The sequence below is a fragment of the Phoca vitulina genome, unplaced genomic scaffold (genome assembly GCF_004348235.1).
Source record: "Phoca vitulina isolate PV1807 unplaced genomic scaffold, GSC_HSeal_1.0 scaffold67, whole genome shotgun sequence".
In the NCBI taxonomy this organism is placed as follows: domain Eukaryota; kingdom Metazoa; phylum Chordata; class Mammalia; order Carnivora; family Phocidae; genus Phoca; species Phoca vitulina.
Window position 1 is genome coordinate 1817941 of NW_022589770.1, and position 143516 is coordinate 1961456.

General features: G+C 41.1%; 3 protein-coding genes, 1 long non-coding RNA gene, 1 other non-coding gene and 2 pseudogenes across 12 annotated transcripts; 3 read left to right on the forward strand and 4 right to left on the reverse strand.

Moving 5' to 3' along the window:
• Positions 1 to 11424: 11424 nt before the first annotated feature.
• On the reverse strand, positions 11425 to 26964 carry LOC116624466. The gene is made up of 3 exons (XR_004297895.1): positions 26489 to 26964; positions 14758 to 14764; positions 11425 to 11482 (listed from the first exon to the last, which is right to left on the reverse strand). It is a non-coding gene; the product is annotated as an uncharacterized LOC116624466 (long non-coding RNA).
• Positions 25099 to 42063, forward strand: PLIN2 (perilipin 2). Of its 5 annotated transcripts, none has more exons than XM_032392429.1 (9): positions 25099 to 25759; positions 26942 to 26993; positions 27078 to 27273; positions 28689 to 28771; positions 29548 to 29833; positions 30688 to 30869; positions 32323 to 32457; positions 33160 to 33450; positions 41875 to 42063. In XM_032392429.1, the coding sequence occupies exons 1-9, from the start codon at positions 25599 to 25601 to the stop codon at positions 42013 to 42015; spliced, it is 1527 nt and encodes a 508-aa protein (XP_032248320.1). In that variant the 5' UTR covers positions 25099 to 25598; the 3' UTR covers positions 42016 to 42063. The 5 variants fall into 5 exon arrangements, with proteins under 5 accessions (XP_032248320.1, XP_032248321.1, XP_032248322.1 ...); XM_032392431.1 differs by having other exon boundaries at positions 25684 to 25755; XM_032392432.1 differs by lacking the exon at positions 25099 to 25759 and adding an exon at positions 25806 to 26028.
• A 4352-nt stretch (positions 42064 to 46415) lies between these two features.
• On the forward strand, positions 46416 to 96837 carry HAUS6 (HAUS augmin like complex subunit 6). Of its 3 annotated transcripts, none has more exons than XM_032392318.1 (17): positions 46416 to 46817; positions 50352 to 50447; positions 52412 to 52490; positions 53477 to 53609; positions 58264 to 58411; positions 60728 to 60793; positions 61255 to 61303; positions 64116 to 64286; positions 65998 to 66191; positions 67351 to 67477; positions 68155 to 68257; positions 82278 to 82359; positions 86868 to 86934; positions 87193 to 87378; positions 89214 to 89349; positions 90861 to 91907; positions 93292 to 96837. In XM_032392318.1, the coding sequence occupies exons 1-17, from the start codon at positions 46690 to 46692 to the stop codon at positions 93351 to 93353; spliced, it is 2874 nt and encodes a 957-aa protein (XP_032248209.1). In that variant the 5' UTR covers positions 46416 to 46689; the 3' UTR covers positions 93354 to 96837. The 3 variants fall into 3 exon arrangements, with proteins under 3 accessions (XP_032248209.1, XP_032248210.1, XP_032248211.1); XM_032392320.1 differs by lacking the exon at positions 46416 to 46817 and adding an exon at positions 52065 to 52264 and having other exon boundaries at positions 50359 to 50447; XM_032392319.1 differs by lacking the exon at positions 60728 to 60793.
• LOC116624429 lies at positions 46817 to 50357 on the reverse strand (annotated as a pseudogene). The gene has a single exon (XR_004297894.1). The product of XR_004297894.1 is annotated as a gamma-glutamylcyclotransferase-like (transcript).
• Positions 54955 to 55461, reverse strand: LOC116624430 (annotated as a pseudogene).
• LOC116624502 lies at positions 86616 to 86746 on the forward strand. The gene has a single exon (XR_004297908.1).
• Positions 96838 to 98269: 1432 nt separating the features above from the next.
• Positions 98270 to 99935, reverse strand: RRAGA (Ras related GTP binding A). Its single transcript, XM_032392321.1, has one exon. The coding sequence runs from the start codon at positions 99659 to 99661 to the stop codon at positions 98720 to 98722; it is 942 nt and encodes a 313-aa protein (XP_032248212.1). The 5' UTR covers positions 99662 to 99935; the 3' UTR covers positions 98270 to 98719.
• Between the last annotated feature and the right edge of the window lie 43581 nt (positions 99936 to 143516).

Here is a 143516-nt window from a genome sequence, read left to right on the forward strand (position 1 = left end):
CTAGTCAAAAGGAAAGCTGTTTTCTCCAGATATAGCTCCTTACTTTTTCTTTAAAAACCGTTCTTTGTCTTAATTTTTGAACAGATGACAGTTATGTAGTTTAAAAATGAAATGACAAGTTTCTCTTTCAAATGTTTTTTCTCAGCCATCCACTTCCCCTCCCCCTGACAATCAATCTTATTAGTTTCTTGAGTATTCTTTCAGAGATATTCTATTTCCTAAACAAGCAGATATAAAATAGAAAATAGTTTCATCCTTTTTGTGTTTTTCACAAAAGGTAACGTCCTTTATACACTGCTTTGTACCTTGTTTTTCCACTTGGATAACTTTCTACATGATTATACCATAATTTACTTAACAGGTCCCCTATTGGGAGACACTTAGTATACGTCTAGTCATTTGTTATTATCAACAGTTCTGCAGTGAATTACCTTGTATATATACCACTGGCCAGGGTGAAAGCTGGTACCAAAACCTAGATCTGTCTGACCTTAAAGCTACTTGACCTCTCACAGCGCACTGCCTCCCCATATGTTGCTGATTGATTCGAGAGGGTGATTCTTCTTAACTCCTCTCGATTTTATGAGAACATGTCTTCACCCCTGTGACTCTTGGCTCCCAGCTCCAGGTGTAAATGTTGGAGGATGGCAGGGTTCTTGTCTCATGATGTCGAAGAATGAATCTTGTGGACACAAAAGGGTGAAGTGAAGTCAAAGTTTATTAAGTGAAGGTGAGAGCAGAAAGGAAAGAAAAAGCTCTCTAGAGTGCCAGGGGTCCCAGAATGGGTTGCCGCTGAGGGCCTTTAGGGGAGTCTTGTCTTGAGAACTGACTGGGAAGCTTGTGGCCTTGAGATTCTGGTGTCTTGGATGTTCTCTTATCTCTTGTTCCACTCTGCGTCAGCGTCTCCTCTTGCCAGGAATAGTTCCAGAACCCAGTCAGGGGAATCAGGGGCCTCCTCTCTCTCTTGCCTAGACCTTCACCCCTTCCCTATCCTTCACCCCTTCCCTATTGAAGGGACAGGATGTGTGGGCAGAAAGAGCTGTACTGGGATTGTGAGGAGTGACTGTGTACTTTTTAATTAGTGGGGGTGAGGGGCAGCGCGAGTCTCCAAGGAATCTGGAAGCAAGATTTTCAGGACCCTGAGGGGCCAGCTGCTGCCAAGATAAAAGGTTCCTTTTAAACAGAAAGGTACGAAGGCAGCCACGAGTTCCGGAAGAAGGTCACGCTCTGCATGTTTCAGGTGTCTTTCAGTGGGTTGCAAGCTGTAAGGAGATTTTAATGTAAGCTACATTTCTTTTGCCTTTGTTTCCCTCATCATAATCACTTCTGAACACCTCTTACATTTATAAACACTCAGTCTCCTCAGGGGACCCTCATCCACACTCCTATGACCCTGATGACAGTCTAGAAAAGGGAACTCATAAACTCAGAGCACTTGAGAAAGATTTTCTTTGCTTTTTGGTTTAAGGCAAATGTACTCCGGGAAGTAACCCAGAGGCTGAAAATGTCTAGGGCAAATAACCTTTTCTAAAGTGAGATAGTGATCTGACTCCTGCAAAGACAGATTGCACATCAGTATCTTGAGCAATGTATCACATCATCCTGGCATTTAACATTCATCATTTTTCTCTTGCACAACTTTTCACTGTGCGTGGGACTAACTTTGTTCCAGACTTGAGTCATTTCCTGTTAAGTTTTACATCCACCTTGTGGTGCTCAAAGGTTTCCCGGTCATATAAATGAATACCTTAGCAACTCTAACTAGCTCTGAACTTTGGTCTAGTTTGTGTTGCAGTGACATGCACTCCTCTGTGAACTTTCACCTAGATACCGGATTCCCTGAAATTATTAATAGTACTGTATATGGGCCTAATAATTCTTTTTAATACTGTATATTGATACTTGAGACAACTAAATACTTCATAAATGTTATTAGCACATGCATTTACAGTTAAAAAAATTTAAAAAACCCCCAAAAATAAAGTTAAAACCACTCTTCCAAAAAATAAATAAATAAAACCACTCTTCCATCCCAGCCATAGAAAACAGCACTTGCTTATCTTTTTCTTTCTGTCTTTCTTTCTTTTTAAGGTTTATTTATTCATTTTAGAGAGGGAGAGAGAGGAGGGGCAGAGGGAGAGGGAGAATCTCAAGCAACTCCCAGCTGAGTGCCGAGCCCCTCACAGAGCTCAATCTGATGACCCTGAGATCATGATCTGAGCTGAAATCAAGAGTTGGACTTTTATTTTTTTTATTTTATTTTATTTTTTAAAGATTTTATTTATTCATTTGACAGAGAGAGACATAGCGAGAGAGGGAACACAAGCAGGAGGAGTAGGAGAGGGAGAAGCAGGCTTCCCCGCGGAGCAGGGAGCCCGATGTGGGGCTCGATCCCAGGGTCCTGGGATCACGACCCGAGCCGAAGGCAGACGCCCAACGACTGAGCCACCCAGGCGCCCCCAAGAGTTGGACTTTTAACCGACTGAGCCACCCAGGTGCCCCGAGCACTTGCTTATCTTTTTCATTCTGTGGTAATAGTAATAAATAATATTTATTGAGCCCTTACTACATGCTAGGTATTGTAAGCCCTTTGGGTAGTACTCATAAGAGGTGGGTTCTATTATTATCTTCATTTTGTAAGCAAGGAAACTGAAATGCACAGAGGTTAAATATTTGCTTCAGGCTATACTAAATGGCTATCAGTAGGGAAACTGAGATTTGGAACCCCTGTGGTCTGGTTTTGAAGCCCATACTATTAACCACTCTGCCATGAATTTGTTAGGACTCAAAGCCCTCTATCTAATTTACTGCTACTGTCATTTCCTACCTGCCCTTTCTGTCTTTCTGTCCTACCTATCACCACCTCTACTCTCTACCATCTTAGCCAAAGAGTGGCGAAGCTGAGTTGAGAATAAGTAACCCAATTTAGTGACTTATCAGAAAGTCATGATTCTCTGACTGGGAACTGGTTATATTACCAGTTCTCAACCTGTACTAGTTGAGAACATTCCAGTGAGTGCCATAGTCCTGTGTAGAGGCCAAAACACTGGTAAGGAAAGTCAAACCATGCTGTAGGGTAGGTTTGCATTCTAGGGAGGGTCCAGGAATTACCCATGACCTTCAATGTGAGGTAGGTATAGACAAACTTTAGACTGAGAAACACTTGGTTTTCCCTAGAGATTTCAAACTTCAAGGTTTCCACGGGAGCAGACAAAACTAGCTCTTTCTTCTTTCAAAATAGCTGTCCTTCCTGAAGATTTCTTGATTCCTCCAGCGATCTCTCTGCAATCCATCCTTCACACTCCTGCCAGAAACCAATCTCTTCCAAGGCCTCCCCAGTGTCGCTGTAAGAATGAAGTTTAAACTCCTGAGCTCATCACACCAAGCCGAAATGATCTGGTTCCTGCCTCTTTGTCTGCCACCCCCTCCAAATACCCCCTTCATTTCACTCCCTTCCACAACTGGAGTGGCTCACCTCTGTTCTAGTTCAGCCCCTTCGCATGCTTTTCAGGGATCTCCCAGATCTACCTTTCTAGCCTCAGCTCCTACCAACTTCCAGTGTACCCTCTGTCCCAGCCTCACCACACTAAGCTTTCCCCGTGCATGTCATGCACTTTGCTAATACGGTTCCCTTCCCTGTTCCTCACTTGTTCTTAAGGACCCCGCATCAGCACCGCCTCCTTTATGAGAGCTTCCTTGTAACTACCTCCCGCCCCACCCCTAATTTGAGTGAGCTGCAGCTTCAGCTATGTCCTCAGGGTCTGAGTCTCTGTTTAGATTACACTGTATCTTCAACGTAGTGCATTTGATTGTTAACAATCTTTTCTCCTCCCATAGATGGTAGGCTCCTTGAGAATGGTGAAGGACACTATTTCATTTCTGTCTCCTTTGGCAAGTTCTACTAAAGTACCTGGTACCTAGATCGCGTTCATTGTGTTGTGGTTTGGAGTGTTGTTGGGGTCCAGAGCTGATGGCCAAGAAAGAATTCTTGAGACATCTTTGGTGCAAAAAGGTGGTTTTATTAAAGCACGGGGACAGGACCTGTGAGCAGAGAGTGCTGCACTGGGGTTGTGAGGAGTGACTGATTCTATACTTTGGAGTTGGGGGAGGTAAGGACAAAGGGAGGTACCCAAAAGGACTTTCAGGATGCTGGAGGCCTGGCTATTATCAAGCTAAGATTGCTTTTCCCTCTAGCAAGGCATTAACATTAAGACAGTTGGGAGTTTCCTGGAGGAATGTTATAGCCTACCTACCTCAAGTATTTGTCAGTGGGCTGCAGGTTATAAGGACATTTAATTCTATTTACATTCCCTTCTGCCTTTGTTTCCCACATCCCTATGGAGGCGAGGGTGATGTTAGGGCTCCAGGAAATTGAGTCTATGGGTTTCTAGAAGTTAGGCGATTGATAAGATTGCTTTTTTCTTGTAAATCACTAAGACATTTGTAAATGATGGAGACTCACATCCTGCAGGACTGTGATTGCTATCAGTTAACCGGTAGTTGTTATTTTTTCACCCTTCCCTTAGATTTAGGGCAGCCAGGAATACCTGGGGAATGTCACACAGATCCCCCTGAGAGTGGGGAGAGGGGTTTGTGGGGGGTCAGCTTGTGCTTTGCCCTCAGTTTGCCTTCTGCTCCCTCATCGACTGCAAATTCCCTGAATAGTCTATTTCTTTTTCTTGTTAAGATTTTATTTTTTATTTATGTTAGAGAGAGAGAGAGAGACCCTCACATAAGCGGCCAGAGAGGCAGAAGGAGAGGGAGAGAGAGAATCCCAAGCAGACTTCGAGCTGAGTGGAGCCCAATACGGGGCTCGATCCCATGACCCTGAGATCATGACCTGAGCCCAAATCAAGAGTCGGACACACAGCTGACTGAGCCACCCAGGTGCCCCTTGAATAGTCTATTTTTAAAAAAGATTTATTTATTTATTTTGAGAGAGAGTGCGCACGTGAGCACAGGGGGGAGGAGCAGAGGGAGAGAATCTCAAGGCACCCCTTGAATAGTCTATTTCTTATGAGTAAAAGAAATGCCAGCATTTGATAAATCACCTGTTTATGAGGTGGGTCAAAGTAACAGGTGATGCTACTCTCTTCATAAACGAAGTGATATCTTGCAGGTGTGGCTGAAAGGCTCTAGAATGGCATTGTCAGATAGGGTAATCATAGCCACAAATGGCTAAAGGTTTATTATTTAAAAATAAATAAAATGTAAACTTCTGTTCCTTAGTCACATTATCCACATTTCAGATGCTCAATAGCCTCACGTGGCTAGTGGCTAGTATATGGTTAGCACAGATAGAGAATATTTCGATTGCTAGCAGAAATTTCTATTAGACGGCATCGATCTAGAAAGATAATTGATACAGATCAGTGGAATCCAAATAAAGTTTATATACCATTAAAAAATTATTCTTGTGAGCACATTAGGATACTGACATTGTAATTTTAGAGAATATTTGTTAATTCTTTCCCTTTGGAATATCCAACACTTGGTCAGTGACTCGGGGTTATAGTAGAGAAATAAGGAGAAAAAAAAGAAGCCGTGTGTTAGAAAATTGCTTTGAGGAAAATCTCGGCAATCAGAATCCTGTATCTTCAAAGCAACTAATGATTGTTAAAGGCAGATCTCTGTAGGCCTTTTCCAAGATGTATTGAGTAAAAAAAAAAAAAAAGATATACAGAGTAAACCAAATATCTATTTTTATCTTAGAAATCTGGTCCCATCAAAAGGCTGACAATTTTTAGTTCACCATCTTTTTTTTTTTTTTTAAAGATTTTATTTATTTATTTGAGAGAGAGAGAATGAGAGAGAGAGCACATGAGAGGGGGGAGGGTCAGAGGGAGGAGCAGACTCCCTGCAGAGCAGGGAGCCCGATGCGGGACTCGATCCCGGGACTCCAGGATCATGACCTGAGCCGAAGGCAGTCGCCCAACCAACTGAGCCACCCAGGCGCCCTAGTTCACCATCTTGACCCTTCAAAAAAGAAATCTTTCAAACAAGACGTAACGAAAGTCGATAAAAGCAATTTCAGAGGTGTGCTCATATAACATTTTTTCTTATAAACCGGTAATACAGGCACCTCTGGAAGTCCAGTTTGCTCTGAGTTCCTCCTGCCTGTAACATGCAGTCCCTGAAGGAGAAAAGAAAGAGTCTGTCTGCAGATAAGGCACGTACAGACCGGGACTATAAAAAGGTGTTCATTCATTTGAGTTGTATGGTGATTTTTCCTGACACGTATGCCAACTTAAAAAGTTGTATACACTTTTTTTTTTTTTTAAGGTTCTATTTATTTACTTGAGAGAGAGAGAGCGCACAAGTTGCGGGGGGAGGACAGAGGGAGAGGGAGAAGCAGGCTCCCCACTGAGCAGGGAGCCCCATGCGGGGCTTGATCCCAGGACCCTGGGATCACGACCTGAGCCGAAGGCAGACGCTTAACCTACTGAGCCCCCCAGGCCCCTGTATATGCCTTTAAATGAGAGAAGGAATCTACCATATTATTCCGGATATCTGATAAACAGCATTATGCACATTTCTTCTTAGGGGGGAGTTTGCATTTTAAGAATAAATATTAATGTCCTCAAAGCACTGCGTTGAGGAAGGTCCACAGAGGTATGTACAGGGCATGTATACAGTGAGAAGCAAGAGTATATCTGCCTTGTATCTTTGTCCTGGTTCCTGAGATGCAAGCCCTTCAAGGCATTTGGAGGAGAGAATATTTCAGATTTTTTCATCAAAAATGTTAGAAAGTCAATGGGTCATGATTTACTGGTACCAGTGAGAGTTGGTACTTTTCCCAGTGATTTCTCCTGACTCTTTTGCCCAGCTCCCTAAATCTAGCTTTCCTTGAGGTTTACTCAAACCCTCCTTTCTCTTCTTTCTGGACTCTTTTCCTTGACTCGTAGCCATATCACACAACTCCTAACTCCAATTAAATCCTCCAAGGTAATGACTCCTAAATCAACCTTCCCACCGTGAGCTCTGTGCGTATAGGGACAATGTGTGCAGGCCGATGCAACTGGTCTGGAGATCATACTTGGAATAGCAAGGTTCTAGATGAGGGGTTAACAATTACTCTCTTCTGTTATTGTAGCATTAAAGCAGCTGCAGACAACATATAATCAAATGGGCAAAGCTGTGTTCCAATAGGATTTTATTTTAAAAAACAAGAGGCAGGCAGGATTTGGTTATAGTTTGCTGATTTTTTTTTTTAAGATTTTATTTATTTAGGGGCGCCTGGGTGGCTCAGTCGTTAAGCGTCTGCTTCGGCTCAGGTCATGATCCCAGGGTCCTGGGATCGAGTCCCACATCGGGCTCCCTGTTCGGCGGGAAGCCTGCTTCTCCCTCTCCCACTCCCCCTGCTTGTGTTCCCTCCCTCACTGTCTCTCTCTCTGTCAAATAAATAAATAAATAAAATCTTAAAAAATTTTTTTTTATTTATTTATCAGAGAGAGGGAGAGAGAAAGCACAAACAGGGGGAACGGCAGGCAGAGGGAGAAACAGGCTCCGATGCGGGGCTCAATCCCAGGACCCTGGGATCATGACCTTAGCTGAAGGCAGATGCCCAACCGACTGAGCCACCCAGGCGCCCTGGAAAATGTGTTTCTTAAGATAAATGTTATTAACTGCTCTTTATTTTCACCTGGGATTTATCTGGCAAATTACATTGGCCTCCTTTTTAACTGTGGTTGAAGGGAGAGGGCAGTGGTCTGGCATGCGCATAGGAATCACCTGGTGATCCATTAAAATGAAGGTTTTCAGTCATTGGGTCTGCATGGGTCTGAGAGGGGATATTTATGATATAATGCTGCTGGTCCGTGAACCACAGTAGCTGTCCATGTAGGCTGTTGACATGAAGGAAAATGGATGGGTCTGCTGGTCTCCCTGGTCTGCTTTTCTCACATGTGGAAAAGCTCCCGCACTTTTGAAAGAATGAAGTCAGCTACAAGGGGTTAAAGTCTGTGGGGAAGAATAGTAGCACCACGTGCTACCAAAGGGTAGGGAAATGATGAGGGAAAAAGAGAACTTGTGTTCTCTGGGGCTTATCTGCAGACCACATTCAGACAACCAGGGGAACTTTAATCTCTTTGGACTTCGCTTGAAATGCTGGACTAGAAAAGGAGTACATGAGAGGTAAGATGGCAGATGAGGCTTTTGCAACAAACCATTGACATCTTTATCCCCTAGCAAAGGAGTGTGATGACACACATTGTCAACAGTGTGACTTTTATTAAGCTACGTGGACCATCTGACCATTTCCCCAGCAATACACTGGCAATGATAACTAAAGCAAATACAGCAAATGATTAATTGTAGAATTTAGGTGATGGATGTATAGGTGTTCGCTGAGCAGTTCTTTCTGCTTCCCTGCATGTTTGAAAATCTTCATAATAAAATATTGAAAAAAGTATGCTTCCTACCTCTCACGGTTTCCATAAGGTAAAAATAAGATAAATTAGAACAGAGTAGATGTAGCTAAATAATGTTAACCTAGTCTGACCAGTGGGTACACTCTAAGGGACTTCCTCTTAGCAGTTTTAGAAATTATAAGCATAAATATACATAAAATATCTCTGAGGGGATACACGAGAAAATAATAACATTGGTGGCCTGGGGTGGGGGATGGGGAAGTTTGTAGTTAGAGGACAAGAATGGAAGGGAGACTTCTCACTGAATTCCCTTTTGTAAGTTTTGTGTATCAGATTATATGTATGTATTACCTGTTCAACAATAAATAAAATAGGGGCACCTGGGTGGCTCACTCCGTTAAGCATCTGCCTTTGACTCAGGTCATGATCTCGGGATCCTGAGATCGAGTCCTGCATCGGGCTTCCTGCTCAGCAGGGAATCTGCTTCTCCCTCTCCCTCCCCCCTGCTCTCACTCGCTCACGCTCTCTCTCTCTCTCTCAAATGAATAAATAAAAAATCTTTAAAAAATAAATAAAAAACAGATGTAGAGCTCTCCAAGTCTAACAGTCTCTTTCCAAGTAGTATAATAAGTGTTAAATTACAGAACTTGCTGTGCGTGGAAGCAAAGAAGTCAATGTCCAGCTGCATGAAGTGGGGCATTGTGGGACTGACCGACCTGTCAGCAACCAGCTGCCTCGCTCTATTTGAGGATGTTTTGACTATGAGCCAAAGGTCTACATTTTCCATTCCTGTTTTCCTGGCAGGGCTGGGCCCAGGAAGTAACTAGGTTGGGTAGCCCCACAATGAGGGGTTCAGGGGCACCTGGGTGGCTCACTGGGTTAAGCATCTGACTCTTGATTTCAGCTCAGGTCATGATCTCAGGGTCCTGGGATCAAGCTCCACATTGGGCTCTGTGCTCAGCACGGAGTCTGCTTGGGATTCTCTCTCTCCCTCTGCCCCTCTCCCTGCTCACACTCTCTATCTCTCTCTAAAAATAAATAACTAAAATCTTTAAGAAAAACAAAAAGAGGGGCGCCTGGGTGGCTCACTTGGTTAAGCAACTGCCTTCGGCTCAGGTCATGATCCTGGAGTCCTGGGATCGAGTCCCACATCAGGCTCCCTGCTCAGCAGGGAGTCTGCTTCTCTCTCTGACCCTCCCCCCTCTCATGCTCTCTCTCTCTCATTCTCTCTCTCAAATAAATAAATAAAATCTTTAAAAAAAAAAAAACAAAAAGAATGGGGGGTTCAGAGGCAGACTGGGGGTAGACCGCACCGCTGCAGACTTGCATTAGAGGAGGCCAACAGAGCTCAGAAGTGAGAGGTGCACCTCATGATTGGGGCAGAGTCCTGTGTAAATAATGGTTTACATATTACATACCTTACAGTTTACAGAGTGTTCATAAACACTGCTTCCTCTGAGCAACACAGCTGCCCTAGGAGGTGAGTACCGATTTTGTTCTGTTTCCCTGAAGAGGAAGCTAAGTGGGGTGGCCATGAGATATGCCTCTCCGATATCCTTCCACCTGCAGGAGCAACTGACTGAGGGCCCCCCTGTGTTCTGAAATGCACCGATGTGTTTGAGCTAAGGCCATGCTGCCCATGGTTTCTTTTGTTGTTCTTTTTTTTTTTAAGATTTTATTTATTTATATATTTTTAAGGAAGCTCTACGCCCAATGTGGGGCTTGAACTTATGACCCCGAGATCAAGCACTGCATGGTCTACTGAGTAAGCCAGCCAGGCGCCCCCCTATTGTTGTTCTTTGTTAATAATTTACCCTTTACCATTCTTCATCCCCACTTTTCATTGTCCTTGTTAATGTTCTGGGGTTTGTAATTATGCTGGCCAATTTAGAGATTCTAGGAATGTACACAGGCCAGAAAAACTACTACTTGCAGGTCACCCTTATGGTTTGGCAGAGGATGTCATAAACCCACAAATGCTAGTCTAAGGAGGAAGCTGTGTAAGTTCGTTGAAATGGTGTCACCAGAAGAATGGAGACATTGTAAGCTGTGAGCACGACACCATATAACATAGGGTAGGGAGGAGGCAGAGGAATCAGCAGGCTCTTTTCTAGGCTCTTCTTGGAATTGGCCTGCAGCAATCTGGTAGGCTGTTGGCATGAGTTCCCAGGATTCCACGGGGAGTTCATTCTGAATGGACAGAATGTTTTGGCAGGACAATTAGGGCTTCCTTCCTAAAGTGTGCTTGGCTGGGAAAGAAAGCAAGAACCCTTCAGGGGCCAGTGTTCTAGGAGTGGTTGGCCCTGAAATGATGCATGGAGGAAGGGCTACAGTATAAGGATGGTGGAGGGGATTTTGAGCAACATGAAAAGCTGAGTCTTGTGGAAGCAACCCTCATAGGCAAGCTGACCTGATCATTATAATGCTTACCCCTTGCTCATATATCCCTCGAGATAGGAAGTATGGCTGGAGAATAGGAGAGTACCAAAGCAAGAAAGGCCAAAGGAATGTGAGAGCTTGAGAGGCAGAACTTGGTTTGGTGAAGAAATGAAGAACGTCTAAGGAGCTGTGTATGTAACCAAACTGGTGATGAGCAGGAATCTGTTCCTTATGTGTACAAGTGCATGTGCACGCATGTGCCACGCACACACACACACACACACACACACACACACAGAAGGAGCAATATTACCTTGCCACTTTATAACGTCAGAATCCTCAGACATTAACTGTATTTGGAGCTCTCCAAGAATAGGGGTCGTGAATTTTCCATCTGTTACATTGGTTGCATGGCGGGGCCTCCTTGAATACGTGTATTGTTCTTTTGGGTGTCATGGAAAATGTGTTCTTGGCTCCCTGGCAATATGCATTGTGCTAATTGATTTGTATGCTTAAGAGCACAGAGGTTCCTTACCTCATCCACAACACTGTTCATCTACACATTTTGAGAACTCTAGCTAACAGTCCAGGTTTTTTGTTTGTTTTTGTTTTTTAAGTAGGCTTCAGGCCCAGTGTGGAGCCCAACGTGGGGCTTGAACTCACCATCCTGAGATCAAGACCTGAGCTGAAATCAAGAGTCAGATGCGTAACTGACTGAGCCACCCAGGTACCCACTTAACAGTCCAGTTTTTTTTGTTTTTTTTTTTTTAAGATTTTATTTATTTATTTGACAGAGAGAGACAGCGAGAGAGGGAACACAAGCAGGGGGAGTGGGAGAGGAAGAAGCAGGCTTCCCGCCGAGCAGGGAGCCCGATGCGGGGCTCGATCCCAGGACCCTGGGACCATGACCTGAGCCGAAGGCAGATGCTTAACGACTGAGCCACCCAGGTGCCCCAACAGTCCAGTTTTAACACGTGTCTGACTAAGCATGAGGTATGTCATTGCCAACAGTCAGTTCTAGATTGGACCCCTACAGCCATTAGCTATTTTCTGAGAGACCTGGAGAATCAACTATAAACAAAAAGTGGAGGATGAGGGGTGGGCTATTGGGCTATTGGTGGTGATTGTGGTGGTGGTTGCTGGAGGATATGGGCAAGGACCTGAAGGAAACTGCTCATTCTGGCAGGGGGAGGATAGTGCCTGCAGCCCCAAGACAAGGAGTCACAGGAAAAGGAAGCCTAGCGGGCTTCTACTTTTTCCAAGATTTCTGTCTGCCTAATTTCCTATGGATTCAGAGGATTGGTAAGGAGCTGCCAAGTCTTTTCAGGGACCCCACAGCTGCTTGAAGATCGTATTAGGGATTCTCAAAGATAGGCAGGACTTCAAAAAGAAGTCTGTGTGAAGCTAATGATGGTAATATGTGACTCATTTGTAAGGGTTATGCATGCTGCTTTTTGTGTATTAACATCGTATCCTGCAATAATCTTTCCTATAATCACTTATTAGTTCCAGAAATTCTTTTTTTTTTTTAAAGATTTTATTTATTTATTTGTCAGAGAGAGAGACAGAACACAAGCAGGGGGAGAGGCAGGCAGAGGGAGAAGCAGGCTCCCTGCTGAGCAAGGAGCCCGATGTGGGACTCGATCCCAGGACCCTGGGATCATGACCTGAGCCGAAGGCAGCCACTCAACCGACTGAGCCACCCAGGCGTCCCTAGTTCCAGAAATTCTTTTTTCAGTTCTTTTGGGTTTTCTATATAGACTATCATGTCATCCGTAAACAAAGACAGTTTTATTTCTTCCTTCCCAAACTGTTTACCTTTTATTTCCTTTTCTTGTCTTATTGTATTAGCTAGAACTTCCAGTACAATATTAAAAGGGAATGGTGGGAGGGGACATCCTTCCCTTGTTACTCACATTATGAAGCTTTTGGTCTTTAAATTTTCTTTTATGCTTTCTGCCTACAAAAGTAGAAATACAGTCTCATTATACATTTTCAAATGTTTTAAAAAAATATGTAATACAAAAAGTGGGAGTTTGGAGGCGCCTGGGTGGCTCAGTCGTTAAGCATCTGCCTTCGGCTCAGGTCATGATCCCAGGGTCCTGGGATTGAGTCCCACATCGGGCTCCCTGCTCTGCGGGAGGCCTGCTTCTCTCTCTCCCACTCCCCCTGCTTGTGTTCCCTCTCTCGCTGTCTCTCTCTCTCTGTCAAATAAATAAATAAAATCTTTAAAAAAAAAAAAGTGGGAGTTTTTTTTCAATCCCTAACCACCTACCTCAAGTTGCTATTGCCAGTTATTTGATATGTCTCTCAATATGGCATACTTTGTGGGGCACCTGGGTGGCTCACTTGGTTAAGCATCTGACTCTTGGTTTCAGCTCAGGTCATGATCTCAGGGTCGTGAGATCGAGCCCCATGTGGGGCTTGATGCTGGGCGTGGAGCCTGCTTAAGATTCTTTTTCTCCGGGGCACCTGGGTGGCTCAGTCGTTATGCTTTGCCTTCCGCTCACGTCGTGATCCCAGGATCCAGCCCGCATCGCATCCAGCTCCCTGCTCAGCGGGAAGCCTGCTTCTCCCTCCCCCACTACCGCTGCTTGTGTTCCCTCTCTCTCCATCTCTCTGTCCAATGAACAAATAAAGTCTTAAAAAAAAAAGATTCTTTCTCTCCCTCTTCTTCTGCCTCCCCTTCCCTGTGCACTCTCTCTCTCTAAAACAAAACAAAACAAAACAAAAACAAAAAACATACTTTGTGATTTTGAAGCAAATTGTGTGTGCCTTAACACATGATATCTCTGACAAAAAATAAATTTCACTGCAAACTGAGATTCCTTGGTAGTTTGGAGTATAGGTATTAAGTTACATGTATGTTTGTGTGTAAAAGAGAGAAAGACAGACAGATTGAATGTGATAAAATCGCCCCTACTCCTTTTCTGGGAAATGCTCTTCAGTTCTTGATTTTTATCTTTCATAGGAAATTGTGTTATGAATTAGGTAGCCAGATCATTTATTTAACATGAATATGTTAAAAAATTTTTTAAAGATTTTATTTATTTTTTTTTGAGAGAGGGACAGAGAGAGAGGGAGAGAGCACAAGCAGGGGAGGGGCAGGCAGAGGGAGAAGCAGGCCCCCCACAGAGCAGGGAGCCCGATGCAGGGCTCGATCCCAGGACCCTGAGATCATGACCTGAGCCGAAGGCAGACGCTTAACTGACTGAGCCCTGAATATGTTAAAATTTACTTCAGTTACAGAATTCCCTAATAAGAATTCTCTAAAATTAAATAAATAAAGTAACTGGTTATGAGTTATGACCCACATATGTGCTTGCTCACCTGTTGGAGAGCTGTCAAGAACATGATGACCTGTGTGTGTCTTCTGCCCCAGGATCCTTGAAGTTCTTACAAATACATGAAGGGAAGGAGCCATGTCTTAGATGCCTAGCAAAGATACCCTGGAGTAGAGACTTGAGGATTCTTTTTTTTTTTTTTAAGATTTTATTTATTTATTTGACAGAGAGAGAGACAGCGAGAGAGGGAACACAAGCAGGGGGAGTGGGAGAGGGAGAAGCAGGCTTCCCACTGAGCAGGTAGCCCAATGCGGGGCTCGATCCCAGGACCCTGGGATTACAACCTGAGCCGAAGGCAGACGCTTAACCAACTGAACCACGCAGGCGCCCCGAGACTTAAGAATTCTTAAGGAAATGATTGGTTGAGAGACTTCTCCTGGAAGTGAAACCTTGTACCTTTGGGGATGCCCCACCACCAAGCAGTTCCGGAGGTTGGTGCTGGCTGGTTGGGAATGCGTGTTGCTTGGAAAAGGCAGGTATAGAGACCTAAAAGGGGACTAGGAATGGGTCCTGTGATCCTGCTGCCACCTCTGCTCAGTTTGTGCTCCCACACCAAACTTTTTCAGAACATTTGAGAGAATATGCCTTGGTTCATGAATCAGACTTGCAATTTTGAGACTTCCTACACTTGATCTTAGCCAAAAGGCCAAGAAGCGATGGGAGACTTCCTAACTGGCCATCTCCAAGCACTATGGGACTTCCTGACTCAGGTACATGTGTAACGTTCACAGGTGGATTTCCTAGAACAGGTGAGCTGTACCCAGTTACTGGCTTTCTGTAACCAAGTTGCTAGGTACAATTTAACAATCATCAATGACTCCTATGGCTAGGTATTTAGTTTTTGAGCATTAAGTACACTCTAATAAAAATCTTCATTAAAAAAAACCTTTTTAGGGGCGCCTGGGTGGCTCAGTTGGTTAAGCGACTGCCTTCGGCTCAGGTCATGATCCTGGAGTTCCGGGATCGAGTCCCGCATCGGGCTCCCTGCTCAGCAGGGAGTCTGCTTCTCCCTCTCCCGCTCCCCCCTCTTGTGCTCTTTCTCTCTCTCACTCTCTCTCAAATAAATAAATAAATAAAATCTTTAAAAAAAAAAAACACCTTTTTATTCTGTCACAGGTAATATAGTTCATTGAATTAATTAATTAGTTTCTTATAATATAGTTCATTTTAGAGAACAGAGATAAACAGTATGAAAAAAAGAACTGTAATCCTCCCACCAAATGATAACTATAATTAACATTTTGGTATATTTCCTTTTAAAATACCCATACTTTAACAAACTTTCAATAAATAGACATTTTATAGTTATATGAGAAAGTTTTCCTTCGTCCTTTTATTTTAACTTAGCGATAGCTATGATGTTTCTTCTCCTTTCTTTTTTTTTCAGAATTGCTATATTATTAGTATTTTTCTTTTTTTTTAAGATTTTATTTATTTATTTGAGAGAGACAGACACAGCGAGAGAGAGAATACAAGCAGGGGGAGTGGGAGAGGGAGAAGCAGGCTTCCCGCCGAGCAAGGAGCCCGATGCGGGGCTCGATCCCAGGACCCTGGGATCAGGACCTGAGCTGAAGGCAGACGCTTAACGACTGAGCCACCCAGGCGCCCCTATTATTAGTATTTTTCAAAAACAGTTGACCACAGGGTGCCTGGGTGGCTTAGTTGGTTAAGCCTCTGCCTTTGGTTCAGGCCAGGATCCCGGGATCCTGGGATGGAGCCCCGTGTCAGGCTCCCTGCTTAGCGGGCAGTCTGCCTCTCTTTCTCCCTCTGCCCCTACCCCCGCTTGTGCTTGCTCTCTCTCAAATAAATAAATAAATAAAATCTTTTTTTTTTTTAATTTTTTTTTTTAAAGATTTTATTTATTTATTTGAGAGAGAGAGAATGAGAGAGAGCACATGAGAGGGGTTAGGGTCAGAGGGAGAAGCAGACTCCCCGCCGAGCAGGGAGCCCGATGCGGGACTTGATCCAGGGACTCCAGGATCATGACCTGAGCTGAAGGCAGTCGCTTAACCAACTGAGCCACCCAGGCGCCCAAATAAATAAATAAAATCTTTAAAAAAATACAGTTGACCATGGATTATTTTTATTCATCCTAATGACAACCTTGGGTGTTTTAAATATCTGTATCCTTATATTCTGGATAGAGACACTGAGAGCTATAATGTTTCTTTATGAAAGTTTTGAGAAGATAAACAATCAGTTTGCTTTGGTTATTTAAACACACATTCTGTTCAAATGACATTCTTTTTTACTTACATTTTTTTAGGGAGGTTATGTTTAAAAAAGAGCTTTACGCTGATTCACAGACAAAAGTCCTTGGACCTTGGTTAGAATTGCTTTAGTTTGAACAGAAAAGACGCTATAATATTTCTATCCTCTAAACTTCAACCTGGGTTGTTTCTTTATTTCCTCCTTGAGTGTTTGTAAGTCTTTTGTCTTCAGAGAGATTTATTCAACTAAAGAATCCTGTTACTCAGACTGGAGTCATGTGGGTAACCGGGTAAATGGGTAACTGGATAAACAGCCAACCTGGACACACAACTGTAGAAAATTTAATGTTCACCATACATTTACTGAAAAAAGCAAGCTACCAAATAATACTGATAATATAAACCTACTTTTATGAAAGTATAAGATTAGATAAATACATTTACGAAGAACAAATACAGAAATGCTATAGTCCAAAATATTACCAGTGGTTCTCTCTAGGTGATAGTTATAGGTGATTATTATTATTTCATTTGTGTTTATATTTAAATTTTTTCTTCAAGAGGCATATATTACATGTTTTCATAAATTATTTTTATAATCAAACAAAACTTTATGGTAAGATCATAGTCTTTATTGGTCAAAAATAAAATGATAGTTCAAAAAAGGAAATCCCATTTATTTCCAACATATTCTCCCTCCCAATAACTCTCTTCCTTATCTAAAACATTCATCAAGCTAAGTGCTATGTGGTTTCCTCTCAACTCTGAAAGGATGATTTTGAAAAGCAGAAAATCTGTAAGAAGAGCAGAGTGGAAAGAGGAATAAAACACCAGCATGTATTACATGTATGACATTCAATTTAATTCAGCTGTATACTACCTAGGTACGTTTGGATTTAATTATTTGTCTACATTTTCAAGATTATATTTTTCAACCTGTAAAACCAGCCCGAAGCCCCTTAATGTGGGAGAGGGGGGAGCAGTGTTTTTGAGTCCATATTCCATTACCATCCTGTTATATCTAATCAGGATCTAAGTAATGAGTGTAAATGGTGAAGGGGAGGTGTATGGTGGTAGCTAACTGATCTGTAGCTCAGTTTCAGAAACATTGTCTTCCCCTTCTCCTGGGACAGTGGATTAGAGTGGTTTTAGTTTGCTAAAGCCACACATGAAGGTTTCTGCAGTCTTGGAAAAGCAATGTAGCTCTCAGAGATGTGCACCAGCATAACTTTATGTCACATACTTTTTTTTTTTTCATTTCAGTGTTCTAACAGTTGAAGATCATCAAAGACAGATTGATTTTGGTTTGTTTGTTTTTACAGATCTGTTAAAATGACATCAGGATTATTCAACCCCAATATGGTCTTAAATTTTAGAAGGTCAACTCTGAATTCTTGATGAATTTCATAGCGTTTATAGTAGCATGCTCCTGCATATCTACTAAGTTTTGGAGATCATGATATATCCCTTTGTCTTTCCTTAGGGAAGCTTTTTGGATTTTTCTGTAATAAAATATTGAATTGAATGTAAAACTTTAGATAATTGGCTCAGATAAAAGGAATGACTCATCCATGGATGACACAAACTGAACTTCACCTTGAGAGTGTCATTCTTCAGTTCAGAGAGTGGGATGATTCTGGAAGTGGCCCTGGCAGTGGTTGGTAACGTCATGTTTCCCTAACTTTCTCAGTTGTTTGGTGAGTCATTAAGGATTGTTAATATTAGCTTTGTCAGAAGCCAGGCAAGGAAAAGAATTTTTGCCAAATCACATTCCAGAGCTAGGATGTAGAACGAGGGTGAATATAATGGCTAAGTCACTCCTGAAACTTTTGGCTCAGCCATCGTTCCAAAATTAACATATTTAAACAAAAACCAAAAACAAATCACTCTTTTCCTGCCCCTACTTCCTACTTTGCTCTTGCCTAATAGGAAGACTCAGAGAAATGGAAGGATCAGGCATCTTAAAAATGAAAGCACGCCACAAGGACAGGTTCCCAAGGGTGACAGGCCACAGCTTTGGCCTCCAACAAAAGTGTTGAGGCAGCCATCTGAGGAGAAGGTGCTTGGCTGAAGATCTGCGCCTCAGGCCATTTTCATGCACACAGAAGCACAAGAGACCCACCGAGTGAGATAGATATCAGTAGGGTTTCTTCCTGATCTGGAATTCTATGGTTGTCCTCTGGGCTTTGTGGCCACAAATTAAAATGACCTGATTACAATTCTTAATTCCCGAGAAAGAGCAAAAAAGATATAAATGTGGTCACCACAGGTCTGATGTCCTTGGGGAACTGATTAAGCCTGGAGACTGACACACACGTAGTATACGGGAGAAGGGGGTGTGTGTGGGGGATATGTGTGTTTGGGGCAGACTTTTTTTTTTTTTTTAAGATTTTATTTATTTGACAGAGAGAGACAAAGTGAGAGAGGGAACACAAGCAGGGGGAGTGGGAGAGGGAGAAGCAGGTTTCCTGTGGAGCAGGGAGCCTGATGCGGGGCTCAATCCCAGGACCCTGGGATCATGACCTGAGCCGAAGGCAGACGCTTAACCAACTGAGCCACCCAGGCGCCCCTTGAGTTATATTTTTGTATACATTGTGGGGAGGCCACGGAGCCAGGCATCTCAGGGTCTGGTTTCACCTCTACCAGCTCTGGTGCCTTAGGCAAATCACTCGGCTGCTTTGTCCCCTAGAAGTCTGGCCGGAATGCAGTATGTCTCACTTTTCTTGGATTACCTGCATCAGGATGACCTGAGCTACTTTTTAAATGTTTTTGGACTTGTGTTTTTTTTTTTTAAGATTTTATTTATTTTTTTTATGTGAGAGAGAGCACAAAAAGGGGGGGAGGGGCAGAGGGAGAGGGACAAGCGGACTCCCCGCTGAGCAGGGAGCCTGATATGGGGCTTAATCCCGGGACCCTGGGACTGAGCCACCCAGGCGCTCCTCTTTTTTTTTTTTTTTTTAAAGTATTTATTTATTTACTTATTTATGTTATTTGAGAGAGAGAAAGAGGGAGAGAGAGAGCATGAGCTAGGAGAGGGCAGGAGGAGAGGGCAGGAGGAGAGGGAGAGAATCTCAAGGTGGACTCTGCCCTGAGCAAGGAGCCCATTGTCGGGCTCCATCCCATGACCCTGAGATCATGACCTGAGCTGAAATCAAGAGTCAGACACTCGATCGACTGAGTCACTCAGGTACCCCCTGGACTATTTCTTAAATTTGGTGAAAAAGAATCTCTGGGGATGAGGTCCCAGAATCTTTATTTTTATTTTTAAAGATTTTATTTATTTATTTGACAGAGAGATAGCGAGAGCAGAAACACAAGCAGGGGGAGTGGGAAAGGGAGAAGCAGGCTTCCTGCCAAGCAGGGAGCCCGATGTGGGGCTCGATCCCAGGACCCTGGGATCATGACCTGAGCCAAAGGCAGACGCTTAATGACTAAGCCACCCAGGTGCCCAGAATCTTTATTTTTAAAAAGTGCCCCAGGCCATTGTCATGCACACAGGGACTCACTGGATGGGACCATCAGTGGGATCTCTTTCTGCTCCAAAATTCTGTTCATTCTCATCACTTGAATTTTACTTAGCTCTATTTTCTGTGAACAAAATGAAATTAAAAGGAGAAAGGCAATGACACTAGCTAAGAACCTATTATTTGCCTGGTGCTATGTTTGGGGCCTTATACTCATTGTCTTATTTTTCTGCACAATAATCGTTCGAGGTAGGTGTTATTGTTATCACACAGTATACATAAATTCCAAGTTGGAACTCTGTACAAACTTCCAACTATACGATGAATAAGTTCTGGGGATGTAACATACAGCATGATGACTATAGTGAACAGTACTGCTTTGTATATTTCAAAGTTGTAGAGAGTAGATTTTAAAAGTTCTCATCACACACACACACAAATTGTCACTATATACTATGATAACTAACCTTACTGTAGTAATCCTTTTTCCATATATATGTATATAAAATAACTACATTGTACACCTTAAACTTACACAATGTTATATGTCTACTGTATCTCAATAAAACTGGAGGGGAAAAGTCAGGGTTCTGATTTCAAAGTCAAATTTTTTGTTGTTTGTTTGTTTGTTTATTTATTTATTTTTGCCACAGTCTCATGCTATAGTAAGAAACCACAGAAGAACTTATTATAATTGGTAAGCTCTAGTGTAGCACCTTATGTTAACACAATAGATTACTATTTTAGGATCTGTTTCTTCATCCTTGTTGAATCACTGAGCTTCTCCTATTGTGAATGTTAATTACCTGATTTGATGATGATAATATGAAAACAGTAAGCTTCACTGTATTCTTTGCCTTCTTTTTCTTACCTATTTAAAATGTATTCTTCTGGGGTGCCTGAGTGGCTCAGTCGGTTGAGTGTCTGCCTTAGGCTCAGGTCATGATCCCGGGGTCCTGGGATCGAGCCCCACATCGGGCTCCCTGCTCCACAGGAAGCCTGCTTCTCCCTCTCCCACTCCCCCTGCTTGTGTTCCCTCTCTCACTGTGTCTCTGTCAAATAAATAAATAAAATCTTCAAAAAATAAAATGTATTCTTCTTATAATCTATGCGTTTTCTGAGGCAAGAGGCAATCTAAGTCCTTTGTGTGTGATAGGGAATAAATTGGATATAAATAAATAACAAAAAGTAAGCTATATTATGAATTCATTTAATAATTGCATTCACTTAGGGGCGCCTGGGTGGCTCATTCGGTTAAGCAACTGACTCTTGGTTTCGGCTCAGGTTGTGACCTTGGGGTCGTGGAATCGAGCCCCATGTGTGGCTCCGCACTGAGCGTGGAGTCTGCCTGAGATTCTCTCTCCCCCTCTCCCTCTGCCTCTCCCACGCCTATGTTCACGCTCTCTCTAAAAAATAAATCTTTAAAAAAATAATTGCATTCACTAAAATAGAAAAAAAAATACATGAAGTTGTGATACCCCCAGGATAATTTCAGTTTATGAAATCTCAAACCTATAACTAGCTACAAGATGGAGGGAAAAGAAATAAATTAGACAAGACATGGATTCGAAATTTGATGAGATCTATCTTTTGTATGCTTCTACTTGAGTTATCTATTTCAAATAGAGAAGAGAAGGGGCCCTGGCAGGCTAAAATATATGAAATCCTTTGAGAAGGATAAGGAGGTTGGTTTGGAAACTAAGTCAAGACAAAGGCCATGTGAAAGAGGAGCTGCCTTTTCCTCTCCAAGGTATTTGGAAGGGAATAAAAGAAGAATGGCAGAGTATCAAGTTTGGGCACGATTAGGAAAGTAGATGAATTGGGTCATCCGAGAAATTCTTCCTGCTGGTGACCAGTGCATGGAGTTTGAACTGGTCAAAACAGAAATCATCTGGCCTCCTGACTCATTAGTTGTGACCCATTATTTTTGTCTCTGGTTCATGAGAAAAGCAGTTTTATCTAATTTCCAGCTCAGATGAAAAGAAAAAAACATAGTATTTTTCTCCTGTGTTTGGCTGGGCTGTCTTATGATAAGGGAATAAGGAAAAGGCACCTGTCTGGTTTGGGATAATGTTTATAGAAAGAACATTGTAACACCATAAACAATGTATTGTTCTTTTTTGTATTAAGACAATACAGCTGGAAGGAACCTAGATACCATCTAACTCCTTCATATAGGCATTGAGGCCTATGAAGGTCAGGTGTATTCACTGCCTAAGAGCACACACCATAGATTTGGGAGCCAGACCTACATGATTTGAGACTCGGTTCTGCCGTTTACGAGTTTGTGGCCTTGGGGCTGAGGAGGACCTCACAGAGAAGAGCTGTGTGGCACAGAGTGAGCAGAGTTTGTCAGATGGGCGAGAGACTGAGGGTATGTCCAAAGAGGGAGGGCTGGGAGGGAGACAGGGCTGCACGGTGGAGTCAATGCAGGTGGATGTAGCTGGAGCACCCTGAAGTGGAGAGAATAAGCCAGGGAGAGAACCTGTTTTTTTTGTTTTTTAAAGATCTTATTTTATTTATTTGACAGAGAGACACAGCTAAAGAGGGAACACAAGCAGGGGGAGCAGGAGAGGGAGCAGCAGGCTTCCCGCTGAGCAGGGAGCCCCATGAAGGGCTTGATCCCAGGACCCCGGGATCATGACCTGAGCCCAAGGCAGACGCTTAACAACTGAGCCACCCAGGTGCCCCAGAACCTGTTGTTCTGACTTTGGAAGAGGAAACTTCATTGCCAGATTTTTTTTTCCTTGCTATTTCACTATTACTTTGTATCAATTATATACTCAAAGAAGGCTGAGCTGCTACAAACTCTGGGATAGGTTTCTTTGTCAACAGGGTCTCCCATAGTTTGTTGTTCAGGAAGAGGAGGCAGGGCTTGGGTTGTTGCTGGTTCTTTGGAGCCCCTTCTACTTCCCCTGTGAGCTGAGCTCTCTTCAGCCCCATGCCCAGCATGGCTCTCTTGGACAAAAGAGCTCTGGGTGTGGTTATAAAACAATAATAGCTACCATTTCTAGGTATTTGGCATTATTCTGTTGAGTGTATTGATTCATTTAATCCTTGCAAAACATCTTTTGAAGCACAACTATACTTTTTTCTTTTCTCAACTTTTCAGAACTTACCTAGAGAAGTAGAACATACATGCAAAAAATATATAGGTTTAATATATGATATATATATCAAAGTATAAATTCATATAAGTTTAATAGTTTCACAAAAAGAGCACAAACATGTCACTAGCTCCCAGCACAAGAATAAAATTAGCAGTGGGGCACCTGGGTGGCTCAGCTGGTTAAGTGACTCTTTTTTTTTTTTTTTTTTAAAGATTTTAATCATTTATTTGACAGAGAGAGACACAGTGAGAGAGGGAACACAAGTGGGGAAGAGGGAGAAGCAGGCTTCCCGCTGAGCAGGGAGCCCGACGTGGGGCTCAATCCCAGGACCCTGGGATCATGACCTGAGCCGAAGGCAGACGCTTAACGACTGAGCCACCCAGGCGCCCCTGGTTAAGTGACTCTTGATTTCAGCTCAGGTCATGATCTCAGAGTCATAAGATCTAGCCCTGCGTCAGGCTCCGTGCTGAGCGTAGAGCCTGCTTGGGATTCTCTTTCCCTCTCCCTCTGCCCCCGCCCCTCATTATCTATCTGCCCCCCCCCCCCCCGGGGTATGGTATGTGCTTTCTCCTACTCTCCGTCAAAAAAAAAAAGGAAAGAAAAACTTAGCATCACTCAAAGGGCTTTCGCCGGCCGCATTCAGTCACTAGTCCTCCTCAGGCCCCAAAGCAATGGCCATCCTTACTTCCAACAGCAGAACTTGGTTTGCCTGTTTTGTACAGTGTTACTTGTCTGCAGTTTCTTTCATTTACATTACATTGTATATGATTACAGGTCCAATCATTTTCTTTCATTGCTACATTATTTCCTCTACCTTGTCTCTTGAAACATTTAAAGCCCCAGAAAAGTTGAAAAGCGAGTACAGCGAACACCCATATGCCCTTTATTTAGAGCACGGAGGACTATTATTATTTCCACTTTATAGGTGAGGGAACGAAGGCAAAGAGAAATTAGGTAATTAACCTAGGTCATGCCTCTAGGATGTAGTCTTGCATAACTTGCTGCTTAGCCATATGGGCAAATCCCATAACCTGTCTGAGGCTGTTCCTTCGTTAATAAGATGGGTTTCCAGACTTTTGTGAGGCTGAAATGTGAGGAACATGTGAAAGTGCTATGTGAGGAGTACAGGGGCTCAAAAAGGGTATTAAAAATGCAGGCTCCTGGGTCTCACTCCCTACAGATCCTGGCTCAGTAGGTCTGGGGTAGGAGGCAGAATGTTTAACAAACACCCTAGGCTTTTGATTGAGGCTCGAATCCCCTACCACAGTATGAAAAAACACTTCTATAAAACAATGATTCCCAAACTTCAGAGACTATCAGAATCACCTTGAAGACTTGGACATTAATCTTGCTGCCCGCTCCACATTCACTGACTCTGGAAGACAAAAGAGGGTTGTAGGTGTTACCTGCTCTATCCTCTTGTGGGCTTGGCCTCAAGATTAGTCCCTGGAGCCCTCTCCCTTAGAGGCACAGAAAAACAAAAGGAAGCTTGCTCCTCCTTAAGGAGGACAAATGTCTCAAAAGGAAAAGCTGTTTGTAGGTGAAAGGGCAAGAGCGTTCTGTTGCAAAATGAGAGGTCAGATGGGAGGGAAGTAAAAAAAAAAAAAAAAAAAAAAAGACCCAACGAGTCATTACTCAAAAGTCAATATTCTTGCCACCTTACATCAGAGCAGGGGTTAGATTAACAACTGGCACACCAAACACGTGCTTACAGCCCCAAGAAAGCTGGAACACCAAAAAGAAAAGAAAAAAGAGAGAGAATTTGATTGCTTAAAGCATTGAAAATGTCAACATCGTGGGGTAAAACCTAAAAACCAACTCAGTACCTTTTTGGATTTTCTAACATTTATCTTAGGGTTTAGCACTGTGTTTTATTATGAATCACATGGTGCGAGAGGGAGGGAGACATACCGTATTTTCTCGCTGAGGCCCTCTAGATGTCTGAATCCGGTCTTGTATAAGGGATACATTTTTAATGGGTCAGTCTGGAGATTTAAATATGCTCCCCTGCCACCTGCCAGCTGTCCCTTCCTTACGTTCCCCGTGGGAGAGTGCGAGGGGGTGAAGGCCGGCGGCAACAGCCCCTGGCTGGTCGGGGAAAGTCCACGGAACTCCTACGCTGCCCGGGGCCGTTGCACAACTTGTTTGCTCAGATCATCTGGTGCAAGTCCCTGCATTTTAAAGGCGAAAAAACTGGAACTCAAATGTTGGCGATTTAACTTCCTACCTCTCTTTCTTTTAAAAAGCACAACCTACAATTAAAAAAAAAAAAGCCACCTTGCATAATAATCAGCATAGACAGCTATCATCCTGGAGTGGTTGGGGCTTTTAAGTGTCGCTCAGAAAAAAAGAGGGGGACCAACCACGGTATTCCAAAGCCCTTTTTGGACACTGCGACTCAGCTTTAAATTAGACATACACTCGAAGGACTGACTTTAAAGACAGAAGAGCAACAAAACAAGCTCTACGGGCCCGTCATCGGGTTAGAATTTCACAAAACTAAAGAAGTGATTTACGTGCTAAAAATAAGTCTAGGAGCCAGGGTTTCCATTTTAAAGACAGTTCTATTCCGAGGACTGACGGGAATCAACAGGTTACCGGTCACTGGTGCGCGCGACTCCGCCGCCGCCGCCTTTGGCAAAACCCCGGAGCCGGGCTGCGCGCCGGCCGCCTCCGCCACGGGCCTCCCTGCCCCTCGGCCCCTCTCCCCTGCAGGGCGCCCATGCGGGCGGGGCCTGGGGCAGGTCCGCGGCCCGGGCCGCCGGTCACGTGCTGCGGAGGCGCGGGCCGGGCGGGGTATATAGGCGGGTCGCCCGCGCCGCCACTTGGAACGCCAAGCGGGACTCGCCGGATCGTGGTCTTTGCGCTGCTGTGGGTCGGTAGGTGCGCGCCCCGCTCCGTGCGCCGCGGGCTGGCGTGGGGTGGGGTGGGGTGGGGGCCCGCGGGGCTCCAGGCTGGAACACGGTGGTCCCGGAGCCTGCCCGCCTCGCCGCCTCGGGGCGGTTTCCGGGTCGGGGCTGGGAAGGGGCGGTCTCCCGGGCCTGCGCTGTGCGCCTTTGCTGTCGGCCTTGGAGGCTCTTCTGCCCGCAGCTGCAGTGCGGGTAGAGCTTCTGGGCTTGGGTGCAGGGTAACAGTTTCCATTTGTCCCGCAAGTACGTTACTGGAAAGGAAATGAGCTAGCAAATTATGGGGTTCCAGCGACAGCGAGGCTGTGGGTACTGGCGCCTGACTTGCGCCCTAAGAAGGGCTCTTACTCATTTCCTGTAGCACTGGGACCCTCGGCGGCCGGAGGGTGAGCTGCCCGGCTCTAAAGTGGCGGACAGCGGGCTGTGCAGGTTCTTCCTTCCCACTCTGCGGCTTAGCAGTGAGGCAGTTTTATGTGCGTGGATTCGGGTCGTTGGAGGCGCTAAATTTCCACTGAAAAGCCTCCTGGGATGTTTCTCGATTCCTCGGAGCTGTTGTGCTTAGTTTCCCCTAGACGAGTTGCAGTCCTTTCCCCAAGGAAGGAATAAATCCCCCCAAAGTGTTTCCACTTGATAGTCCTGTCAAAAATGTCTTCTACTTGAGAGATCTCTCTCTCTCTCTCTCTTTTTTTTTTTTTTTTTTTTTTACAGATTTTATTTTTAAGTAATCTCTACACCCAACATGGGCCTTGAACTCACAACCCCCCAGATCAAGAGTCTCATGCTCTACTGACTGAGCCAGCCGGGCACCCCTCTCTTTAAATTTTATAATGTGGATTTTAACTTGGTTCCAATGTTTTTGTGAACAGACGTTCCTCTTTGAGAGGCGGTGGACAAATAAGACCAACATCTCAACAATGCAATGTCTTTGCTTTTATCCCCCTCAGACCCTCTTTTCTATTGGAACTTTACCCATAATTTCTGAAAGCCGGCCTCAGAACATGTTTGCCCAGGGCAGAGCTCGGAGCTAGAGGGTGGGGAGAAGTGCAGAAGGCTACCTCATCTTGAATTTTTCTCTTCTTGAAATTCTCATTTACTTGGGTGGGGAGTGAATCTGAGAGAGTCTTATCCTGGTGTCCTGAAATCAGTTTCTCTTCCACAGATTTCTTTCTCCAAGAAGAAAAATGGTATCTGTTGCAGTTGATCCACAACCGGTATGAATTTTAAATACGGTTTCTTGATCCCTTTCCCTCCCTGTCTGTTTTGAAGGAGTTAACACTTGCCCTGCTTGGTTGCAGAGTGTGGTGACTCGGGTAGTCAACCTACCGTTGGTGAGCTCCACGTACGACCTCGTGTCCTCGGCTTACATCAGTACGAAGGATCAGTATCCGTGCTTGAAGTCTGTGTGCGAGATGGCAGAGAAGGGTGTGAAGACCATCACTTCCATGGCTGTGATGAGTGCTCTGCCCATCATCCAGAAGCTGGAACCACAGAGTGAGTTCTGATTTTTTTTTAAAGATTTATTTATTTATTTGACAGAGAGAGACAGCAGAGAGACACAGCGAGAGAGGGAACAAGCACGGGGAGTGGGAGGGGGAGGAGGAGGCTTCCCGCTGAGCAGGGAGCGCGATGCGGGGCTTGATCCCAGGACCCAGGGATCACAACCTGAGCTGAAGGCAGATGCTTAACGACTGAGCCATCCAGGCGCCCCTCATGACCTATTTTCAAAAGTAACATCTTTGAGGGGCGCCTGGGTGGCTCAGTTGGTTAAGCCACTGCCTTTGGCTCAGGTCATGATCCTGGAGTCCCGGGATCGAGTCCCTGCTCAGCAGGGGGAGTCTGCTTCTCCCTCTGACCCTCCCCCCTCTCATGCTCTCTCTTTCTCTCATTCTGTCTCTCAAAGTCTTAAAAAAAAAAAAAAGTAACATCTTTGAGATGCAATTAACACACCATACCATTCACCCACTTAAAGTGTACTCAAGTATCTTTACAACTGATTTTAGAACCTTTTCATCACCTCGGAAAGGAACCTCCTACCGGTTTCTGTTTAAGATGATGAAAAAGTTCTGGAAATAATAGGGTGATAATTGCACATCATTGTGAATGAACTTAATGCCACTGAATTAGGCATTTTATATACCTAGGAGTGGGATTGCTGAGTCCTCTAAGAACCACGTAAGCTTCTGAGGTACTGCCAGACTGTTTTCCAAAGCAGCTGCACCATTTTACATTCCCCCCAGCAGCGTATGAAGGGTCCCATGTCTTCATGTTGTTAACTGCTTTTGAGTAAAGGTTTAAATCATTCCTCTAAATGGTTAGATCATGGACTTTCAGGACTATAAGGAACCTTTAGAGACCGGTTTTCCAGTTCTGCTCCTTCCCAGATGAACTTGGTATTAGCGCTTGGGTCAGTCATCATTGGAAGGGAAGCTTAGACTAAAAACTGCGCTTGCTGGGCAGATCCAGGGTGCTGTTAGCATACTGTTCGCTGGTGACAAACCAAAAATACGCTGCCACTTACGGGATTAAGTGTAGGTAGGGATTAAACTGGAGTGGCAATGCTAATTTTGAGAGTTTTCGGTTACCTCACTCCCGGAATGATGGTTCAGGTGAAGCCTGGCTTCTCTTGGCATTAACCTTAGATACCAGTTGATGAGGAAGAAGCTGCCTAGCCAGCTTCCTACCTGGCCTGTCACAGCCTCGCTGCTCCCTCCCACCCCCTTATTTCCCTGTCAGTAGAAGACAGTTGCCAGCAACTGCTGCTGAGCTAGAAACACTAGGCAATGCGTTGTATAGTAAATGAAGATCAACATTCTTGCTATCCTTTAAGGCCAAAGGTTCAAGGTCTAATGTAGTATGTATTCATTCATATCTGCACTTAACATTTTCCCCGTTTGTGATTCTTCTAGTTGCGGTGGCCAATACCTATGCTTGTAAGGGGCTGGACAGGATTGAGGAGAAACTGCCTATTCTGAATCAGCCAACAAACCAGGTGAGCTTGGGCAGAGTGCTAAGGCCTGCCGCTGCACACGTCTTCATGGTCTGTTGGGCACAGGCTGTGCGTATCATAAACAGAACTGTTCTCTCCTCCTGGACGTAGTTTTGGAAAGGCCACTCCCTTACTTGCCGAATTATCATCAGGTTTTGTTTGAGACGCAGAGATGAACTAGCCACTTTTGGGCTATAATGCTTATGGTCTGATCTTTATTAATTTGTGGTTTTGCCTCTGTAGATGATATTGCTCTCACAAATAGCTGATTCCCATGTGGCATTAGAGAAATGTAGATGTGGTGTTTAGAATCTTTTCTCACTTGGTATCTGAGAGCACATCCAGTAGGAGGGAGAATAACGTCTCTGCCCCTGTGTTGGCCTTGTGGGGCTGTGTGCATCGGGCCAGCTGGGCATGGTACCTCTGTGTCTGCTCATAGGCATGCGTGAGCTACTCTTGCTATAAGCACGTCAGCATGGAAAATGCCATTCTTTTCTACGGTACTCCTTCTGCCTTATTAACACATTCACCTGGTTTAAAAAAAATACTAAAACAAGTTTTACATCATTTTACCTCATTTGCTCCTCCAACAACCCTTGAGTGGTGGCAGAGAAGCTGCTAAGGAAATTGAGGCTTATCAACTCTTAGTGACTCGCCTAAGACCTAAAGCTAGAGAGTGACAGGGCCAGATTGCTTCCTTAGCACTTCAGCGAGGCTGCCTTAGTTAATACTTAGCCTGTACTGCTCCTCAGCCAAGCAGTGTGTTTTTCCATTTGTAGGTTGTTGCCAACGCCAGAGGCGCTGTGACCGGGGCAAAAGATGCTGTGACAACTGCTGTGACCGGGGCCAAGGATTCCATGGCCAGCACCATCACTGGGGTGATGGACAAGACCAAAGGAGCGGTGACTGGCAGTGTGGAGAGGACCAAGACTGTGGTCAATGGCAGCATTAACACAGTCTTGGGAAGTCGGATGATGCAGCTGGTGAGCAACGGAGTAGAAAATGCGCTCACCAGATCAGAGTTGCTGGTGGACCAGTACCTCCCTCTCACGGAGAAAGAACTAGGTAATTGGGAGCGCCCGGGTGACTCAGTTGGTTAGGCGTCCGCCTTCGGCTCAGGTTGTGATCCCGGGGTCCTGGGATCCAGCCCCACACCAGGCTCCCTGCTGAGCGGAGTCTGCTGCTCCCTCTCCCTCTGTGATCTTGCTCTCGCTCACTCTCAAATAAGTAAATAAAATCTTTTTTTTTTTTTTTTAAAGAACTAGGTAATTGGATTTTTGTCTTGAACTAATGGTTTATATCTTAAAGCAGTCTTAAAACCGCTTCATTGAGATCTACTTCATATGCCATAAAAGTCACCTGTTTGATTCTGAGTTAGAGTTGCCCAGCCATCATCACCACAATCCAGTGGTGCAACGTTTCTGTCATGCCGGAAGACCCTTAGTGGCTGCTCGTAGTCAGTCTCCCTGTCCTTTCCCGGGCAACCACTAATCTTTCTATCTCTGTAGACTTTCTCCTAAAGCAATCTTAAGTTTCACATTGAATTCTGCATAGTAAGTTTGGAAACCTTGGGGAGAAATGAACTGAGAGAAATTTTCTATAAATACATTGTCTTTAATGGGCTGCTTTACAGAAAATCGTGAAACATTCAGTGCCTACCGTGTGCCAAATCCGGTGTGGCCCAAGAAGCTCACTCGAACGGATTGAGACCTGTGTGGATAAAAATGTCAGATGCAGTGATACGTGTGCGTTGGGTGGTCAAGCCCAGCAGCAGGCAGGAGCTGTCTTGGGCAAATGAGAACATAATTGCTAGGTGGATGGGTAGAATTGACCAGTAAGATCCAGGTTAGAGGCCAGGCCTCATCAGTTCTAGCTGGGATCCCTTATGTTTTTTTGTCCCTTTTTCCCCCTAATTTCAGAAAAAGAAGCAAAAAAAGTTGAAGGGTTTGATATAGTTCAGAAGCCAAGTTACTACGTTAGACTGGGATCCCTGTCTACCAAGCTCCGTGCACGTGCCTACCAGCAGGCTCTCAGCAGGGTTAAAGAAGCCAAGCAGAAAAGCCAAGAGACCATTTCTCAGCTCCATTCCACTGTTAATCTGGTGAGTAAAACTTCATTTAAAGGTAGCTAAAGTGAGTTCATTTATCTCAAGGGCTGAGAGTAAATGTAGTCATGAAATCCAAGAATTTTATTTTTTTTATTTTTAAGATGTATTTATTTTATTTTGTTTTATTTTTTAAATTTTATTATGTTAGTCACCATACAGTACATCATTGGCTTTTGATGTGGTGATCCACGATCCATTGTTTTCGTATAACACCCAGTGCTCCATGCAGTACGTGCCCTCCTTAATACCCATCACCGGGCTAGCCAATCCCACCTCCCCGCTCCCCTCTAAAACCCTGTTTGTTTCTCAGAGTCTGTAGTCTCTCATGGTTCGTCTCTCCCTCCAGTTCCCCCCCCATTTTTCCCTTCCTTCTCCTAATGTCCTCCATGCTATTCCTTGTGTTCCACAAATAAGTGAAACCATATGATAATTGACTTTCTCTGCTTGACTTATTTCACTTGGCATAATGTCCTCCAGTCCCATCCATGTTGATGTAAAAGTTGGGTATTCATCCTTTCTGATGGCTGAGTAATATTCCATTGTATATATGGACCACATCTTCTTTATCCATTCATCTGTTGAAGGGCATCTTGGCTCTTTCCACAGTTTGGCTGTTGTGGACAGAAATCCAAGAATTTTAATCTTAATGAAAAACCCAGTAGAGAAATGGGCAAAGAGTACATAAACAACTCACAGAAAAGCGAGTATAGATAGCTGAACCCTAGGAAGCAATGTTAGTCTCACTGTGAGGGGCCCGATTACAGATGTTTCTCTTGGCCTCTCACACTGGCAAAGCTTGATGGCTTGATGCTGTGGGTAATGAGGTAGGGAAAGAGGTATGCATGTACTTGTGCACTTCTGGGGGATACAGGGACAGTTCTGGGCAAATTACAAACACTTCTATGCCTTCAGCTGTTTTATTTTTGGAAATGTTTCCTGTCGACACTTAAAGAAGTTCAGAGTTGCAAAACCCTATAAGCAATGCCTGTCAAGTAATAGGAAACTAAATTGCTACATCATAAGAGAGCTATTGTGTAGCCGTTGAAGTTGCCAAGTTACAGAATAGTATGTATTGTACTGCCATTAGAAACTGGTGTCTTCTTGGAAAGACCTAGCTGGCAACAGGGAAGAGGAGGTTTTAATTCCTTTTCCTTTTGTCATTTTATCTTCTGTGAATATACGTATTAAATTTGAGTTGCCTTACCTGTGCTAAACTGGAGGTAAATTTGGAGACTGTGGTTCAATAGTTAAATAGAGGCAGTAAAGAACTACGATTACTTGGCTGATATACAAAAAACAATAACAACATGGATAGCAGAGGTCTCTCCTTAAACTCTCATGGAAATTCTTGTTTTTTATATTACCTGATTGATGTCCTAGATCTGAGAACAGGCTAACTTGAATGTCTGACTGGTTTGTTCCTTTGTGTTATCTCATTGTGTTCTAGATTGAATTTGCCAGGAAGAATGTGCATAGTGCCAACCAGAAAATTCAAGGTGCTCAGGATAAGTTCTATCTCTCCTGGGTGGAGTGGAAGAGGAGCGTTGGCTATGATGATACAGATGAGTCCCACTGTGCTGAGGTAAGACATTGGAGACAGAGTCCTCCCCTGTGGTTTCTGAGGATGTTCTTACCAAATTTTTCATTTCCATTTTCCCATTATTCCTCAGAGTACTCTTCTCTATCAAAAGTTTGAACAGTACTGTGTACCCAGGTTAAGTGACAGAAAACCAAAACGTGCAGACACACGTGTTGCCCGTACATGTGGCAGTAATAACCTACAGACACACGTATTGCCCGTAACAATACTACTGAGTGAGAAACATGGGCCTTGCCCTCCTACTGGCTGCAGATCGGACTAACGGGGGATACCAGCATTTGTACTGCTTTTTGACAGCATCAGTACAGTTGCCATGAGAATACATAGGACAGGAACCCAACTCAGCCTTAGAGTAAGGATGGATGAGTCAGATGGCGTCCTGGGAGAGCTCCGTGCTAGGCTGAGATCTGCTGGGTGAATAAACTAGGTGAAAGGGCACTAACGTTCCAGACAGAACAGTAGCACGCTGTGGTCTTGGAAGGTGGTTCTTTGGGTTCCAACAGCTAGTACGTGTATCCCTGAAAAGTGCGTAATACTGCTCTCCTCAGGGTTCTTAAGAGGATTTTTAAAAGTCAAAGAATCCACGTACGCGGTAGACACATAACCGGTTTACTGTAATTGAACTGATTTGTTAAATAGCACTGTTGGATCCACGGCTGATTTTTCAACTCGTTCTGTTTTTAGCACATCGAGTCACGTACTCTTGCTATTGCACGCAGCCTGACTCAGCAGCTCCAGACCACGTGCTACAGCCTGCTGTCCAATGTCCAGGGGTTACCACAGAACATCCAAGATCAGGCCAGTCACCTGGGGGTGATGGCCGGTGACATCTACTCAGTGTTCCGCAATGCTGCCTCCTTCAGGGAAGTGTCTGACGGCCTCCTCACTTCCAGCAAGGGGCAGCTGCAGAAAATGAAGGAGTCTTTAGATGATGTGATGGATTATCTTGTTAACAACACGCCTCTCAACTGGCTGGTAGGTCCCTTTTACCCGCAGCTGACCGAGTCTCAGAATGCTCAGGACCAAGGTGCACAGAAGGACACAAGCAGTCCGGAGGCCCAGCAGCCTGAGCACAGAACCCGTTAGAGCTGTCCTTGTCACCAGGACGGGGTGTGGCCAGCCGGAGGAGACTTTCTGTGATGTTGAAATTAACCTGCTAGACAACTCTGAATTGGGGAAGCAGCTAGCTAGAGAAAAGGTCCTCAGTTGTAGTCATTTCTAGCTGGATTAAGAGCTTTACAGTGTTTGGCATTAGCAGATGAGCTCTGCTTTTTTCCTGGCTGGTAAGAAAAGAATGCTAGGTTGGTCAGAGCCTGGCCAGGACTCCCAGAAAGTTTCCCTGCATTTATGGCGTCATCCATTGTTACCACTGTTGCTGTTCGTTTGTCTTGAATAAAAAACAACTTCCTGTGGGCTGTGGTGTGGGCTGGTGTCTGCTCCCATTTGGTCCTGTCACCGGTTGGTCGCACAGAGCATGCCTGTACAACTTTTTTTTTTTTCATGAAGGAATGCGCCCTATGAATTCAATAAAATTCACTGCAGAATAGATCAACTTTATGCTGTGTGTTCCATGTGCTTTTGTGTGTTGCTTTCATAGAGCTGCTTGGCTTGCGTGACAGGGTTATTAATACACATAATGTGAATTCCAACCGGCCCTCTGGGGGATTTGGCAGAGCAATGCATTGGAAGGCTAGTGCTAAGAATGGAGTGTTTGATAACAGGTTTTCAACAAAATAAAGCTAATGTGCGTACAGGAGTTTTTACGAGGTGGCAGTTACTGCCTTTATCTCTCCATTTATTTTTTTTTTTAATTTTTAAAAAAGATTCTATTTATTTGAGAGAGCATGAGCAGGGTGAGGGGCAGAGGGAGAAGCAGACTCCCTGCTGAGCAGGGAGCCCGATGCGGGACTCGATCCTGGGATCATGACCTGAGCCGAAGGCAGATGCTTAACTGACTGAGCCACCCAGGCACCCTTTTTATCTCTCCATTTGCTCAACCTCTTGAGAGGGGGTTTTAAGCCAGTAGAATGCTGCTCGTGGCCGACTGCCTTGCTGAATGGGAGTCAAAACTGAAAGGAAGCAAGTGATAACGTGATAGAACTCCTAACAAGTTTCCCGTAAAGGCAGCAAGCCTTTCTTGCTAAAGGGCTGTTGAAAATGTGAGCCCTGAACTGCAACTAGCCAGTGTCCATTCTCAGCTGGACTTGACTTGCTGTGTTGCCACTTTGGGAGAAAGTCACACTAGTTGGTGAGATACCTTTAGAAGACCAGGTGAGAGTAATTAGAAAGACTTTGGACCCTCTGTAGGAAAAGCTTAACTTCCTCCCTAGGGTGAGTTCAGACTTCAGCCCCTCAATGTTGGTCAGCTCGGGAGGAAATTCCACAGATCTTATGACAAAACTGCAGTGTGCCGAACTGTTTGAAAAACAACTTAGCACTTGTAAAGTAGAGCTGCATGCTTCTGGCCGTTCCTGCTAAATTAAGGTTAGCAAGGCTGCCCTTTGGCAGAACTGAAGTCTAAGATCTGTCCCCCCCCCTTTCTACCCAGGTTCCCCCCTTCTCCCCAAGAAAACAAGCAGCGTATAACTACACCTTTGATGTGAGACCTATCAAAGCTTATGAAGTTACAGAACTAAATTTTTGCCCTTTAACTCCGGGAATCCTCAAGCAGATGAATTGGAAGGGAGGGACTGAGATGCTTGAAGCCAGGGGGCATCTGGTTTCTGGGAAGGTGGACTGCCATGATTCGTGGGCTTCTAGGATGGAACCTATCCATTCACATGCCTGTCTGCTCCCAGTAACTGGCATTTTCTAGAGCAACTGCCTCTTAACTTTACTATTCCTTAAAAAATTTTTTTAAATTTCTGAATCCAAGTTGAACATGACCTTGCCCCTCTGCCTCAAAACTGCAAGGCTTGTATCTTGTGCTTTATTTTAATTGGTTGGAAAATCACATACCCTAGCCTATACATACTTTCTTAATCCCAAACAAACTTTGGTTTCCCCATCGTAAAAGTTGTAGTGCCAACTGAATTGCTTAAGAAAATGAGACTGTTCTCAAAGCTATTCTTTATGAGCCAGACAGAATATAAAGACTACTCTTAGCTTCCAGAAGAACACCACTAGCCCTCATTTTTTTGCCACGAGCTTTGTGCACTTGTGGTTTTGTCTGTCCTTGTGTCTTGAGTCTGTGCCTATGTGCATTCCATTCTGTTGTCAACATCAACATGTCTCAAAATCATGTTCTTGCTTCTTACAGCTTTATTGTTGCATAAACTGGCAGTTTCGGTTTAACAGACTTTCTCCCAAGGAGAACAATTTTTGTGAGGAAAAAAAGCTGACTAAACACAGTAACTATGGAGGGTTTTTAAACATTTGGCTGCATGAAGGCTGGCATGGCATGCTTGAGTGTTCAAAGATGATTTTTTCTTTCCATGCAATAATAATAATAACATGGACTCTGGTTAGTTCTGGGTAAAAAAATCAAAGGAACATGGTGTACTAGCCATGAATCCCTTAACCTTAGCTTTCTCATCTGTAATGTAAAATTAGTGATGCTTTCACAGATGGAAGTGAAGTGTTTGAGGATGGGATGTCTTTTTCTGTTTTGCACTTAGAGGCATGGGGACACCATCTGTGGGGCAGTGACATAAAGTATCTTTAACTTGCCAGTCCAGGTGTAAGCACATAATATCAGGTCATGATTAGGGAAATAAATCCACTTTGATAAGGCATTAACAGATACTGAAAAGCTAATGAAGTGAAAAAGAAAAAACTGAAATTTGGTCTATCTGAGCTATCCCTTTTATTTATTTGAGATAATGAGAGAGAGGGTATGAGCGGGGGACAGAGGGAGAGGGAGAAGCAGGCTTCCCGCCGAGCAAGGAGCCCGATGTAGGGCTCGATCCCAGGATCCCTGGGATCGTGACCTGAGCCGAAGGCAGGCACTTAACTGACTGAGCCACCCAAGCGCCCCTGAGCTGTCCCTCTTAGAATACCATTTAGCTCATAGGGCTGGCTGGTGAGGGAAGGAGGAATACAGAGCAGGATAGATATTTGTGCATAAATCTTTAAGAAATGAAGTCTAAATGATGCCTGGAAGAGTAGATGTGGGGGTGTGGAAAGGAGGGCCCCTTGCCAGCCTGATCTCCCCGGGCTGTCATGGACTTGGGACTGCGCCAGCTCCATGAGTGACCTAGCATTGAGGTCTGCATGGATGATGGTCTTGTGAGATGTGTAGGTAGCTACATTAAAAAATTATTTAATTCAGTATTTGAGTTTCTAATAGTATAAAGTATGAACTCTGTCCTGAGGAGAATGGAAAGACCAGAAATTTTCCTCAAGAGATGTTTATAGTCTTAGGGGAAGCTTGTTGATGAATATTCAAGTAATATCCAGGTATAGAACACCACTTGTCCCTCACTCTGGCCCCAGGCTGCTAATTTAAAGATTCCCTACCTTTATTACAAAATTAACCTGCAAAATACTACACTTCAGCATGAAGCAGTATAGGAATGGCAGGGCAACAATGTGGGTTTTCAGTTTTATTGACCAAAGCAAAAGAGAATGCTAACTTAAGGGATATTTCCTGTGTGTGTGTGTGTGGGGGGGAGTTCTAATGTCTTCTAGAACTTAAAGTGAGGAAAGTAGTGGACAGTGTTGCTAACTGAGACTTTACAAAAATAATGAAGAGACTAACTGGTACCTTTATGTAGATAATGATGGAGAAATAGTTACCACTTCAATTATGTTTTCATTTCTCTTGGGTGTATCCATGAGAGTGGAATTGTGAGTGGGTCATATAGTCACTGTGTCTAATTGAGGAACTGCCAAACTGTTTTCCACAGTGGCTGCAGCATCTTACGTGCCTACCAGCAAGGTATAGGGATTCTGATTTCTCCACACCTTCACCAACACTTGGTGAAGCCAACTTTTTTTTATTTTTTAATTTTTTATTCTATTTATTTATTTGAGAGAGCGAGAGCAGGAGCAGGGTGAGGGGCAGAGGGAGGAGCAGAGTCCCCACCAAGCAGGGAGCCCGACGTGGACTTGATCCCAGGACTCTAACCATTTAAATGAAAATTTAGCATTAAAAAGAGTAGATGTTGTTTTATCTACTGTACACAGGCTAGGGCACAGGAAAACTCAGGTAAGGAGGTAGCTCAGGTATCTATCAGACTGACTCCATTTATAAAATAGCCGTAGTGAACTGTCTGCATGGATAACCTCACATCAGGGATCGTTCTCCTGTCCTCTCTGTCTATGCCAGGGATTATCAACTGGAAAGATTGATAAAATGCAGATTCCTGGGTTCCACATCCAGAGAATCTGTTTACTACGTCTGGTGGTAGTACCAGGCATCTGCACTTTTTAAAAGCATCCCTTTTAAAAAAATAAAAACAAACAAAAAACAACCTAAAAGCATCTCTTTAAAAAAAAAGCATCATCCCTAGTGATTCTACTGCAGGTGGTCTACTGACTACTCTTTTTTTTAAAGATTTTATTTATTTATTTGAGAGACACAGCGAGAGAGGGAACACAAGCAGGGGGAGTGGGAGAGGGAGAAGCAGGCTTCCCACGGAGCAGGGAGCCCGATGCGGGGCTCGATCCCAGGACACTGAGATCATGACCTGAGCCGAAGGCAGACGCTTAACCGACTGAGCCACCCAGGCGCCCCTCTACTGACTACTCTTAAGAGAAGCAAAGGAAACAGGAAACTACTTTAACCTGAGACAAAAATAGGACTAGGGTTACCTATAGTCCCTTCTCTCCAAATAAGAACCTCAGTGTGGGTTCCATAAAGTGTCCTAAGACCTACTCTTGATTTACCTGCTCAAATGAATGGAATACACAGAAGCTAGCAATGACTAGTTGAATGGTGTGCAATGGATACCAAGAATCACTTTAATTTTGTTGGGATCACTGCCAACCTGCTTCCTATGCTGAGAGTTCTAGCCACTTCCACAGACTTATTAGCTAAGGACAAAGCATCAGGGTACTTTCTAGAGGGTGTTTCTACAGCAGGGAAGGGGATGTGCACCAGGAGATAGTACTCAACTGTACCAAACTGTTCAAGTAAAGCAGAACCAAGATGCTCCTGGCTCTCTAGCTTGTAAGCACATCAACAAGCCGCCTATGCAATCTAGTATGGATGGTGAGATGTTTCTGCTAAATTAAACCCTCACCAGGGTTTACCGTACATATTTGGTGTTAGAACTAATCGTTACCTCTTGCATGATCCTTTCATAGCCCTATATATCAAATTACTTTTAACTAACAAATTTCAGTTTTTATTTTCACTTCATTAGTACTTCAATACTTATTCTATTTCAAAATAAATCAATTTTCCCAATTCTGTGTCATGTTTATCAGCACTGCATGCTCACCTTTACCAGCAAGTTACATTCCCACAGATGATGTTTTTATTTATTTATTTTTTAAGATTTATTTATTAATTTTGAGAGAGAGGGAAAGCACATGCACAGGGTGGGGAGAGGGCGAGGGAGAGAGAATCTCTAACAGACTCCCTACTGAGCACCAAGCTGACCCCAGGCTCCATCCCAGGACCCCGAGATCATGACTTGAGCTGGAATCAAGAGTCAGACATTTAACTGACTCAGCCACCCAGGTGTGCCAATGTTTTTATTTCTGTAATAGTCTCACCTATCCAGGGCCCCAGGCCACCAGTAGGCCACCTTGAGGCAAATTAGAAAATGGCACCTATCCTCAATATGTGTAGCGCCACCTTCTGGAAAGTTGTTATAGTAAATATGGGAATCAATGAAGTGTGATGAGCAACCAGCAAAAGGTACACAGGGTCACAGGAATCCTAGCATGGTCACTTGGTTTTCTTGAAAAGGATGTGTTGCTGGCTTCCTGTCCTTTCAGGAAGGGACTGTAGTTATCTCATTAATTTCATAGTAAGTAACTGAATTTGGCCTCTATCCCTGAGGGGGGCATCCTCTGTAAGAGACTCCTTACACTCCATCAATGGTCCAGACTACATTCATTCATGTCAATGAAAAAGGGATTTATTTTATAGATGTGTGAAATGGTTTCTCTTGTGCCACATTTGTAAAAAACCTCGTGTAGATGGTCAGGTACAACCACGACATTTTCCGTTAAACTCACCTTGGAAACTTGGTGGACTGTGACTACCTCTTGGTTGCCCCACCCTCTATTTTATTCACAGCCACCAAGTAGGTTTTGCTGATAGCCAGGAACTTAATAGAAATTAGACACTCTGGATCATTCTGAATTTGTGGAAGGGGAATTATTCATATGGCTCTTCTAAAGCATCTCAGGTACTAGAGGGATTTTTTTTTTTTTTTTTACGGTAGTGCTGAAAACTTTTCTCCTAAAATTTTGAGAGTGGGATCACCAACCTTCTGCAAAAAATTCTGCTTTAGGCCAACAGTTACCTAGCCTATAGGTGACTTTGGAGGGTGTGTGTGTGTGTGTGTTTGTGTTGGTCTTTAAGGAACTAATGAAAATAAAACCTACTGTTTCTTGAGCACATTTTACAAGTTAGGCTCATTCTACCTTCATTCTTCATCTGTAACCAAATGAATTAGGTATTTTCCTCACGTGAGAGGTAAGGAACACGTTGAAAAGAGAGGTGGTAGGATGGGGATTTAGTTTGATGTCTACTGATGTCAAAGGGCAAGTATTTTTTCTGCTCTAGCACTTTTTTTTTAGGATTTTATTTATTTATTAGAGAGAGAGAGAGAGAGCACAAGCAGGGGGAGTGGCAGGCAGAGAGAGAAGCAGGCTTCCCGTTGAGCAGGGAGCCCAATGCAGGGCTCCATCTCAGGACCCTGGGATCATGACCTGAGCCAAAGGCAGCCATTTACCCGACTGAGCCACCCAGGTGCCCCCCCTAGCACTCTCTGATAGGAGAAAGCTGCAGCTTGCCTCCTTGTTTGGGGACCCAAAATTTCTCTGCCTGAATCTTCTTGTGTTGTAGCTTCCTGTTCTATTGCATATTTGTTAAAAACAAATAAACTGATATTGGATGTTAAAACATAAATTAGTAGAGATAGTTCAGAAGAGAGAAAGTCAGGCATTATCTTTTAACTAATAAGGCTAAACTTGCAATAGTTGGCTTGTCTGGCTGATGTTCTGAATGAATTTGTAAAAGCATTATTGGCTTTTGTGGATGTCAGGTTGCATTGAATATTTGCAAAGTCAACATCCATAAATAGCTAGAATGCAGTTAGATCTGCCCAAACTGAGAGCCTCAGAACAAATGGTAGAAGTTTGTACTCAGACAAGACATTTCTCTGAGCACCTGAGTTAGTAGGGAAAAGTACAATAAACAAGATTCCCTCTTATTGTCTGTTTTTCCTCTTGTTTTTTTACTATTTAATTGTGAGATATACACCACATCACATTTACCATTTTAGCCATTCTTAAGCAGACAATTCCACGGCATTAAGTACCTTCACCATGTTGTGCCATCATTACCACTTAACGTTTCTAGAACTTAATCGTACCAAGCATAACTCTTACCTATTAAACAATGACTCCTCATTCCTTCCCCTCTGTCTGTGTTTTGATGCATTTTTGTTGTTAGTTATTTTGCCTCTGTTAGGGGATTAGCTAACCTTTTTCTCTGCTGTCAAGCTTCCAGCCTTTAGTAATTTATTAGACTTCACTAATTTTCTGCTTCTAATCTGCTGTTGGCTAGGAAACATCACTTAGCTTATCAGATTTTCAGGTAAAGGAAGAGTTAATAGAACTTCTTATCCCTGAAAGCCTTGCCTCTGCAGAGAATACTAGGACTCTGTGATGGCTACTTCAACTATTAAAAGACCTTTTCCTTCCTCAGTTCCTAGACATTTCCCAAAGGTTTTATGTTTGTAAGTCAGACTTATAAGAACAGTGGAGCATTACTGTTTTTAATAGAATAGTAGATTAATAGATGAATAACCAGAAAGGCTTGATATTTTGTATTTTCAAAAAAGCTTTCAGGGGCGCCTGGGGGGCTCAGTCGTTAAGTGTCCGCCTTCGGCTTGGGTCATGGTCCCAGGGTCTGGGATGGAGCCCTGCATCGGGCTCCCTGCTCCGCAGGAAGCCTGCTTCTCCCTCCCCCACTCCCCCTGCTTGTGTTCCCTCTCTCGCTGTGTCTCTCTCTGTCAAAATAAATAAATAAAATCTTTAAAAAAAAGCGCTTTCATTTGGTAGGTTCCACACTAGTTAGTTTCCTTTCAAAGAGAAATTTCCCTAGTGCTTTTATAGTATGAGTGAATTGTGGGAATAAGACTATAAACACCTTGTCAGAAAGCACGTCTATGGAGAAAGTAAGGTTCATTCACATGCAGTCGTGTCTCCATGAGCTGGACCTGACAGTGCACTTCATTAGTGTTTGCTTTAATATCCAAGATTCTTCTTTTTCAGGCATTTGATTTCACTGCCATAGACTTGACATCTGAGACTGATGAAATTCCAGATATTATAGCTTTGGAAGAAGAGGATGGATCAGATCACTCACATGCTAATGGCCCTGAGTCCTCTCAGGGGAAAACGCTGAATAACTAACAGGAAAATACTCCTTTTGGCTGAATACACAATTCGTGTCACATTAAACTTCATGCTTGCTCATGTGTTTATTCCTGAGGCTTTGGGGATTAATCTCTTGTGGGTTATAATCTTTTTTTTTTTTTTTTGGCTACTTGGTCTTAATTGTAATGAAACTCCTATTGGTCTAAACTTTTGTAAGAGATCCTAGTCCTGCAGCATATGTAATTTCATGTAATTCTTCAAAATTTAATCATTGAAATGCCTATAATAAAAATTATGCTGTATAATCTTGAATCAGAATGTTTTTCTTTTTTTTTTTAATACTGATGTAGTGGACAATTTTGTTTTTATTTTTGGCCTCCCAGGATGGGGGTGTCTCAGTAGGTCCGCAGGTTAGGGTTTTTTTTTGTTTGTTTGTTTCTCCTAGTCTAGGGGTGGGCATCTGATTGAAAATAGGTCAACTAGGAGAAGTATATCACAATGAGTAAAGACCGTGGGTTCTAATCTTGGCTCTGCCACTTACTAGTTGTGTGACTTTAAACAAGTTACTTAATTTCCTTGTACCTCTACTTCCTCATCTGTAAAATGGGTATAATAGTAGGGGTTGTTATGAAGAATACACAAATTAACATTTGTGAAAAGCTTAGAGCAATGCCTGGCACAGAATAGTGTTAAATACGTATTAAATAAATTGTAGAAACAATGGTTGACCCAGTAGTTGTGAGCATCCCTAGTATCCAAATAGTAGTTTTGAAATGCCTTTTCCCACTAAAGAAATTAGGGCTTCTTGGAGAAATGGCTGATTCCAGGTTTGAGGCAGAAAATATACAAGATGATCCTTGAATTTCTTGCTATTCCAGATGACAAGAAAACCAATTTGAAGAGTTTCCCATTGTCTAGAGATAGGACAATTTGAACTTCTATAAGGACAATAATTGCAATAGATTGAACCCCCCTTAAATGTCCAAATATATCATTATATGTATAAACAATTTAATTGGTCACCTTCAGGGGATGACAGCAAACCCTGTTAACTGTTAAATAAAGGGAAAGAATCAACAATTTGTCCTTCTTTATATATATAGTAAGATTTTATTTATTTATTTTAGAGAGGGGGCGAGGGGCAGAGAGTGAGACAGTCCCAAGCAGACTCCACACTCAGTGTGCAGCCTGACACTGAGATCAGACCCGAGCAGAAACCAAGAGTTGGACTCCCAACTGCCTATGCCACCCAAGTGCCCTGTTTTTCCTTATATCTTTACCACTAGATAAAATAGTAAATGAGGGAAAATTTCTATCATAAAAACATTGCTACTAACAGAAGAAAAAGAAATGATATCTTGGTCAGTTTGGACTGCTATAATAAATTACCTTAGACTGAGTGGTTTACACAACAAACATGTATTTCTCACAGTTCTGGAGGCTGGAAGTTTGCGATCAGGGTGTCAGCCTGGTTGGGTTTTGGTGAAGACCCTTCAAGGTTGCAGAATTCACTTCCCTTTGGATACAGAGAGGAAAGAGCAGAAAGTAAGCAAGCTCTCCTGTGACTCTTGTAAGGGCATTAATCCTGTTCGGGGAGGGTTCCACCCTTATGACCTCATCTAACCCTAATTAATTTCCAAAGGCCCCACCTTCTAATACCATTACATTGAGGAGTAGGGTTTCAACATAGGAATTGGGGGGAGGGAGGCACCAACATTCAGTTCATAACAAATAGTAAATTAGAATTTTGACATTTTGCAATCCCCAGTAAATTAATAGATCTAGGCACTTAGCATCAATGCCTGTCAATGGCATAAATAAAGCTTTGTGCAGCCTGAGGAAACAACATACGCCAACCATCACCTCGACTTGCCAAAGGGATCATACCTGAATCTCATCAATCCTCTGGATCCAGGTGCCGATTTGAAGGAAATACAGAGGACAGAGACAGAAGAACATGTTGAACTGCAGCAAAGATGCAATCAGTAAAACCCAGACTAAGGGATATTATTCAGGTCAAACAGCCCCAGTTCCTCAATAGAAAAGTTGTAAGGAAAAAAAAGGAGTAGGGGAGGATGGAGGAAAGCCTGTATATTAAATGATATTATTAAAAAAAAAACAAACCAAATCTGGGAAAGACTGAAAAAAAATGAAGAAGGAGGCAAGGCAAGTATAAAAAGGGTAAGACAACTATAGTGTCTAGAGAAGCACATTTAAGTGGTAAAACTATAAGACAATGCAAAGAAGTGATTACTATAAAAGTGAGAATGGTGGTTCTTTTCTTGGGAAAGGAGTGGTTTCTGGGATGGCTGGAAAAGTTTTATTTCTTGTCCTTGGTGGTAGTTATAAGGGCATTCACCTAGAATAATATATTAAGCTATTTTTAAAAATGTAAATGAGATTGCTGGCATATAAATCTTGACTGGAGTGGCACATGAATTTGCCATTTTCTGAACCTCATTCTCTGGCCTTCGCATTCTTTATTTATGCTACTTAATACCCATCGAATAAAGCCCCCTCAGAGGCAGTTTTGCTGCTTGCAACTAAAGAAACTAATTGATATAAGTGGCCTTGGCAAGTTACTATTAGTGGTGAGGTGGGTATAGAAAAATTTTGGGAGAAAATTTTTTTTTTAAGATTTTATTATTTGTCAGAGAGAGAGAGCGCACAAGCAGGGGTAAAGGCAGGCAGAGGGAGAAGGAGGCTCCCCACTGAGCAAGAACACTGCCCTCCCCCCCCCCCCCCCCCCCCCCCCCACCTTGCAGGGCTCTATCCCAGGATTCTGGGATTATGACCTGAGCCAAAGGCAGATGCTTAACTGACTGAGTCACCCAGGCGTCCCGGGAGAAATTTTTCTGTGATAAGAAATGGAATAGTAGCTAGAAGGCATTGGGGTCAAAGGAATTATTTTTCTTTAAACAATGGGAGATAGCATAGCATGTTTGTATATTTATGGGAAGAATTGGTGATGCAGGGGAGAATAAAGGACAAATGCTGGAGCAAACTCTTTGAGTAGGAGAAAAGGAATACGACCCATCAAATAAGTCAAAGGACTAATCTTAGGGAGACACATCTTGATTGACCTAGATTATAAGAGAGAAGGAAGACTATATGGGCAAAGATATAGGCAGGTTGGTAAATCGTTGGTAGAAGGTTTTTTCTGGAAGCATCTTTTTTTTTTTTTAAAGATTTTATTTATTTATTTGACAGAGAGACAGTACAAGCAGGGGGAACAGCAGGCAAAGGGAGAAGCAGGTTCCCCGCTGAGCAAGGAGCCTGACGCAGGGCTCGACCCCAGGACCCTGGGATTAGGACCTGAGCTGAAGGCAGACGCTTAACCGACTGAGCCACCCAGGTGCCCTTGGAAGCATCTATTAAGTAGGACAAAAGACACTGAGAGGAGGGGAAAGAAGTATTGGAGTAAGGGAAGAGAAGATGTATAATTGTATGGAGAGTGAGATTTAGGAAAAACATGGTGGAGAGGTCAGGCCTAAGATCCCATGTGTCATAAATTTTGAATGACAACAGGCATCATGATCATGTGTAGGGGCTAAGTTGCAGGTGTGGGGTAAGCAGAAAACTGGATTTAATAGGGATTTGGGTTCTGCCAGATAAATCTGGCAAGGAGAGAAAGGGGCTAGAGAGCTGAGACGAGGTGGAGGAACTGAGAGGCCAGGGCATTGAAATGTCACCTATGGATATGGAAATCACCAAAAATTACCCTAAGAGGAATTATGGAGAAACAATTAAGTCTAAATCTTCCGAAAATGAGGTCCAGCACCAAATCTTAATACATAACCTCCGAAAGCAAGAGTTGTGGGTGAAAACATAAAATTCAAAGGAGCTGGTTTTAGGGAAGCAGTAATGGCCAGAAGTGGCAATGAGAAATGCGTAGGCTACCCACCCCATTTCCAGGCCCTGTTGTGTATGGGGTGTGAGAGAGAAAACAGTCGTCAGTGGAGAGGGCTGCAGGGGGAAGTTGTTTGCTTAGGGGAGAGCCAGATTACTTACAGCATGAAGATGAAAGGAACATCCAGCATTTGAGGGCATACAAGATTTTACTAATAACAGACCTGGGGCTTAGTGGTTAGATGTCGTTACATCTCACAGCTACTGAGATAGGTTAGGATGGAACTCAATGCTTCTTCTACTACACCGAGCCACAGTCCTAAAGCTACATTTTTTTATCTGACGAAATCGACCTACAGGAGCACAAGGAACCACAGACACAAGACATCAGAAAGCGCGAAACCGAGGGGCTCCAGCAAGATAGCGCTTGAAGTTACGCAAGCGCAAAAGAGTTTGCTGGCAACGCAATGCACTGTGGGTTTTGTAGTTTTTCGGCTGGGCCTGACGGGAAGAGATGGAGAACAGGGTGCATTGCATGGCGGGAAATACAGTCGGCCGTAGAAGTCCCTCCTCCACCGGAAGCCAGGCAGCGCCGGCGCTTATCGCTTTTCCGGACGCGCGCGAGTCTTGCTTTTGTAGGCTTCGCTTAGGCAGCTGTACCGTAGTACCGTTAAAGGCTCCGTTTCCCTGAGACTTTACGGCCATTTGAGGCGATATGGCTGCGGGCGAGAGAGGAACAGGTGGTGGCAGTAGAGGGGCCGCCGCTACCTCAGGCTGCCCGTAGGGAGGGAGCCTGAAGGCCCTCTGAGTCGTTTGGGCCTGTGCTTACTTCCTTTGCAGTGATACTGCCTAACAGCGAAGATGAGCTCGGTCTGGGTCACCTCTTTCGAGAAGGAGCATCTCTGGATGTATCTGCAGGCGCTCGGTTTCGAGCCAGGCCCGGCCACCACTGCCTGCGGAAAGATCGTGTCGCACACGCACCTCGGAGTGTAAGGAACCCGGGCTGATGGGGCGGGGGAATCCGAGCGGGGACGCGCTGCTGTGACCCACCCTTTCGCGGACCTCGCAGGGTGATGAATCAAGGAGTCCAACGGTTATTGTGTGCCAGCACTGCTACAAAGCCCTTGCTCCTTGTGGCTGCCAGCCTGGTGGCAGAAACGGTATCAATCACGGAACCGTGCCGGGAACGCTTTGTAAGGGGGTCGTGTCTGCAATTCGGGCAAGACTGGAGGGACAGCTTAGTCCTGCTTTAGTGGTGATGCTGGGTGGTCTGTGAAGTCCAGGGAGGGATGGCGAGTTGGTCGTGGAAGGATGTGAACGGCTTTAGGACTCAAGGAGCCTTTCAAGGTGGTTGTTCTCTAGTTCACAGTTTTTACTTTTTGAATTAGCAAACTGAGCCATTCCGTAGTTCAGAAAAAAAAATAGTAGAAAAGGGTATTAAGATGGAAAGTAAAAATCCCTTCCTGCTTTGTCACTATTATATTAGTTATGATCATAAATTTAGATACTTTGTATGTATTTATGTATCTAAACTTATCAGCTTAGGGAGTGTTATCTTTCCCGCTATAGCCCAAGAGAAATTTGAGATACATAGGCTATTTCCTGTTCTCCCTCTTTTGACTTTTCTGATTGTTATTTCAGTTCTTCAGGTAGCACTGTTCTAATAACGTGCTTAGACGTCTATTTCTTGATGTATCAAAGGATCTCGTCATTCCCCACTGTGTAATTTCACAATGAAAGAAGCTGTTATTTATAAGATAATTCATTAGCTCACCCACACTTCCCTGCCCTCCCCTACCTTCTTGACTTTTTTAAAATGTATGCTGTTTTACTGTCAAAGGTTAGAGCCATTTTTTTTGGTTAGAGCCATAATTAAGTTTTACTAGTTAACTATTTGTTTAGAAGTTATTATTTACATGTAGAAGTGCTTTGTCTAGAAGCCTATTCTAAAAATTGACAACCAATGGATAGCGTTTATAAAATTATAATTATGTATTAATAAATAGTCCAGTTATTTCACATCATTTAATTGCCCACAGTATAGTTTCATTTTCTCTGTACTGGCAGAGAAGCTTGAAGCTTCTCCAGGCTTCCGCTGAGAATGCTTACCATTGTCACTGCATCCTTCTGTCCAGTGTTTAGCAACTTGAGTTTTCTCTCCAACTGCAGTCTGTTTTCTGCCTTTGAAAATTAGTTAAAATCTGTTAAGTGCTGGGCTCCCTCCTCCCCAGCACTGTCATAGATTATCCCTTAGAGTCATTTCAGTGGGTTGTTGGGAGGGATCTATCATTTTGAAACAGGTGTCCTCTTTAAAATGCTTCAGGCATGAATGTATTGTCAAATTTACTTAATTCTTTTTTAGATTTTTAAATTCACATATATATAATTTGGGTACGCAGTGGTGAACAGAATAGACATAAACTTTCCCCTTGCAGAATTTCAGTCTAGCGGATGAACAAACCTTCAACAAATACCTTATTAAAAATTGTAGTAAGTGTCAAAGCGAAGACAACAGGATGCTATGTGAAAAAATACCAGGCTTCAGAGATGATAAGAAGGAAGGATCTTCCTTTGTGTTTGTTGAGGAATAGAAACATTTCAGGGACAGGAGTTGTTTGACTTATGGATAAGCATGGGAACTTTAATCTTAACTCTTTTTTTTCAACTCGAGAACAAAGCTTCATCTGTTCAAAGGATTACTCCCCTATATTTTGTTGTGCATTCCAGTGCCTTACAGATCCTTTTTTAATTGCCTAACTCCTAAGCCAGTTTCTTTTTAGAGTCTGAAAATGAGGAATCACCCAATTGAGCTATCCCTACAGATAATTGTTGAAAATGTACTGAACATGGAAATATCTCAGATCTCTGTTCTAAGTATTAAAAATATTTTATATTAGCACATTGAGAGAATATCCTTAGATATATTCTATTATGTTCTAATGAGCTTCCCCCCGCTCTTTTTGATAATGTCCTCAGTTTCTTCTGAGACCTTTTCTTTATAGTTATTTGCTTCTTTTAACTTCTTTTGATACTCCAGTGGTGAACTATTCTGTTTTGCACCCATGCAGGTGACCTTTTTATACTGGAGTAATGGGGGAGGGCTGTTACAATTTTTTATCTGATAACTTTGACAGGTTATTTCTTTTCCTTCTTGAGTGTAAACTTTTAACTTCTTTTGGGATATGTGCTCCATTTTTATCCCCTTTTCACTTATCCAGAGAACTTAAATTGCTTTTTTTTTTTTTTTTTTTCCATTTCCCCTACTACTACTCATACTTCACTGCCAGGACTTTGAAAAAATGGTGGCTATATCTCTGTGCCAAGTTTGACTTGTTTTGCCTTGGGAATTGCCAAAGTGTAGCTTAAAATCCTGCAGGTGGGCCATGCAGCAGAACAGGATATCTTGAGGTGGATCCTTTTCATCAGCAGGTTGTTGCTGTAGATGAAGTTCAGAAAACTCTCCTCCTCCAGGCTCTGGCAGTCCCTGAAGCCTGAATTTTCTGTCTTACCAGACACAGGGGTGTGAGGAGTGGACATCCATCTTAGAACAGTGGCTGATGACTCTCGCCCGTGGCTGCCGCCAGACTGCCCTTAGGCTAACTCTTGATTCCTTATAGCTGTGTAGTATTTCTTATAAGGTTTAGTTTGTTGTTGTTGCTGTTATTTTTAACATAATTGTATTTTTTTAGGCTTGTCTTGATTAGTTAGGAAAATCAGGACAATCAAAACTTTAAAAGAGTTGGTAGAATTACATTATATAGGGGTGGTTCTGGGGTTAAAATGTAATGGTAAAGACCCTGGACTCTGGGGTCAGATGACATAGTTCAAATCACTGCTCTTCCACTTCCCAATTATATGATTTTGGATAGTTTTGGCAAATTATCTAACCTCTCTAAATTTAAAAATTTCTCACCTGTGTAATGAGAATAATTAAACTACAATCTGATGCCATTAGAATAATCCATAGTAAAGCAGCTAGCACAGTATTTAACTTCATGATTGTGGTGAAGAGTAGATGAGTTATTGCCTGTAAAAGGCTTAAAATAATAGCTGGGAAATGATAAACTATTGGTAGGTATTTTTATTGTTATTCGGTAAATGTTGGTTTGTATCATCTTTAGCATATCATAGGCCACGGTTTTCTCTCCACCTAATTAGGTTTTCCTTTTCTTTTTGTAGAATGTTCTCATTGCGATAAAGGAGGTTCTCCCAGTTTTCTGTTTGATCAGTATTACTGGAATCAGAAAATAAAAGCTTATTGTTTTTCTTAATGATTTGTAAAAATGTACATGAATAAAAAAGTAATTTGCTTTGACCTCTTGAAGAGAATGAAAAATACTAATTTGTGTTAACTCTTACACAGCTTTTGATGCTGTTTAGTTTTATTAACCATTTCCCTGCTTCTAATTTCTTTTTAAATTACTAGGAACATGTTTGAACTCTTACACAGCTTTTGATGCTGTTTAGTTTTATTAACCATTTTCCTTTTTTTTTCCTGGTTCTATTTCTTTTTAAACTACTAGGAACATGTTTGACAAGTTGAACCGTGATGCCTTTCAAATCGTTTCTTATTTTTTGTTTCAAACACTGGACCAGTCTCTCACTAAAGAAGTTTTCAAGTGAGTCAAATTATTTTATTTTCTTTTGTAAGTAGTCATTCTCAAATTTGAAAAGGGAGTATGCTCTGATATAAGCCAGAATTTCAGCTTTGGCCTTTCACTAGTATGAATGGATGTCACAAAAGTCAGGTTTGAGTCTTATAAATTTAGTGTTTAACCTTTGTAAATCTGAGTGATTTTTCTTTGGTACTTATCTTAAAATCATATATTTTAAAATCATTGATTATTTTATAGATAAGACTTTTGTTTTATAAAATTAGTTCCTAATGTTCTTCTTAGTCACAATTATTAGGCAGAACAGTTAATTGGTACCAATCTATCTATGTAGTTTTGCATTACTTTTTTTTTTGTTTTTTGCTGATTGCCCCCTGCCTTACTCCTTTTCCTGTAGGCAATGTTACTTGTTTTGTCTATTTTTACTTTTTAGTTGTCTCTAAATCCTTATTTTTGTCAATGATACATAAAAGTGTCAAGTGCTGTGGTGAAAATCATTCCTATTTAGTCTGATGTTAGATACTGTTGAGTATTAAATAGTCAAAGGAGGAGATAAAAACATGAATACCACTAAACCTTGGTTCCAAGTTATTTTGCATGTGATTTTGGGCTTCTACCACCAGAAAAAGTGTTAAAATTTGTTTTAATATTTATATTGTGCTATTATCCTCTTAAATAGAAAAGCACAGGGTCAGGGGCGCCTGGGTGGCTCAGTCGTTAAGCGTCTGCCTTTGGCTCAGGTCATGATCCCAGGGTCCTGGGATCGAGCCCGCATTGGGCTCCCTGCATCGGGCTCCCTGCTCGACAGGAAGCCTGCTTCTCCCTCTCCCACTCCCCCTGCTTGTGTTCCCTCTCTCACTTCTCTCTCTCTGTCAAATTAAAAAAAAAACAACTTAAAAAAAAAAACACAGGGTCTGCTTGAGGATTCTTTCCTTTTCCCTCTGCCCTTCCCCCCACTCGCGCTGTCTCTAAAAGTAAGTAAATCTTAAAAACCAAAGAAAAGCAACAAGTAAATGCATTGTTTAGGCATTGTTATTTTTGATAATTTATTATCAGGTCATGATCAGGTCATGATCCCAGGGTCCTGGGATCAAGCCCCGCATCAGGCTCCCTGCTCAGCGGGAAGCCTGCTTCTCCCTCTCCCACTCCCCCTGCTTGTGTTCCCTCTCTCGCTGTCTCTCTCTCTCAAATAAATAAAATCTTTAAAAAAACAAAAAAAAAGGAAGTAAATATCATTCCTAAACTCACCAACCAGAAAATACCACTATTGACATTCCAGCCTTTTAGTCCTTTTTTTCCATGCATACTTAATTTTTTATATGACTATAGAATGTATGTTATGACGTAGAAATATTAAAAAATGGGGCCCTAAACAAATAATTATGCCACAGATAAAAATTTATCAGGGGAAACAATAGGTAAATTTTAAGTCTATTATTTTTGACTAAAACAGAGGCAAAACTTTTCTTTTTAATAATTTTATATGTTGTCTATCCACAAAACAGTAGCACACACTGACTATGATATGGGTTATCTCTAGGAGTTCGAAGCTCTTGTCATTCCTTCTGTGCTCTTCCTGTGCAACCATTTATGTTTCTCTCTTTCTCTCTTTTTTTTCCCCAGGCTTAACATACTAATTTATTTACACCATCTTTTTGCATTAGTTCAGTGAATCCACTGAGAGCGTTGTCTTCTTTAGCTGATTTGTAGTAATTTTAATGGTGATTCGTTCCTTCATTTAACATATTATACACTGATGATTTGTGGTAAACTGAACTCAACCTTATAGTAATTTATAAAGAAAAAGACCCAGTTTCTCACAGGTTGGTGTTCTTCTTTAGTTGAAATCTACAAATGTTAGCCTTGGTTCATTTAGCATTAATGTTTCTAGTATAGGACATAAGTTTCATGTTCAAAATTTTGCTGAGTTTTTTTGTTCATAATTCTAATCTTTTATATCTGTTTTTAAGGCTTTGTTGGCCTCCATTTGACCAAAAGAGTGACACTGAATTCCGGAAACATTGCTATGAATGGTTAAAAAAGATTTCTGTAAGTATTCTCTTTCTGGAAGATGTAAACTTAAAGAAGTTAAAAACTACATCAAATTTTATTTTTGGCTTTATTGAAGTATAATCGTACATTAATTTTTTGGAGGTGAAAACTTTTTAATGCTTTTATGCTAACAGTATAATAGCAAGGAACTATTTGTTACAATAATATTTTTGATGGTTTTTGGTTAGGATTCTGCATATTTCTAGGAAACCATCTTTGCTGCCTAAGATGCATTGGAAATAGGTTTCTGAGTTCTTGGGAGTTTATGTCATAGTTTTTGTTTAAAGAAAACTTTTTTGATGATAGAATACTTTAGCTTGTGTCCCCATATAGTATCAATAACTGTGGCTTTATATTATTATTATTATTATTATTATTATTATTATTATTATAATATATATATTTTTAAAGATTTTATTTATTCATCTGAGACACAGAGATAGAGAGAGAGCATAAGCAGGGGGAGAGGCAGAGGGAGAAGGAGAAACAGACTCCCTGCTGAGCCAGGAGCCCGATGGGGGGCTCGATCCAGGACCCTGGGATCATGACCCAAGCTGAAGGCAGATGCTTAACCATCTGAGCCACCCAGGTGCCCCTATTATAATTACTTTTTTGTGACCAAGTCCACTAAAAGTTTAGAAAGATTCAAATATTCAACTTCTGGTTCAAATGGAATAATCCTACATAGGAATTATGGCTATTATTATTATTATTATTATTATTAAAGATTTATTATTTATTTGAGAGAGAGCATGTGAGGCATGGGGTGGGGGGAGGAGAGGGAGAGAGAGATTTTAAGCAGACTTTGCTGAGCGCAGAGCCAGAAGCAGGACTCGATCTCATGACCCTGAGATCATGATCTGAGCCAAAACCCGAGAGATGCCTAACCATCTGTGCAACTGGGGTGCCCCGGAATTATGGTTATTACTGAGAAGGTTATTATTGATAAGATCTTCAAATCATCTGATTTCTTTTTTTCATAGGTGGAATGTGGAAGTAGCTTTCCTCAAGTTGTTGGGTCCCTATTTCTTTCTCCTGGTGGTCCTAAGTTTATTCATCTGATGTATCATTTTGCAAGATTTGTTGCAATAAAATATATAAAAACCCATTCTAAAAGTAAGTTAAATTTTTAATAGGAATTTTTTTGTTTTGAGTTTTAAATTTTTACTGTTTTTCACAATTTGTAATTCATAAAGAGATTTTAATAAAGCAAGGTAAGATAAAAACATTAAATTACCTCACAAGGTAATAGTTAATATTCTACTGGAACTGTAGTTTGAAAGCCTCTAATGAACGTAAGTAACTATTCAGATAATTTTATTATGTCCTAATACAGGGGTGGGAAACATTTTCTATATAAGGTCAGATAGTAAATATTTTAGGCTTTGTGGACTATATAGGGTCTCTTTCACATATACCTCTTTGTGGGTTTTTTGTTTTTTGTTTTTTAAATATAACCCTTTAAAACCATGGAAAGCATTCCTAACTTGCTGACCTCACAAAACTAGCCAGAGGGCTAAATTAAATTAGACTTGCAGGTTATAGTTTGCATCTAATACATTGTATTAAATGTTGTGTTGTGTTAGTTTTACTTTGGCTACTGTCAGTGTGTTGGAATTTTTTTGTTAGAAATTGCTGTTTCAAAGGGGTTTGATCTGTTTCCTAATTCATAGAAACAAAGTATTTGATTTTAAGCTGAGACTTTTTTTTTTTTTTTTTTAAGCTGAGACTTAAAAGAATGCTCTTTGTAGTTTATTGAATATGCTATTTTGTTTAATTGGTTTATGCTAATAAAACATGGATAGGCAAATACAGAAGAGTTGATGCAATAAAGCCCCATCCATCTTCCAATTTCTAGAAGCAACCATTGCTGACATTTTGGTGTATTTTCTTTTAGTTGTTTTTTTTTTTCTTGCACATACTATATCTATACATATTTATTATTTTAAGTAAGTAATATTTTTCATGATTCAAAAATCAAGAAGTGAAAAAATTCTCTACCTAACTTCCCTTTATGGAAACAACCAGTGTAATCAAGAATACAGGCAAATCTATCTATCTATCTATCTATCTATCTATATATATTCTTTTTTTTAAACCTTAAATGGTGACAGACATTGGGTTTTGATTCTTGTGTTTTTCACACAACAGTATATATTGGAGATCATCTCATATCAGTTCAGAGAGCTTCTTTATTCTCTGTCTTTAGAACTGCATATTTAAATGGATATACCATAATAGGTTTTTTTTTTTAAAAATATTTTATTTATTTATTTGACAGAGAGAGACACAGTGAGAGAGGGAACACAAGCAGGGGGAGTGGGGGAGGGAGAAGCAGGCTTCCCGCCAAGCAGGGAGCCCGATGTGGGGCTCGATCCCAAGATCCTGGGATCATGACCTGAGCCGAAGGCAGACGCTTAATGACTGAGCCACCCAGGTGCCCCAAGATAACATCTTTTTGATTCCTGAAAACCTCAGTATCATCTGTCTTTTGGAGGATCCAGTTTCCTACGACGTCTATGATACTGTCCACGAGGATACCAGTGGTGCTTAGTAGCAAAGAACATTTTGCTAAGTTGTTCTGTCATGGGTCCTTGCTCAAATTGCTCATTTTTTTCTTCTAATCTGGTTTTCAGCACTTGGTCATGTGTTTCTTCATTATTATGCACAGGATCTGGCCGAGGAATAGGTTTTGTATGTTCATGTGGAATGTCCACAGAAGGGTGGTAGCCTACTATTGTCCTGCCATCCGATGTCAAAGCAAGCTCTACTTTGCAGTTATAGTCCTCTGATAGAGAAGAATATGTAGATTTATGACAAACACAGTATAAAGCTCAGTTTTGAATTGGAAATAAATGTTTCCAGATAGTTCTGTTTGATATTGCCCATTTTACTGCTGCTAACGCCATGGTGAATCAAGATGCTTATTAGGTGGTGTGAAAGAAGATGATTTGAAGAGAAACTGATTTTAAAATCTCCTTCCAGGGGCGCCTGGGTGGCTCAGTCGTTAAGCATCTGCCCTCAGCCCAGGTCAGGATCCCAAGGTCCTGGGATCGAGCCCCACATCAGGCTCCCTGCTAGGCGGGAAGCCTGCTTCTCCCTCTCCCACTTCCCCTGCTTGTGTTCCCTCTCTTGCTGTGTCTCTCTGTCAAATAAAAAAAAAAAACAACTTTATAAAATCTTCTTCCAGGTATACCTATTTTCATCCCTCAATCCGGGTCCTCAACCATAATAGGTTTTTTTTAACCAGTCTTTTGTTGACCAACATTTTGCTTCCCCCCTCACTTTTTTTTTTTTTTGGCTACAAATACAATGCTACAGTGATAAGCTTTATATATATATGACTTTGTGTGTTCAAGTATATATACATATATGTACACATATATACATTACATATATACACATACATGCACACACACACCATATATATACACACACGTGTGTGTATATATATGTATATATATATACACATAGATACACACACACGTATATGTATATATGGGGTATGTGTGTGTGTATGTAATTCCTGAAGACTATTTGCTTGGTCAAAGGAATTGTGCATTGTAATTTGCTAGTTTTTATCAGAGTATTTTTTGTAGATATTGGACAATTTATACCTCTATCACCAGTGTATGGAGAATTTCTGTTTTCCCAAAGGCTCCACAACATTGTGTGTGGTCAGACATTTTTATCCTTTTAATTTAGGTTAAAGTGGAATCTCAGGGTGGTTTTAATTTGTATTTCTCTTATTTAGTTAGAATGAAAATTGTTTTATATATTTAAGAGCAATTTGTATTCTTTTTGTACTCTATATTCATAATTGTCCATTTTTCTCTTAAGTTATTGCTTTTTTCATTTATAGGAGCTCTTATTTATTACTATCCTTTCTCTATGATGTGATAGGTAAATATTTTTTTCCAGTTTATATTCTGTGCATGACTTTTTTTTTTTTAAAGATTTTTATTTATTTATTTGACAGAGAGAGAGACAGCGGGAGAGGGAACGCAAGCAGGGGGAGTGGAAGCGGGAGAAGCAGGCTTCCTGCTGAGCAGGGAGCCCAATGCGGGGCTTGATCGCAGGACCCTGGGATCATGACCTGAGCCGAAGGCAGATGCTTAACGACTGAGCCACCCAGGCGCCCCATGTGCATGATTTTTAAAAACTTATACATGTGATCTTGCTGTATAAGTATTTGCATATTTAAAATTTAATGCAACATAAGCATTGTTACCAGTTTTTCTTTCCAAAGATGGTCTACTCCAATTACACGTAGCCCAAAGTATTTTATGTGAAATATGTATGTTTGGATTTAGCAAGAGTTTGTTGTGTTTAAGGCTGCTTTTTTTTTTTTTTTTAAGATTTTATTTTATTTATTTATTTGACAGAGAGAGATAGCGAGAGCAGGAACACAAGCAGGGGGAGTGGGAGAAGGAGAAGCAGGCTTCCCGCTGAGCAGGGAGCCCGATGCGGGGGCTCGATCCCAGGACCCTGGGATCATGACCTGAGCCGAAGGCAGACGCTTAACGACTGAGCCACCCAGGCACCCTGTGCATAAGGCTCCTAAGCATGGGTTGTCCTATTTCCTATTTCTGATTTAAAACAATTCCGGTCAACACGTTTAGTCTCTAGATGACTTCTACATTCAGTGAACTCCTCCCCGGTTAAATATTTAGAATTTGTGGTTTCTTTGGGGGTAGCACTGGGACCTGGATTAGTAATGTTAAGTGCAGTGGAGTGGTCCCTGTTTTCCAGAATATCAGTCTTTATTGTATCTTTTTTTTTTAGATTTTATTTATTTATTTGACAGAGAGATAGGGAGAGCAGGAACACAAGCCAGGGGAGTGGGAGAGGGAGAAGCAGGCTTCCCGCTGAGCAGGGAGCCCGATGCGGGGCTCGATCCCAGGACCCTGGGTTCAGGGCCTGAGCCAAAGGGAGACGCTTAACAACTGAGCCACCCAGGTGCCCCTGTATTGAGCCATCTTAAAGTAGGATTTATTACAGCTAAAAATGTGGACTCTGAAACGTTTGGATGGATTGTTGTCAGGGTCTGCTTTGATCATTAGTAACACAGGCAAGAATTACTTGAGAAGTGGAGAGTGGTTTTGTTTGGTTGTCCTATTGGTCTTACTAGATAGAAAAATAAAATGATGGCAGGAAAGGAGGTGTTGTGATCTTACCTCATCTCTTTTAATTGATTTTCTTCCTTTTTTGTGAAAAGATCCTGTTAAGAAGTTGCTTGTGTATAACCATGTATTTGTTCATGGACATATCAAGCTTTTTTATTTTTTTTATTTTTTTTAAAGATTTTATTTATTCATTTGAGACAGAGATACAGAGAGAGAGCAAGAGCATGAGCAGGGGAGAGGCAGAGGAAGAGGGAGAAGCAGGCTCCCCACCGAGCCAGGAGCCAGATGTGGGGCTCGATCCCAGGACCCTGGGATCATGACCTGAGCCGAAGGCAGACGCTTAACCATCTGAGCCACCCAGGCGCCCCGGACATATCAAGCTTTGATAATAAGAATTATTTGGAGCAGATAGACTTCAGAGTTTTTAATTACGTAAAACAACTCAACTTCAGATACCCTTTTTTAGTTGCCTACTTAAAAATAGGTTTCCTTGCTTTTGTTAAAATTAGTTGTATCTGTTTATGTGGCATATCAGTTTTTAAGGAGTTGTTAGTTGTATGAGTTGTTAATCTCTTAAAATTATTTTCAAATATTTGATGTTTGATATTTGATAATTTCTATGATCTCATTTGTTTTCCATGTAGATTCTTGTATACGTTCTACCGAGACATTTAATGTAAAGCCACAAGATATGCACAAATGCATTGCCAGATGCCATGTAGCACGTAATAGATTTTTACATGTTTTGCAAAGAGAAGACTGTGTTATCCGAAAGTATCAGGAAAATGCACAGTAAGTAATACATTGATAGAAAATGAAAATTCCAGGGGTGCCTGGGTGGCCCAGTTGGTTAAGCATCTGACACTTGGTTTTGGCTTAGGTCGTGATCTCAGGGTTATGAGATCTAGCCCCGCTCAGGGCTCTGCACTGGGTGTGGAGTCTGCTTAAGATTCTCTCTCTCCCTCTCTTTCTGCCCCTCTCTCACGCTCTCTCTCTCTTTTTCCCCCACCCCTCCCAAAAGAAAATGAAAATTCCTTTCTTTTTTTTTTTTTTTTTAAAGATTTTATTTATTTATTTGACAGAGAGAGAGACAGCGAGAGCAGGAACACAAGCAGGGGGAGTGGCAGAGGGAGAAGCAGGCTTCCCGCCGAGCAGGGAGCCTGATGCGGGACTCGACCCCAGGACCCCGGGATCATGACCTGAGCCGAAGGCAGACGCTTAACGACTAAGCCACCCAGGCGCCCGAAAATTCCTTTCTTCTTGAACAAATGTCATTAGTGTACCTTCAGTGGCAGTCATCCTTGCCTACCACAAAACCCCTTCGTGTCCTCTTTTCATTTTAAAGCCAGATAACTTCTTTTTTTTAAAGATTTTATTTATTTATTTGACAGAGAGAGACACAGAGAGAGGGAACACAAGCAGGGGGAGTGGGAGAGGGAGAAGCAGGCTTCCCACCGAGCAGGGAGCCTGATGCGGGACTCGATCCCAGGACCCTGGGATCATGACCTGAGCCTAAGGCAGACGCTTAACGACTGAGCCACCCAGGCGCCCCAAAGCCAGATAACTTCTGAATATGGTATTTTAAAACTATGCATACTGTACATGAAACTTTAGAGCAAAGGAAAATATTACCTTAGTTTAAAAATTTAGTATCTTAGGTGTTTTGCTTTTTTTAACATGGATATATATTTTTAAGCTGTAATTATTGTGCTCATTCTATTTTGTATTCTTTTTTCTCTTCATATTCTGTAAATTTTTCCATATTGCCATAGTATAATGCTTTTATTAAAAAATTCAAAATTATTTTTATTTTTAAAATTTTCTAAAATATATTCCTTTTAATATCTACTTAATAGTCTGTTGAGTATCCATTAAGTAGATATTCCATCAAGTAGGTATTCCATAGTTTCTTTAACCATCTCATCTAATGTTATGTTTAGGTTCCTCTTTTCAGCAATTTTTTTTTTTCACTTTATAAAATTTATTAAGAAGTAGGCACAAAACAATCCAGCCTGTTCTAAGTATGATGAAGTTCGTACCCAAAGGAAGATTCATTGCATTTGTGACTACAGGATTAGTCAGTCTTCTAGCCAGATGAGACAGTGGGAGTCTTCCTTTGTCGGAGGAGGAAGCTAACCACACCAAATGGAGCTCTATGTCTAGGGAATGCCTCTGTCCAGTGGTACTTTTCTGTGATAATGGAAATGCTGTATAACTGCATTATCCAGCATAGTAGCCAATAGTCACGCATTGCTACTGAACATTTTAAATGTATCTAATATGACAAAGGAACTGAATTTTTTATTATTTTAAATTTAAATATAAATAGCTGTATGTGGTTGGCATTGTCAGCAAATTTTTTTTTGAGTTATTTCTGTGTGCCAAATATTGTTTAGGCATGGTCCTACAGCATTAAACAAGACAGGCAAGGTTCCTACTCTCAAGAAATAGAGTGTGTCTGATTTTATATGATTATAAACAACTACAGTAAGACAACTTTTTAAATGTTGTGTCATCGATTGTGAAAACTAGAAAATCCTGTGAAATCACCTTGAAACTACAATGACGCCTGTCGTAGGTAACATTTAAATTTATCCCCTAAGTATGTGTGACAAGGATAAGAGAGCAGAGTAGTCTTACTTCCAGCATTTTTTTTTTTTTTTTTTAAAGATTTTATTTATTTATTTGACAGAGAGAGACACAGTGAGAGGGAACACAAGCAGGGGGAGTGGGAGAGGGAGAAACAGGCAACTGGCGGCGCAGGGAACCTGATGTGGGGCTCGATCCCAGAACCCTGGGATCATGACCTGAGCCGAAGGCAGACGCTTAACGACTGAGCCACCCAGGCGCCCCACTTCCAGCATTTTTATTTGAAGACAGTGTATATGAGCCAAGAAGTCCTGGTCCATCTCAATAGCAACCTGTATATTAGATCACTCCATTAACTCCTGAAGGAAGTCTAGACTCCTTTAGCTGGCTGCTGGGTGTATTTGGAAGAGTAGTCTTTAGAGGCCTAAGCAAAAATAAGAAATGGGGGAAAATATCAAAGTGGTCAATACCAGTTAACTGTAATGGAATTATAGTTGTCATTTATATGTTTTCTTACAGACTGTCAGTTAAACAAGTACGAAATTTGAGATCAGAATGTATGGAGCAGCAAAACCAAATAAAAAAGTAAGTGACTTTTAGATCAGAGCTGGAAGTTGCCTTAGTGCAGCTCCTGCATTTTACCAGTAAGAAAACTGAGTCCCATAGGATTAGAACATAATTCTGATTCCTAGTCCAGTTCTTCTAATTTATTGCTTTCAGGACGCCTGGGTGGCTTAGTCGGTTAAGTGTCTGCCTTCAGCTCAGGTCATGATCCTGGGGTCCTGGGATCGAGCCCTATGTCAGGCTCCCTTCTTGGTGGGGAGCCTGCTTCTCCCTCTGCCTCTCCATTTGTGCTCTCTCGCTCTCTGTCAAATAAATAAATAAAATCTGTAAAAAAATTTATTGCTTTGAGCTTGAATTTTATTTTTGTTTTTAATTGAAATGGTTGTTAGTGGGTGGATTTATAGATCAGTTTGCTCTTTTGGTGGTAAATTACCATGAGATTTTTAAAAAATGACTAATGAGATCATTTATTTTTTAACTAGAATGGAACCCTATGATGACCAAAGTAATATACAAGAGAAAATCCAAAAGGTGAGGTAACTTTTTATATTTCTATTTATATTTTAAAGGAGAAATTTAATCTTTCTTACTTTTGTGATGTGCAATGTTGACTTACTTAATTGGACTCTTATATTCTCTGTTTTTGTCATTTTTTTGTAAAACTGTTACTTTTTTTTTTTAAACGCATTAATAAGTGATATATAAAGGTATCAGTAGGGTGCCTCTAAAAAGCGTGAATATAATGGAAAAATTAACTTATAAGACTAAATATATAGAAAAGCAGTTTTAAATATGGTTAAAAGTTCAGCTTGATTGTAACTTAATCAGTAGTATTAATTTATGTAAATAAAATATGTTAACTGAAGGGAGATGGTAAATATGGAAGAAAAATGAGAAGTCACATTGAAGCTGGCTTGGCAGTAGGGAGGAATCGGGCAGACATAAATAATCTGAGGTTTGGGGCCCCTGGGTGGCTCAGTTGTTAAGCATCTGCCTTCGGCTCAGGTCATGATCCCAGGGTTCTGAGATCGAGCTCCACATTGGGCTCCCTGCTTGGCGGGAAGCCTGCTTCTTCCTCTCACGCTCCCCCTGCTTGTGTTCCCTCTCTCCCGGTCTCTCTCTCTGTCAAATAAATAAGTAAAATCTTAAAAAAAAAAAAAAATAATCTGAGGTTTTCAGAGGATGGCTTTGATGTGAGATTGGAGTGTTTTCTTAGGCCTTTGTGTTTAGATGAAATCTCTCTCAAGCTCTTTGTTCTGTTTTTATGATCACTGAGCTACTTTGAGTGTTAATTTGGCTTCCCAGGCAGTTTGTCACTGGAAAAGGTGAGTCCGCTCCTCAGGAAATAATTATTCATCCATTCAGTGAATTTTTACTGATCACCTGCCATGTGCCAAGCATTCTAGGTATTAGAGCTACAGCAGTGAGGAGGCAAAATCACTTCCTTCATGGATCGTCCAGCTTCGTGACTATGAATACTTCTGTTACTGAACATAGTATCTTTGATTGTATATTTAATAGGTTGATGTGAAACCTGTTTAGAAGTTTTCACATTGATCTCTCCTGACTTTGGTTAATGTTCACTTTCCCTGAGTTCGGTCAATTTTTTTATCCATTGACAAGATAAAAGTAAAAATCTGAGAACAAAAAAAAAATCTGAGAACCAGATCCTGGATCTTTGTCCACCAAGGAAATGTCATCCTGTGAGACCTGTAGACTCCTAGCCAATGAGTCTTCTTTGGGGACAACTTTACCTTGTACCGTGGGAAGACACAAACACAAACATGGGTATAATTATTGTATTTCCCTGCCCACCTCCCACCTTTATAAATTCTTTTAAGGCATCACATATGTACAAAAAAGTGCAAAAGTCATAAGTGTATAGCCTGATAAAATTTCACAAAGTGAATAAACGTATGTAAGCAGCATAGAGTTTAAGGAACAGAACATTAGCCCAGAAGCCTCAGGCCCCCTTTCATTTACAACCATTTCCCCCCCAAGAGTAAATACTTTTCTCCCTTCTTACATTAAAGATTAGTTTGCCTCTTCTTGAACTTTATATACAGGGGAGTATATAGAATATATTCTTTTGTGTTTGTCTTCTTTGACTCATGCTGTTTTATCTGTGCTGTTGTGTGTGTGGGTTGTAGTGTGTTCATTCCCAATGCTATGTAGTGTTTATGAACATAGCACAAACATTTTTGTTTTTTTTTTACTCTAGGTAGATGTTTGGGTTAATTGCAGTTTTTGACTATTACAAATAGAAATGCTATGACCATTCGTTAAAAATTTTTTTTACTATTTTAATTGAAGTATAGTTGGCACACAGTGTTATATGAGTTTCTGGTATACGGCATAGTGATTGGACAACTCTTTGTTATGCTGTGCTCACAAGTGTAGCTACCACCTATAAACATTCTTACACATGCATTTAATGAACATAGACGGGTTAGTATATGCCTAAGATTCTTTGCTTTTAAAGAAGCATGGTTTTTCATATTTTAACCTTTTGAAACTTGAATGACTCTTAAAATTGATGTGTGGTGGTTTTTTTTTTTCTCCTCCGAAAATTTTTTATTTCTCCCTGAAAAGTTTCTTTTTCTTTTTTTTTTTTTTCTTAAGATTTTATTTATTTATTTGAGAGAGATCGTGAGCCGGGTGGAGGGGCAGAGGGAGAGGGAGAAGCAGGCTCCCCGCTGAGCAAGGAGCCTGATGCGGGACTTGATCTCAGAACTCTGGGATCATACCTGAGCCGAAGGCAGATGCTTAACCGACCTAGCCACCCAGCCGTCCCTGCCTCAGAAGTTTCTGTTAGATTGGTGGCATGTCAAAACACAGGAAATGGTAATTGCATCTTGGTAGTATGAAGTTTCTTAGATTTGTTTTGAAAATCATGGTGGGCTTAATTCTCCTGAGAAATTATTATTTTTTTTCTCCTGAGAAATTCTTTAGTTTTAAAACCCCTTTGGAAGTAGTATCAGTGCTTTTATTTTATTTTATTTTTTAAAGATTTTATTTATTTATTTGACAGAGAGAGACACAGCGAGAGAGGGAACACATTTGGTGGGGAGGGAGGGAGAAGCAGGCTTCCTGCCCAGCAGGGAGCCTGATGCAGGGCTCAATCCCAGGACCCTGGGATCATGACCCGAGCCAAAGGCAGACGCTTAACGACTGAGCCACCCAGGAGCCCCAGTATCAGTGCTTTTAGACAGTTAATTAATTTTCTCACCAGAAATCATTACAGGAATACTTCATTTGTTCCAGAGAGTGAGCATATATTTGTATTTTACATTTCTTTGATATATGTACAGATTATGTGTAGACTTTGTCTTTGTTTTCAAAGGTTCGGTCTTTGTGGGCTTCAGTGAACGAAACACTCATGTATTTGGAAAAAGAAAGAGAAGTTGTTAATGCAGTCCTTAATCTTGTTAACCAACATACTTTAGATGGAACTAACGTTGCTATCAATATTCCAAGGCTCTTACTTGACAAAATTGAGAAACAAATGTGTCAGGTAAGCATTTGATACTAAGTAAACTGTTGAGAAAACTCTTTATGTAATTATTATATATAATGATAATAAATACATGTATTCAACATATAATTAATATATAATATGTAAATATAAATAATATATATTCTTTTTCTTACAGTGTTTTTCTGTCTTCAGAATTTATTTTTGTGACTAGATCTAGTAAAACATTCATCAAGAGGGCTATTGTTAACTGTGTATATATTATATATAACAGTGTGTATGTTTGTATACATTAGCTTTTATTAATTGTTCATCCCTTTTATGGTGCTACATCATACAGTGGAGAGATGGAGGAGGTTACTTAGTAGGAAGATGATATGGTACTGGTTCTTTATAAGCACTCAGGGAGAGCGGCAGTGATCTCCTATTTGCTGCATGTCTTTTTAAAATGTCTCTATCCTGTGGTTTCTCTTTCATCTTGATGCTGTTAAGTATTTTAGTCTTTTCTTCCATTAGCTTTTGTGACCTCAGTGTCTTTGCTCTCTTGTGGTTTTTCAGACTGCTGTTCTCAGTTTTTTCTACTGAATCCTTTTTCTCTAACTTTCAAATGAAAATGTTTTCCATGGTTCCTTTAGTGCCTACTTTTCTTTCCCACAATTACAGTCATCTGTATTTTCTTAATTCTATGTTTTCATCAGTGTCCTATACAGTAGTATTCCCAAATTGGTATTTCCAGTCTCTCTCAGTCAACCCAACTCCATCGAATTATTTCCACTTGCTTATATGACATTTCCATCTGGATAACCTGTATTTTTTTTCTTAGTGAACTCATAATCTATTAAGTATCTGCTATATGCCAGGCATTAATTATAGTATAGGGGAATACAAAGGTAAAATAGTGTTGTGATGCCTGAAAAGCTTTCACTGTAATAGGTAACATGCCAGGCACTGCAGATTCCTGTAAAAATCAGAGTCTGCAAATTCAGATTCCTACAGAGGCCAGATAGGTAATATAGGCTAATTGTGTGTAACAAAAGGGGTAAGTGATGAGGTCTTTGGGAAATAATTTTTATGTGAAATCTAAGATTTTTGGTTGATTGGCAACAATTCAAATGATTTTAAAATACTGGAATTGTGCAGGCCAAATAAACATGTCTAAGTTTGAATTCAGCTGTTATGGGCCATCACTTTGCAACTTTTTTTTTTTTAAGATTTTATTTATTTATTTATTTGACAGAGAGAGAGAGAGAGACAGCGAGAGAGGGAACACAAGCAAGGGGAGTGGGAGAGGGAGAAGCAGGCTTCCCGCAGAGCAGGGAGCCCAATATGGGGCTCCATCCCAGGACCCTGGGATCATGACCTGAGCCGAAGGCAGATGCTTAACAATTGAGCCACCCAGGCACCCCTCAATTTGCAACTTTTGTTAAAACATGAATTCATGATCTTTCACCAAACTTGCTCTTTCTCCTCCTCAGTCTTTACTTTGCTTTCCATTTATTTGCATTTCTTTTAGTCTAGCTTGCAGCTTCTTTGCATAATATAAAAATATGGCACGACATGTTAAATTCTTTCACAGTAGTTTTCTTTGGACTAAAATTATTTACTTGGCTTCATTTTTGGGTAGACATTTGACTTTTTTCACTCTTCTTTAGAGGTAACCTTTTTATATAGTAGTAAAAAACATAAATATATTTACCTAACAGTTTATTATCTTAAGAACCACTTTTTTTTTTCCCCTCTGAATCCTTAGTTGCACATTGGAAATGTTTATGAGGCTGGAAAATTGAACCTGTTAACAGTTATTCAGTTATTAAATGAAGTCTTGAAAGTAGTGAAATATGAGCGTTGTCAGGCTGACCCAGCAAGACTGACAATAGACCTTCACTTCCTTGAAAAGGAGACCAAACTTCAGAGAGAGAGATTATCAGATCTGAAGCATATGAGGTACTGTAGAAAGATATTTTGTTACACTATTGGGGGAGGAGTAAGGTGTTTTTGATAATTTCTCAGCAGAGCTCATGTAGTTGATAACTCTTTAGCCTTGGCAAACAAAAGGTGAACATTTTATTAGAGCTCAAAAACTCCCGGAGAGACACATTTTAAGTAGAAAGGACAATTAATGTAGTTTTCTTTTTGTCTAGAATAAATTATTTGCCCTTAGTGATAATTCTTTGTGGAGTAATTTTCACTTTCTCAAGTTTTTCTTTGGAGTCTACTTAATAAAACTAAGCCTCAGAAAAATTTGTTATTTGAGTGGAGTAATTGGGAGGTATGGGCTGCCTTTAAGAGTGGACAGAGAATAACTGTAGAATTTTTTGTTTTTTTAAAGATTTTATTTATTTGACAGAGCACAAGCAGAGGGAGAGAGAGGGAGAAGCAGGCTCCCTGCTGAGCAAGGAGCGTGATGTGGGACTCGATCCCAGGACCCTGGGATCAATAGGTGTAGAATTTGGACTTGAGTTCAGAACTAGGGAAAAAGAATATATATATATTTTTTATTATGTTATGTTAATCACCGTACATTACATCATTAGTTTTTGATGGAGTGTTCCACGATTCATTGTTTGTGTATAACACCCAGTGCTCCATGCAGTACGTGCCCTCTTTAATACCCATCACCAGGCCAACCCATTCCCCTTCCCCCTCCCCTCTAGAACCCTCAGTTTGTTTCTCAGAGTCCATAGTCTCTCATGGTTTGTCTCCCCCTCCGATTTTCCCCCCTTCATTCTTTCCTTCCTGCTATCTTCTTCTTCTTTTTTTTTTTTTTAAACGTGTAATGTATTATTTGTTTCAGAGGTACAGGTCTGTGATTCAACAGTCTTAACACAATTCACAGTGCTCACCATAGCACATACCCTCCCCAATATTTTAAAGATAAATGGAGTAATAGATGTATGATTGCTTTCTGGTCTTAAAAGGAAATAAGTACTTTAGCTTCTGAATGTTCATTGTAAGAGTTTATTCGGTTTATATGTGCTCTACTGGTTGAACTTCCAGTTATGTTTTTTTTCCCTTTTTCTACAAACTGTTGTATTCTTAAATTTTACTCAATACTTTTATATATTCATGTTTTGAATCAAGTTCTTTTTTTATGCTATCATAGTTGTAAAATAAAAGAAGATCTCACCAGTATAAAACACTCTGTTGTTGAAAAACAAGGAGAATGGCATAAAAAGTGGAAAGAATTTCTTCATCTGTCTCCTTTCAATCTCATTAAAGGTTGGACTCCAGTAAGTAATGTTGACTTGCCTTTTGGAGAGTAGTTTAATACAGGGCAGTCTTGATTTATGTTACGAATGATCTAGGAATGCTGTGCATGTGTAAGTTGTCATCTTTGCACTTGAGCCTAAAGTTTAAATGTTTTGGTTTCTGTAATTTTTCTTTCTTTTTTTTTTTTTAAAGATTTTATTTATTTATTTGACAGAGAGAGAGCACAAATAGGCAGAGAGGCAGGCAGAGGGAGAAGGAGAAGCAGACTCTCCACTGAGCAGGGAGCCCGACGTGGGGCTTGATCCCAGGACTCTGGGATCAGACCTGAGCCGCTTAACCGACTGAGCCACCCAGGCGCCCCATGTTTCTGTAATTTTTCTAAGTGCATGTTAGAGTATTCATCCAGCTGCTTTATGATTTATAGTTCATATTTTTAGATTTAGAGGATTATATTAAAAAGAAAATGAGACATTTCTTTTGCTATTAGGTAGTATTACATTTGAGGCACAGTTGGAGGACAGAGTAGTCCCCTTGTTCTAATATCATACTCCTTGGTTTAAAAGTAGTTATAGGATAATTTACATGCTTGGTAATTCTGTCTTCATTAGGGGGAAACAATCATCCATTCATAGATTATCTTAGTAGTGTTATGTAAAAAAAAATGTGTATTTCAAAATGATGAATTCTGTGTTTTAAGGCTGTGGATCTTTTACCACCAATGTCTCCTCTTTCATTTGATCCTGCCTCAGAAGAAGTATATGCAAGGAGTATTCTTTTGCAGTATCCTGCTTCACTTCCAGGTTAGTTATTTGTTTTTCTCTCTCTTAAACCTCCTTCCCAGCAGTATTTCTCACTATGATAGCAGCTTCTTTACATTTTTGTCTTGTTCACCCCCCCCAGTTATTTTTTATTGTGGTGAAATGCACATAGCATTTTAGTCACTGCAGTGTACAACTCAGTGGCATTTAGTAAGTTTACAAAATAGTGCAACCATCACCACTTTTTAGTTCCAGAATGTTTCTATTACCTTAAAAGGAAATCCTAGGGGCTCCTGGGTGGCTTAGTCAGTTAAGCATCTGACTCTTGTTTTTGGCTCAGGTCATGATCTTAGGGTTCTGAGTTTGAGCCCGCGCTCAGCGCAGAGTCTGTTTGTCCCTCTCCTTCCCCCTCTGCCATCCTCCCCCACGCTCTTGCTCTCTCTCTCTCAAAACTAAATAAATCTTTAAAAAAAAAAAAAAGGAAATCCTGTACCCATTAAGCAGTCACTCCCCATTTTCCCCTTTCCCAATCCTTGGCGACCACAAATGTACTTCCTCTCTCTATCTGTGGATTTGCCTGTGCTGGATATTTCATATAAATGGAGTCATATACTATGAGGCTTTATGTGTCTGGTTTCTTTCACTTGCAGCATTTTTCACTTTGCACAGTATTTTTTAGGTTCATTCAAGTTGTAGCATGTATCAGTACTTCATTAATTTTTATGAATACATTCTATTGTATGGCTAAAGCATATTTTGCTGTCCATTCAACCATTGATGGACATTTGGGTTGTTTCCACCATTTCACTATTATGAGTAATGCTGCTATAAACATTTGTTTACAAGTTTTTGTGTAGAAGCCCACAACCCTTTAACATGAAAGAATAGTACAATAATTACTTGAATACCACCTGTTTTGACTATCAACATCTGCTACATTGCTTTATATGTGTATGTATGTGTTTTTGCTAAACCAAGTAAGTTCTAGACATTGTAACACTTCACTCTAAGTGTTTCAACATGCATTCCCATAAAAATAGACTTTTCCTATGTAACTACCCTAGTAATGTCACATCTAAAAAATTATAATTCTATAATACTTTTCCTCAACTATTATACCACTGTCACACCTAAAAAATTAATTTCTCTACAATATCTGATAATCCATTTTATATAAATATATAAATATTTATATTTTATATTTATAATCCATTTATATCTTTATATTTTATATACATTTATATTTTATATTTATATTATATATTTATAATCCATTTTATAGTTAATTCAGTTTCCCTAGTTGCCTAGTACTTGTGTACAAGTAATTGTTACTGAGTTCAGTAAATGTTAGATAAATAAGAGGAGGAATAAATGCATTAAAAAAACCTGTGAATTATGTAACCAGGCTGGAGCATGTAATAGATGTAGGCCATAGTTGAGTTCATGGAGGCCAAAGGTCATGGCAGTAGTTAGCACAGGACCTAGGAAGAAATGGGTGAACATAGCTGGGATGGGTGATTGGTTTGGGAGTGAAGTGTACATACGGACACCGGTTAGGAAAGGTCATAGATTAGAGAGCAAGGCTCAGGAGAGGCACTAGCAAAAGAGTCGACATAGAAGAGACTGCATGGTTTGATGAATGACAAAGAGCTTCAGAAAGTGCATTATTTAGGATGATAGAATGACTCTTAGAGCTCTTGGCATATTTGATTGGCATTTTGTTTTCACTTCAACGTGGAAAGGGCCATTGCCCTCTGGCAAGACTTAGTTAGGTCCTGTGAAACCATAAATTAGTCTTCGTGTCCATTCGGAGATTTCTATCTGCGTTGAAAGTGAGGGCATATTTGTGTCTGTTTAGGAAGTGCAGTGGAAGTTCACATTTTAGAAGCGTTTGATAGGTCCTTTGAGGTAATGCTGTCCTCCAGACATTGTAGAATTTGTACTCTTAGGATTCCTTTTTTTTTTTTTTTTTCCCCTAAACAAGTAGAGCTTTGATCTGAGCTGGGGGACCTTAACATTATTTTATGCTTTTTGTAGTAAAACAACTTTTTTTCCTCCTACACCTTACATACTACATCTTACTTGAAATTTTCTTTTAAATTGTTTTTTAAAAAATTATATTTTGGCATATTAAAAATTCAGGGAATAATATAAATAACCTCTTCACCAAATACTTTTTGTCAAAGCTTTGCAGTATTTTAGAATTTTTAAAAAAGATTTTTTTAATTTATTTATTTGAGAGAGAGAGAGTGAAAGAGCACAAGCGGGGGAGCGGCAGAGGGAGAGGGAGGAGCAGGCTCCCTGCTAAGAGAGCCTGACACGGGGCTTGATCCCAGGACGCTGGGATCAAATCTGAGCCTAAGGTAGACGCTTAATTGACTGAGCCACCCAGGTGCCCCTTTAGATACTTTAGATACTTTTTAGACTTTATTTATTTATTAGAGAGAGAGAGAGAGAGAGCATGAGCAGAGGGAGGGGCAGAGGGACGAGCAGACTCCCTGCTGAGTGGGGATCCTGACTTGGGGCTCAATCCCAGGACCCTGAGATCATGACCTGAGCTGAAGTCAGACACTTAACTGAGCCATTCAGGTGTCCCGCAATATTTTAGGTTTTTTAAAAAAATATATATGTAGTTAATCTTTGGGGATCCACCTTTCTTGACCCCATGCTTCCTGCATTTGCAGACGTGACCACTATCCTGAATCTTAAATTTATTCTGATGTATGTTTATAAAAATAATTTTACTACATGTGTATGGATCTAACTGTTTCTCAGAGTCCATAGTCTCTCATGGTTCATCTCTCCCTCCAATTTCCCTCCCTTCATTTTTCCCTTCCTTCTCCTAATGTCCTCCATGCTATTCCTTATGTTCCACAAATAAGTGAAACCATATGATAATTGACTTTCTCTGCTTGACTTATTTCACTTAGCATAATCTCCTTCAGTCCCATCCATGTTGATGTAGAAGTTGGGTATTCATCCTTTCTGCTGGCTGAGTAATATTCCATTGTATATATGGACCACATCTTCTTTATCCATTCATCTGCTGAAGGGCATCTCGGCTCTTTCCACAGTTTGGCTATTGCGGACCTTGCTGCCATGAACATTGGGGTGCATATGGCCCTTCTTTTCACTACATCTGTGTCTTTGGGGTAAATACCCAGGAGTGCAATTGCTGGGTCATAGGGTAGCTCTATTTTTAAACTTTTGAGGAACCTCCACACTGTTTTCCAAAGTGGCTGTACCAACTTGCATTCCCACCAACAGTGTAAGAGGGTTCCCCTTTCTCCACAACCTCTCCAACATTTGTTGTTTCTCTCCCTGTCCATTTTTGCCATTCTAACTGGTGTAAGATGGTATCTCAATGTGGTTTTGATTTGAATTTCCCTGATGGCTAATGATGATGAACATTTTTTCATGTGTCTGTTAGCCATTTGTATGTCTTCTTCAGAGAAGTGTCTTTTCATATCTTCTGCCCACTTTTTGACTTGATTATTTGTCTTTTGGGTGTTGAGTTTGAGAAGTTCTTTATAGATTTTGGATACCAGCCCTTTATCTGTAGTGTCATTTGCAAATATCTTCTCCCATTCTGTGGGTTGCCTCTTTGTTTTGTTGACTGTTTCCTTTGCTGTGCAGAAGCTTTTTATCTTGATGAAGTCCCAAAAGTTCATTTTGCTTTTGTTTCACTAGCTTTTGGAGATGTATCTTGAAAGAAGTTGCTGTGGGCGATGTCAAAGAGGTTACTGCCTATGTTCTCCTCTAGGATTTTGATGGATTCCTGTCTCACATTGAGGTCTTTCATCCACTTTGAGTTTATCTTTGTGAATGGTGTTAGAGAATGGTCGAGTTTCATTCTTCTGCATGTGGCTGTCCAATTTTCCTAGCACCATTTATTGAAGAGACTGTCTTTTTTCCATTGCATGTTTTTTCCTGCTTTGTCAAAGATTATTTGACCATAGAGTTGAGGGTCCATATCTGGGTTCTCTATTCTGTTCCATTGGTCTGTATGTCTGTTTTTGTGCCAGTACCATGCTGTCTTGCTGATCACAGCTTTGTAATATAGCTTGAAATCGGGCAACGTGATGCCCCCAGCTTTGTTTTTCTTTTTCAACATTTCCTTGGTGATTCGGGGTCTTTTCTGATTCCATACAAATTATAGAATTGTTTGTTCCAGCACTTTGAAAAATGTCATTGGAATTTTGATCGGGATGGCATTGAAGGTATAGATTGCTCCGGGTAGCATAGACATTTTTACAATGTTTATTCTTCCGATCCATGAGCATGGAATATTTTTCCATCTTTTTGTGTCTTCTTCAATTTCTTTCATGAGTGTTTTGTAGTTCCTAGAGTATAGATCCTTTACCTCTTTGGTTAGGTTTATTCTGAGGTATCTTATGGTTTTTGGTGCTATTGTAAATGGAATCGTTTCTCTAATTTCTCTTTCTACAGTTGCGTTGTTAGTGTATAAGAAAGCAACTGATTTCTGTGCATTGATTTTGTATCCTGCCACATTACTGAATTGCTGGATGAGTTCTAGTAATTTGGGGGTGGAGTCTTTGGGTTTTCCACATAAAGTATCATGTCGTCTGCGAAAAGAGAGTTTGACTTCTTCTTTGCCAATTTGAATACCTTTTATTTCTTTTTGTTGTCTGATTGCTGTTGCTAGGACTTCTAGTACTATGTTGAACAATAGTGGCGAGAGTGGGCACCCTTGACGTGTTCCTGATCTTAAGGGAAAGGCTCTCAGCTTTTCCCCACTGAGGATGATATTCACTGTGGGTTTTTCATAGATGGGTTTTATGAACTTGAGGAATGTTCCCTCTATCCCTATACTCTGGAGAGTTTTAATCAGGAAAGGATGTTGTATTTTGTCGAATGCTTTTTCTGCATCAGTTGAGAGGACCCTATGGTTCTTCTCTCTCCTCTTATTAATGTGTTCTATCACATTGATTGATTTGTGAATGTTGAACCACCCTTGCATCCCGGGGATAAATCCCACTTGGTCGTGGTGGATGATCCTCTAATGTATTGTTGGATCCTATTAGCTAGGATTTTGTTGAGGATTTTGGAATCCATATTCATCAGGGATATCGGTCTGAAATTATCCTTTTTGATGGGGTCTTTGCCTGATTTGGGGATTAAGGTAACGCTGGCCTCATAGAATGAGTTTGGAAGTTTTCCTTCTGTTTCTATTTTTTGAAACAGCTTCAGTAGAATAGGTATTATTTCTTCTTTGAATGTTTGGTAGAATTCCCCAGGGAATCCATCAGGCCCTGGACTCTTGTTTTTTGGGAGGTTTTTGATCACTGCTTCAATCTCGTTACTGGTTATTGGCCTATTCAGGTTGTCAATTTCTTCCTGTTTCAGTCTTGGCAGCTTATAGATTTCCAGGAAGGCCTCCATTTCATCCAGATTCCTCAGTTTATTGGCATATAGTTGTTGATAATAATTTCTGGTAATTGTTTCTATTTCCTTGGTGTTAGTCGTGGTCTCTCCCCTTTCATTCATAATTTTATTAATTTGGGTCCTTTCTCTTTTCTTTTGGATAAGTCTGGCCAGTGGTTTATCGATCTTATTAATTCTTCCAAAGAACCAACTACTAGTTTCGTTGATCTGATCTACTGTGTTTCTGGTTTCTAATTCATTGATCTCTGCTCTAATTCTAATTATTTCTCTTCTAATGCGTGGCTTAGGCATCGTTTGTTGCTTTTTCTCTAGTTCTTTAAGGTGTAGAGTTGGTTGGTGAATTTGGGATTTTTCTATTTTTTTGAGTGAGGCTTGGATGGCTATGTATTTCCCCCTTAGGACCGCCTTTTGCAGTATCCCATAGGTTTTGGACCGATGTGTTTTCGTTCTCATTGATTTCCATGAATTGTTTAAGTTCTTCTTTGATTTCCTGGTTGACCCAAACATTCTTGAGCAGAGTGGTCTTTAGTTTCCAAGTGTTTGAATTTCTGCCAAATTTTTTCTTGTGATTGAGTTCCAGTTTTAAAGCATTGTGGTCTGAGAATATGCAGGGAATAATCTCAATCTTTTGGTATTGGTTGAGACCTGATTTGTGACCCAGTATGTGGTCTATTCTGGAGAAAGTTCCATGTGCGCTCAAGAAGAATGAGTATTCTGTTGTTTTAGGGTGGAATGTTCTGTAAATATCTATGAGGTCCATCTGGTCCAATGTATCATTCAAAGCTCTTGTTTCCTTGTTGATTTTCTGCTTAGATGATCTGTCCATTGCTGAGAGTGGAGTATTGAGGTCTCCTACAATTAACTTATTGATATCAGTATGACTCTTTATTTTGGTTAACAGTTGGCTTATGTAGATGGCTGCTCCCATGTCGGGGGCATAGATATTTACAATTGTTAGATCTTCTTGTTGGATAGACCCTTTAGGAATGATATAGTGTCCTTCTGTGTCTCTAATTACAGACTTTAGTTTAAAATCTAATTTGTCTGATATAAGAATTGCTACCCCAGCTTTCTTTTGAGGTCCGCTGGCATGGAAGATGGATCTCCATCCCTTCACTTTCAGTCTGGATGTATCTTTAGGTTCAAAATGAGTCTCTTGTAGGCAGCATATGGATGGGTCCTGTCTTTTTATCCAGTCTGCAACCCTGTGCCGTTTTATGGGAGCGTTTAGGCCATTCACGTTGGGAGTGATTATTGAAAGATATGAATTAATTGTCATCATGTTGCCTGTGAAGACGTTGTTTTTATAGATTGTCCCTGTAAATTTCTTTTTTTTTATTTATTTTATTTATTTTATTTTTTTTTATTTTTTTTTAAAGATTTTATTTATTTATTTGAGAGAGAGAGAATGAGAGAGAGCACATGAGAGGGGGGAGGGTCAGAGGGAGAAGCAGACTCCCTGCCGAGCAGGGAGCCCGACGCGGGACTCGATCCAGGGACTCCAGGATCATGACCTGAGCCGAAGGCAGTCGCTTAACCAACTGAGCCACCCAGGCGCCCTGTCCCTGTAAATTTCTGTTGTAGATCACTCTTGGGGTCTTTCTCCTTTTATAGAACCCCCTTTCATATTTCTTGCAGGGCCAGCTTAGTGGTCACATATTCTTTCAGTTTCTGCCGGTCATGGAAGCTCTGCATCTCTCCATCCATTCTAAATGACAGCCTTGCCAGATAAAGTATTCTTGGCTGCATGTTCTTCTCATTTAGTACCCTGAATATGTCTTGCCAGGCCTTTCTGGCTGGCCAGGTCTCTGTGGATAGGTGTGACGTTATTCTGATGTTCCTCCCTCTGTACGTAAGGAATCTCTTCCCCCTAACTGCCCTTGAGATGGTTTCCTTGGTTCTAAGATTTGCAAGTTTTACTCTTACATGCTGGGGTGTTGGCCTGTTTTCCTTGATCTTGGGAGGGGTCCTCTCTGCTTCTAGGACACGAATGTTTGTTTCATTCCCCAGATTAGGGAAGTTCTCAGCTACGATTTGCTCAAATACATCTTCTAGTCCTCTCTCTCTCTCCACTCCCTCCGGGATTCCAATTATTCTGACATTGGAACGCTTCATGGTGTCACTTGTTTCTCTGATTCTATTTTCGTGGATTCTGAGTTGTTTTTCCCTGGCCTCCTCTTTTCCCTTTTTATCTATTACATTGTCCTCCAGGTCGCTTATTTGTTCTTATGCCTCACTGACCCTAGCTGTTAGATTATCTAGATTGGATTGGATCTCATTGATAGCATTTTTAAGTTCTGCCAATTCACCTTTCATTTCTGCCCTTACAGACTTTATGTTGTCATTAATTGATTTCTCCATTCTAGCCATTGTCTTCACAATTGCTAGCCTGAATTCCATCTCCGACATCTTGGTTATATCTGCATCCATTTGTAAATCTGCAGCATAAGTCATAATCTCTGAGTCTTTTCTATTTTGGGGGTTCCTCCTCCTAGTCATTCTGTTGATGGGTGTTTGAGGGAATGTATAGAGTCCAAATTATTGACCAGAACCCAAGCAAGATGCACCTGTTTTCTTGGGACCTTAGGGTTGCTGGCCTCTTGTTTTCCCAGCCTGTCTTCTGGGGAAGGGGCCTGCTGCGCTGTTACTCAGGCAACCCTGTTTGTGTGGAGTTGCCCTGCCCCCCTGTGGCGGGGGATGCGCTCAGCGGGAATCAGTTTTTGGGGCTTTTGTTCTCTGGCGGCTTTCCTCCTCTCTTCCGCGAGTCAGAGCAGAAGGGACCATTTCCAACCCTCTGCCTTGGAGCAGAGAGACCACAGTCTGTTTTTCAGTGAGTTCTCCAGGCCACACCGTCTCCGTTTCTGTCCGTCTGCTGTAAACTGCAGCGTCCTGGGTTGTGCGTCCCTCCACAGAGCTCCCAGTCCTGCCTCCAGGTCGGGGCACATCTCTGCCCTTTGTGCTTCTAAAACCCCCAGCCGCTCCCAGTTCACCCGCGTGACCCTGCCGCTCCGGTTCCTGACCTGGGGGCTGCCCTAAAGTCCTTTCCCCGCTGCTACTGGTCTGCGAGTCTGTGCCCCATCCGCAGCCCGTGAGGCTGTCGCTCACCGGCAGTGTAGGATCCCCACGGCCAGGCACCCTCCCGCTGCCGTTTATCCTCCGATATCTGCCCGCAGAATCAGGGCTCCCCGCTTCGTACCTCAAAACCAACAGCCTGTGATACTCTGTTTGTAGAGATCCAGATCTTCTTACATCTCAGGCTGATTTCTTGGGTACTCAGAGTGGTCTGGTAGATATCCAGCTCAATTCCGGGGACCAGTTGAAATAGGGTCCCCTACTCCTCTGCCATCTTTCCTTCTCTCAAAGTATATTCTTTAAATCTTTTTGTGATGGACACTGGATAGTAAAATCTCTTAGTTTTTTCTGTGAAAATGTCTTTATTTTCACTAATTTCTGAATGATAGTTTGGCTGAATATAAGATTCTAGATCAAAGCTCAATTTTCCTACAACTTCAGTGATATGATCACATTGTTTTCTGCCTTCTATTGTTTCTGAGACCTCTGTTGTCAGCTTAATGGTCATTCATTTGTAGGTAATTTTTAATTTCTGGTTGTTTTTGGGACTTGTACTTATTTAGCTTTGTATTATGCAGGTTCATTTAGATGTGTCTAAATGTGGATTTATTTTTATTTAAACTTTGGGCCTGTGTGTGCTTATTTAATGTGAAGGCTCATATTTTCTGTTTTGGAAACTTATTCGCTAATATCACTTCTAACACTGTCTCAGTCATTCTTTTGATGCTTTCTTTCTGGAGCACTTGTTGTTGGGACTTCTGATTCTGTCCTCCATATATCTTAAACTTCTCATTTGTATTTATAATGTCTTTGTAGCTCTAGGCTTATTTGGTTCACTAATTATCTTTTTAGTTATATTTAATCTCTTTTTTGACATGTCCATTTAGTGTTTGGCTTTCATGGATGTGCTTTTTTTTTTTAACAGTGTATTTTTTTTAAAAGATTTTGTTTATTTTTTTGACAGTGAGAGAGGGAACACAAGCAGGGGGAGTGGGAGAGGGAGAAGCAGGCTTCCTGCTGAGCAGGGAGCCCGATGTGGGGCTCGATCCCAGGACCCTGAGATCACGACCTGAGCCGAAGGCAGACAGATGCTTAATGACTGAGCCACCCAGGCGCCCCTCATGGATGTGCTTTTAATTTCTTTTCATTTGCTTCTTTTTCAGAAATTGCTTTTTCTTTTTCATGGTATCATCTTCTTGATTCGATCTTATTCAATTTTTTAAATATCCTTGTGTTTCAGATACTTCTGTTTCTGTATGTTCTGCCTACTCATTTTTTTTTTATTCTTTTTAAAAATTTTATTTATTTATTTGGCAGAGAGAGGGAGAGAGCACAAGCAGGGGGAGTGGCAGGCAGAGGGAGAGGGAGAAGCAGGCTCCCTGCTGAGCAGGGAGCCCAATGAGGGGCTTGATCCAGGACCCTGGAATCTTGCCCTGAGCCGAAGGCAGATGCTTAACCAACTGAGCCACCCGGGTGCTCCTGTCTGCTCACTTTCATAGTTGTTTGTTTCCTATTAAAATATTTGATTGTGGGGTCGCCTGGCTGGTTCATTCAGAGGAGCATGCGACTCTTGATCTTGGGGTTGTGAGTTCAAGCCCCATGCTGGGTGTAGGGATTACTTAAAAATAAAAATAAAAAAATTTTTCTTTTTGATTGTGACCTCAATTTCAGTGGACCCACCTCTGAAGGAGTCAACCTGGGCCCTGGGTTGTAGAATGGTCTCTACATGGTGGCCTAGGGTCCAAGGTATTTCCCTTGAAGTAGGCAGTTAATGTCTTTGGTTTGGGATTCCCACAAGTAGCCAATATAATTTTGGATTTCATACCTCCTTTTGAGTAGGCTAGGTAGATTTAAAATTTCTTTTTTTTTTTTTTTTTTAAACCCAGGACTCCAGGTAGACAGCAAGCTTCCCTGTTACTTCCCTGGTTAAGTTGGCAGAATTTTTAATAATCTTTTCAGGGGCCGAGCAGCCTTTCCAGTGTTCTGGCCTTATAGCAGTTTCTCAGATCACAGCCTGAGTGACCTGAGATGATGTTTCTCATTATGTAGGCATTAAATCTCCATTGTTCAGCCCTGGAGTCTGTCATTTAGCCTTTGTGTCTCAGTTTGAGCTTAAATGCTTTCCATCTTGAGTCCTGGCATGTGATGATTTTTATTTGTTCTTCTGGGTATTCCTTTCTTTTTCTTACATTTTATTTTACAGTTCTAGTGTATTTATGGTAGGAGTCATTGTCGCTGCAGCTTGGTTTGCTTTGTTCTGGTGAGTTCAGTTTCGTTTTTACCTCCTTATTACCTTGTGTCCGTCCCCTCTGTTCTCTTCACATCTTAAGTGCTGTAGTTTGGTTTTCTATTTCTTGCCTTTAATTGTGTTCTAACTAGCTACTCTGCTTCCATATTCTACCTATTCCGTGTTGCAAATGGTTATCAGTGATCCTTCTATAGTGCAAATACGAAAATATGATCCTTTTTATCTCTTGGTGTAGTACACTTCAATGGCTTTCTGTCACCTTTAGGGGTGGAAATAAGCTCTAGGTGCTTTTTCACTTAGCAACTTTTTTTTAAAAATTTTTTTATTGTTATGTTAATCCCCATACATTACATCATTAGTTTTAGATGTAATGTTCCATGATTCATTGTTTGTTCACTTAGCAACTTTTACCTTACAAACTTTCTTACATACTAGAACAAATGTGCATCATCTCTGCCTGCCACCACCAACTAAGTGTTTATGGTTGTGCCTAATTATTTTATTGTTGTCTACTAGTTTTGTGATATAGTTTTTGTATTTGTGCTCATTTTTAAAATGTTTTATGAATATCAGGAATTCCATCATCATTAGTAGGTGCAAAAGCACCTACTAATCAGGTACTGAAAAATGTTCATAATATAGCATACTATTATGGTGGAAAAATTTTTAAGGAAATTTTTTTTTTAAAAATTTTTAAGGAAAAATTCACATAGTATACACATTGGTTTCTTATACAGTAACACTTTGGACACATATATAAATAGGGAAAATCTTTCAGAAACTAACATGTTGAAAGAAGAGTAGTTCCTGGAATAGCAAATCCTCTGTAATGGAGCCATGGCTTTCTTCACCAGTCTTGTTTCCTACCATGTTTCCATTCAATATACCCTATGCTCTAGCATACTGAACTTGTACCTTATTCTCCCAGTACCTTTATGTCTTCATCACATTCCCCATTCTGGGCCAGGTGCCTTTCTGCTTCCTTACATTCTGTGCATATTTCTCTCCTAATACTATAGCAGCATGCCATAATTCTCTACTCATCAGTAGTCTTTTTCCTAGACTGACTCCTTGAAGCCAGGGTCTCCACCTTTTCTTTCTTCCTCTTTGTTAGTATTAGCAGTGGCACATAATTACTGATGCATTGAAGAATAAATAAGTAAATTGATATTATAGATGCTGGGCTGAAATATGCTAAATAGTATAATCTTTTGGCTTTGCTGATTTACGTGGTAATTGCATGATCTGTGTACCAAAACAAGAAGCATGGCTATATCATGCTGGAGAACTATGGACTGTCACTTTTTTTCAAATTTGGTTTAGTATAAACCTGTCACTTGAAAAAAAATTTTTTTTATTTAAATTCAGTTTAGTTAACATAAAGTGTATTATTCATTTCAGAGGTAGAATTTAGTGATTCATCAGTTGCATGTAATACCCAGTGCTCATTACATCACATGCCCTCCTTAATATCCATCACCCAGTTACCCCATCTCCCCAACCCCCTCCGCTCCAACAACCCTCAAGTTTGTTTCCTTTGATTAGGAGTTTCTTACAGTTGTCTCCTTCTCTGATTTCATCTTGTTTTATTTTTTCCTCTGTTCCTCTATGATGCCCCTCTGTTTTGTTTCTTAAATTCTGCATATCAGTGAGATCATGTAATAATTGTCTTTCTCTGATTGACTTATTTCACATAGCATAATACCCTCTAGTTCCATCCACGTCATTGCAAATGGCAAGATTCATTTTTTTTGATGGCTGAGTAGTATTCCATTGTATATATATATACACCACCTCTTCTTTATCCATTCGTCCATCAGTGGACATCTGGGCTCTTTCTATAGTTTGGCTATTGTGGACATTGTTGCTATAAACATTGGGGTGCAGTGCCCCTTCAGATTACTACATTTGTATCAATGCCTATTAGTGCAATTGCTGGGTTGTAGGGTAGCTCTATTTTCAGCTTTTTGAGGAACCTCCATACTGTTTTCCAGAGTGGCTGCACCAGCTTACATTCCCACCAACAGTGTAAGAGCGTTCCCTTTTCTGCATTCTCGCCAACATCTGTTGTTTCCTGACTTGTTAATTTTAACCATTCTGACTGGTGTGAGGTGGTATTTGTATTTCCCTGATGCTGAGTGATGTTGAGCATCTTTTCATGTGTCTGTTGGTCATCTGGATGTCTTTGGAAAAATGTCTGTTTATGTCTTCTGCCCATTTAAAATTAAGATTATTTATTTTTTGGGGTGTTGAGTTGTATAAGTTCTTTATATAATTTGGATACTAACCCTTTATCAGATATGTCACTTGCAAATATCTTTTCCCATTCCTGCTGGTTGCCTTTTAGTTTTATTGAGTGTTTCCTTTGCCATGCAGAAGCTTTTTGTCTTGATGAAGTCCCAAGAGTTCATTTTTGCTTTTGTTTCCCTTGCCTGTGGAGATGTGTCTAGCAAGAAGTTGTCACAGAGGTTGCTGCCTGTGTTTTCTAGGATTTTAGTGGATTCCTGTCTTACATTTAGGTCTTTCATCCATTTGGAGTCTATTTTTGTGTATGGTGTAAGACAGTGGTCCTGTTTCATTCTTCTACATGTGGCTGTCCAGTTTTCCCAACACCATTTGTTGAAGAGACTGTCTCGTTTCCATTGGATATTCTTTACTGCTTGTTCGAAGATTAGTCGATCCATTTCTGGGTCCTCTATTCTGTTCCACTGATCTATGTGTCTGTTTTTGTGCCAGTACCATACTGTCTTGATGATTACAGCTTTATAATACAGCTTGAAGTCTGAAATTTTGCTGCTTCTAGCTTTGGTTTTCTCTTTCAACATTCCTTTGGCTACTAGGGGTCTTTTCTGGTTCCATACAAATTTTAGAGTTGTTTATTCCAGCTCTGTAACCTATCACTCTTTTTATAAGAGTTTATTCTAGATATTCTCTATCTGTCCTATTTGTACATGTAGCAATTGAATAGTTGTCTTTTTCTTTCTTTTTTCTTTTATTTTTTTTTAAAAGATTTTATTTATTTGACAGAGAGAGAGCACAAGTAGGCAGAGTGGCAGGCGGAGGGAGAGGGAGAAGCAGGCTCTCTGCTGAGCAGGGAGCCGGACATGGGGCTCGATCCCAGGACTCCAGGATCATGACCTGAGCCAAAGGCAGATGCTTAACTGACTGAGCCACCCAGACGTCCCATTGAATAGTTGTCTTTTTCTATTAGCATTTATATTAGTCTGATTTTTCTGTTTTCTTCTGTTCAGAAGTTTTTCTAGAATTTCAAGATATCCCTGGATATTAGAATATACAAACATAATTTAAGAGTAATTAATGTTTATTTTCCTTTAGATACACCAAAGCAACAAAACCAAGAAAATGATTGCAGGAGAGCTAGTGATATATCGGGAGCTGTATATGATCTAGGCAACAGGTAAAACAAATGTGATTTTGATACTGACTTTTTCAAAAACCTCCTTCATTAATTTAGTTTCTTCTTCATCTAATTGCCATGCTTCTCTACGATGGGGTCATCTGTAGTTTTCTTCTCGTAACCAGAGAATATTTTTCCACTGTGGGTCTGCATTTTCAAGAAAGAGTCAACATTTCTGATACATAGGCATTTTTTCCCCCTTCTCTTGTTTGTCTAAATGTTGGGATTCATAGGGGATTATCTAATATTTGAAGAAAAAAAGCATGTATGGAAATTATCTAATGCAAGCTTGGGAATTTTTGCCTTTTTGTGTCTGTGAACTTCTTTGAAACCACTTGTGGCTGTTGACAATCTTAAGAGTTTGAGAGCTTTTGAGATCTAGTCTCCTAGTTTTCAGACTGTTCTGCAGCGCCCTCTGGTGCCGTGGATGAATTTAATTTAGCCCGTCACTGGTCTAACCCTTTTCCATTTCAACCTGAGCAGCTAGTTCTTTTATCTGTATATGTTGGGGGTTTTACATGCTATTTGATAAAAAGAGTTCCATGCTTTAAAAAAAAAAAAAATAGGAAGACTTCTGATTCAATCTAATCCAAAAATTTAACATATGAAAAAACTAAACCTTAGTTTATTATAATATCCTTCAGGAGTATTCTTATTTTCTTTACTGTCTGTTTTCTTTATTATCCTGTTTGGCTCTTAAAACAGATGCCAGATTATATAAGCAAAAATCTAAATGTATATAATCTATCTGGGGAATATATTCTTTTTGGAAACTAAGCATTATTAGGTAGCAATCAAACACACTGAATAGGGTGTTCTGTTGTTTTTTTGTTTTCTGACTACCTTTGACCTAAATAGGGGTCTTTCAGTCCAACTTTCCCATGTAATTGAGGCACAGATATGGAAACAATTTACTTAGGATAATTCTAAAAGAAAATTCTAAATTTTAAATGAATTGAAGTTCTCTTCCTTCTATATACTCTTAATAAGTTAATAAGTTCAAACAGCATAAAAAGAGTCAAAATTTATATGTGAAATTGAGCTATTGGTGGGATGCCTGGGTGGCTCAGTCGGTTAAGTGTCTGCCTTTGGTTCAGGTTATGATCCCGGGATCCTGGGATCGAGCCCCGCACTGGGCTCCCTGCTCAGCCGGAAGCCTGTTTCTCCCTCTGCCTGCTGCTTCCCCTGCTTGTGCGCGTGTGCTCTCTCTCTGACCAGTAAATAAATAAAATCTTAAAAAAAAAAAAAAAAAAAAGAATTTGAGCTCTTGGCAGTTTCCTGTGCAGTAATTTTCTGATTCACAGGAAGTCAGGATTACTTGTGGAATATTTATATTTTTATTCTTAGATCTGGATGTGATGTTGATTTTCGGAGTACCTAAAGAAAAATAATGAAATCTGTTGTGAAGACTTGACATTGACGAGATAGTGAAGTTACTGGGCTTCACTGTTTTGCCCCGTTATTTATCACTGTTGTTCTTAAAGCATGCTAGAGGGGAATAGTTGCTGCTTCCCAATCTCAGTTATGTTTTTGGTTTGTCTTTCCTTGAGAGAGCAAATGAAATATTTGATTAAGGTCTCTTGCTGGACTAAAGATTGATGGAGTTAGTAGATTGATTCATAGATCAGATTTTATTTATGAACTTCATTGAACTTCAAGAATCTTTCTTGAAGCAGAGTTTTGTACTAAGATGTACTATCAGGATTCAATAGGAGCCAGACACTTAGCCCCTAAGAATTTAGTTCACATGGAATTCTCTTAATATAGGAAAAAGAGGTTGTATTAAATAAACTTTGATTTCCAGATTTATACTCTTCCAAGCCGTTAGATCTTTTAATTATCTTCTGATACTTTAATTATAGGTTTGGGATATCGAAGGGGGGAGGTGTAGGGGAAGGCTATTGGTGGTAAGGGACAAATAAGTGCTCAATGGGATATGAATGATTATTGCTGCTTGATAGCAAAACAGAAGAAGGGTGAAGAATTGAGTCACGAGGAAAGAAGCTTGTTGCTCAGAATTCTTTATTGTAAAGGTATTTTGTAATAAAATGTTTTATTGGAAATGCGTAATGTAGGTAGACTGTAATACCCTTTTCTTAACGTGTAGTTCAGCTGTTATTTGTAGTGGCATCATCTTAATGTCAGTATCAATGTAGTTAATTTGGAAATTCGTATGTGAATATGATCAATAACAGCTATTCAATTAAAAAACATGGAAAGCATGTAGTTTTTAGCATAATTACTGTGTGTTATTAGCCCTTTCACATGCAGTTGTCACCCACGGGTACCAGAATAGCTGTTGTCTTCTCCATAAATCTCATGGCTGGTTTTGATCAGAGTGAGCTGATGGAGGCTTTACCGTACTTAAAACCAGAATTCAGTGATTGGTGGTACCTTTGCTGTACACTCTGGGCACTACCTTTCTTTGCAGTGGTTTCTGGAAGGGAGGGTTCCGTGATATTTCTAGTGGTGGCAATGCAGTTCTAGACTTTTAGCCTCTACAGTTCCTCCTTTATTGCATTTCAGAAATAGGGCAGTATGATCTTGCATGCATGCCAACTAAATATCCTTAGTCGTAGAAATTGAATTCTAATCGCATATCTTTCTCTTTTTATAATTTCTGTTTGTTATATCTTTATTTATTTATTTATTTTTTGTTTGTTATATCTTTAAATGTGGGTATATTGTAACAACAAAATAAAAATGAAGAATAATTAGCTAAAATTTCTAACAAATCACTTATTAGACTTTTTTCGCAAGTTGTTTTTTTGGGCTTTATGTACAAACATATAAATTGAATCCACTCAAAATTTTCTCAACATTAATATCCATAAGTACAGTTTTTGTGTGTTTGTTTTCTTAATAGTATATTACTGATTTTTACTTATAATGGCTTTGTAACATTTCATTTATTTTTTAGACTCTTAGATTTTCCTCAATTTCTTTTACTACTATGAAAAGCATGTTGTTTCTTATTTTCTTTTGGGTGTACTCTTTCCTTAGGATAAATTCCCATAATGGGAGTGACACTCTGTTACAGTGCTAGGATTTTGTGGGCCCCAGTTTTGGCATAGGAAGCAGATAGAGAGTAAGGGCTGAGCCAGGGCTGCTTTAAAGTTGGCTTGGATTGAGATGTTAGCAGGGCTGATAGCATGTTGCCAATTCAGAAAAGGGAGAGAGGAAGGGAGAGAATATGTTTCCAGTTTTGTCTCTTATGAGGCTTTGTAAGAATGATCGAAATAGAAAAATTTGGTGGCATCTATCCATAGAGCCTCATGCTCAAGTGATGTTTATTCGTTGATCCAGTCAATCCATCGGTTAGTTACAAACATGTATTGCACTGGCAAGTACCAGGCACTGTGTTAGTTCCTGGCAACAGCCAGGAAGGACATAGTCTTTGTCCTCCAGGAGCTCACAATCTGGTGGTGGCATCCTAGTGGCATCTTAGATTGCTAGCCCTGTTTCAGAGGGCTTTTTGATCATTTTAATGTTACTTTTTGGAAAAATTAAGATACAGTCACAGTAGATGATTAGTTTTTTTCTTTTGACATCTAGATTATATTCTGTCGAGGCAGAGTTGAGCCTTGAAGCAGTTTCAGTGATCTTGAATTCTCTTTGGAAGGTAGATAAAGATTCCAAGAAGCTCATATTCGAAAAAGTTTGAAAAAGCATATTTGCTGTTACTTGAAATGTTTTAAAGCTATTAATTTTGTACTTCTGGCTGTGAACAGAAAGCAAAGCACCAACATACTTGATATTGAAAGTGGTCTCCGTGGTAATCTTGACTTTTATATTACCTGGAGTAGAAAAGCTTTGACCAGTGAGCAGACCCCATCCATGACTGAATTTGAAAGCTCTTTCAAGATGAAGATGAAGTTATCATTGCTTTGATGGCTTTAAAAATTTACTTATTTTGTAATTGATGTGTAAGGTTTTTATGTTTATCCAAAGGGGCGAGAGAATCTAAGAGAGTAAGGAATGCTATGTGTAGAATGCAGCAAACTGAAACTGAACAACCTTATGACTTGACTGTAAGTGTAAGTAATGTATGTGCTATCACGCAAGATTCAGCATAAGAGAAACTGATTTTGGACATGAAAGATCAAAATCTTAAAGTCTCTGTTACAATGAAATTCTGTGATCTGAAGCCTAAGGATAATATAATAATGCGATTCTAGTGTTAATCAAGTCATTCAACCTTATAAAGAATGTTGTTGACTTAAAATATATAGTGGTTAAGGAAAATGTTTGCCATGTGGGAGGCTGATACACAAATGGGGCCGAAGTACTGCTCTGATTGTCACCATCTCTCCCTAGAATAAACTGCCTTTCGATGACCGGGACGAATTGAGGGAAATCGTAACGGACAGATACGGGGCAGACAGTTTCTTTATTTTTTTTTACTTTTTATTATTTTTTTGACAGTTTCTTTAAATTATTCAGATATAGCAAGTGAATGGAATTCTTTCCCGATTATAATTTGGATTTATTATCTTTTTTCCTTTTAGACCTGCTTCTTTCCTGTCACAGCCAGTTTCATCATCAGATAGAAACAGTGTTAGATTACTTGAAAAGGTATATTTTAAAACAATTTTTAATCTGATCAAACTAACTTATGGTAAAATATTATTTTTGCCGCTTTCCCAGTTAATTTGTATTTATATATATCCTATTGCTTCTAAATGGAAATATTGGAATTATTTAATTGTGCCAGTGAACATATGATTTCACAATAATGTTAGCCTTTTATAGGTTTGTGATAACTCAAGAACCTCTAATTGAAGATCAGCCACAATCATTAAAGTTTCAACATTACATGTCTGTCTTCTTCAGGACATGAAGATAAGAACTCCTAGAGAAGGAAATGAAACGCCTTCTAAGAAGACATCAAAATTTGAAACTAAAGACTGTCTATCATCAGCTACTGCAAGGAGTACAGAGAATACTGCATTTACAGGGTCTCTGCCAGCTAAAAATAGGGATCCACTCCAAAAAGAGCAAGATCATCTGGTAGAAGAGGTTAGAAAAAGATTATAATAAGTACACTGAAATATCTATTATTTTCTCATTGGTGTTGAGATTATAAGTGAAGTTACAGTTAATTATTGATTAACTGGGGTTAATTTGGGAAAGGAGGACACAGATAATGAAAATCATGGTTAAAGCAAAATTGGTTCTCCCCCAAAATAGAAATAGATTAATATAAACTTACTTAACATTATATCCATGGTTTAGAACCCATGTCCCATTCTCTAAGTATCATCCAAAAGTATAAAAATAACACAGGTAAGGTATTTTTGGAATTAACCATTACATAAATTGCTAGATAAATATACCCAATGATTTTACTCTATTAAAATAATCTGCTTTAAAAAAAATAATCTGAATGTTGCTGTTGCTTAGCCAAGCTTCCTCTTTTTTTGAATGTTAGCACAAAGACTATGCAATATCATATTATCACTAAGCATAGTGTTTATCCTTCTACTTTCTAAATATTTTAAAAAGTCATTAAATGCATCATTGTTCATGATCTTGGTTTTCCTGACAAGTGACTTTTCACTGGCAAGTGACTACATAATGCTACTGTTGCTCGATAGTAATATTGTACTGTTTACTGCAGAAGTTTACACAGATTCTCAAGCCATTCTCTCATGTTATTTTTATTACATTTCCCACAACATCCCTTAGCATTGTTTGAATTTGGATAAGGAGCCTGAAAATAAATCAGCTACTTTATATTCCTGAGAGACTGAAAGAAAAATTTGGTTTAGTGCATATTGATTCAGGTATTGGAGTTCCCTCCTTTATCTCAGTCTTGATCAAAGTAAGTGAACAATGTCCAAATAAGAGAGCTGGATGTCAGTCATTTTCTTGTTTGTAACATGAAGAGGTTAAACCCTTTTCATGGTCTATAAATACTTAAAAATCTTTCAGGTTTATATTATTTCTCTTTGTTGGTTGATGAACTCCACATAAAAGATGTTCAGTCTGTTTTTCTTTCCTGATATAGAAGGAAAGACATTTGCAATTAAAAGAATTTATATTAGCAGGAGAATGGGATGGGATGGAAGGGGAGAGTCCTAAAATCTCATAAAGCTCTGAAAATAAAGTGAAATTAATTTTCTTTAGTAGTGTTCGTGACAAGAAATATTTAGTGTTTGAATTCTAAGACATCTTCTGTTTTCATGGGGGAGGGTAAATGGGAGTCTATTTGATTATGGTTCTAGGAAGTTTATTTTTTAGGGCTCTTGGGGCAGTGTTTTTAATGTGCATGTTTTTTGTTTTCCAGTTTTATTGAAATTGTACAGTGCTATTTTCATATTGTATACTGTCTCTATTTTAGAATGTACTTCTATGCCTTGTTCACTAATTTATGTCTCATAATGAGGTTTCTGGCAAAGAAGTATGTTGTCAGAGTGTATTTCATTTGTTAATAGAGGTGTTACTGTGCAAGTGGGTTATAATTAAGAAAAATCTGCTTGCTTTAAAACTAGCCACTTTAGCTGATACAGAATTGTCAAGTTCAAAGATGTGGCAGATAGTAGCTTAGGTCACTGTGTAGTCAGGATTATCTCTGAATCTTCTCAGGTATAAAGATTTTTACCTTTCCTTTATAATGGGATATCCAGTTAAGAGAAGAAGGGCGGAAACAGTTTGATGTTTTAGTTCACCTTACAGGACTGTTCCTAGATAGATGAGACAGAGCGGCTGCGAGCTATGTTTTTGAGCGGCTTTTTGTGCCATCTGCTGTGGTAGGGGCTGCTGCCTGGCAGGTGCTGATTTGTTCTTATCAGGGCTTTTGTTGCATTCCACCAATGGATGTGGTAATTTTTGCTTTACCTTTTCTGTTTTAGGTTGCCAGGGCGGTTTTATCTGATTCACCACAGCCCTCTAAAGGAAAAGAAGTAAAATTAGAGGAACTGTTTGATTCTCTAGTGTCTAACCCATTCTTAACAAGGAACCAAATTCCCCGAACGCCAGAAAACTTGAGTAAGTTAATAATGATTTCTATCACTTTCTTTCTTAGACATTACTACTGTTAGAACCCTGATCTGACATATCTTCTGAAAACTCACTTTAAAATTCTTTTTCAGTTTAGTGGCAATGGCTCTTTATTTGTTTTGATGTAAGGACTTTTACTGAAGTATTAAATGTGGGTGTTCTCACCAATACAGCAGTTTGTAAGCGCTATTATTTTGCCGTGATACTCTACAATTTTGTTTTTGTTGTTTTACTTGTCTCTTTCCTAGAAAATATTTCAATTGACTACTTTTAAAACACCCTCTGCCAGGACGCCTGGGTGGCTCAGTCGGTTAAGTGTCTGCCTTCTGCTCAGGTCATGATCCCGGGGTCCTGCTCAGTGGGGAGCCTGCTTCTCCCTCTGCCCGCTGCTCCCCCTGCTTGTGCTCTCTCTCTCCCTCTCTCTCACAAATACATAAAATCTTTAAAAACAAAACAAACAGGGGCACCTGGGTGGCTCAGTCGTTAAGCGTCTGCCTTCAGCTCAGGTCATGATCCCAGAGTCCTGGGATCGAGCCCCACGTCGGGCTCCCTGCTCTGTGGGAACCTGCTTCTCCCTCTCCCTCTGCCTCTCCCCCTGCTTGTGTTCCCTCTCTCGCTGTATCTCTGTATCTCTGTCTCTCTGTATCTCTGTGTCTCGAATAAATAAAATCTTTAAAAAAAAATAAAAAATAAAAACAAAACAAACAAAAAACACCCTCTGCCTCCACATCTGACCTGTGCTCATCATTTATAGATATATAGGCTGTGTCCTTCCAGTCAGCAGCCAGCAACATCAGCCAAAAATTGTGTGTATAGGAATCGTTTCTACCCCTCTCTAGCTAGCTAGACTGCCCAGTATTTTTTTCTTATAACCTATAATCTGTGTTGGCAAAATTCTGATTTTGTTGTCCGTATGGCGCATCATCCTGGTTGAATTCATATTTGAAGTAAAATTGATTCAGTTCAGGTTGAACCTAGCCACAACCGAGATCATTGGTCAGCAAACTACAAGCTGTGAACCAAATCTTGCTTGCCCTGTGTGTTTTTGTAAATAAAGTTGTATTGAACACAGCCTTGCTGATTTGTCAACATATTGTTTATGGTTGCTTTTATGTTATAGTAGCACAGTTGATAGTCACCACAGACTGATGGCCTACAAAGCCTAAAATACTACTCTCTGCCCTTTACAGAAAAATTTTGCTGAATCCTAGCTTAGACGGATAAGAAAACATCTTTCTAAAACTGTAATTTGTATGTGCTGTGTGAAAGTATATGCACATTTCAGGGACAGCTTTTGTTATTTGTGTGTGATCAGTTGGAGAAGGAGTTCTTTCATGTTGTTGGTCTTTGGTTTGTTGTGGAGTCTTGTCATCCAGTGGGCATATCTGTGTAACATATACTGAGTCGGTAGCTTTATGTTGAGTGCTAGAAATGAAATTTTTAATTGCATGCTCTATTTGGGAATATTAATAAATTGTGTTCCCCCTTCCCTTAATTAGTAAGTGAAATTAGGAGCTCATGGAGAAAAGCTGTCGAAATGGAAGATAACAGAAGTACAGAACCAGTTCAGGTGGATACTGAACATAGAGAAGAAGTATTGCCAGAATCCTTACCTCTGTTGCATAACCCAAGAGAAATTAGCAGGACCAGCTTTCTCTCAGCAAGCACTGTATCCAATTCTAGCCATTCCCATTTGCCTGAAGAGAAAGTTGTTTCAGATTGCCTCAAGTGTGTGCCTCAGAAGCATGTGGTGACCAGTCACATAGGTGGACCATTGACACAAAATCAGTCAGATTTGTTAAGTAAGAAAATAATGTGCAAGCAAGGTTTGGAGTGTGCAGAATTACAGAACAAGCTTTTAGACACTAGCCAAACAGAGACAGTCTCCCCTACTGTAGGGACTAGGAGACTTGTAATGGGTAGCAGTGAAGAAGAGTCTTCTTTTGACCACTTGCAAGCTTCTTACAAGGAACCTTTCATGCATAAAAGTACGTTATGGGACTCTTTTCAAGTATCAGGTGGAACTAGTTCCAGGAGTTTAAAGGATATTGATTTTGGCATATTACATGAAACTCTTCCAGAAGAAGTTGGTAACTTAAGTCTTAATAGCTCCAGTAGTACAGAAGCCAATTTTAAACTGGAGCCAAATAGTCCTATGCACAGTGGCATTTTTCCAGAAGATGTTGTGGGAGAAAGACCAACTACTCCAGAATCGGACTGTAATTTACAGGCTATTTGTCGTAGATACGAGGCTCTGAAAAAATCTCTATCCAAGAAAAGGGAAGAAAGTGACCTTTCTAATCCTGAAGCACTTGAAGGACACAAACCAGAATTGAGCCCTATTCCCACAAACATGCAAACAGATGATATGCTTGACTTTTTGGGTACTCATGATTTGCATGTTGACTATACAAAACCATCTTTACGCATGTCCCTTGGTGAAAGGAAACGGTCACTTTCACCACTAATTAAGTTTTCTCCAGTGGAACAAAGATTGAAAACCGCAATACCATGTAGTCATGGAGAACTTCTACCTAATTTAAAAGGTAAGATTTAACTAGACCTGTGTGTATTGACCTATTGAATTTTTCTTTCAACCTCTTGTAACAGTAGTATGCATTGAATGTTGCATGATCTTTATTGTTAATGTGATAAAATATGCTCTTTGTTCCTTCAACTAGGATGAGAAGAGTGAACTTGTCACTTCTATGGGTACTTCCAGAATCTCAAGCGATGGGTATATAGTTTACAGTTAGTGTGGGACAGGGGTGGAAAATAAAACCAAAACCCTGAAACCTATTGCTTTTATAATACAATCAATCAAAAGTAAATCTCGTTAAAATCTTGGCTAGTGGAAGATGGTTCTAAAAATGTTGAGTAACACTATGTATGTTAAATATCATTCTTGTAGTAATATAATATCTGTAATTTGTTTTGAAATAAATTTGAGGGGGATGCGTGACAAAACAAGATAGGTTAGTGTATTCGTTTCCTGGGGCAGCCATACAAAGTACCACAAACTGGGTACCTTAAAACAACAGAAATTTATTGTCTCTGGATACAATAAGTTCTGAAGGCTGGAATCCAGAATCAAGGTGTTAGCAGGGCCGTGGTCCCTCTGAAGCCACCAGAGGAAGATCCTTCTCGCCTTTCCCAGCTTCTGGTAGCCCCAGCTGTTCCTTGGCTTGTGGTAGCACAGCTCTAATCTCTGCCTCCATCTTCACATGGCTTTCTCCTCTTGTGTGTCTGTGTGCCTTCTTTATAAGGCCACTAGTCATGTAGGTTTAAGTGCCCACCCTACTCCAGAATGACCTCATCCTGATTATATCTTTAATGACCCTCTTTCCAAATAAGGCCGCATTCTGAGGTACTGGGTTAGAAGTTCATCATGTCTTTCTGGGGGACACAGTTCACATAACAGTATTAATTACTGAACTGGATAATGGATACATTGGGCTAATGATAATTTTCTTTATTTTTGTATGTTGAAAATTTTCATCATAGAGATTAAGAAAAAAACCCTGTTCTTTTTTTTTAAATTTTTTTATTGTTATGTTAATCCCCATACACTACATCATTAGTTTTAGATATAGTGTTCCATGATTCATTGTTTGTGCAAAAAAACCCTGTTCTTAAAGCATGTTAGAGCAAACATAGATCTGGTGATATAGATTCATTATTTATCACTCTGATTTGCCCATGATAATTAAACACTGGTATATTAAAAAGTATTCTAAGAGGGATGTATTGATACTCTCTGGAGAAAAGGTACCTCAATGAGAATAATGGTAATTTTTATCGTAGTCATTCGCATGTGAACATTTTACTTAAGAAGACTGAAATATGCTACTATTTGGAATTTGTCCTGTTTAATTTTTTTCTTTGTAATGTTTGATTATCCTTTTCTCTTTTTTAAAATCACCTTTGCAGAAGAAGAAATCTTGAATAAGAGCCTTGATGCAAATGAATTTCCATCAGACTTGAAGAGATGAAGCAGAAGCCCAGTTAATTTAACTCCGATGTACTTAAATTTCAAGCAGTGTCACAGGATAAAAACGGATTTATAATTTAAATGTTGGAAGTATAACTCTTTTTCTAGGTCTAAAAAATCCTAAATAATGCCTTTTACCAAACTTTAGTTTTTAGGTAAAGAGAGTATGTTTGGATTTTTCTCCTTGTATGGATCTGGGGTTAAAAAATGTGAAGTATTTGGGAAGTAGACATCAAGTTTTGTGAAGCCATTTTGATTCCTTGAATAATTTGTAAGCATTAATAGCAAAGTATTAGTTTAATCTATTATAATTTCAGTTGATTAACAAACATGAGTGGTTTTTGATATACTTTTATTAACTGGTTAACATGATAACCATTGAACACTGATCTTTCATTTTAGGGAAATACATAACTTTTATTGTTTCTTTATGGAACATTATAGTACTAACCAAAAAAAGTGAGAAAAGTAGTACCTTGGGATGTGTAGTCAAGGTGAGAAAAGTTCAAGTTTGGGAAAGCTCTAAACAGGCTTAATGATTATTTAAGTAGTATGTTGGTCCTGGAAAATGTTTGATGGAATAAAGTGTATGTGATGATAAGTGAAGACTGGGGCAGAGTGAATTTAGAAAAAAGGAAAAAGATGGAAGATGACTAGACACTTTTAAGGAACACTGTCGAACTATAAATCCATTCAATGGGTTGTACAGCAGATTTATATTTAGTCTAATTTAGACTTTGAGAATTTAATTTAACCCTAGTTTTATATTTTAACAGAAAAAAATGTAAATTAAACATTTATTAGTTTCTGTTTACTGTTGTTGGTTTATTTGGGGGGCATGTTTTTTAGGGAAAGCAGGTAATTTTTATTGTTTTACTTTCCTTCTCAAAAACCATTAGTATGCCACAGTATGAATAGCTTCAAAATAACTGGAGAAAACTGAATTCGGCGTACTTGCTCAGTGTCACAGTTAAGTCAGTGGTAAAGCTAGGATTTGACCCTATTTTCCTTACTTAATATACCACAAGACCTTCTAGAAGTAACTAAAAGGCCAGGATAAAGGATATGGCCACAGGAGTTGGCCTCTGATTGACCTGTGGACTGAATGGGAGTCAGGTGAGGCCTCCCTTACGGTAACGTGCCTCACTCTGTCGTGACCCTTGGCTGAGGAAATGGCTCGTCTCCACCGTCAAAGTGTATACGTGCCGTTGCTCTCTGTGAAGCAGGAACAGTGAGCATGCACTGGAAAGGTGATAGCACCTCTGGTACCCCTCTGCCTAGCCCCAGTTCTTAACCATCAAAACCTTGTCCGTTTGTCAAGAAACTGGTAAGGAGAGGAGAAAAGTTGAAGGGGAGAGTTCTGGAGGTGGATGGGCTTAATTGTTCATCTTCCTTCACTCATTTTGGGCTTTTGCTAAATTGTTTGATCCCAGTTTGAAGGCCAGTCTTTTTGTGAGAAAAAGAAAAGCACATATAACTTCCTTATTTTGCAGTGGAAAAGAAAGAGGAAGAGCATTTTCTCCTAGGGTGCTATATTCCTTTATTAGTTAATACAACAAATGAGGGACTGTAGATCAACTGGAAAACTATCCTCTAGTCTGCCATAAGAAAACCCACTAACCTGTAAATCCAGAATTAACGTATTAGGGAGGAGGTAGGGCTATTAGCTTCCACAACGTGCCAGGGCCATTCCTAGACATTAATACATGTTGTTTTATTCAGTTGTCACAACTCTACTGTTAGACAGTGGTTATTGTACCTATTTCACAGTGACACTGAAGCTAGGGAGCTTAAACGACTTGTCTGAGGTGGACTCAAGGAATCATTTGGGAAACATCCTAAAAGCTGTAGATTCTGTAGGTCTAAAATGGGGATTAAGAATCTACATTTTAAAAATGCTTCCCTGGTGATTCTTAGGTTCAATAGTAAGATTGAGAAGCACTGCTGGGGGATATGGAGTCACATTTAGCCTTGGGGTACCTTAAAGAAGCAAGTATATTATTATATATGTACTGCTTTAGAGGTTAATTGATAAGGTAGTGCAAGTTCAACAGTAAGGGCAGGAGGCCCTTAACTACTGAGAATCAAAAGATCAAAATGTCTCTGGACAGTATGGATTTACAAAAAACACATTGTTAAGTGAGTCATACCTGGAATAGGTTAGGAGTTTGGCATTCTTTCCTGTCCTTTATATGCCAGTAGTATTAACAAAAATCTCTCTGATTTATCAGTTTCTCCTAAACCATTGTGATTATGACGTAACTGCCTTCAGGCTCTTCCCGCTCCAGTATTGCCTGCAGAGCTACCTTTTGACTTTAGGACTGTTTTGATCACTTAGTTTAAAATTCCATTAATGGTTTATTGCCAATTCCAGAATAGAGTTAAAATTTAAAGGCATATCATGTCCCCTGTGTAGATTCCTCTATTCCCCTTCCACTATCATTTCTCATTTTTTTACTGAACTGCTTTTGTGATCGTGGTTCTTTAGAAATCTTAATTCACAATTCTAGCTGTCCTTTAGGGCTCAGACCAAATGTCACTTCCACCTTGAAGTCCTCATCTATCCCTTCCATATTCATGGACTTAGCTCTTCTCTAAAATCTGTAGTTTATCTTTTATTCATTTAGTATTTTTCACGTAGTGCTTTTATCGTATTTTTTCATGGTTGCATGTGTGTGATCTTTCCAGTCATACTGATGATACACATATGGACATACGTACCTTTGTAGATGTGGGAGGTGTGTGTCCACACATACATATCCTCAAGGGCCATGGATCATCTTTAGCAAATACTTAAGTATTGGAATTGTTTTCTTTGCCTCCTATGTGATGGGATTAAAATAATGGTAAAGAGTGCTAATTATTGCTGTAAATGTACTTTTTCTCATTACATTCATCGTAGATGATACAGAATGTACCTCGTTTTATTCACTATTTGTAAGATAAAGGTGTGTAATTGACTTCTATGTCAACTTGAAACTTTAGTAACGAAAGACAGAATGTCCTAATTGTTTTAAATGTTTAAAGAGGACAAGCATGTAATATTTAACATGAAAAGTGTTACCAAGTGGAATAAAGAGTATTTGAGGCAAAAAAAAAACCAAAAAAAACCCCAAAAAACATCTGGGGGGAATTTAACTGAAAAAAATACAAGTATTTTGAAACCATTTTTTACCATGATCTATGAAGTCTGTTTTATCTAAGGGAGAAAAACAGGAATTCTTGAGAACTTTATAAAGGAAACCTTATTTTTTTTCCTACTCTTAGAATTCTAAATTAAACAAAATAAATGTTTAAGGAAATTTTCCATAATGTAAAATGCAAAGGTAAAATTCTTTTACATTATCTTGCAGATACATAGTTGCTTTCACCTTAGGCACTGTGCCAGTCCACATGCTATATTTAAAATATTTGTGAGTCCTCTATGGGACTATTTGTAAATATGTTCTCTTTACTATAGCCTTGAATAAACATTCAGTATTATACCACCTGGCTCTGGAATTTCCTATATAATATAAAAAAGAACTATGCCCTGCACATCCTAGAATGATCACATATAAAGGTCTACCAGTAATTTAATCAACAAAAGAAATTTGAGAGGTTAAGTGATTCAGGTAAAAGTATTTTGTTACTGCCATTTTAATTAGATTTACTAAATGCGGTATTTTAAAATGATTTTAAAAAGGAAATCTTAAGTTTTTAATATCTGGAGCCTTTTAACTTATTGCCAAAGGCCCTACGTAGAAGAGTTTAATAACTTAGATCTGAATAGTTTCCTGCTCTTCATGGGTAGGGACTTTGTCATCCACAGCTGCTGCTATAAAGGTCTTGGAAAAGCTAAAGCTCTATTCTATTTAATGTCTGTATTCAAAGGTAATGCGTCCTTTGTAAAATGGTGAGAAGAGTGTATCAGAGAGGTCTCCTGGCTCTAAAATACTTGGATTTCATTTAAAAGCATAAGGCAGTTGGAATAGGACATTTTAAGGGTTTTCTGACTTCACTGAACCACATTGACAATCCAAATTAGGAACCTTAGAATCCCTCCCTAAAAACTGGCAATCTTAAGACTCTGATTCAATATTAACCGATTTCCAGATAAAGATGGGGAAGTGAATTTGCCCAAAGTGAACGGAACACTGTTCTTTGAGAAGTCGCTTAACTTTCTGGGCTGCAGTTTCCTTAATCTGTAAAATTAGGGGAATTATATGAAGGCGTAGTGTACACCTGAAAAGCTAAGATTTTTAGGATTAACTTTTGTTAATGGAGGAAATAGTGGGGAGTAATGGTCAAGAAAGGGGTAGGTCTGTAATCATACTGCCTAGGTTCAGCTGTATGACCTTAATAAGGTCATACCAGTTTTCTCACCTATTAAGAAATAAAAGTAATCTACCTCAGGTTGTGGATTAAAGAATACACATCAAGTATTTAAGAGTACCTGGCATTTAGCAAGGGCTCGAACATTTAGCTAGGCTTCAGTAATTCGGGAGTAGGCATTTAAGGGGTGGGTGGGTAGGTGGGGAGAATGGCTCAGGTGGTCGTACTGATAGCTGACACGTAGTACTGAGTATGTCAGGCACCATTCTAAATGCTTTCCATGTTGTTTTGATTTTTTTTTTTTAACAATCCTAAAAGTAGAGCTACTCTTACCCACACTTCACAAATGAGGAAACAGCAGAATGAAATTAAGTACCTTGCCCAGTTCACAGAGCTAGCAAGTGAAGGGACAATATGAACTCAACTCAGGTGGTCTAGCCTCAGAGCCCCTACGCTTAGTTGCTCTGCTTCCAGCTGCCATTCACTATTGCTAAGGTGATGGGGACTAGATCACAAAATTAAAATTTACCAGTTAAGCATTACTTGTGGGCAGTGAGAATCTTTGTTTACACATTAGCCAAAGTTATTTCAAGTAAGACCATATTTTAAATTGCTAACAGCAATGTTTATTCATGACTGAAGCCAAGAAGGATTTATAAATGCATTTTAATACCTTGCTGATAAAATAGTAACATTCCATCTTTGCAATCTTGTAAGGAATACAGGAAGATACTGTAAAGGCTTTAATGTGTATATCTATTATAACCAGGTAATCAGAACGCGCACACGCACGCGCACACACACACCACCTACTTTAGTGTTACACCATACCAACTTTTCAGAAAGGCCATCTTGAAGCTCTACTGGATAGCTGAGTAAATAGCGTCCAAGGTTCAAAGACGGGGGAGTAGGGAAGAAAGATGGAAGTAGTAAGCAGCACACATGTCAAAGCCCACTTTTAAGCACAGGACATTATGAATATTAAAAAAAAAAAAGATGCGGGGAAGGGGGGAAAGGCAATTCAGCATTTTCAGAAAGGGCATTTGGCAATATTCAACGCATCAGGAGGCTGTGCTTGGGACCATCCACTCTCTCCAGCTTCTCAAAGTGTTTCCTGGCATTGCGGATGTTGATCAGAGTAGCTGCAGAAGGGATCGACGGATCCGACATAACAACCATCACGTACGTGTTTGATGTGAAGATGTCGATGAAAGCAGCGAAGTTAGAATTCCGAACTTCCATGCTCTGGAAAGAAGCGGCTAATTTACTGCAGCTCAGCTTGAACTGCTTAATGATGTTGCTGATCTTCTCAAACCGGTGGACATCACGCTGCTCTTTGCACTGGTAATGGGAAATGACCAAGAATGTAGCTCTCTCGAACAGCAGGACTTCGTCGGCCTCAATAATTTGGGCAAAATTCCTTAGGTTCATCTCCAGCTGCTGAACATTGGGAATCAGCTGATAGACAATACTGGACCAGGCTTTGTAGAGCGTTTCGTCCCAGATGGAGGTTCGAAAACAAGCGCATTCCAGTGGGCGAGACAAACGCCTCAGGTCTTCCTCTCGCTCTTTAAAAATCAGGTCACGCTGATCCTCCTGAACCAGATCCATTTTGTGCACCAGGCAGAAGATTTTGGCATCGGGAGAGTTCTGGAGGATGGCCTCCAGACACGACTGGTAATAATGCATGTCCTTTTCCAGTTCGCGGCTCTCCACGTCAAACACGTAAATCAAAACCTCGACGTTCCGGAAGATGTTGTCCCGCTGGCTGGTGAAGTAATTTTCCATGAAGGTGTCCTGACCGCCACAGTCCCACAGGTTGAGCACCAGGTTGCCCAGGAATCGGACGTGGGAGTGCTCCACATCAATGGTGGCACCCAGGCGCCGGGTGTCGCGGGCGATATAATTTGCAAAGATAATCGACCGCATGCTGGTCTTCCCCGACCCGCTCTTCCCCATCAACAGCACCTTTTTCTTCATGGCTGTATTTGGCATCACCCGCCGGAGCCGCCGCGGACTGGGCCTCAGGGCGCGGCCTAACTGCAGCGCGGAGGGAGGGCGGGGTCGGGGCTGGCGGGCTCTCCGCAGGCCGGGCCGCGCAGCTGTGCGGTCGGCGCAGCCGAAAGCGAAAGATCTGGGCTGGAAAGGCCGCGGCAGGGGCGAGCTCTTCCTCGGAGGCGGGCGCCCTGGGTGAGGCGGCTGCAGGCTTCGGAGAAAAGCTCCCCTTCCGGAGAACAGTGCCGCGGCGTCTCGGCGGCCACCCACTTCCGGCGGCGATCTCGCGAGAGCGCCCGCGCCCGGCGCTCAGGGCCCAAGGAGCTTTGAGAAGCTGCTCTTTCAATGAACCCGAGCTGGGGCCACCCGAGAAAGATAAAATGGAAGGAGAACCCGGCAGTCGGGTGTCGGTTTTCCTCTTTAAACTGGGTTTACGGGGCGCCTGGGTGGCTCAGTCGTTAAGCGTCTGCCTTCGGCTCGGGTCATGATCCCAGGGTCCTGGGATCGAGCCCCGCATCGGGCTCTCTGCTCGGCGGGAAGCCTGCTTCTCCCTCTCCCACTCCCCCTGCTTGTGTTCCCTCTCTTGCTGTCTCTCTCTCTGTCAAATAAATAAATAACACCTTTTTAAAAAAAAAAAAAATAAACTGGGTTTACGGTTGCAAGGTGTACGTGTGCGGTCGGTTGGGAGAATGCTGCCATCTCGTGGCCAAATGTCCCCCCACCCAGCACAGCACAGCTCGCTTTCGGAGCGCCGTGTGCTCGGGTGGGTTTCGGTCAGGGCGGCGGGCAGGTGAAGCGAAGGAAGGCCGGACTTCACAGCCCAGCGAGGCCTCCTCGGATTCCCTGGTTTGCTGCTTACGAGCGCACGATAAATGAACACTGCAGATGAGGAAAGTGAGACCTGGGAAAGTTAGGTGACTGCCCAGTGCTACACGGTGAGATGGTAGTAAATCCCCACTGGGAGATGGACTGACTCCCATTAGTGCTTTTTCCACTTGGAAGCAAGTTCCTTTCTCACAGCTCCTTTTCCGGTAACCTCAGGCTTCAGAATTTATGATCAGAGTCCCAAAGCTCGAGGAAATTACGGTATAGAACCTATGCAGTGGCTCAGTCCTCACGAAAACCCTATGAATAAACAACCCTATTTTCAAGTGAGTAAATCCAAGCTTAGAGGGGCTAAGTAATTTTACCAAGTTACACACCTATTAAATGATGCAATGCAATTTGTCTATTTTTAAAATATAAATTGTATATATTTAAGGTGTACAACGTGATTTTGATAGTGAAATGATAACGCAGTCAGACTAACATACCTCATAGTTCTCTTTGTGGTGAGAGCACGTGAAATCCACTCTCAGCAAATTTTCAGTGTTCAATACAGTATTAACTATAGTCATCTTGTGGCAGGTTAACTCTCGACACTTACTCATCCTGCATAACTGCAACTTTGTACCCTTTGACCAATATCTCCCCATTTCCTCCACCGCCTTGTGCCCGGAAATTACCATTCTACCCTCTGCTACTATGTACTTGACTTTTTAAGATTCTACATAGTTGAGATCCTGCAAGCTTTTTTCTTTGTCTAGGTGATTTCACTCAGCATAATGTCATCCAGGTTCATTCATGTTGTTGGAAATGACAGGATCTCCTTTTTAAAGGCTGGATAATGTTTCACTGTATATACAAACCACCATTTCTTTTTTAAAATTTTCATTATTTTTTATTTTTTTAAAAGATTATTTATTTGAGAGTGAGAGAGAGCACACAAGCAGGGGGGAGGGGCAGAGGGAGAAGCAGGCTCCCTGCTGAGAAAGGAGTCCTATGCCGTAATCAGTCCCAGGACCCTGGGATCATGACCTGAGCTGAAGGTAGAAGCCTAACTGACTGAACCACCCAGGTGCACCTCTTTTTTTTAATTGTAAAATTTTATTTTGATTTTGTTTAAAACAACACACTTTCAGTTTTATGAGCCACCAAGAATGTTCTCTAACACTATATTCTACAAGTAGATATTAACATAGATATATCAATATATTTTAGGTAATAGATATTCCTCTCCTCCCTTAGAGAAGTTGAAGATTCTTTATTATTAGCATTCGATTTATTTAAATTCTTCTAGTATTTATGTTGGACTGTAGTGATAGTTTTCCCCCCAGTTTTACTGACATATAGCTGATGTGTAACACTATTAGTTTTAGGTGTATGACAATGATTTGATATATGTGTATATTGCCAAATGATTACAATAAGTTTAGTTAACATCCATCACCTCAGGTAGTTACAATCCCCCCCTCCTTTGGCCATGAGAACTTTTAAGATTACACTCTTGGTAAATTTCAAATATACAATACAGTACTGGTAACTATTGGCACCATGTTGTACATTACATCCCCAGAACTAATTTATCTTACAATTCGAAGTTTGTACCTTTTGACCACCTTCACCCATTTTTCCCACTTCCCAATCCCTGCCTCTGGCAGCCATCAATCTATTTTCTGTATCTATGTTTGTTTTTTTAGATTCCACATGTAAAGGAGATCATGCAGTATTTGTCTATCTTTGACTTATATCACTCAGCATGCCTTCAAGATCCATTCATGTCACAAATGGCAGGATTTCCTTCTTTGTTTTGATGGGTGAATAATATATATTCTATAATCATATCATTTAATCTATATATCACATAATATCATAATAGTCTATATATGACATACTCTTTCTTCAACCATTGATGGAGACTAGGTTGTTTGCATGTCTTGGCTACTGTAAATAATCCTGCAATGAATGGGGGAAGGGTACAGATTATCTTTTCCAGATAGTGTTTTCATTTCCTTTGGATATATACCCAGAAATGGGATCATTGAGTCATACGGTAGGTCTGTTTTTAATTCTTTTGAAGAACCCCTGTACTGTTTTCCATAGTGGCTATACCAGTTTGCATTCCACCAATAGTGCACAAAGTTGCCTTTTTTCCCACATGCTCACCAACACTTATCTCTTGTCTTTTTTTTTTTTAAGATTTTATTTATTTGTCAGAGAGACCGAGAGAGGGAACACAAGCAGGGGGAGTGGTAGAGGGAGAAGCAGGCTCCCCACTAAGCAAGGAGCCTGATGCAGGACTCGATCCCAGGACTCTGGGATCATGACCTGAGCTGAAGGCAGACACTCAATGACTGAGCTGCCCAGGTGCCCCATCGTGTATAATCTTTTTGATGTGTTTTTGAATTTGGTTTGCTAGCATTTTATTGAGGATTTTTGCATCTTATGTTCATCAGAGGTACAGGCCTATAGCTTTTTTGTTTTTTTTTTCCTAGTGGTATCTTTACACTGGCCTCATAAAATAAGTTTGGAAGTATTCCCTTTCCTTTAATTCTTGGAAAATTTTAAGAAGGATTGGTATTAATTCTTATTGGAATCTTCGGTAATTTTTAGCAGTGAAGCCATCTGGTCCTGGATTTTTCTTTGTTGGGAGGTTTTTTTAAAAATTTTTTAAAGATTTTATTTGTTTATTTGACAGAGAGAGCACAAGCAGGGGGAGTGGCAGGCTGAGGGTGAGGGAGAAGCAGACTCCCTGCTGAGCTGGGAGCCCAATGTGGGGCTCGATCCCAGGACCCTGGGATCATGACCTGAGCTGAAGGCAGATGCCTAACCGACTGAGCCACCCAGGCGCCCCTGTGGGGAGGTTTTTGATTGCTACTTCAACCTCCTTATTTGTTATTGGCCTGTTCAGGCTTTCTATTTATTTTTGATTCATCCTTGGTAGATTATATGTTTCTAGGAATTTAGCCATTTCTTCTAGGTTATCCAATTTGCATGCATATAATTGTTCATAATAGTCCCTAATGTTCCTTCTTATTTCTGAGACACCCACTGTAATGTCTCCTTTTTCATTTCTGATTTTGAGTCTCCTTTTCTTCTTAGTCTAGCTAAGGGTTTGCCAGTTTTGTTTTTTCAAAGAAACCCAACTCTTAGTTTTGTTGATTTTTTTTTTTTCCTATTCTCTATTTGATTTACTTCTGGTCTGATCTTTTTATTTCTTTCCTTCTGCTAACTTTGGGTTTAGTTTATTCTTTTTTCTAGTTTCTTGAGTTGTAAAGTTAGGTTGTTTCTTTCAGATCTTTTTATTTTTTCTTTTTCTTTATATTTTTTAAAGATTTTATTTATTTGACAGAGAGAGACACAGTGAGAGAGGGAACACAAGCAGGGGGAGTGGGAGAGGGAGAAGCAGGCTTCCCGTGGAGCAGGGAGCCCGATGCGGGGCTCGATCCGGCATCACGACCTGAGCCGAAGGCAGTCGCCCAACAACTGAGCCACCCAGGCGCCCCCAGATTTTCTTTTTACATATAGGTGTTGATCACTATAAACTTCCCTCTTAGTATTGCTTTTGCTGCATTCCGTAAGTTTTGGTAAGTTGTGTTTTTGCTTTTGTTTGTCTCAAGATATTTTAAAGATTTTATTTATTTATCTGTCAGAGAGAGAGAGATAGAGAACGCAAGCAGGGAGAGCAGCAGGCAGAGGGAGAAGCAGGCTCCCCACGGAGCAAGTAGCCCGATGTAGGACTCAATCCCAGGACCCTGGGATCATGACCCGAGCTGAAGGCAGACGCTTAACCGACTGAGCCACCTAGGCGTCCCTCAAGATATTTTTTAAATTCCCTTTTGATTTCCTATTTGATCCAATGTTTATTCAAGAGTGTGTTAGTTTCCATGTATTTGTGAACTTTCCGTTTTCTTGCTGTTATTGACTCCTACTTTCATTTTTTTGTACTCAGAAAAGATACTTGGTATGATTTTGGTCTTAAATTTGTTAAGACTTGTTTGTGATCTAACATGTGATCTATCCCAGAGAATATTCTCTGTGTGCTTGCGAAGAATGTGTATTCTTCTGCTGTTGGGTGAAAAGTTTTATATATGTCTATTACATTCATAGTGTATATGTCTGTTTGGTATATAGTGTTGTTCAAGTCCACTGTTTATTGATTTTCTGTCTGGATGTTCTATTATTGCAAGTGGGGTATGAAGCCTACTATTATTGTATTGCTGTCAATTTCTCCTTTCAGGTCCATTAATATTTGTTTTACATATTTAGGTGCTTCGATATTGGATATATATTTGTAATTGTTCCTTTTGAGTTGACCCTTTTAGCATTATGTAATGACCTTTGTCTCTAGAAACAGGTTTTTTCTTCTTTTTTTTAAGGGGGGGGCAGAGGGAGAGAGAGAATTTCAAGCAGGCTCCACGCACAGCATGGAGCCCAATGCAGGGCTCGATCTCATGACCCTGAGATCATGACCTGAGCTGAAACCAAGAGTGCCAGGCTTAACTCACAGAGCCACCCAGGTGCTCCTCTAGAAACAGTTTTTAAATTTTTAAAATTTTTAAAAAGTATTTTTATTTATTTATTTGAGAGAGAGAAAGAGAGAGTGAGAGAGCACAAGCAGGGGGAGTGGCAGAGGGAGAGAGAGAAGCAGACTCCTCGCTGAGCAGGGAGCCCAATGTGGGGCTGGATCCCAGGACCCGGACCATGACCAAATGAAAGGCAGACGCTTAAGTTACTGAGCCACCCAGGTACCCTACAAACAGATTTTGACTTAAAATATACTTTGTCTAAGTATAACCATTCCTACTTTCTTTTGACTACGATTTGCATAGAATAACTTTTTCTATCCCTTCACTTTCAGCTTATGTGTGTTCTTGAATTTAAAGTGGGTTTCTTATAGACAGCATACAGTTAGATCTTGATTTTTTTTTTTAAAGATTTTTTAATCTATTTTTTAACAGAGAGAGAGACAGCGAGAGTGGGAACACAAACAGTGGGAGTGGGAGAGGGAGAAGCAGGCTTCCCGCGGAGCAGGGAGCCCGATGCGGGGCTCAATCCCAGGACCTTGGGATCATGACCTGAGCTGAAGGCAGACGCTTAATGACTGAGCCACCCAGGTACCCCTAGATCTTGATTTTTTATTCTCTTGGCTACTCTGTATCTTTTTCCTGGGGAATTTAGTTTATTTACATCTAAAAGTAATTATTTACTGTTATCATTTTTTAACTGTTTTGTCTTGCAGTTCTTTTGTCCCTCTTTTCTCTCTTGCTGTCTTCCTTTGTGTTTTTTTGCTTTTTTGTATTGTTAAGTTTTGATTCTTTTCTCTTTTCCTTTTGTGTATCATCGAGAAACATTTTCTTTGTGGTTACCAAGGGGCTTACCTAAAATATCTTAGAGTTGTAACAGTCTATTTTATTTTTATTTATTTATTTATTTTTTTTAAAAATTTTTTTTTTTTAAAGATTTTATTTATTTATTTGAGAGAGAGAGAATGAGATACAGAGAGCATGAGAGGGAGGAGGGTCAGAGGGAGAAGCAGACTCCCTGCCGAGCAGGGAGCCCGATGCGGGACTTGATCCCGGGACTCCAGGATCATGACCTGAGCCGAAGGCAGTCGCTTAACCAACTGAGCCACCCAGGCGCCCCTGTAACAGTCTATTTTAAACTAATAACAATTTTACTTGCATACAGAACTCCCACATTATATGCTACTGATGTCATAATTTACATCTACTAATACTCTGTATCCATTAACATAACTTAGAGTTGTTGAAATGGAATTTGAACTCATAGTGTAACTGCAGGGTCTACTTGCCAAACCTAGGTCACAATGACTCCCGCCCCCTAAAAATATAGTATGGTTCTGTTCTTGGTCTCCAAGTAGATGGATGAATCAATGTTACTCAGTATCATTCATTCAGAATAAACCAGTATTATCATGATACTGAAGCTTCCTAAGTTAGGATACTCTATATCTATCATAAAGGCCTTTTCAGAGGGCTATACTGTACAAAACAGGTACTCTATTCTTCCATTTATATAAAAAATATTTATTTTTAAAAAGATTTTACTTATGAGAGAGAGAGAGTACAAGCAGGGGAAAGGGCAGAGGGACAAGCAAACTCCCCACTGAGTAGAGAACCCAATGCAGGGCTCGATTCCAGGACTGAAGATCATGACCTGAGCCGAAGGCAGACGCTTAACTGACTGAGCCACCCAGGCGCCCCTATTTTTTTTTTAACTTCAAAAAGCTTTATTGAGGTATAATTTACATATTACAAAATTCATCCATCGTATATAGTATATAATTCCATCACCACAACTCAGTTTTAGAATATTTGTCAGAAGACTGACAAAGTTCCATTGTGTCTGTTTGTAGTCAATTTCTGCTCCTACCCTGAGACCCAGGCAACTACTCTTTTGCCTTCTGTCTGAATAAATTTCCCTTCTCTAGAAATCTCATGTAAATGGAATCACGTAATACATAGTTTTGAAAATATCTGGTTTCTTTCTCCTAGCATAGTTTTTGAGGTTCATCCATATTGTAGCATGTATTAGTACTTTATTTTTATTGGCAAATAATAGCCATTGTATGAATATGCATGACTACATTTTGTTTGTTCATTCTCTAGGTGATGGAAATTGGGGTTGTTTCCAGTTTTTATGTCACTGTTATGAAAAATGCTACATGAATGTTCATATCAAAGTTTTTGTGTAGATACGTATTTTCATTTCTCTCTTTTTTTTAAAAGATTTTATTTATTTATTTATTTGAGAGAGAGAGAGAGAGAGAGAGAGAGAGAGAGCATGAGCTTGGGGGAACGGCAGAGGGAGAGGGAGAAGCTGACTCCCAACTGAGCAGGGAGCCCAACACAGGACCCTGAGATCATGACCGGAGCTGAAGGCAAGTTACTCAACCAACTGAGCCACCCAGGCTCCCCTCATTTCTCTTGAGGAAATACTGTTAAAAAACAAAATTCAATCAAATAAATTTGAAGATCTAACTGGTTTTATTAAACAACTCATGAATTATGCAGCATCCCATCTAGCAAGTTGGGAACTAACTTGTTGCCCAGAATGGAAGGTTTTTATAGATGGGAGGTGGGGGCAAGAAAATTATTAGCAAAAGAAAAGGATTGTTCCAGACGATGGTGTTTGAGAGGGGCAGGGAGCAAGAGGTCTTATCTCGCAGATTACCTTATCTTTCTTTGGGGGTTGGAGAGGACCCAGGGGACAGACTCATGGGCGCTGATGGAAAGAAAAAATTTCCTCACTGATCAGTTGAGGCCACATTTCTGGGGGAGGTTGAAACTGCAGTTAGATTGGGTAGTAAGCCCCGGTTTGGGACCTTGGTTTAAATGACACCCTGTTGGGCTTGCAATTTTCTTTTTAAAACAATACTTAAGAGTGGAATTGCTGGATCATATGGTTAAGTATATGTTTAACATTTTAAGAAACAGCCAGACTTTTCTCATCTCAAGCAGCCGTACTATTTAACAGTCCTACCAGCAATATATGAAGGCTCCACTTTTTTCATATCCTCGGCAACAGTGTTGAATTATAGCCATTTTACTGGATGGGAAGTGGAATCTCATTATGGTTCTAATTTGCATATCTCCAATGATTATTGACATCATGCCTTGTGTTTGGGGTCCTTTTTTAAATTTTATTTATTTTATTTTTTTAAAGGTTTTATTTATTTGACAGAGAGAGAGACACACAGCAAGAGAGAGGACACAAGCAGGGGGAGAGGGAGACTTTTTTTTTTTTTAATTTTTATTTATTTGACAGAGAAAGACACAGTGAGAGAGGGAACACAAGCAGGGGGAGTGGGAGAGGGAGAAGCAGGCTTCCCGCCGAGCAGGGAGCCCGATATGGGGCTCGATCCCAGGACCCTGGGATCATGACCTGAGCCGAAGTCAGACGCTTAACAACTGAGCCACCCAGGCACCCCGCAGAGCCTTTTTTTTTTTTAAAGATTGTATTTATTTGAGAGAGAGAGACAGTGTGCACAAGTGGGGAGGGAGGGGCAGGGGGAGAAGTAGACCCCCCACCGAGCTGGGAGCCCGACGTGGGGCTCGATCCCAGGACCCTGAGATCATGACCTGAGCTGAAGGCAGATGCTTAACCACCCAGGCACCCCTTGTGTTTGGGGTCTTGATGGCTACCTCCAGGTTCCATAATTTGCTAGGAGGACTCACAGAACTGAGCTTGAAGTCATACTCACGATTATGATTTATTACAGTGAAAGGACTCACAGCAAAGTTAGCAAAGGGAAAAGGAGCAAGGGGTGTGATCTGGAGGAAACTGGGCGTAGATTTCTGAAAGTCCTCTCAGTGAAGTCACACAAGATGTACTTAATTCCCCCGTGAGCTGGGACAACAGATGTGAAATATTGTTTACAGGGAAATTTCATTAGGGTGTCAGGGCCCAGGGTTTTTACTGGAGGGCTCACCCTGTAGGAACCACCTACCTCACATGTACCAAAATTCCACATTCCCAGAAGAGCAGGTGTTCCGAATAAACCACATTGTTTGCACACAGTGAGCCTTTATTATCAGGGAATGGTGGGAACGCTCCTGAATTCCAAGTTCTTAGCCAATCAATGGTAATCCTCACAACAAGGACTTTTCTAAGGATAGCAGTTCCAGGCTTTCTGTATTAACTCCTTGCGCACAAACATCTTTTCATGTGCTTATTAGGCATTCATGTGTTTCTTTTGGTGAAATATCTCTTACAATCCTTTGTTGTTGTTTTTTTTTAAATTGGGCTATGTTGGGCTGCCTGGGTGGCTCAGTCAGGTAAGTGTCTGACTTTGGCTCAGGTCATGATCCCAGGGTCCTGGGATCGAGCCCCGCATCGGGCTCCCTGCTCTCTCCCACTTCCCTTGCTTGTGCGCTCACACACTCTCTCAAGAGAAAGAGAGAGAGAGGAGCCGAGTGAGAGGGACAAGCAGACTCCCTACTGAGTGCCGAGCCTGACATGGGGCTTGAGCTCAGGACCCTGAGATCATGACCTGAGCCAAAACCAAGAGTCAGACGCTTAACCAACTGAGACACCAAGGCACCCCCCACAAAAAAAAAAAACAAAAAAAACTGGGCTGTGTTATCATGAGTTGTGAGTTGTGTATTCTGGATGCATTTCTTTATTAGATAATGGAGATGCAAGTTTTTCTCCCAATCTGGTACTTGTCTTTTCATTTTCTTAACGGTGTCTTTGGAAGTGTAAATTCTAAGGGTGATGGCATTTGTAGCTTTTTTGTAAATACCCTTTATTAGGTTGAGGAAATTCCCTTCTCTTCCTGATTTGTTGAGGATTTTTGTCAAGAATGAGTATTAATTTTATAAAATGCTTTTTCTGAATTTATTGAGAAGATCAGGTAGTTTTAGTCCTTTATTCAATTGAAGTGGTGCAGGACATTGATTTTTCCTCTGTTAAAACAGCTTTGTATTCCTGGGATAGATTGCTCTTGGTCATGTTACATAAACCTTTTTAAAAAAAATTTCTTAAAAAGAGTTTAGTTATTTGAGAGAGAGAGAGAGAGTGCACGTGTGCACTCCTGGGGTCGGGAGGGACAGAGGGAGAGGGAGAATCCTAAGCAGACTCCATGCTGAGCAGGGAGCCCCACATGGGGCTGGATCCCAGGACTCTGAGATCATGACCTGAGCCAAAACCAAAAGTCAGATGCTCAACCGTCTGTGCCACTCAGGCGCTCCTATAATTCTTTTTATATGTTGCTGACTTTGGTTTGCTAATGTAAAAGATTTTTACGTTTATATCCATGAGAGAGAATGGTCTGCAGTTCTGGAGTTTCGAGTGACAGTTTCGTCTGGCTTTAGAGTCAGAGTCATACTGGCCTCCCAGAATGATTCCGGAAGTGTTCCTCTCTCCTCTGGTTTTTTTTTTTTTTTTTTTTTGGTGTCCATCAACAGATGAATGGATAAAGAAGATGTGGTATATATATACAATGGAATATTATGCAGCCAAAATGGTGTAGCTTCCCTGAGTGTCAATTTTACAAAAAGATTGTGGGGAAATAGTAAATAAAAACGGTCCTATTAAGAAGCAAATGTAAAATTTCAAGATAAAATATTGTCTGTAGTGGTCTTTAAGATCTCCAAGTTTCCCCATTCCTTCTCTTACTTTGTCCTTTTCTCAGGTAGAAAAGTTTGAAAAGAAAGGCCTAGGTGAGTCTGAATCCCAGTACCAGTACTTATCAGCTGTGTGATCTTGAGTTTACCCACTCAAGTCAGTGTTTTGATTCAAAATATGAGTATGATAGATTTTGTCAGTTTTAAGAGAGAGATGAGAGAACTTGTGGGAAGGTATGCAGAAGTGTTTAGTGGATAGCAAATGGCAGTAAATTCTTCACAAGCAAGGGCATTTTGGGACAGGGCTAGGGAGGTGTTTAGATGGTGCAGGGTAGAGTTGGTGAGAACTAACACAACATGGGCAGTAAGCGTAGAAATCCCAGGTAGGGGTTGGCAATCCGGCTTTTATTAAACAAGGTGATTCTGATGCCTAAACTTGATCTCTAAAATTGAGAACCACTGCATCACTACTAGCACCCGGAGAAGTGATTAAGCACCCACCTGAGCGCTAAGGGCCTAGGCACCACGAAACTGCTTTGTTCTCAAGAGTGCAAGGTCGGTCCTGAGATCGAGTCCCGCATGGGGCTCCTTGATCAGCAGGCAGCCTGCTTCTCCCTCTGCCTGCCGCTCTCCCTGCTTGTGCTCTCTTTCTCTCTCGATCTCTCTCTGACAAATAAATAAAATCTTAAAAAAAAAAAAGTGCAAGGTTGATGGGTGGGTGGAGCCAAAGGTACGGATTTCTACAAGGAAGATCTGGAAACGGTATTTAAGGTCGGCCATCCGGAAGTCAAAGGAAGCCTTTCTATAAGAAGGGGGGCGTCATGGGTCCTAGAGCTAGAAAATGCCACCCAATGCCTTGACCGTGGCGGCTCGGCCCGTTTGCCCACGTGATCATGGCGTTTGCCGATTTGCGCACCCGCAGGTTTTCCAAAGGCATCATGACCTTCACCCTTCGGTTCCTCTACGGTCCAAGGGGGGGACCTTTGTCCTGGGCCCGCCAGGTGAGGCTCTGGGAGCTTCCTGCCCTCACAAGCGGCCCTTGTGACATCACCGCCACCCCCAGGTGCGGGTCCTGTCCCCGGCGACGTCACAGAGGCCCCGCGGGTCCCCGGGCGGCTGGGCTCCCCGGGCGCAGGCAGCTGCTCCAGGCGCGTGGGTCGGGCGTGCGGAGCCGGGGCGGCGCGTGCAGGGGGGAGGTCACCCGGGCTGGTGCGCAGTCCACGCTCACCGCTGCTCTGCTGCAAGGCCAGCTCCAGGAGGGGGGCAGACGACCGGCCTTTGCAAAAGGGCCACTTCAGTTTGCTTTGGAGTAAATATTCGGAACAGTCGCCAAGCCCCTCGAGACTCGGCGCGCCCCCAGAGAGGAGGCTGGGGCCCAGGAGGCGGCGGCGGCCGCAGGGAATGCTCTGCGCCGACATCCAGGCCTCGGGATGGCCCCGCTGAAGAGGAAATGCATCTGTGACCTGTGCACCTGCGGGTAAGGGGGCCGCGCCCTGGCCAAGGACCCAGGAGCCTGGCTTTTCAGACCCCGAAAGCTAGGCTGAGACCTCCGCCTGGGCTGCGTGAGTCGTCCTCTTGCCCAAACTTCCTCGGCTACAGTTTTGTCAGCTAGCGTTCAGTGCCGCCGCGTTGACTCAGTCTGGGCGAACGTGCCTATCCTCAGGCTTCTAAATGTGTTCCTTCCCTCAAAGCTGCCCAGAGCTTGAAAACCGGCCCAATGCCCAGTCTGTGCTCCTCTCCCAGCGACCCCGAAAGGGTCCAGGATAGAAAGCCGTGGCCAGGTTGTCGTTGGACTTGTTTCGGAAGGGGATGGGACGGGCAAGAGAAGGCCTTCTGTAACAGACTTCCTCTGAGTGAGAGATTATCGCTCCTTGGTCAGAGAAGTGTAAGGTGTTTGTAAAACCTGTTTAAAGCACTGGTGCAGAGTGGAGCAAGAAGGAAAGGAAATTATTTTGCGCACTTGTGTTGGTTGGTTGCCTTTAAGGACCAGTCCTGGGTGAATCGCCACAAAGGCAGGTGGTCCCAGGGAGAAATTGTGGGCTTTCTTTAAAGTTCTGTGGCTGACTCCTCTCTCCTGTGTCTCACGAGGTCTGACCTGCTCCTTCCACTTCCCAGGACATTGGGGGAGCTGCTGGGCTTGGGGACTGCGGAGAGGCATCCGATGGAAGGGTGGGCCCTAGGGCCGGTTCTCCTGGGCCATGGCTAATGGTGGGATCTTGGGCAGCTAACTGAACTTCTCCAGGATTCTCTAAGGATTACATGAGCTACTATGGGTGAGTCTCCTGCTACTGGATTGTGCTTGATCTAGCTTGACATCTTGAAATCACAGAAAATGCTCGCCCACTGCAGTGTGCTACATGAGTGTAGGCGATGGCACTGGTGGTGGGGTAAAGTAAAGGGAACTCCGAACACTGGGTTAGAAACCCTACGCATCTCTGCGATCAAGGGATGGTCCTCGATTTTGGCTGCTCATGAGCGTCACCTGGGGAGCTTTAAAACTCTATCAGCTGCCCAGGCTGTTAAGCTGTCCTCGGTGAGGATGGGCCCCACGGGCAGTCTGCAGGTGATTCTGATCATTTGCCTGGACTGGGAACCACTGATCTGGATCACATCCCAGCAGGCGTCTTGCTTCGGAGCATCGTTAGGTGGCACTAGAGCAGTAATTTAGCATAGGGCTGTTACTTTTGCACAGGACTGGGGCAAAATCTCCATGGCTCCCCCTCCTCTGGGGGCCTTCACATCACCCTCCTGCCGCCGCCACCTCCAGAGGTACTAGGATCTTCAGGTAGGGTTGTTATTAGGATTTAATCTGCACTGTTGGGGGCATTGGGATGGAAAGTGTATTTATCCATTAGTTAGGAAGGCAGAAATCCTCCCCTAAGAGGTGCGAAGTGTATGCAGTGACCTGGCCCCTTACCGTCCCTGTTGTAGAACTGCTTCTCCGGGTGTTCCTGATGACTCTGCCCCCTTCATCCTGCAAGGGGGCTGTTCGCCATCAGAGGTGGAGTCTGTCCTTGGTTCTCTTTGCTTCCTCCTCATCCTGTATCGGCCCCTCCACTCTCTGGTTTCAGGCTGTGGTCTCTGGTTTGACTCCTACCTGTCAGCCCCTCCGCTCTTCTCTGTCTTATTTCACTTCTCAAAGTGCTTGTTGACCCACCTGGCTATCTCATTAGCCTTAAGAGCCTCCGAACATTCTCCATTGCCCCTTTGTCCCAGTATCTGCCCCATTAATGGTGTCCGTAATCTTCCATTTACCCTGGATTAAAACATTTGAGTCTTCTCTTATTCTCCCTCATCCGCAACATCTCATCATTTCCAAAGTGTGGTTTCCTTCTCCTTTAATGGGTCTCTTCCTTTTTATTGCCATTGTTCCCTCCTTGGTTCTCTCATTTTTATGTTTGGAAATTGGTTCTAACCTCTCTACCTTGGTCTCCCATGATTGTCTTACATAAAACCACTCCTCGAATTGGGTAGAGCTTCCTGGTATTTCCTGAGTGGACTTCATGACCTCGTATCTCTGTTCCTTGCCCTAGCCTGCCCCTCCTCTAAATGCCTATGTCCCCTCCTCTTACTGTGTGACCTTTTAAAGCCTTGTTTGGATTGCAAGTCTCCATTAACCCAGCCCTGTAGCTCCTGATCTTGGTTCTAGTTATATGTCTGCATACTTTATCCCCACCCATTTGATTTGTATATACCTGGAAAGCAGAGACCATGTTTTCTATGCTATATAATCTTAACACACTATTCTCCATTTGGTTGTCAAAACAGCTTTTTGAATAACAAGATAGATTTTTTTTTTTGTTTGTTAAGGTGATATGCTGGAATGGATTAGGAAGGTTAAATTTACAGCTCTGTTGTCCAGTAGGGGTGCCACCAGTCACCAAAATTAATTAAATAAAATGAAAACTTCAGTTCCTTATTACACTAGCAGCATCTCAAAGTGTTCAGTAACTACCTGTATGTCGTGGCTACTCTACGGGGCAGTGCAGATGGGGGTCCTTTTCATCCTTGCAGAAAGTTCTAGGACAGCATTGATCTGGAGCCTCCTTATCTGGAAGTCTTCATCCTCCTCACTGCCAATTGAATCTGGGATGAAAGGAGAAGAATTTTCTGGGTGTTCTCTAAGCTCTAGATGTCAATAATTTTTGATTCCCACCCCCCCTGAGGTTATGGGGAAAAAATGAGCGATCAGGAGGAAAAGTATGTGTGAAGAAGAACTCCTCAGAGGAGAGAGCCCTTCAGTGGGAGAGGGGAGATGGGGTTTCTGCCTGAGTCATTTGGTCTCTCTGGGCTTCCGTTCCTCCAATTCTTTAAACCAGACTTACGGAGGTTCTTGTATGGCTAGGGAAGCCCACACCTCTCCCACCTCTCTCCCACTTCATCTTCCTCCTAAAGCTAGGTTTATGCAAAGAGGTTATTTGTCCTCTCAACTGTAATTTCGGAAGACTTGGTTCTTGTTAGTGGGGAAGCTTGGGATGCACAAGGAGCTGGAGAGGAAAGCTTCCTTCCTGCAGGAGCTGCTGTCCGAGGCTCTGGGCATGGGCAGCGCTCTTGGAACAAGTTCTTACTCTTGGCCACAAGATGGCAGCCTCCTCCCAATCAACTCTCACTGCCCGTTAAACCGGAGACCAGCCTAAAGGGGAAACAAAACCTTGGAGTTTTGGGTTTTCCTTTAACTTTTTTTTTTTTAAATATAGATTTACCATATTGTTTTCTAAAATGAGCAGTTAGTCAGATTTTAGGGCCCAGCAGAGCTCAGGAAGTGGTATACCTTGAGAAGTAGGTCACCGAAGATACCCAAATGTAAGGATTCTAACCACTCAACAAAACTCTTAGTGAGCCTTGCTGGTTTTAACAAAGCAGACCTATTTTACTCTATCAAGCTCAAGGCCCTCCCCAACAGTCCACTTGACGATCAAAATCTGGCAATTGGAATTATTACCATGAAATGTTCTCTTTTCAATACAATCCGTCCCAAATAAGCCAAACTGTTCACGAGCTGAAGAAATACAGTAAAGTGAGCAGTTAAACATTTTTTCACCATCCTACAACTTATCTGGACAACAAAGCTATATTGGGGATTTGAGTGTAGTGACCCTATTTTGTATATGAGAGAATAGGATTTCCAATTACATCTGAAGATCACCAGCATTTCACGATATGGGAAAAAAAGCTATTCTTCAGTATACCACATTTTATATAGTGTTAAAAAATTGTAAAACGCTTTCTCATAAATTATTATCTTTCTGGGGGTCCCTCTACATGGGAAGCATTGCTGAGTTTGAAAGTTTGACTCCTGATCTCAGCCTCTGTTCTCCCTGTGGATGTTTTTGGTTTACTGAGCTATTCTTATCCCAAATTATTAAATTTGAAACGGGTTGGCGGAGGGCTGTGGATGAAGTATAATGTCAGCTTTTGAAGGCTGAAAGGGATCTTAATGGTCACTAGCTCTTTTATTCTACAGATAATGCAATTGAAGTATTGAGATTAATTTTAATGCACAAGGACATATTTTGTTAAGCTTTGGACACAATTTAGGTCAATTAAATTTTATTCATCTAAGTGTGTATCAGACACTGTACTAGATAATACAGTTCACAGTCCATGATCTGTTTTCAAGTCATACTGGGCTTTTTTTCTTTTTCTTTTCTTTTCTTTCTTTCGTTTTTTTTAGATTGAGAGTGCCTGAGGGTAGGGGTGGGGAGGAGGGGCAGAGAGGGAGAGAGAGAATCTCAAGCAGGCTCCACACCCAGCACAGAGCCTGACTCGGGGCTCGATCTCATGACCCTGAGATCATGACCTGAGTCGAAACCAAGAGCTGGACACCTAACCGAGTGAGCCACCCAGGCGCCCCTGATACTGGGCTATTTTTGATTAGAGATTGTAATGTGAAGACTCCAGTATAGTTGAAAAATGTTATCTGATAGTAAAAAAGGTGTAATTCTTAAAGCCTTTTAGTCAAGTAATACAAATAGCAGATCTCTCTCCTGAGATTAAAATGTAATAGCACTACTTTTTCTGAAATTCATGTTAAAAAAAGTTAATCAAGGGGTTGATACGGCTTGCTTTTATATCTGATTATTTTATGGTTTGCAGTGTGCTATTTTAAAGACTTTGCGCAATCTTGCAGAAAATTCCAGAACTGGGTAATGTATCAGGAAATATTTATGTAACGTTGGTAGTATGTGCAGCATTTCATAAAAAAGGTAGTCCCATAGAGGACTTGTGAGTTGTTGAAAAGGATGTGGATTTGGCCCTTTCACAGAGCTTGGGGAGGAAGGTGATCTCAGGGGCAGTCATGTATCTGCAACTTAAATCAGTTATGTTAACCAGGGAGGAACTTGTTATTTTAATTTTGGAAAATATTTTCTTCACATTGATGGAAATTTCCTTAACCTTAGATTTTATTTTCTTAGAGTCTCTGTTACAAATTAAGAGGAAGGAAAAAAATCAAGGAATTGGTTTGATATTACATGTTTCAAGAAGAATTCTTGTTTTTAATTTAAATAAAATTGACTTCATAAATTCTGATTAAGAAAAAAGGACAAAGAGCAGCTTTTAATAGATGCTTGCTGGTGACTTTTTATCTTTGGCAGAATCCAGATAGAGGAGCCAAGGGGGGAAAAAAAAACCCTTTTACTCTAACTTACTCTGAATTATTTTTATTATAGAATTTATGCGCTTTTTATGTTATATGCTCTTTAAAAATTATGGCATATTTGTGATACAAGAGTTAATGTTTAACTGTCCATATACACCTTTCATCTTATAAAATGAGTATAGTTATACCTAATGAGTCAAATTTCAGATAGGAAATTAGAGCACAACTTCATAGTAATCCAAATTCCAGCAATGAAAATGACCTACTCAGTTTTACAATCTACAAATGGATCCGTTTTAGAGTTTTGAGTACCCCTGCTTTAATTCCATTTGCTGTGGACAGTTTTAGACCCCCTTCCCTTTATCGATATTTTGGGCTGACCTTCTGATTTATAGTTCATTCAGGAAGATGACCTCTCTCCTGTGGGGGAAAGTAGCAAACTTCCAATGAATAAGACCAATAAGATAAGTGATGTAGGATTTCGGAGGTGGGAGAGCTCCCTTTGAGAAGGGGTAGCAGAGAAGGGTGTAGGAAGGAGAAATGACTTGCTTGGGACATTGGGAAAGAGTTGCTTCGTTTCAAATGCTGGCTCTGCCTCTTTGAGCTTGTGCACGTGGTTGAATCTATCTGTAAAATAGGGACGATGACGATGCCTTCTTAGGGTAGGCGTGAGGACTAGCAGGGAGGGGAGCACCTGCTAGCACTTAGTGATGAGCTCTGAAGGAAAACTTTGGGGGCAGGACTGTCTATACCAGCTGCAGGGGCATGGTGGCATAGAGATGTGGATAGATCACATCCACGTCGAGCACTTGAGACTTTGAGAGGGAGGTCCTGCCAGAAGCTCCCTGGAGGTAATTGCACAGGGCTCTTAAATGTCAAAGAATGTGACCTTGGGCAGCAAAGACAGCCACTGATGGATTTGGGCAGGTGAATAACACATGCCATTTTCTCAAAAGAGCAACATCCCTCCTCTCTCCTCCCCTGCCCCTTCCTGTTAAAATAAATGCCCAATATCTGAAAGTCTGTTGTTGGGTTAAAACTCCCGAATGGATTTATAGTTTGCTAATAGTTCCTTCAAGGTAGCTTCATTCCATTCTTGGCATTTTTCTTTATTCAACAAGGTACTGCTGGTTTACCATGAGTGTCCGCCGAGTGTAGGAGTTAGAAGCGCAGGTCCTGAGCCAGACCACCTGGGTTCAAATCCCAGCTTTTGCACCCACCATTAGTGTCATGTGGGACCATTTTATAGCAGCGTCTTTACCTCTGCATCCTCCTCTGTAAAATGCAGATCATAGAGCCTCTCGTAGGGTTGTTGTGAGGACTGAGTCAGTACTAAATATGCAAAGAGAACCATGCTTGTCATGAGCAGTAAGGCATAGATAAGTGTTATTAAATCAATATCAAGATGCTGGTCTGTGTTCTGGGTAATGAGGTCCTGGGAGGAGGGGTATTCATTCTGTTTATTACCTGGCAGGTCATGAAAAATGCTCTGCAGAGAATTCAAACAGGGTGATGTGCTTAAGTGCTTGGGGAATTTGATTAAATTTGGAGGGTAGAGATTTGGTCAGTACAGATTTAATCTGTTCTTCATGCAAGTGGGAAGGCCCTCTGCCTTCTCAGGGATGCCTACGTTTCAGTCAAGCAATGATTATACTTCTCAAGTTCAGACCTTCACATTAAGGTAAAGTTCTAATTCAGTTTAGAGCTTCCAAGTCTTAAAAGTAGTGACTTAGGGATTAAAGACATCCTCACTGCCTAGCATATGCTACCATTCCATTATATCATCTTCCTTGCTGGCTCCTTCAAAATAACTTTGAGGGATGCCTGGGTGGCTCAGTTTGTTGTGCATCTGCCTTTGGTCATGATCCTGGGGTCTTAGGAACCAGTGCAGCGGGGAGCCCGCTTCTCCCTCTGCTTGCAGCTCCCCCTGCTTGTGCTCTCTCTCTCTGACAAATCTTAAAAAAAAAAAAAAACCCAAACAAAAACCCAAACAAAATAACTTTGAAACATCTGTGATGGTCCTTCCCTCTTAAAAGCTGTCAAGTTAGCCACTTACCAAATAGATCCATATATTTTGGATATGCAGAATATCCCAAAGCCCCTCATTCTAATGTTAACAAATTGAGTATGTAATGTAAGGAAAAAGTTAAATTTCTGCCTGTGCCAGTTGGTTAATTTTAGAAACACTGTCCTGTACATGATTATTTTTATTTATTTTTTATTTTTAAAAAAAATGTTAAGGATTTTATTTATTTGACAGAGGGAGACACAACGAGAGAGGGAACACAAGCAGGGGGAGTGGGAGAGGGAGAAGCAGGCTTCCCGCGGAGCAGGGAGCCTGATGCGGGGCTCGATCCCAGGACCCTGGGATCATGACCTGAGCTGAAGTCAGACACTTCACCGACTGAGCCACATGATTATTTTTAAAACATCAAAACATTTCCTCTTCACAATCCATTTTTTTTCAAGTAGGATGTATTTCAACTCTGTTCTTCAAATACAGAAAATGTACAGAATGTCTGAATAAGCGCTCAAAATGAAAAGCATAAGATTAATTGAACACCTTGTTCTTCTATCCTGCTTCAAATGAGTAATGTCTGGGAAAGAACATGGGACAATGAGTTAGAATATTTGAAATCTAGTCCTGGTTTTGATTATTAGGTTTGTGATTTCATTCAGGTTCTTTATTTTTTTTATTTTTAAAGATTTTATTTATCTATTTTGACAGATCACAAGCAGGCAGACAGGCAGGCAGAAGGAGAGGGAGAAGTAGGCTCCCTGCTGAGCAAGGAGCCCGATGCGGGGCTCGATCCCAGGACCCTGGGATCATGACCTGAGCCGAAGGCAGACGCTCAACCAACTGAGCCACCCTGGCGCCCCAGGTTCTTTATTTTTTTATTTTTTAAGATTTTTATCCATTTATTTGACAGGGGGTAGAGAGAGAGAGAGAGAACAAGCAGGGGGAGCGGCAGAGGGAGAGGGAGAAGGAGGTTCCCCACTGAGCAGAGAGCGCCAGGTGGGGCTTGATCCCAGAACTCTGGGATCATGACCCAAGCTGAAGGCAGATGCCCAACCGACTGAGCCACCCAGGTGCCCCTCATTCAGGTTCTTTAACCTCTCTGGACTTTTAGAAATTAGTAATCATCACTTGTCTTTTTTTTTTTTTTTGAATAGCCATCATGCCTGGTATAAGGTGGTATCTTGTGGTTTTATATCTTGTGGTTTTAGTTGATGTTTCCTTGATGATTAGTGACATTGAGCATTTTTTCTTGTACCTATTGTCTATTTAAGTTCTTAGCTCATTTTAAACTAGAATGTTTTGAGTTCTAGGAATTCCTTATATTTTAGAGATTAACATCTTATCACATACATGGCTTGCAAATATGTTCTACCATTCTATAAGTTGCCTTGGGAATTGGGAATGCAAAATGGTGCAGCCACTATGGAAAAACCACATGGGGATTCCTCAAAAAAATGAAAATAGAGGTACCATATGATCAAGCAATTCTGGCTCTGGGTATTTATCGAAAAGAATTGATACTAGGATCCTAAAGAGATATTAACACTCCCTTTGTTCATTGCAGCACTACTCCCAATAGCCAAGACTGGGAAGAAAGTGAAATGTCCATTGATGGATGAATGGATAAGGGATCTACATACAATGGAAAATTATTCAGTTTCTATTTGTTTTTTATTATGTTCAGTTAGCCACCATATAGTATAGTTTTTAAAAGGGAAATTCTGCATTATGTGACCTCGTGGATAAACCTTGAGGACATTGTGCTAAAGAAAATAAGCCAGTCACAGCAAGACAGATATGCATGATTCTACTTACCTGAATTATCTAAAAAACTTATAAAATCAATGAGTAGAATGATGGCTGCCAGGTACTGAGGGGAGAGGCTAAATGGGGAAGGACTAATGAATAGGCATAAAATTTCAGTTACGCAAGATGAGTAAGTTCTAGAGCTCTCCCGTACAACATTGTACCTGTCATCAATACTGTATTCCACACAGAATTTTAAGAGGGTAGATCTCATTTTAAGTGTTATTACCACAATACCTAGGGAATGGAGTCAATGGTAGTGTAATAGTGTTGTGTGGTGAGCACAGCATAATGTATAGACTTCTTGAGTCACTGTTGTGTCCCTGACATTACTATAATGTTGTGTGCCAACTATCATTTAAAAAAAATCTCACAGGCTCTAAATTTTGAAAAAGGACTCTGCTGTTTTTAAGACCTACATTACAGGGAGAAATAGAGGAATGCTTGTCCACTAGGGTCCAGGCACTGACCTATCAGCTTCCTAACAGACTAATTTACATGCAAGCCTTGTTACGTATCCAGTATACCTAAGTCCTGCCCTTACACAACATTCCAGGAATTTCTTTGTGGTCCATGGGGGACAGAGGCCCAGCACTGGCGAAAAACAAATGCAAGAGAGAAAACTGATACCTTAAATTTGTAAACAGGTAATTACACATTTGAAAACAAGGGGGAGTCAAGGTATTCCAAAGAAGGGAGGGGAGGAGGATGTGGAAGATATGTAAAGTGGTCATGGTATGGTGGGTCAGAGGAATGAAATATTAAGGATCAAAAAAAGTTCTTACTACAATCAAATTAAAATAAAAAAATTGATGTTCATCAGACAATGAGATAGCCCCTATTCTCTATAATGGTGTTTTCTGAGCTCAGTCAATTCTCATCTCTGGGTTCTGAAGGGGTCTGAAGAGATCTTCTAGAGCCTCTGTTGGTGAGCCTAGAGAAGTGAGGGAAAAGTGGAGATATGTCACAGTGAGGAGGGACAGGTGTTTTCTTGACTTTTCTAAACTATTATTGAATGGTTAGTTAGAATGAATGTCTTTTTCAGGCCTCATGGATTCTTGGGGACTGATCCAGTTTTCTCCCGGCATGCTGGATTCCTCTGCACATCAGCTGTGTGTGGCTGTCCCAGTTTTAACGTTATGCCACTATTTCAGATAACCAAAGAGACCAGTGTACTATTTCCAAATTTCGAGAGGAAGAGGGGAGCTTTTGATGTGGTTCCTTTGGCATCTAGCGTCCTTCCCCTTGGTCCAGTCAGCTGAGCTCTGGGGCCATGGGGTTACATAGTACAGACTGGGCATCTGGGGAGGGGGTTATTCTGATTAATAGGGGCATGGGTAGAAAAAGAATTATTAGAAAAAGAAAGGATTGGCCTCTTGAAGACACTTGCCAAGATATTCTTGTAGATAAAGTTCGTGTAAGATGGATGGGATGATAGTGTAATTAGGTAGATTCACAGCTCCTTGAATAAGCTTGTCCATAGAGCCATCAGTTGATTGGCTCTCTGCCTACTTGGAACAACATTACCAGCACCACACCACCGTTAACTTTGTCTTGTTCAACATTTTTATCAAAACTTGGATGAAGTCCTAGGAGTCCTCCTTATCAAATATACTGAAAATATAAAATGGGAAGAATATAGCAAGTGTGATAAGTGACAGGATCAAGATTCAAAATTATCTTGACAGGCTGGAACGCTGGGCTCCAAACCAAGCTGAAATTTAACAAGAGTAAACACAAGGTTCTATATTTGGGATGAAAAATCAATTCTACATATTCATAAGGGGAGAGGTTTGTCTTGGCCACAGCTCATGAAAAGGTCTTTGGGTTTTACTTAACCGCAAGCTTGTTGTGATCTGATGGTAGGATGTGGCTGCTAAGAAGCATTAACTTGATTTCGGGCTGAATGGAAGTAGGGTGTCCAGGTCAGACAAAATAATTACTTCATTGGACTTTGGCTTGGTCGCAACCCAACTGAAGGATGCTTTCCATTTGGACACTTCACGTGTGTTATTCTTTTTAAGATTTTATTTATTTAGAGCGTGTAAGTTGGGGGAGAGGGAGAGGTGACAATCTCTAGCAGACTCTGTGCTGAGTGCAGAGCCCGACGCGGGGTTCAGTCTCACGACCCTGAGATCATGACCTGAGCCGAAATCAAGAGTTGGATGCTTAACCAACCAAGCCACCCAGGTGCCCTGGACACTTCATTTTTAAAAGGATAACAACAAGTGACCAGGAGGGCCAGGTTATGGGGAATGTATTCTGGAAGTGAGAAAACTTGAACTTGACAAGAGCAGGGTCTGGATAGACCATCAACTAATAACTGAAAGGCTGAATTCTGCAGAGGAGGACCTGGACTTGTTCTGGGTCATTGAGAGGGTAGAACTAAGATCATGGAGTGGTCACTTCATGAAAACTGGTGTGGGGTCCATACAAATTGAGAATTTTGTAGCAGGACCATGGAGACTTGAAGTGGACTGCCTCAGGTCCTTGAGTCAGGCGTGTGCCTGGTGGGATGCTGTGGAAAGCATTCCTGCATTGGACAGGAGGTTTGACAAAATGATCTCCAGGGTCCCTTTCAACATGGAAAACCCAGATCTCTGGAAAGGGAGAAGAGCATTTATTTTAATATGATGATTGAACTTGAAAGACTATTGCAGAGCAAAGAACTATGGGTGCATGTGATATGAAGGATAAGCTGAGATCCATATGTGCCTGAAAAACCCAGGAAGTGCAGAGGGTTCTTAAGATATTTATATGTAATGCATTAAGCACGTGTGCACGCTCCAGCCTCCTGTCCCCATCCACTGCTCCTACTGAACCTGTCTTTTCACTTGGTGCCCCTGCTGTTCTGAGAGCCCTTTACTTTTTCATATATACATTTATTTTTAAAAGGATTTTATTTATTTGACAGAGCACAAGCAGGGAGAGCGACAGGCAGAGGGAGAGGGAAAAGCCAGGTCCCCGCTGAGCAGGGAGCCCAATGCAGGGCCTGATCCCAGGACCCTGAGATCATGACCTGAGCTGAAGGCAGATGCTTAACCGACTGAGCCACCCAGGCACCCCTCTGAGAGCTCTTTAATAGCCTTTGGGTAGTGTATAAGAATGCTTCATCTGTTGCTTCCACAACTTTCCCCGATAATGTCTACATGTAGCAGTTCATGTTTAGGAGGCTTTTGTGGGCTAGCCTGGGATACTAGCCACCCTGTGAAGCAATGCTTTTCTGGGACATGGATTTCAAGCTTCCAGCAACCAGTGTGTGGGCTTTTGAAACATGTTCCACTCTAATACGGGGGTGACCCATGATTCGCTTTCTTTGCAACATTCTGCTTCACACCACCTTGGAGCCTTTCTAAACAGGGCTCTGGGCTCGGAAGCCCTCCTTGCTCCATGCTGCCAACATCAAAGCTCCTGAAATTCTGACACTTCCATGAATCAAGCCTTCCTACTGCTCTTCCCCTGCTCTATCTAGAAATGAATTTTAGTTTTTAAAAAGATTTTATTTGACAGAGAAAGAGAGCACAAGCAGGTGGAGGGGCAGAGGGAGAGGGAGAAGCAGGCTCCCCACCAAGCAGGGAGTCTGATGTGGGGCTTGATCCCAGGACCCTGGGATCATGACCTGAGCCGAAGGCAGACGCTTAATGACTGAGCCATCCAGGCGCCCCTAGAAATGAATTTTATTAAGGTACTTTCTTCTCTAAAAGGAATTTGAAAAATCTTAACGATACAATAAGGAAGAAACACATGGGTGAATAGTTCCATGTTTTCTGTCCCAATAGTGCACTCGAGTGCCTGCCCTGAGTCCCCACCATGTGTGTATTGAGGGTTGCTGCTTTGCTCTCCCTAGCTTCTCAAGCTTCTAGTCTCCATATGAGAAGGTGCAGGAACCAGCTGTGGATATTTTTAGATGGTGATGCTGGTCCTTAGCAAAGCTCCTAGAATGGGTCTACTATTCAAAATTCTTGGTTCAAGCAACTGCAATGGCCCCTAGCTGGCTTAAGCAGGTTTAGACAAATGAAAAGCTATAGATAGGACAGTTCACAGAATTAGTAGGAAGGCTGGAGGAGAAGCAAGGAAGGAGGATAGGAGGGTAGAAGAGAGGCCATCGCCATAGCCCAGACCGTTGTCTGGAGACCATCTGGGTTGAGGATGCGGCTGATGGCCCCTTGGGACTGAGCAGGCTACCCCAGAGCTGCTCCCACTGGCCGTAGCCCTGCCACGCTCCCTGCCCCTGGAATGACTTCTTCCCTGTTGTCCTAGTTAGCTTATTTTTTGCATCACTTGTTCTACATTAAAATTTCTAGATGGGAGCTTCACATTTGTCAGGAGTTGGTCACATGCTGAGCCTCACTGTGGAACTGGGGGTTGGCAGGGTGTCTTACTGTTTGGTTTCTCTAGGGGAGATGGCAGTGCTCTCACAAGGATGACATGGTTGGGAATTTCCTGAACAAAGGAAGGGCGTGAGATGTTAAGCAGCTTAAAAAAAAAAACAAGGCTTAAAATGAGTATGTTTAAATTTCTGTATTCATTTATGAAAATTTCTGTATCCATTTATGAAAATAAAACACCTCAGTGTGGAGCACTTTCTCAACTGTGGCACAAACTGGTGTTTTTGCTTGAGGAGGCTGTCCTGTGCGGTGTAAGATGTTCAGGAGCATTGCTGGCCTCTGGTCGCTAGATGTCCATGGCACCCATCCAGTTACCTGGAAACGTTTTGTATTGTCATATTGCCAAATAGCCCGAGTTTGAGAATCACTGGGCTGGAGGCTTTCTCAAACCCTGGATTATAATTTGATAGCCTTGCAAGAATGGCTTTATCACAGGAATGGATCTTATACTCTTGTCCTTGGAGAGTGACCATGCTTTCCCCGTGACTGTGCCCTTTCCCTTAATGCAAAGGTCTGAAATTCTCGTATGCTTAAGAATCACCTGGAGAGCTATTTCAAAGGTGAAAATTCCTGGGCCCTGCCCCCATGTAGTTTGACTCGGGGTCTGAGGTCCAGGAGTCTGCGAGTGTTAACAATTAACCCTGGTGATTCTGATGCGGGTGGGCCCTAGACCACACTTCGGGAAAACAGGAAGCTACTTCATTGAGTGTCGACCCCAGAGACTAAAGGCGCGTGTTTCCTCAAGGAGAAGAGGTACAATTTTAAGGCTTTCAAATCTTTCCAGTTGTTGATGAAAAAGAAGCCATATAAAGATGCAGTCTGTTTTGCAGGAATTTTTTGGCCAGGGTTGTTGGGAACCAGCCTTGACATTGGATGGTGGCACTCACCACCCTCCAGAGCCATCAGCGAGAAATGTCTTCTGTTTGGAGCTCTGACTTGCCTCTCAATCCTCCTTTGGGAAGGACTTTTCACTTCACCCCCCCACCCCCAACATAAGTATTAGTCAAACCTCTCAGGGGGGTTTTAATGCTTTCCAGGTCTATTTTGTGGTCTCGTTCACGGACTCTCTAACCTCCACAGGTGCAGAGAACACGGTCCCTCAGCATCGCTGGCTCTGTTTCCCCTGCAGAGCCTCCATGGGGGTAGGTCCCACATTCTAAATGTGCATGGGGCAGAGGAGGCATCTGGCAGCATCTGCGGCCAAACCGTGGCCCTCCCGGGTCTCTCCACCCCTCTCTCAGGAAGCCTGAAATCTAATCAAGAAGGTTCTGTCCACTGACAAAGCATCTTGGAGTTTTAGACCATGTTCAAGGGGCTCGCTTGAGCCACTAGGTCCTATTTTCATTTCTGCTCACGCAGGGAGTAGGCACAGTGCTATTTCTGACCACAGTCATTCTAAAGAGCAGATCATGTGGCCTTAATTCAAAGCCTTTGGTGGTCATCTACTGGTTGAAGAACAAACTACGCTTATTCAGGCCCCCACCCTACCCTAGATGTCAGGCTCCCCAAACCGTGCTGACACCGGGTACACTAATTCTACTTGGTATGCTAAGTATACTAATGCCCTGTATTCCAGACCCACCAGAAGATTCTATAGACAAATCTGCAGTGCCCCCCGTTCACAAACTGGGTGCCTGCCAACTGTTTTTTTTAAAGATGGAAATGCTTGCTCACATTCCGTGAACTCTCCTGATATTAAAAAGCCTGGACTTTATTTCTCTTGAAAAACGAAAAGATGTGCCCCTCCCGTGCCCATGATCCTAAATGGTATGCTCCGTGCCTAGTGACCTTGGATAAAGGTTAAAGGGAAACACACCATGAAACTTTACCTTCCTGGTTCCCGCAAGAGGGCAATATAATCTCTACAAAAGGAAATGGGACTGAACTAGCCAAAGCTGCTTGCTTGACTTTGTGGCCCAAGCAGCTAAGCTCTTACTCAGGATCCTGCCCGTGTGTTGCACGCCGAATGGGTGTGGAGCTCGCCGTGAGCTACTGTTATGCACGCTTTCACAGACACCTTTCCTTTGGCCTGGCTCCTCTCCAGCATCTGGATTCAGTTCATCTGGAAGCCATTGGAGCGAAATGTGTGCAAGTGAGCCCCTGGAGGCTGAGGAAATGTGGAGGCCCGAGGAGGTGAGGCTGTTGCCAGGGAGATCCTCATCTGTGGAGACAGCCTCACAACCCGCCAGTCCTTGGTTGTGCGTCCCTTTGGCACAGGATCGTGCTTTTGGTCGGCACCCTTGGGTGCGCCATCCCACTAGCCAGGCCCCGGAGACTCGTGTGTTAATCCACATGCCTACTTAGTCATTGAGAAGGTGACCTATCTGCGGAGGGGACCCAGAAACTTACTTGGGCTGGCTGGTGTGTACTTTCCTTTTAGAAAAATGAACAGTGGAAGCCAAAACAGAATCCCCCGGTTGCCTGTCTGAGTTTGGAGCAAGGGGAGTGTTAGGATTTGCACGTTTGGATGTCCTGCTATGACGTTTTGGCGCCTCCTCACACGTGGAATTCCTTATTCAGATCCTGTGGATGCAGCCACTATTTTGGTTTTAATAATTTAGGCCAGAGTATTTGGGGGAGGGTTAGGGGTAAGTTACCTTAGCACTTCTACTCCTCCCACCGGAAGAGCTCTCAGACATTTAAGAAAACACCCTCAGCTCTTAACCCCCATGTGGTAACTAAGTACAGATGAGTGAAAACAAAGTTGCCAAATCTTCCCTTCTCTATTGGGTTTCTTCTCTTTGCTGGCCTTGGGTTAAGACAACAGAGGGACTCATCCTTGCCTTACCTTTTCTCCCTAATTTTTTCTTTATCCCTCCGTAATGCTGCTAAGATTTGAAATGGTTTGGTAGGCATGTGGAAATATGGAAAATGAGGAAGAGAAAGAGCAGAAATGGTATAATTGGGTCTTGGAGTTTTTGAAAAGCTGGCTTTGGTTGTTACACATGTAAAATTTTTGTTTGGTATTGGTTTGGGTTGAATAACCTAACCACATTCCATTACGGAAAGCTGAAATATATATACATATATATTTATATATATGTGTGTGTATATATATATATATATAGCTGATCCTTGAAGACGGGTCCACTGACAGATTTTTTATTTCGATAAATACAGTACGTTACTATAAATGTATTTTCTCTGATTTTCTTTTTTAAGATTTTATTTATTTGACAGAGAGAGACACAGTGAGAGAGGAACACGGTAGGGGGAGTGGGAGAGGGAGAATCAGGCCCCCAGCTGAGCAGGGAGCCTGATGCAGGGCTCGATCCCAGGACCCCAGGATCATGACCTGAGCTGAAGGCAGACGCTTAACGACTGAGCCACCCAGGCGCCCCTTTCTCTGATTTTCTTAACATTTTCTTTACTCTGGCTGACTTTATTGTAAGAATACAGCATACAATACATGTAACATACAAAATGTGTTAATCGACTTATCTGTAAGGCTTCTGGTCAACAGTAAGCTATTGAGTTTTTGGGTAGTCAAAGTTCCATGTGGATTTTTGATGGCATGAGGGTTGGCACCCCAGCCCTTGCCTTGTTCAAGAGTCACTGTATACTTAAACAAAAGAATCCTATTTTGGATAGGATTTAGGTTCCACTAGTTTGTTTACAGTAATGGATATTGACTCAGCCTTGGGTCTTAAAATCTGTCTTAACTCAGCACACGAGAAATTTAAGGCTTGTTAGGCAAAATTTTTGGTAACTTTTTTTTTTTTTTTTTTTACTGTACTCCATGTAGTGGAGAGGGCTCTCTATGTGCTCCACGGTGTGTCTCCTTCAGTTACACTTTGTTGCTAACATCACCCATGGCCCTGGGGTTCCCAGCTGAGGGAAGGAAGTGACCTTGGGGTTGAACCCGTTTCTGCCTCTCCCACCAGGGAGGGTGGCAATGGGCCCAAATGCCTCATTAGGTAGTTTTATAGGGTTTGGAGAAATAGAATAGTTAAAAAGACGTTATTTGGTACTGCTGTCTAGTCAGCATGTATTTCAATGGCTTTTTAATGCTCTGAACTTCGCCTAGATTTCCTGGTGTTATTGTAAGTGGAAAACTTAATCCCTATTTTTAAGGAGTTTAAAATCCATGCAATTGGAACATGGAATAACACAATTAGAAAGCAATGCAGGACACCATAATGTAGTGACTAGGTTAGAGATTCTGGGGTTAGACCTGAATTTTTTTTTTTAACCTTTTGTGTCTTAGTTCCTTTATGTTAAAATGGGGATAGTATAAAGATTATATGAGATAAAGTAGGTAAAGTATTTAGCCTAGAGCCTTGGTATGTGGTTGAAAGTTCAGTAGTTGGTAGATAATCATAATTTTAAGTTTCCTTTATGTAGTTTTACTGACAAAGGATTTCCCATCTCTGCTCGGGTAAATCACTTTGAAAGAAAGTTTCCTAAAATGCTACTATATACCATCTTGATTTCTTTAATAAACTATTTTTTTCTGATAACAGTAATATGGATCTCTAAAATGTTTTTTTATTTTTTATTTTTTAATTTTATTAGGATCTAACCTTATGTTTATTTTTATTTTTTTATTAACATAATGTGTGGTTTTTTTTTTTTTTAAGATTTATTTATTTTAGAGAGACAGCAAGAGAGAGGGAGGGAGAGGGAGAGGCTCTGTGCTCAGCTGGAGCCCTGACGTGGGGCTCCATCTCAGGACCCTGAGATCAGGACCTGAGCCGAAACCCAAGAGTGGGACACTTAACCAACTGCACCACCCAGGTGCCCCTGAACTGTTTTTCCCACAGTCAGTGTACCTGCCTGGAATTGCTTTTTTTTTTTTTTTTTTAAGATTTTATTCATTCATTTATTTGAGAGAGCGAGAATGAGAGAGAGAGAGCACATGAGAGGGGGGAGGGTCAGAGGGAGAAGCAGACTCCCTGCTGAGCAGGGAGCCCGATGCGGGACTCGATCCCGGGACTCCAGGATCATGACCTGAGCCGAAGGCAGTTGCTCAACCAACTGAGCCACCCAGGCGCCCCTGGAATTGCTTTTTTTTTTTGACCCCTATTATTTATCAGCTGCTCTATTCTGGAGTGTCAGCTAACCAGATATACTTAAAGGAAGGGTCTGCACTAGGGCTAATAACAAGTAAGTGACAACTTCAGTGTTTTGGGTGCTCAGAAACAGTTTGCTCCCATCTTCCTGGCCATGTTCTCAAAGATTGGGGTGTCCAGGAGTTTTTGTGAAACCTGGCTAAAGGCAGTGTTTGTTTAGTAGGACCAGAGGTGTAAAAACAAAAACAAAAACAAAAACCACAAACCAGTGAGTAGTGTCTGGATGATCTTTATTTCCATCAGAAGAGAGCTTGATGGAAAGACTGATTCATAGGTGGCAGGAAATGTGGGTTCCAGCCCTGATAGTGTCCAGCATCACTGAAGCCCTTTAGACCCTCCTGGGAGGAGTAAGGTGCATAACGAGTGCCCATGAACTTCAACTTCACCTAAGAACTTTTTTTTTATGGTGAATAATGTTTATTTATTTAAAACAAAAACAAAACCTTTAATGGACTTTGCCTCTTCGGAGAGTATTCTTTTTTGAGGTGATGGAAATTGCATGAGTAAAGGAAAATCTGACTGGCTTTGGTAATGAAAGAGTGTAAGCGCGTCGGGATTTCTCACAGCTGTTTTAGTAGGCAGAGAGCTTCCACTTGGGGAATAACACCACAAGAAATCTCCATTTTCCCTGATGTTTGTTCCATTTCATTCTGTGTACTCCTCTCCTCGCAGATTTAAATACCAAATTGCTTCTATTACTTCACAGTTTCCACCTGGGGTCTAAGGAGTTCACACAGAGCCAAAAAAGCATCTGCAGTCCCACCCCCCACCTTTGCCACATCTTATAACTGGGGGCTGCTTTTTTAGGCTGTTTATGTCATCATTGCTGTATCTCTGGGTATTCCTAGTTGAGTTTTTAGTTTCAGCTGAAGCCGTAATCTCAGAAGTGGCATGTCTCCCCATGCTGAAAAACCAATGGCATCTTGGAGGGTTTTCTGCTGGGATGGTTTGGGGTGACTGAATTCTGAAAATCCTTTTGGATCTTATGCCTCTCTGCTGGGGTGATTTTTTCTTTTAATTTTAAGATGTGGTAGAATTAAAAAATATCTTTAAAGATGATTGTTTTTTGCCCATAGATACGGAAAATAACTTCAGGACCATCTTGTCAGCATCGGGCTATTATCCTGTAACATAGAAGGAAAGTTAGAGGCAATAGAAAGTCAATTCTGTCTGCCAGTGCTGGTGTGGTACTGATTAAAATGAGGCATCGTCGTTCATTTGAAGGCAAAATATGGACTTTTGTTTGGAAATAACAGTTTGCTGCACGCATGAATGAATTTGGTCATTTTGACTAAATTGATCCATCAATTAACTGGATGATGAATTGCTTTCAGTTTGGGGATTAATAAATTTTGGGTGCTGTGGTTGGCATTCACTTAGCTGAGTTGCTAAGTTGCACGAATGCTTTAAAGTGCTCCTAGAGAATGTGCCTGTCCTTGAAAAAGTCCCCAGCAGTGGCTGGAGCAACCCCCCCCCCCTTTTTCCCACCATGTGTGGGAAAGTCCCCCTCCCAGTTTTATTGAAGTATAATTGACAAAATTGTAGGATATTTAAGTGTACATCACGATGGTTTGATAAACATTGTGAATGGATTCCTCCCCTTAGTTAACACATCCATCGCCTCACATTTGTGTGTGTGTGTGTGTGTGTGGCATTTAAGTTCTACTCTGAGCAAATTTCAGTTCTTCAATATAGTGTTATCAACTATTAGTCTCCATGTTCTACATTAGATCCCAGACCTTATTCATCTTGTAGCTGAAGGTTTGTGCCCTTTTACCAACCTGTCCCTATTTTTCCCATCCTCAGTCCCTGGAAACCACTTTTCTACTGTTTTTATGAGTTAGACTTTTAGACTTTTTTTGTTTGTTTCACATATAAGTGATACTGTGGAGTATTTGTCTTTGTTTGGCTTATCTCACTAAGCAAAACACCTTCAAGTTTCATCCATGTTGAAAATGGTGTGGTTTCCTTCTTTCTTGTGGCTGAATAATATTTCGTTGTGTGTGTGTATATATATACATATGTACATACACATCATATATACACCATATTTTCTTTATTGATTCATCTGTTGATGGGCACTTAGGTAGTTTTTATATCTTGGCTATTATGAATAATGCTGTAGTGAACATGGGAGTATAGATATATCTCTTTAAGATCCTGTTTTCGTTTCCTTTGGGTATGTACCTTGAAGTGGGGTTGCTGGATCGTAGGGTAGTTCTATTTTTAATTTTTTGAGGAACCTCCATACTGTTTTCTATAGTGGCTGTCCCAGTTTTCTACCCCCCCCCTTCTTCATTTGTCCTGTTCTTCCCCCTGTGACATCACAGATGGGCTGAGTGGGGCTGGAGTGACAGCCTGACAGGAGGTGAAAGGTCAGGTTGCTGGCATCTGAAGTTGGATGTGAGACTTGGGAACATTTCTCCCAGCTCCCTTTTGGTACTCGTGTCTCTTCCACTTCTTGGCTTTCTGCTTCTCCAGTTCTCAAGAGTTCAGAATCCTATGGCTGGTGAAAGACCACCGTCAAGACCACCGGCCCTGTGTCCCACACTTCATGACTGCTTCTCCTTCCTTTCCTGACTTCAATACTCCCTGTTTGCAGTTTGGATTTTAGTTGTTTGATTTTTGTATTCCAATCCATTAGGACAGTGGCACGTGGTAGGGTCTTAATAAATATTTGAATGAATAAATGAATAATTTGTCTATTGATGGAAAACAATCTGACTAGATTAATCCACGTTAAAATACAAATGACTGTCCCAAACCTCTCATCAGTGCTATTTCAAGCATTACACGGAATTTAGGCTTGAGTTTGGAGCATTTGTACTATTACTTTCTTATTTTTATTTCAGCAATGATTTTTTTAAAGTTTTTTTTTTTTGCATATTTTAACTCTTTAATATTTTCAAACTTTACAAATCAATATGAGAGAAACTCAAGAAAATTAAAGCCTTTCTTTGCCTCTTTCAAAAGGAACATGTACTTGGCACCCTAGCTTTGGGAACTTCTAAAAACTTGCTGTTGGTTCCATGTATCAGGAGCAAATGATTAGCCTCGAGTTAGGGGGATTACAACCAAACCTCATAAATTTTGACACCGGTCTGCCAACGTCATTTTTTAAAGTTTTTATTTATTTATTTATTTGGGAGAAAGCCCACGAGCCGGGGGAGGGGCAGAGACAGAGCAGATACCACGCCCAGCCCCATGTCGGGCCCCAGTGAGATCATGACCTGAGCCGAAACCGTGAGTCAGATGCCTCACTTGCTGAGCCGCCCCAGGTGCCTGCACCCCGCTCCCCTTTTTTTAATGTAGGCTCCATGCCCAGTGTGGAGCCCACAGCAGAGCTTGAACTCACAGGCGACCCTGAGATCAGGGCCTGAACTGGAGATCAAGTGTTGTACGCTTAACCGACTGAGCCACCCGGGCGCCCCAGGAAGAAAAAACTTTGAAAGGAAATACATGTTCACGGTTAAAAGGTTCAAATAGTCCCCCGGGTTACTTTACCAAAGGCAGCCACTGTTCTTGATCTCTTATGTATCTTCTCTGGGAGTTTTCATAAGTAAACAAGCATATATTTACACATTGCAGCCCACTAACAACATGAGACATGCCTCTTTTTTTTTTTTTTTTTTACTTTTTGTTAATGTAAGGCCCTGACCAAATGGACCACCTGCCTCTCTCTCTCCTTTAGCTATTCCCAAATAGGCCATATATTTGTCTTAAAAAAAAAAAATCTCATTCCGAATTGTGTGTTTTATATTATTTTTTTTCACCGCTTTGGTATTTAGGATAAGGTTTGACTGCATGTGTCAGAAAACCTAAAATAACAGTGGCTTACACGGGATAAAATTTTTTCTTTTACCTAAGACAAGTCCAGGGCTGATAGGGCAGCTCACAATGTCGGGGACTCCTGCTCTTTCTCCCTCGTTGAGTTGCCCTCTCTAGTGCCTTGCTTCATGATCCAAGATGTTGGATCCTCCACTCGTTATATCCATATTCTAGGCAGCAGGAAAGAATGGTCTCTCCTAACCCCCAAATCATGTACACTGTTTGTGGAGAACTCACAGCAGTATCATACAAGACTTCCTACAAGGCCCAGCTAAAAATTGGGGATTCTATTACCACCGGAGAAGGGGAATATAGATATTGGGGTAGGTAGCTAGCATTTTCTGCCACTATCACTCACCTCTTCAAATATGACAACCTCCCCTCTCCCCAGTTTCTTACCCCCATCAACTTTGAAATAACTTTCTGCTTCTCTGAGGAACCTTCAACGACCCCAACTTGATTCATGAAAATAAAGGTCAGTCCACTGTGAGAATGGCCATGTTATTCAGAACTTTAAAGAAGTGAGTGTTGTTTTTAGCTCAGAGGAAAGTTGGGTGTGGTTTGACACTCGAGTTTGGCCTTTTCTGAGCTGATCATTTAGACTGGGGATTGGCAAAGCTTTTCTGGAAAGGGCCAGAGAGTAAATGTTTTAGGCTTTGCAGGCCATATCCTCTGTGTTACAGCTACTGTAGTCTGCTTTGTAGTGTGAGAGCGGCGGCCGACAACATACGGACGCCTGAGCGTGGCCGTGTTCCGATGACATTTTATTATCACTCTGCAATTAAAATTATAGATGCTCTTACGTATCCTGAAGTATTTATCTTAATTTTTCAACTATTTAAAAATGTAAACCCTATTCTTAAAAGCTATACAGAAACATAGGGCCGTGGTTGGCTGACTCCTAGTTTAGAGGATGGTTTTGTAGCAATGATAAACTCTAAGAAAAGAAATGTGCTGCTCAAAGTAGAAGTTGGTCAACTAGGCTGAGACTGGTTGGGCAGAGGGAAGGAGGATCGAAAACTGTTTGTGAAGAGTCGACTATGTTTTGAGGTCACGTACTCTAAAATGCTTAAGAATACATCACTAGAATAAGAAAATATGCATGCTTTTCTTTAGAGATACGTTGTTTTAGTTTTTTAATGTGATAGAAATTTTACCATTTGAACTAATCTTTAAATGTATGATTCAGTGCCATTAAGTTCATTCACAGTATGTGCAGCCATTACCATGATCCAGTCTCTAAACTTTTCCATCCTCTCAAACAGAAGCTCTTCCTGTTAAACAGTGGCTCCCCACGACCCCCACCCCTGCTCAGGGTAACCTCTATTGTCTTTTCTATGACTTTGCCTATTCTAGGTACCATGTACGTGGAACCATACGGTATTTTTCCTTCTTAGTCTGACTTATTCACTTTGTATAACATCTTCCAGGTTCATCCATGTTGTAGCATGTGTCAGAATTTCTTTCCTTTTTAAGGCTGAATAGTATTCTGTTGTATACCCATTTTGTTTATCCATTCATTTGTTGGCAGACATCTGGGTTGTTTGCACCTGTTGGCTATTGTGAATAATGCTGCTTGAGTCCTTGCTTTTAATTTTTTTGTGTGTATACGTGGAAGTAAATTAGAATGTATGGTAATTCTAACTTTTTATGGAACCTCCATACTATTTTCTGCAGAGGCTGTACCATTTTACGTTCCCACAAGCAATGCCCAGAGGTTCCACTTTGAAGATGGAGTATTAGAGAATGTGGACTGAAAAACGTACTCAGTTCTTTTAAGCATTTTTAGATTCTCCTTCCCTTGTCCTTTTCCAGAGTTTCACTCTACTTCACCAATTTCTTCTTCGTTTTTTAAAGATTTTATTTATTTATTTATTTAAGAGAGCACTCGTGTGCAGGGGGAGGGGCAGAGGGAGAGAGAGAGTCTCAAGCTGACTCTGTGCTGAATGTGGAGTCCATTGTGGGGCTCCAACTCAAGACCCCGAGATCATGACCTGAGCCAAAAGCAAAAGGCAGCTGCTAAACCAGTTGAATCACCCAGGTGCTCACTACTTGACCAGCTTCTATTTAGAACAGTAAATCATTCCTTTCCTCACCAATACTTACTTAAAAAAACCTTTTTAAAATAATAACCATCCTAATGGGTATGAAGTGATATCTCACTGTGGTTTAGATTTGCACTTCCCTAGTGATGTTGAACATCTTTTCATACGTTTAGTGGCCATTTTTTGTATCTCCTTTGTGGAAACATCTTTTCAAGTCCTTTGCCCATTTTTTAATTGGCCATTTTGTTGAGTTGTAGGAATTTTTTTTATATATTCTGGATATTAGTTCCATATCAGAGGAAAATAATTTACAAATATTTTCTATTTCGTGGGTATTCTTGTTCTTTTTTTTTATTTCTATTTTATTTTTTAAAAATTTTTTATTGTTAATCACCATACATCATTAGTTTTTGATGTAGTGTTCCATGATTCATTGTTTGTGCATAACACCCAGTGTTCCATGCAGAACGTGCCCTCTTTAATACCCATCACCAGGCTAACCCATCCTCCCACCCCCCTCCCCTCTAGAACCCTCAGTTTGTTTTTCAGAGTCCATTGTCTCTCATGGTTCATCTCCCCCTCCGATTCCCCCCCTTCATTCTTCCCCTCCTGCTATCTTCTTTTTTTTTTCTTAACATATATTGTATTATTTGTTTCAGAGGTACAGATCTGTGATTCAACAGTCTTGCACAATTCACAGCACTCACCATAGCACATACCCTCCCCAGTGTCTATCGCCCAGCCACCCCATCCCTCCCACCCCACCCCCCACTCCAGCAACCCTCAGTTTGTTTCCTGAGATTAAAAATTCCTCATATCAGTGAGGTCCTATGATACATGTCTTTCTCTGATTGACTTATTTCGCTCAGCATAACACCCTCCAGTTCCATCCACGTCATTGCAAATGGCAAGATCTCATTCCTTTTGATGGCTGCATAATATTCCATGGTTTATTTTTTTTTATTTTTTTATTTTTTTAAAGATTTTTTATTTATTTATTTGAGAGAGAGAGAATGAGAGAGAGAGCACATGAGAGGGGGGAGGGTCAGAGGGAGGAGCAGACTCCCCGCAGAGCAGGGAGCCCGATGCGGGACTCGATCCCGGGACTCCAGGATCATGACCTGAGCCGAAGGCAGTCGCTTAACCAACTGAGCCACCCAGGCGCCCTATTCCATGGTTTATATATACCACATCTTCTCTATCCATTCATCTGTCGATGGACATCTTGGCTCTTTCTACAGTTTGGCTATTGTGGAGATTGCTGCTATAAACATCAGGGTGCACGTACCCCTTCAGATCTCTACATTTGTATCTTTGGGGTAAATACCCAGTAGTGCAATTGCTGGGTCATGTGGTAGCTCTATTTTCAACTTTTTGAGGAACCTCCATACTGTTTTCCAGAGTGGTTGCACCAGCTTGCCTTCCTACCAACAGTGTAGGAGGGTTCCCCTTTCTCCGCATCCCCGCCAACATCTGTCGTTTCCTGACTTGTTAATTTTAGCCATTCTGACTGGTGTGAGGTGGTATCTCATTGAGGTTTTGATTTGGATTTCCCTGATGCCGAGCGATGTTGAGCACTTTTTCATGTGTCTGTTGGCCATTTGGATGTCTTCTTTGGAAAAATGTCTGTTCACGTCTTCTGCCCATTTCTTGATTGGATCATTTGTTCTTTGGGTGCTGAGTTTAAGAAGTTCTTTATAGATTTTGGATACTAGCCCTTTATCTGATATGTCATTTGCAAATATCTTCTCCCATTCTGTCGGTTGTCTTTTGGTTTTGTTGACTGTTTCTTTTGCTGTGCAAAAGCTTTTTATCTTGATGAAGTCTCAATAGTTCATTTTTGCCCTTGCTTCCCTTGCCTTTGGCGATGTTTCTAGGAAGAAGTTGCTGCGGCTGAGGTCAAAGAGGTTGCTGCCTGTGTTCTCCTTTAGGATTTTGATGGACTCCTGTCTCACATTGAGGTCTTTCAACCATTTGGAGTCTATTTTTGTGTGTGGTGCATGGAAATGGTCCAGTTTCATTCTTCTGCATGTGGCTGTCCAATTTTCCCAACACCATTTTTTGAAGAGACTGTCTTTTTTCCATTGGACACTCTTTCCTGCTTTGTCAAAGATGAGTTGACCATAGAGTTGAGGGTCCATTTCTGGGCTCTCTATTCTGTTCCGTTGATCTATGTGTCTGTTTTTGTGTCAGTACCATACTGTCTTGATGATGACAGCTTTGTAATAGAGCTTGAAGTCCGGAATTGTGATGCCGCCAGCTTTTCTTTTTCAACATTCCTCTGGCTATTCGGGGTCTTTTCTGGTTCCATACAAATTTTAGGATTATTTGTTCCATTTCTTTGAAAAAAGTGGATGGTATTTTGATGGGGATTGCATTGAATGTGTAGATTGCTCTAGGTAGCAGGCGCCTGGGTGGCTCAGTTGGTTAAGCGACTGCCTTCGGCTCAGGTCATGATCCTGGAGTCCCGGGATCAAGTCCCACATCAGGCTCCCTGCTCAGCAGGGAGTCTGCTTCTCCCTCTGACCCTCCTCCCTCTCATGCTCTGTCTCTCATTCTCTCTCTCGCAAATAAATAAAATCTTAAAAAAAAAAATTAGATTGCTCTAGGTAGCATTGACATCTTCACAATATTTGTTCTTCCAATCCATGAGCATGGAACATTTTTCCATTTCTTTGTGTCTTCCTCAATTTCTTTCATGAGTATTTTATAGTTTTCTGAGTACAGATTCTTTGCCTCTCTGGTTAGATTTATTCCTAGGTATCTTATGGTTTTGGTTGCAACTGTAACTGGGATCGACTCCTTAATTTCTCTTTCTTCTGTCCTGGTGTATAGGAATGCCACTGATTTCTGTGCATTGATTTTATATCCTGTCACTTTACTGAATTCCTGTATGAGTTCTAGCAGTTTTGGGGTGGGGTCTTTTGGGTTTTCCACATAAAGTATCCTATCATCTGCGAAGAGTGAGAGTTTGACTTCTTCTTTGCCGATTTGGATGCCTTTTATTTCTTTTTGTTGTCTGATTGCTGTGGCTAGGACTTCTAATACTATGTTGAATAGCAGTGGTGATAGTGGACATCCCTGCCGCGTTCCTGATCTTAGGGGGAAAGTTCTCAGTTCTTCCCCATTGAGAATGATATTCGCTGTGGGTTTTTCATAGATGGCTTTTATGATATTGAGGTATGTACCCTCTATCCCTATACTCTGAAGGGTTTTGATCAAGAAAGGATGCTGTACTTTGTCAAATGCTTTTTCTGCATCTATTGAGAGGATCATATGATTCTTGTTCTTTCTTTTGTTAATGTATTGTATCACATTGATTGATTTGCAGATGTTGAACCAAACTTGCAGCCCAGGGATAAATCCCACTTGGTCGTGGTGAATAATCCTTTTAATGTACTGTTGGATCCTATTGGCTAGTATTTTGGTGAGAATTTTTGCATCCATGTTCATCAAGGATATTAGTCTGTAATTCTCCTTTTTGATGGGGTCTTTGTCTGGTTTTGGGATCAAGGTAATGGTGGCCTCCTAAAACGAGTTTGGAAGTTTTCCTTCCATTTCTATTTTTTGGAACAGTTTCAGAAGAATAGGTATTAATTCTTCTTGAAATGTTTGGTAGAATTCCCCTGGGAAGCCATCTGGCCCTGGGCTTTTGTTTGTTGGGAGAGTTTTGATGACTGCTTCAATTTCCTTAGTGGTTATAGGTCTTTTCAGGTTTTCTGTTTCTTCCTGGTTCAGTTTTGGTAGTTGATACATCTCTAGGAATGCATCCATTTCTTCCAGGTTATCTAATTTGCTGGCATAGAGTTGCTCATAATATGTTCTTATAATTGTTTGTATTTCTTTGGTGTTGATTGTGATCTCTCCTCTTTCATTCATGATTTTGTTGATTGGGTCATTTCTCTTTTCTTTTTGATAAGCTTGGCCAGGGGTTTATCAATCTTGGTAATTCTTTCAAAGAACCAGCTCCTAGTTTTGTTGATCTGTTCTACTCTTCTCTTGGTTTCTATTTCATTGATTTCTGCTCTGATCTTTATTATTTCTCTTCTCTTGCTGGGTTTAGGCTTTATTTGCTGTTTTTTCTCTAGCTCCTTTAGGTGCAGGGTTAGGTTGTGTATTTGAGACCTTTCTTGTTTCTTGAGAAAGGCTTGTATTGCTCTATACTTTCCTCTTAGGACTGCCTTTGCTGCATCCCAAAGATTTTGAATAGTTGTGTTTTCATTTTCATTGGTTTCCATGAATTTTTTTAATTCTTCTTTAATTTCCTGGCTGACCCATTCATTCTTTAGTAGGATGCTCTTTAGCCTCCATGTATTTGAGTTCTTTCTGACTTTCCTCTTGTGATTGAGTTCTAGTTTCAAAGCATTGTGGTCTGAAAATAGGCAGGGAATGATCCCAATCTTTTGGTACCAGTTGAGACCTGATTTGTGACCTAAGATGTGATCTATTCTGGAGAATGTTCCATGGGCACTCGAGAAGAATGTGTATTCTGTTGCTTTGGGATGGAATGTTCTGAATATGTCTGTGAAGTCCATTTGGTCCAGTGTGTCATTTAAAGTCTTTATTTCCTTGTTGATCTTTTGCTTAGATGATCTGTCGATTTCAGTGAGGGGGGTGTTAAAGTCCCCCACTATTATTGTATTGTTGTCAATGTGTTTCTTTGCTTTTGTTATTAATAGGCTTATATAATTGGCTGCTCCCATGTTAGGGGCATAGATATTTACAATTGTTAGATCTTCTTGTTGGCTAAACCCTTTAAGTAGGATATAGTGTCCTTCCTCATCTCTTATTATAGTCTTTGGTTTAAAATCTAATTTGTCTGATATAAGGATTACCACCCCAGCTTTCTTTTGGTGTCCATTAGCATGGTAAATGGTTTTCCACCCCCTCACTTTCAATCTGGGGGTGTCTTTGAGTCTAAAATGAGTCTCTTGCAGACAGCATATCGATGGGTCTTGTTTTTTAATCCAATCTGATAGCCTGTGTCTTTTGATTGGAGCATTTAGCTCATTTACATTCAGGGTAACTACTGAAAGATAGGAATTTAGTGCCATTGTGTTGCCTGTAAGGTGACTGTTACTGTATATTGTCTGTGTTCCTTTCTGGTCTATGTTGCTTTTAGGCTCTCTCTTTGCTTAGAGGACCGCTTTCATTATTTCTTGTAGGGCTCGTTTTGTGTTTGCAAATTCCCTTAGTTTTTGTTTGTCCTGGAAGCTTTTTATCTTTCCTATTTTCAATGACAGCCTAGCTGGATATAGTACTCTTGGCTGCATATTTTTCTCGTTTAGTGCTCTGCATATATCATGCCAGTTCTTTCTGGCCTGCCCGGTCTCTGTGGATAGGTCTGTTGCCAATCTAATGTTTCTACCATTGTAGGTTACATATCTCTTCTCCCGAGCTGCTTTCAGGATTTTCTCTTTGTCTCTGCGACTCATAAGTTTTACTATTAGATGTCAGGGTGTTGACCTATTTTTATTGATTTTGAGAGGGGTTCTCTGTGCCTCCTGGATTTTGATGCCTGTTTCCTTCCCCAAATTAGGTAAGTTCTCTGCTGTAATTTGCTCCAATATACCTTCTGCCCCTCTCTCTCTTTCTTCTTCTTCTGGGATCCCAATTATTCAAATGTTGTTTCGTCTTATGGTATTGCTTATCTCTCAAATTCTGCCCTCGTGATCCAGTAGTTGTTTATCTCTCTTTTTCTCAGCTTCTTTATTTTCCATCATTTGGTCTTCTATATCACTGATTCTCTCTTCTGCCTCATTTATCCTAGCAGTTAGCACCCCCATTTTTGATTGCACCTCATTAGTAGCCTTTTTGATTTCGACTTGGTTAGATTTTAGTTCTTTTATTTCTCCAGGAAGGGTTTCTCTAATAACTTCCATGCTTTTTTCAAGCCCAGCTAGTATCTTTAAAGTCATGATTCTGAACTCTAGATCCAACATTGTACTAATGTCTGTATTGAGTAGGTCCCTGGCACTCAGTACTACCTCTTGTTCTTTTTGTTGAGGTGATTTTTTCCGTCTTGTCATTTTTCCAGAGTAGAATAGATGAGTGAGAGAACAAAATGCTAACAGGGTGACAACATCCCCAGAAAATATACTCTAAACAAATCAGAAAAGACCTGAAGCCGGGGGAAAAGAAAGGGAAAGAAAGAAAAAGAAAAAGAAAAAGAAAAAGATAAAAGCAAACAAAAACAGAACAAAACAAAAAAAACCAGAATATGATCAAATATGATCAGGCTGGTCCATAGATCAGTGCCCTACACTAGATTTTAGGTGTATTTTGGTCTGTTAGAAGAAAGTGCCTCCCAAAAATTTAAAGAAAGAAAAACATATATGTACAAAAATAAGGGTTGATATGATGAAGTGATGGAATATGACTGTAAAGATGAAAATTTTAAAAAATTTTATAAAAGGAATTGGTAAGAAGTTTGGAAAAAGAAAGAAGAGGATTAAAAAAAAAGGGAGAGAATGTGATCAGGCAGGAGACTAGAACAAAGCCATACACTAGAGATTTAGGATATATTTTGATCTGTTAGAAGAAACTGTATCTCAAAATTTTACAGAGAGGACAACTTTATATATATATATATGCCAAAAATAAGGGTTACTACTTGAAGGGATAGAATATGACTCTAAAAATGAAATAAAAATGTTTTTTAAAAAAGGGATTGATAAGATGTTGGTTGAAAAAGGGAAAAAGAGGGGCACCTGGGTGGCTCAGTCGTTAAGCGTCTGCCTTCGGCTCAGGTCATGATCCCAGGGTCCTGGGATCGAGCCCCACATCGGGCTCCCTGCTTCGCGGGAACCTGCTTCTACCTCTCCAACTCCCCCTGTTTGTGTTCCCTCTCTTGCTGTGTCTCTCTCTGTCAAATAAAGAAATAAAATCTTTTAAAAAAAAGGGAAAAAGAAAAATTCAAAAAAAAAGTTAAATAAAAAAACTTTGAAAGACTAAAGAATCATGGTAAAAAAAGCCATGGATTCTATGTGCTGTATTCCCCTAGTGCTGGAGTTCTGCTGTTCTCATTGATTGGTAAACTTGGTCTTGGCTGGCTGTTCTTGCTGATCTTCTGGGGGAGGGGCCTGTTGCCGTGGTTCCCAAATGTCTTTGCAGGAGGCGGAATTTCCCCACCCTTGCCGGTCCGCTCCGGTTTGCTCTCGGGAGCTTTTGTTCCCTGCAAGCTTT

Bases quoted from the DNA above. Each gene is read 5' to 3' on its own strand.
- RRAGA (XM_032392321.1), bottom strand. From the start codon at position 99,661: ATGCCAAATACAGCCATGAAGAAAAAGGTGCTGTTGATGGGGAAGAGC.
- HAUS6 (XM_032392318.1), top strand. From the start codon at position 46,690: ATGAGCTCGGTCTGGGTCACCTCTTTCGAGAAGGAGCATCTCTGGATG. The intron at 60,794-61,254 runs GTAAGTGACTTT...TTTTTTAACTAG, and splicing joins CAGCAAAACCAAATAAAAAA to AATGGAACCCTATGATGACC. The intron at 86,935-87,192 runs GTATATTTTAAA...TGTCTTCTTCAG, and splicing joins GTGTTAGATTACTTGAAAAG to GACATGAAGATAAGAACTCC.
- PLIN2 (XM_032392429.1), top strand. From the start codon at position 25,599: ATGCGGGCGGGGCCTGGGGCAGGTCCGCGGCCCGGGCCGCCGGTCACG. The intron at 25,760-26,941 runs GTGCGCGCCCCG...TCTCTTCCACAG, and splicing joins GCGCTGCTGTGGGTCGGTAG to ATTTCTTTCTCCAAGAAGAA. The intron at 26,994-27,077 runs GTATGAATTTTA...GCTTGGTTGCAG, and splicing joins TTGCAGTTGATCCACAACCG to AGTGTGGTGACTCGGGTAGT.